Source organism: Scyliorhinus canicula, chromosome 2 (assembly GCF_902713615.1).
Source record: "Scyliorhinus canicula chromosome 2, sScyCan1.1, whole genome shotgun sequence".
NCBI classification, from domain to species: Eukaryota; Metazoa; Chordata; class Chondrichthyes; order Carcharhiniformes; family Scyliorhinidae; genus Scyliorhinus; species Scyliorhinus canicula.
The window spans coordinates 177584619-177728797 of NC_052147.1; positions in this window are offsets into that span (position 1 = coordinate 177584619).

The following is a 144179-nucleotide window of genomic DNA, read 5'->3' on the forward strand; positions in this document are numbered from 1 at the left end:
ATCACTGCGGGAGTTCCTCAGGGTAGTGTCCGAGGCTCAACCATTTTCAGCTTCTTCATCAATGATCTGTCTTCCATCATAAGGACAGAAGTGGGGATGTTTGCGGATGACTGCATAATTTTCATCAGCATTCGTGACTCCTCAGATAATGAAGCAGTCCGTGTCCGAATGTAACAAGACTTGGACAATATCCAGGCTTGGGCTGACAAGTGGCAAGTTACATTTGTGCCACACAAGTGCCAGGCAATGACCATCTCCTATAAGAGAGGATCTAACCACCGTCCCTTGATATTCAATGGCATTAAGATCGCTGAATCCCCCACAATCAACATCCTGGGGGGTACCATTGATCAGAAACTGAACTGGACTAGTCACATTAATGCTGTGTTTATCAGAGCAGGTCAAAGGCTAGGAATCCCACAATGAGTAACTCACCTCCTGACCCTCTAAAGCCTGTCCACCATCTATAAGGCAAAAGTCAGGAGTGTAATGGAATACTCTCCACTAGCCTGGATAAGTGCAGCTCCAACAACACTCAAGAAGCTCGACACCAACTAGTACAAAGTAGCCACTTGACATCTCCTCATTCTACAAATATTCAAACCCTCCACCAACGATAAACAGTGGCAGCCATGAGTATCATCTACAAGATGCATTGCAGTAACCCACTAAGGTTCCAGATAGCACCTTCCAAAACCATGACCACTCCCATCTAGAAGGACAAGAGCAGCAGGTACCTGGGAACCCCACCACCTGGAGGTCCCCCTCCAAGTCACTCACCTCCCTGACTTGGAAATATATCGCCGTTCTTTCACTGTCACTGGGGCAACAGCCTGGAACTCCTTCCCTAATAGCACACCTACACCTCAAGGACTGCAGTGCTCCAAGAAGGCAACTCACCACCACCTTCTGAAGGGCAACTAGAGATGGGCAAGAAATGCTGGCTTAACCAGCGATGTCCACATTCCGTAAATGAATAAAAAAAATTTTTACATCCATATGTCCTCAATTGATGGAATTGTTATAGTTTTGCAAAGGCTGAAAGAGGCTGACTGTTGTGGGTGAGATGCATTGTAATGATGTGAGGGCTATGTTGTATGTTTCATGATGTGTTGCTCGGAAAGTGATGGAGCTGTGGTTCATTGAGCAGAGAGTGGTGGTTGGTGTTGCGGGTTTGAGCTTTTAATGTGTTGCTGCCGACACTTACCTTGACCACCTTGTGGTATTGTGTGAAGCAAATAATGGCATGATGGGAAAACTAGTCAAGTCTTCTTGGTACAATTGAATTTAACCTAAGACACAGATTCAGAATACACATACACAGCATGTCCTGAGAACTGGGTGACTCTGAGAGTCTAGATAAGGCTTGAACTTAGAAGCAGTCTCAATACATAACAAGCTGAACAACTATCTCTTCCTGTTCCTAAACAAATTCTTCCCTTTCTTAAAACAAAGACAAGATAATGATATGAAACTCCAGTCCCCTAAAGGTCAGCAAGGTGACGCCATTGTAACGATTATTACTTACGTTTTACTTTCGATTAAATTCCTGACCAAGTTGTATTCATGTTATCTTGATCCTATAATGTATAAGAATCGCCTTCTTTTTCTGTAATATCGCAGACTTGGGACGGACTCAGCAGTTTGTAATTGACTGCCTTCCGAATTCAAGTCTCAGCCATTTACTGCTAGCAGTCAGTTCTAATTCGGAAATAAAGTTCAGTTTTGCTTACCTAATGAATCATGTTTGTATTTCTCTATCACAGTCAAGACGCGGGGAAAATATAAAATACAACAACCTCAGTAAGGCTGTTAAGCTTTTTTCTGTCACTGCTGCCATGTCCTTGGAGGACACGATGAACAACAATTGCCTTTATTACCTGCTTCCATTCCCATTTGAGGACATTTTTCACAGACTTCACACCTCCCAGTGAGAAACAGCATCTCTCCTGACCTCCACTTGTACCATCGGAGCTCCAGATTGCATTGCTGAATTAAATATGCCTCTCCCATGCAACATCGCTCTTCAGCCTGAGTCTTCCACAGCAATTAACCAGCCGCCTATGCTCCAGAATTCAACTTCTCCTTCAGAGGGACTGTACATTTCAAAAGGGAAGGTTGCCTGCCTGAAGCACACAGTTTGCTCATAATGCTTGGATTGGTCCCCAGCACAGCACAGAGGCCACTGACAATTAGAGAGTAGAATAGAGCATAGGATCTGCTTGGGTCATGCTCCAGTCACTAAAATGAGGTATGTGCTCCCAAACTCCATTGGAATTGGCACAGCCTGCTGAAAATTGCAGCTCATACCATTAGAAAACAGAGTAAAGCAATTTCTAGCTCCAAAACTCTCAAAAGAACACAGCCCTCAGCTCTATATTAGATACATATGGTGAGTTAATAACTCTGACACAACATGGCTATTTTCTATATTTGAGTATTTTGTTTGTTTGGACATGTCAGGTTTACATTTTGAGATTCTACAATTCAAAATATATTGTGAAGTTAAAAAAAAACAGCCCTGTAATCCCATCTGTTTGGGGGATCAGTGTGCAAGGAGTTAAGACACCTTTCTGCGAAACGTGTGACTTAATCTTCTATCCTTGGCAGGTTACAACATGGTATGGATTTGAGAGTTACATGAAATAATGAGACAACAATCAAAGCTCAAAATAAATGCTAATGGCTTTGCTAGATTTGGTAGGAATACTAGCTAACAATGCAATACAATTAATAGCAGGGGTAGACAGTAAGTTCACTTTTCCCCTTTCATTTCAGGACTGTTTAACTGCTAATTGTAAAGCAATTTCTTTGATGTTAATGTGGTTTGTTTGTTTTAACATGAAAGATACCTATTGGTCAGAGTCATCACTCCTGGGGTGAAGTATCCTTTCCTCACAGTTTTACAAATAGAAAAATTGTTTGGGGTTCTGGTCCGCTCTCCTAACATAAGGAACTGACGGAATGTGCGAAAATCATTCTTCCAGGTCTTGATAGTCTGGGAGATGTTGTTCTGGCCACTTTGTTTGTAGTAATAAAGCAATTGGAAGAGCTTAAGTGGGTCATATAACCATGGTAACAGAATGATTAGGAAAGGTTGAGTACATTTTGCTGGCTCCAGGTCTGATGGCAATTTTGTGTGTCTTTGATGCACTGTGATTTAGTAGCAGGGGCATGAAATGTTGAGATCAAAGGTAGAATTAGTATGAGAATTGTGTGCAAACCACTAGATACTGTATTTATGTGGAGTTGTGCTGTAACTAAGTTCTTGTATTGAATCATGAGCTCATCACATGTACAGATATTGGAATTGTGTTCTGTAATGTCTCATTAAAGAACTGACTCTCGGAGTGTTACAACTGATCATCTGTACTCCTGTGCTTAAAGTGACAAAATGAATTACAAACAAAGGAGTCCCAACATGCTCGTCATACCCTTCAGTGATTGGAAACATCATGCGTATTTACACAAGGGATCTAATAAACTGACAGCATACTGTTTTTATTGGCCCCTATTTATACACGTTTTAATGGAAAATGCTTGTTTGGAGAACAAAATCCTTTTCCTTGCCCTGCTGGTTTACATTATTTTTATCAACTGAATTGATACATCATTTTGTTCCTTTATTTGCATTTTTCCTCATACATTTTCTTCACCATTTTTGTTTCTCAGACACAATTTTTATTTTTTGCGTCATTCCTTCCCATTTCATCAATGTTTCTTCAGGAATTGACCTCTTTCTTTCAGTTTTACTCTTGCAGTTTCCTCTTTACCTCTCTGCTCCAGTCTTTGATTTTCTAGCTATGTCCTTTATTGTGCCACCACCTCTATTTTATCACAAGCGATAGCAACTTCAATGTCAACTCTCCAGATTGACTAAGATTGACCTCCAGGAAGATTCCTTTTTTCAGAGAATTTACAGTGCAGAAGGAGGCCATTCGGCCCATCGAGTCTGCACCAGCCCTTGGAAAGAGCACCCCATTAAAGCCCACGCCTCCACCCTATCCCCGTTACCCCATCTAAGCGTTTTTTGGACACTAAGGGCAATTTATCATGGCCAATCCACCTAACCTGCATGGGGAGAACTTGCAGACTCCGCAAAAAGTGACCCAAGCCAGGAATCAAACCTGGGACCCTGGAGCTGTGAAGCAACTGTGCTACCCACTGTGCTACCTCAACACCTTTTGAAGAGGTGTTTTCCAGAAGTGTGCTGTACGTTCTATTACACAACTGTTTCAGAAATGTATTTGTCCGATGCAAGTGTCCTTTATAGGCCAAAGCTCAATGATGCTAGGGAATATACCCTGTTTTGTTTGAGGCAACATGCCACAAATTAAAAATATATGGAGTAAAATGTGAGTTGCCTGAAATGGTGTTTTGCAGGCTACATCAATTTCCCAGGGGGCTGCTACCTACAAGGTTCACATAATGTTCTCTATTGATATCACTGAGGATTTATTCCTTTAGATAACTCTCGCTAACACAGGCATTTGCATGCCGATGCGTCTGATGTGACCCCGCAAATGCTGCAGCTGCACATATAACCTTTCCGCACTGTTTTATGGAGCAAACCGTCATCTCCAACTCAGTCACAGCTGACTAAAAACAATTACCACAGAATGAAGATGGATTTTCTTTTAGCTGCACTGAGGTACTTTTTAGAGAATTCTCTGTTCATTTATAAATTATTTGAAATAGTATTCCGGGCAGAAACAAATCCTATGGTAGCAAATCCTTTTAGACTTCACTTTTAGAAAGAAAATTGGGCTTGGAAACATACCCTGTCACCTGAATGTGTTTCCATTAAGCTGCTCTAATGATTGGATTCTTGTCTTCCAGGATCATTAAACATGGAATTAGAAACATTTGTACACCACAGGTGATATCTGATCAAGTATCAACTGTTCTGGCACTAAGAGTCCTTAATCTTGCAGCATCCAGTTAATGATTTATTGATTTTAATGGTGCTTTGCAAAAGAGGGAAAAAAATCTCTCTTTCTCTTTTCCTCAGATGATGTGTAGTAAAACAATAGTACAAAATCAATAAATTAACGACATCTTAAATCTTGATTCCATTCGATTATTTTCATGCTGCTTGGTCGTGGAATTACTCTCTAGTTGTCAATTATTTTGTTGGTGTGAGATTAGAGTCTTTATTTTGGGACATGGCACTGCAAATTAGGATGTACATATTCTTCATTAAACTCTGCAGTTCTGCCAGTTAGGGGAAGAAATCAAATAACTCAATCCTTGGGATCATTACTTCCGAGACGTTGGTAGAAATGCTATACATGAGGGGAGCAGGCTGCAGAGGATTGACTCCTGTTCATGTACCATGACCAATTCTCCATTCCTATTAACTTTTAGCAGAAAGAAAAGACAGACAGACACTATGCTGAATTTAATTCCATGGTGCAGGTGTCAGCCGTGGATCCAGAAGTGGATGCTGTTGCCGAATGCAGCGGCCGACCAATTTAATCAAATTGGGCCCTGCACCTTAAGGGGGCCCCGCGCCAGCGGCGACAGAGTTACCGTTTGAAGCCTTTTCTGTATTCTAAGAGGAACTATAGGGTAGTTTTTACTTTTGGGGAACGCACCGCATTACCGTCGACAAATCCTTCCGCCCGGGTAAGTAAGTTTCAAAATTTTAGTATATCAAGCATTTAATGTTTTTTTTTGGTTAAAGACGAGCATGCTACACGAAATATAAACATACATAAATTTTTACTTTTGTAGAGTAGGGGCCCCGCCATCACTTTTCTAATTGGGCCCGCAATTCCTAGCACCGGCCCTGACGGCCAATTGACGTCATGGAGACGCAGAACCTGTCCTACGTTGTCATTGGGATGCATAACGAGATTCCAGTCTCAGCATTATCTGAAAGATGGATGCTGGTGTTATCTTTAAAGGGCTGCAAGACCCCCATGCAATGCTGCCTTTATCTGTCATATCACCTCATAACACTGATGAAGTCTCCTCTGGCTTCACTGGAAACCCCTGAACCCCTTAGGCTCAATTCAGGAGCCAAGGATCAGACAGGGAGGCAGCAGCCAACATGCCAAAGGGAAGTCAACGGGTGGCCTCATGGTTTAGTGATGCCTCCCAGCAGGCTCTCCCCAAGGATACAAGGGATACCAGGAGTTTGTCTTCCCAAGGGACAACAATGGGAAATCCTCCCATCTGATCAAGGAAACAAGGATGTAGGTAACAGCGGAGATCAGCATCGGTGGGGTCCCCCCTCGGTCTTGGGTGCAGGATATCAACGGGTCAATGCCGTCCTCTGCTTGACAAGGGCGAGTCTTATTTACTGCTAGCCTCTTGGGGCTCAAAATTGGCAATGTAGGATGATGGGTCACGCCTCAGCAGGGTGTGCCCAATTGACACTGGCTGTGGACAATGCCAGCAATAGCTACCTGATGATGCATTACATCATCTGGGCAACTGGCATCCATTTATTTTCGCCAGCCGCCTCCAGGTCCCATGAAAGTTGACATGCGGAGGAGGCATTGATGCCCTAACCCCTCATTATTTTTGTTTTCTCTGCAGGTCTCAGCATTCCAGAAGGACAAGCGGCTATTTAGACAGAAGGCCTTTAAGGACAAGGACGAGATTCTTCAGAAATTGTATGTCACATCATTCCACCGCTCCCTCCAGAAGGGCAAATACTTTCACATTGATGGATATGTAATCTCTATTAAACTCAGGGGCACAGCCTGGTTAACACATCACAGATATGCTCGAGCAGCTGGTAGAGTCTGTGACAGCTGAGGCCACTGTCAATTAGAGGATTATGAGAGGCCAAGTCCATGGTGAGTCACAGGTTGATGATGGGCCTCTGGTATTGGTCATGTAGCCACCAAGTGCAGCCATATGTGAAGATGAATGAGGAGTCCATTCAGGCCATGAGTGCTGCTTTGCCTCAGGTATGTTTAAGCATGACCAGACAGAGCCAACTAAACAGTCAGTGGATGCTGGACATGTGGGTGAGCCTCCATACCACCGACTTGGCCATGAGGTGTATACAGGAGTGACCAGGCAAGAGTAGGCGGAAGTGCCGGGAATCTCCATCAGACTCCTCAATGTCTGGAAGGCAGGAAGGTGCGACTGTGACTTGCCAGGGCAGATGGGAAGCTGTCTTTTAGATCAGGGGGCTGAAGCCCTCAGAGTGCTCTGTGTGTTATCAGCAGCTCCTCTACCCCACATCCAGGGACACCAGAGCATCCAGTAACTATGGTGAAAAGGAGGCTCCTGCCTCAGTGCAGGAGACTCCCAGAATGTCAGGACCCTCCAAGCCACTTGCGGGCAGTGACAATATTATAAATTATCACTGGGCAATAACGCAGCACTCCATCAGATTGGTCCAGACAGCAGTATCTCATCTTTAAGACGTTAATGAACTGTTCAATCAAGGCTCGATCGACCTATTGAAAATTGTGTACTTTTTCTCAGCTGCAGAGTGAGGAGATCCTTACCAGTACCTTGAATAGACACCCCCTATCCTTGAGATCCATTCCTGAAGGCATACAGTGGGTTGGAATACTGAGGCGCCTGGCAGTGGCAAAGTACATAAGCATAATTTCTGTCCCCCCAGGAAGCAGGCACATATCTGCAGGATGCACCTTTGGTGGTTGCACATCAGTTAAACACTGATTGAGTGGAATTTCTTCCTGTTGAAGACTACAGAATGCTATGTGTAAACCTTGGTGGCCAAATATGTATAATGGATCACATCCTGCACCTGTGGAATCCTGCAATAGTCCTGAAGCAAATTGACCACTCTGCCTGGCAATAGGATCAGTGCAGTAATTCACAAACCTCTCAACCTTCTAAACAAGACATTGGTCATCTCCTTGATACTTTGATGAGGTGCTGTCTGGGATATTCGGCCACATGGACCCAGTGGACTCCTGGAAGAAGCTGGATGCATAGAAATTCAGGGCCACAGGTATTGGGTGCCAACTGAGTCGAGTTGGTCACTATTCATTCTGCATCATGATGCAAAAGGTAGTGATAGCCATCCTGACAGACACACACTTATTCTCTAACATCTGCTTCCAGGTCGAGTTCTCCCTCCCCCTGCTTTACTTCTCCTCCGTACAGGGCTCCTAGGGGACTGGGTGAGTGAATACCATGGCTGTTGGTCTCTCTCTTTATTGTACACTGCCCTCGGAGGAAAAGACCCATGGATCTGTAACTACCCTTAAATCCAGCAGCAATGACCATCCTCATGTCCTGCTATGAGGCTATGACCAAAATCTGCTCCTTCAACTCCTCTGAGCCCAACCACAGACTCCTTCCCCTCAACTGCTCAAAGTCTCACAACAGACTTCTCCCCTCAACTCCTCAGAGTCTCGCCACATCCTTCTGTCCTTCGACCCCTCAGAGACTCACCACACCTCTCTGCCATTCAACCCCTCAGAGTCTCACCACACCTCTCTGCCCCTCAACCCCTCAGAGACTCACCACACCTCTCTGCCCTTCAACCCCTCAGAGTCTCACCACACCTCTCTGCTATTCAACCCCTCAGAGTCTCACCACACCTCTCTGCCATTCAACCCCTCAGAGTCTCACCACACCTCTCTGCCATTCAACCCCTCAGAGTCTCACCACACCTCTCTGCCATTCAACCCCTCAGAGTCTCACCACACCTCTCTGCCCCTCAACCCCTCAGAGTCTCACCACACCTCTCTGCCCCTCAACCCCTCAGAGACTCACCACACCTCTCTGCCATTCAACCCCTCAGAGACTCACCACACCTCTCTGCCATTCAACCCCTCAGAGTCTCACCACACCTCTCTGCCATTCAACCCCTCAGAGTCTCACCACACCTCTCTGCCATTCAACCCCTCAGAGTCTCACCACACCTCTCTGCCCCTCAACCCCTCAGAGACTCACCACACCTCTCTGCCATTCAACCCCTCAGAGTCTCACCACACCTCTCTGCCCCTCAACCCCTCAGAGACTCACCACACCTCTCTGCCCCTCAACCCCTCAGAGACGCACCACACCTCTCTGCCATTCAACCCCTCAGAGTCTCACCACACCTCTCTGCCCCTCAACCCCTCAGAGACTCACCACACCTCTCTGCCATTCAATCCCTCAGAGTCTCACCACACCTCTCTGCCCCTCAATCCCTCAGAGTCTCACCACACCTCTCTGCCATTCAACCCCTCAGAGTCTCACCACACCTCTCTGCCCCTCAACCCCTCAGAGACTCACCACACCTCTCTGCCATTCAATCCCTCAGAGTTTCACCACACCTCTCTGCCCCTCAATCCCTCAGAGTCTCACCACACCCCTCTGCCATTCAACCCCTCAGAGTCTCACCACACCTCTCTGCCCCTCAACCCCTCAGAGTCTCACCACACCTCTCTGCCCCTCAACCCCTCAGAGACTCACCACACCCCTCTGCCATTCAACCCCTCAGAGTCTCGACACATCCTTCTGTCCTTCGACCCCTCAGAGTCTCACCACACCTCTCTGCCCCTCAAACCGTCTTAATCTGCTATATAATTACCTCCTATCCTCCACACAATCACGCAGCATTCCTTTTATTATCTCCCTGTCCCCTCTCCCCTGCCTCTGTTCCACTTATAAGCTGTTTATCTATATCCCATCCTGGCCTCACGGCAGCACGGTAGCACAGTGGATAGCATTGTAGCTTCACAGCGCCAGGGTCCCAGGTTCGATTCCCCGCTGGGTCACTATGTGGAGTCTGCACGTTCTCCCCGTGTCTGCGTGGGTTTCCTCCAGGTGCTCTGGTTTCCTCCCACAGTCTAAAGACGTGCAGGTTAGGTGGTTTGGCCATGCTAAATTGCCCTTAGTGTCCAAACCGATTAGGAGGGGTTGTTGGGTTATGCGGATAGGGTGGAAGTGAGGCCTTAAGTGGGTCGGTGCAGACTCGATGGGCCAAAATGACCTCCTTCTACACTATGTTCTATGTTCTATGTTCTAACTTCCAAGAATTCAATCACCATAAAATTCCTACAGTGCAGAAGGAGGCCATTTGGCCCAGCAAGTCTGCACCGACCCTCTGAATATACCTAGGCCCACTCTCAGCACAATCCCCGCAACCCCATCTAATCTGCACATCTTTGGACACTGAGGGGCAATTTAGCATGGCCAATCCACCTAACCTGCACATCTTTGGCCTGTGGGAGGAAACCAGAGCACCCGGAGGAAACCCACACAGACACGGGGAGAACGTGCACAGTTACCCAAGGCCGGAATCAAGCCTACGTCCGGGTGCTGTGAGGCAACAGTGCTAACCAATGTGCCGCCCTGATTAAAATTCTGGCAACTTCCAATGAAAGTCAGTTGTAAGAGAGACGTCACCATGCATGAAGATCTTCACTGTGTGTGAAATAAGAGGAAAAACAATCCTCCATTTTAAATCCTATCCTTATGATTCATGGTTTGTCTGCCAAATGATCCCAGCCCTTTCTCAAGAGAATTGTATCGTTGTATATGAACAAGTTAAAAAAAAAATGATACTGAAAGCTCAACAGAGCTCAAGTATAAAAAGAATCCAGCTGTGAACTGAACATGCCATAAGCCTGCAACATAAGCTAAAAATCATTCACGTAACCAAGTGTGTGGTATTTCTCCAATATCAACCCAGATCATTTTGGAGTCCATTCTTCCAGAGGTCAAATTCACTTCTATGAAAGACTCTCTTCCAGTGTGCTTTATAATCTCTTTCCACATCAATCATTCCACTTTCATGTCCCAAGACCATCCAGATTTATGCACCTCGCAATCCGATAGCATCCAAAGTCAATATATTATATGTTTTTCTTCAAAGTTGACTACAGCTGGGACAACCTAATGAGGTGATGATCAAAGATGGTCCCTATGGTCGGTCAATTAAATTCTCAACACCCCTTTGACCAATACAACCAGCCTCCCCGGACAGGCGCCGGAATGTGGCGACTAGGGGCTTTTCACAGTAACTTCATTGAAGCCTACTCGTGACAATAAGCGATTTTCATTTCATTTCATTTTGTCAGTCATTGCCTTCTTTATGGTTTTACACTTACAAAGGTCTGAAGAAAGCCCTGTGTCATGTTACTTCAAAATCTATCCAAAACCTAATATTTGCATGTCGTTACGAAGATCACTGCTGCAGATTTTCTACTTTCTCGCTGAGCTTTAGATTTTTCCAGATATGAAGATGTTGTGACAAACATGTGCTTGTGTAAATTTGACTGGAAATGATTTAATATTAGTGAAAAAAGCTTTCTGTCAGGACATGCAGAATCATTTCTGTTAATCAAACTCGACAGAAAAAGAATTGCTTCATGTTTGTTCTGACTGCTGACAGCAGAATACCAATCTGAGTGGGAGAAAAGTTACGACAATGAATGAATCTCAAAGACTGTCAGATGACAATGAATCAGGAACGACCTACAATGAATTTGGCAGCACTCGAGCATCTGTGTTCAAAGACAATTGGTTCATACCTCATGCGAAGATTTCAATACATATTTTGGGCTGGATTCTCATCCCAAGATGCCTGGAATGCATTCTCCGATGGGACGGAGAATTGGGCATCGGAGCAAAATCGGGATCGCGTTCCATACGCCATGCTCTGAACCCCTACTTGCGGCGTGGAACACTTTGACGCTGCACATCAGCAGCAGCATGTAAAAAAATGTTAATTGGTCATAATGCCTCTATTTAGCAGACCCGCAGTCCTGTGCTCCACCTTCCCATGATTCTGCAGTCCTGTGCTCCACCTTCCCATGATTCTGCAGTCCCCATGGCCGGGAAATGTGGGCGAGGTTCACTTGTGTTCTCTCCAATCATGGCCCTGGTATGGTAGACCTTGTAGTGGGTGTAGGGGCCAGCCGTTCCCTGAGGACCCACTGCGAAGTCCACCATGCCAGGGCCTCGATAGTAGAGATCAGCTGAGGCCCAACCTTCCGCACCACACATTGGCCCCAATCCCCTGCCCCACACCGCACAGCAGCCCCCTGATTGCCTGAGTGCTCCTCCCACCCCCAAGTATGGGGGTGACCTGACCCTCTGCCTCAGACCCCTGTAATAAGGGGACCCCCTGATGCGACCATCAATTCACTCAAGGACACGAGTAGAAGTAAACTGTGGCTTTAATCGACTTACAACTGAGCCTGCCTGCGACTAGCTGAAGTGAAGGCAGGCTCGCAAGACCGCAGCACTTAATACTTCCGGTTGTGGGAGGAGCCATGGGCGGAGCCAAGGGTGGAGCCCTGTACATGCTCCTCATCTCCCCCTGTGGGCAGAGCCGCGCAACGGCTCACAGATGGAGCCCACAGGGACACAGTGATACACAGTGTGAATTTATATTATACATTCACCCCCTGTTTAAAAAAATCAAGTCCGGCGGGGGTGACCGGTCTATAAGTTGAGTCGGTCCGGTGCTCGAATCGTTCACTGGGACCGGCGGAGCACCGGGGTTGTAGCCGCTTCAGATGGCTGTGTGCTGATGTCCGGTGTGAATCTGAGGGTGGGCTCCGGGGGTGGTTCATTCCGAGCTTCGTTCCTGACCGGTGTGACGGTGAAAGGGGGCGCAGGAAACCTGTAGGCGCGGGGGCGCAGGGTGTGGGGGGTCGGGTGGGGTGTGGTGTGAGGGGTAACTCGGCGGTAGTGGTAGTGGTGGTGGTAGATCCTGCAGGTGCCAGGTCCCGGAGGGAAACGGTGTCCTGCCGGCCGTCGGGGTGCTTGATAAATGCGTAGTAGGGGTTTGAATGTAGTAGTAGGACCCTCTCTACCAGGGGGTCAGTTTTATCTGTCCGGACGTGCTTTCGAAGGAGGACAGAGCCCGGTGTCCTCAACCAGGATGGAAGCGAGGCCCCCGTGGTAGTGCCCCAGGTCTGGGTGAATGAAGCTCTCGGTGCTTCCGGAGTCGAAGAGGCACGGTGTCTTGTATCCGTTGACTTGAATGGACATCATGGAGCTCCTGAGGTGCTTTGGCCGCGACTGGTCCAAAGTGACTGCGTTGAGTTGCGGGTAGTCGGTGGCGTGGTCAGCGGTGCTGGAGCGGCCCCATGATGACTGTCGATGATGTGTGATGATGGAGGTCGTAGTCGTCGATTTGCATATCGGGTGATGGCCAAGATGGCGGCTCCCATTGATCGCACGTGGCGGGCGGCGAGGAAGGTGGCGTCTAGGATAGCTGCTCCCATTGATCGCACGTGGTGGGCGGCGAGGAAGATGGCGCCCAAGATGGCGGCCCCCATGAATCGCACATGGCCAGCCACGTGGGGGAGGATTGCCAAGATGGCGGCCCCCATGAGTCGCACATGTCTTGTGGAGGCGGAGTCGGCAGACACACTACCACATTGCAGAGTCTGCGGGCCTGTGAGTTGGAGGGGCGATTGTTCTGGATAGCGTTCGAGTTTGAGGTTTTGGTTTTAGCCAGGCATACCTTCGCAAAGTGTCCTTTCCATCCGCAGCTGCTGCAGGTCACGTTGCGGGCCGGGCAGTGCTGCCATGGGTGTTGGGGCTGGCCGCAAAAGTGGCATGGTAACCCTCCATGGTGGGCAGATGGCCGCGCGGTAAAGGCCTGGGGTAGTCTCTGGTCGGGGGTCCACGATGGGGTCACGTGGTCAGTTGGGAACGAGTTTAAACTTTGAAAAGCGACCTCTAACGAGGTGGCTAGTGTTACCATGTCCTCCAGGTTCTGGGCCCCTTTTTCGAGGAGACGCTGGTGTACATAATTGGACCGGACCCCTGCAACATACACATCTCGGACAGCGAGTTCCATATGCTGGGAGGCAGTTACAGCCTGGAAGTTACATTCCCGTGCTAGAGCTTTTAGGTCGCGCAGGTAGTCTTCTAGCAACTCTGCAGGGCGCTGGCGGTGGGTAGTAAAAATATGTTGCGCGTAAACTTCATTTACGGGCCGCACGTATAGGCGGTCGAGTAACGCAAGGGCCTCGGTGTACGAGTCGGTACTATAAGACCATAAGACCATAAGACATAGGAGTGGAAGTAAGGCCATTCGGCCCATCGAGTCCACTCCGCCATTCAATCATGGCTGATGGGCATTTCAACTCCACCTACCAGCATTCTCCCCGTAGCCCTTAATTCCTCGCGACATCAAGAATTTATCTATCTCTGCCTTGAAGCCATTTAGCATCCCGGCCTCCACTGCACTCCGCGGCAATGAATTCCACAGGCCCACCACTCTCTGGCTGAAGAAATGTCTCCGCATTTCTGTTCTGAATTTACCCCCTCTAATTCTAAGGCTGTGCCCACGGGTCCTCGTCTCCTCGCCTAACGGAAACAGTTTCTTTGCGTCCACCCTTTCTAAGCCATGTATTATCTTGTAAGTTTCTATTAGATCTCCCCTTAACCTTCTAAACTCCAATGAATACAATCCCAGGATCCTCAGCCGTTCATCATATGTTAGACCCGCCATTCCAGGGATCATCCGTGTGAATCTCCGCTGGACACGCTCCAGTGCCAGTATGTCCTTCCTGAGATGTGGGGCCCAAAACTGGACACAGTACTCCAAATGGGGCCTAACCAGAGCCTTATAAAGGCTCAGTAGCACATCGCTGCTTTTATATTCTAACCCTCTTGAGATAAATGACAACATTGCATTCGCTTTCTTAATCACAGATTCAACCTGCATGTTTACCTTTAGGGAATCATCGACTAGCACTCCCAGATCCCTTTGTACTTTGGCATTATGAATTTTCTCACCGTTTAGAAAGTAGTCTATGCTTGGATTCTTTTTTCCAAAGTGCAAGACCTCACATTTTCTCACGTTGAATTGCATCAACCATTTCCTGCACCACTCTCCCAAACTGTCTAGATCCTTCTGCAGCCTCCCCACTTCCTCAGCACTACCTGCCTGACCACCTAACTTTGTATCATCGGCAAACTTCGCTAGAATGCCCCCAGTCCCTTCATCCAGATCATTAATATATATGGTGAACAGCTGCGGCCCCAATACTGAACCCTGTGGGACACCGCTGGTCACCGGCTGCCATTCCGAAAAAGAACCTTTTATCCCAACTCTCTGCCTTCTGTCAGACAGCCAATCCTCAACCCATGCCAGTAGCTCACCTCGAACACCATGGGCCCTCACCTTACTCAGCAGCCTCCTGTGTGGCACCTTATCAAAGGCCTTTTGGAAATCCAGATAGACCACATCCACTGGGTTTCCCTGGTCTAACCTACTTGTCACCTCCTCAAAGAATTCTAACAGGTTCGTCAGGCACGACCTCAAGTTGAGTTGAAATGCGATGGCTCATCCGTGCGTGTAGAAGACTGAGTTTCTGTTCTTCAGTAACAGCGGAGGTAATCGACGCAGCCAGGTAGGCCTTGAAGCACCGAAGCCAATGCAGAAATATTTCCTTCGCTTCTGTGGCCTGTGGATCGAGTTCCAGGCGATCAGGTTTGAGGTCTGATTCCATGGTAGTTTTTTTAAGTCGATTAAATTGATGCGACCATCAATTCACTCAAGGACATGAGTAGAAGTAAACTGTGGCTTTAATCAACTTACAACTGAGTCTGCCTGCGACTAGCTGAACTGAAGGCAGGCTTGCAAGACCGCAGCACTTTATATATTTCCGGTTGTGGGAGGAGCCATGGTTGGAGCCAAGGGTGGAGCCCTGTACATGCTCCTCATCTCCCCCTGTGGGCAGAGCCGCGCAAAGGCTCACAGATGGAGCCCACAGGGACACGGTGATACACAGTGTGAATTTATATTATACATTCACCACACCCCCTACGGACCCTTGTGATAGGGGTCCCTTGGATAGGGAGACCCCTCCCACAGGGACCACTGTGATAGTGAGACCCCCACAGGGACCAATGTAATAGGGTGACCCCCCACAGGGACCCCTGTATTAGGGGACTACCGACAGGGTCCCCTGCCGAAAGGAATCCCCTCCAAACCCTCCCCCCCTCCCTACACACAGAGACCCCCCCACACACAGAGACCCCCCTTCCCACCTCCAGAAAAAGAACTGTCTGCAAGCTAGAGAGCAATCCAGACAGGGACAGTGGGAAACATTATTGCTGTAAAACGTACCTTGCAGCTCCACGTGTCCATTCCTCGAAGGAGAGCGGCTGTGCCTACGTCTGGTTCCCATAGATCCTCTATTTGCTGGCCATTCATGGCTTACGAGTAGTGGTCTGTGATTGACAGCTTTTAAAAACCATCTGCAGCTTGAGCCACTCATATCTTTCACGCTTCAGTGGCCTAACTCTGGCCAATCACGTGATTTAACTGCACTTACCTCTCTTTGATATGTAAAGATGTGTAAAATGCAAGTGTGGGGTGGGAGGGCACACAGATAATCCAGCTGTTAGGGGTTGCTGTGCGATGCGTGGGGATCGGAGTGTGGTGAATGTGATTCACACCGGATTATAATCTGTATATACATGTGTCTATATTGTAAGTGCAGTTGCACTACCTGTCCTCCAGGGGGAGTAGCTCTGGGAATGCTCGAGTTGTACGGGGCTTCTCCCTTGGCTCCGCCCAGGACTCCTCCCCCGGAAGCTGGTGTATAAAAGATCAGTGCCACATGGTCAGCCGGCCAGTTCACCGAAAGTTCAATGGCTAATAGGCTGGCTCTGTTGTGAGTATATTAAAACCGCTATTCTAATCCTACAAGCACGTGCCCGTAGAATTGTTGGTTCCAACACGGAGTGATAAGTGGTGCCGGTGGGATGGCCTTGGATGGTCTCTACCATCATGGCCCTGGTGTGGTAGACCACATGATAGGCCAAGGAGGCAACCGTTGCCCTGTTGGCCCACTGTGAGGTCCACCACATCAGGTTCATGATTGTAGAGACCACAAGTGAATCTCACCCATGTCTAACACCTGCCCCTTTATCTTTTCCAGGCTAGGGCAGCACGGTGGCCTAGTGGTTAGCACAACCGCCTCACGGCGCTGAGGTCCCAGGTTCGATCCCGGCTCTGGGTCACTGTCCGTGTGTAGTTTGCACATTCTCCCCGTGTCTGCATGGGTTTCGCCCCCATAACCCAAAAATGTGCAGAGTAGGTGGATTGGCCACGCTAAATTGCCCCTTAATTGGTAAAAATAATTGGGTAATCTAAATTAAAAAAAAAAAAAAAAAAATCTCTTCCAGGTTTAACATTCTAGGCCCAAAACACTCATTCCAGATTAAGCAGTGTTTCACTTGCACCTCTTTCAATCTGGTCTATTGCATTTGCTGCTCCCAATGTGGTCTCCTCTATATTGGAGAGACCAAATGCAGACTGGGTGATCGCTTTGCTGATCACCTACGGTTTGTGTGCATTCAGCACCCTGACCTTCCAGTTGCTTGCCATTTCAACACAAGGCCCTGCTCCCATGCCCACATACCTGTCCTTGGCCTGCTGCAATGTTCCAGTGAGGCTCAACACAAATTGGAGGAACAGCATCTCATCTCATCTCATTCCCGTACCAGCCTCCCCGAACAGGCATTGGAATGTGGCGACTAGGGGCTTTTCACAGTATCTTCATTGAAGCCTACTCGTGACAATAAGTGATTTTCATTTAATTTCATTTCATTCATTTCTTCCGGTTAGGCACGCTACAGCCTTCAGATCTCAACATCAAATTCAATAACTTCAGATGATTAGCTCTACCCCACCTCGACGCCTTTGTTTTCATTCCATTTCATTTTAACTGTCTTTACCTTTTGTTTCTTTCTTGGCTTTCTTTAAAAAATATTCCCTCCCCGTATTTTATCCCCCCTCTCCTTAGCTTTTCTCCCCTTTGCTTCTCTGCCTCCCCCCTACATCTGTTAGTTTCTTGCTGTTTGACCTTTCACACCTTTTATTCTCTCTGGGACTGCCATTAGCACTCTTTTCCCTTGGTTTCTGTGGCTATTAGTACACCTTTCCCTTGGTTTCTGTGGCTATGACTCATCTTTCATTCTCTCACTGCACAGTATAAATATCTCCCACTTTCTATGCCTTTTAGTTTTGACAAAGGGTCACCTGGACTTGAAAGGTTATCTATTTCCTCTCACTACAGATGCTGCCAGACCTGCTGAGATTTTCCAGCATTTTCCCTTTTGGTTTCAGATTCCAGCATCCCCAGTAATTTACTTTTATCTCACATGTGATTCCTGGTTATGGTGGCCGCAGAATCATGGGAAAATGGAGCAAAGGGTTCCGGGCCTGCTAAATAGATGCAAATAGGTCATAATGGGCTATTTGCATTTATTTACATTCCCCCACTGGCGTGCAGTGTGGAACCCGTTCATGCCACATGAGAGGGGCAGGTTGGCGCCTGATTCTCCATCCCTTTGGGGATGCATTCTGGGTTTCCCAGGGACAGAGAATTCTACCCATAGACTCCCAAACGGATAATCCAGCCAAGTTTAGGTTTCAATATTTTATCAGAGGTGCTTTTTTCTTTCAAAAGCGATTAAACCAAGGCATCATCTGCCTTTTCCAATTGATTTGAAAGGTACCATTGTACAAATTGAAAAGCAGAGATAGGAAGCGAAAATACTGGATAAACTCAGCAGGCCTGCCAGCATCTGTGGCTACAGGACCAAAATTGACATTTTGAGTCCATATAGCTTTTCTTCAGAGCAGAAGAACAGAGAGCTCTCCTGGTGTCTAGGATAACATTCTTCCCTCTGCCAAAAGCACTTAAACAAAAGCTGAATTGGTTAGTCACCTTATTTATTGCTTATAAGATGCTAACATGGAAATATTGGCTACATTCGCTGATACAGCACTCCAAAATAATTCATTAGCTGTGAAGCACTTTAGTACGTGCTGAGATTCTGAAAGATGCTGTATAAACGCAAATCTGTTTGCTTTGATCTTGTGTAATAAACATAAAAGTAAGCATATTGAAGAACCATGTCAGCATATTTGTCTGGAACTTTGCTGCAAGTTATAAGAAGAAACAAAACTATGCAAACTTTGATGCTGGAACATATCCAGAGTACTATTTATAAACCATGGTGCCTATTTAACATGCAATGCTTGCCAGTTCAAGAATAGTGACAAAAGAAATGTGTACTGGTTTCATTAATGAAGGAATGTAAACAGATCAGCTTTTAGCAAGTGATCAGATTAGTAAATTCACCTGCACATTAATAGGCCATCCTTCAAAACTTTTCAAGCAGGTCTAATTTAGTGAGATACAATACTCTCACTTATACATTTTTAAAAAGCCATCACACTAAACTGTGCCTGCTAACAAGAGATTACTAAGAGAGCTGTATCACTTGGGTGCATTATGTTGCATTCTGTAAAATAGATTACGCAAGCAATAAAATATAAATGATTTCACACAATTCATCAGGTACCTACTGCTTTGAAGGGGAAGGTATATAAGTTCATGAAGGAGCATGAAAAATGTTAAACTTGTCGTGAATTTGAAATAGTGTGAACTGTGCGGAGGCTATTGATAGATTTCACAAAGACACAGGGTGGTGAAGTGAGTGGGCATGCGGCAGAGAAAAGTAAAAGCAGAAAATGTCACGTGGTTCATTTTGAAAGAATAAATGAGGAAAGGCAACATTAACAAAAGGTTACAATTCAAAAAGAGGTACAGGAACAGAGGAATCTGAGGGTGCATGGGATTGTAGATCAGGTTGAGAAAGTGGTAAAGAAAGAATCCTGGCTTTATTAACAGATGTACAGAGTACAAAGGTTTTGGTGAATCTCCACAGAAGATTGGTTTGACCACAGTTGGTATAGTAGGCAGAGCTTTACCAGCAACAGGGTGGCAGGCTGTGAGTGGGGGTGGTGGGTGGGGTAGGGGGGCACTGTTTAAAATGTGCAGGCCATGTTGGGCCCGCTCTCAAAGGCAGTCCCACTGCTGGGTTATTTTCGGAGCGCCGGGATGAAGTATGTGCTGCAGGTACACAGAGGGTCAATTTACATAATTAAAGATCCTATTAAAGAGAATTCTCAGAGGAAAAAAAACAGTTCAGACCAGTATTCTTATTTCCTGTTTTACTGTTTTTTTGTCTGGGTTTTATGGGACCACCAACATTTTGCCGATAACGGAGAATCCTCCCTGTGATGATATGATCTGCATACTCGTCTGCCATTGGGCCAGAACGTCAGCTTACCATTGGCCCTGGTCGGTCATGTGCCTCTCGACCGATTGGCCGAGAGGCTGAGTTAACCACGCCTCTATCAACGAGGTATAAATGCTCAGAAGCCTGACGATCGTCCCTGTCCAGTGTAGACGATCACCAGGCTGTGTTCTAGTTAATTAAAGCCTGACATTGGTAAATCACTCGCCTCACGTGCAATCGTTGGTGCATCAATTTAATTAACTACAACTTTGAAGATGGAGTTCCGCATCAAGCCCGAATGCCTCCGCATCAGCCCGCAAACTCCGAACTCTACAGAACTTTTCAAACTCTGGCTGACTTGCCTCGAAGGGTTCCTGGCATCTACAACCACCCCCCCCACCGGGGCACAGAAGCTGCACGTCCTCCACTCCAGCGTGGGTATTGACGCTTACTCAATAATCGAAGACTAAACAGATTATGATGATGCTATACGGAAGCTAAAAGGACAATTCCTCAAACCGATCAACAGGGTATTCGCTCGACATCTGCTGGCCACCAGAAAGCAGGTCCCCGGTGAGTCTCTAGACCAATACGCCCGGGCCCTCTGTGCCCTGGGGAGAGGTTGCGCCTGTGAAGCGGTGTCCGCTACAGAGCACATGGAGCTACTCGTCAGAGACGCTTACGTGGCTGGGATGCTGTCTCCCGTGATCCGCCAGCGGATGCTGGAAAGAGACGAACTCAGTTTAACGGAGACGCTGACTCTCTCCGCCTCCCTGGAGGTCGCAGATCTAAGCGCTCGCACCTATAACCCTGGCCAGGCCGCCTCCTGGCACGCTTCCCACCAGCTACCCACCGCTCCCGGCCTCCCTCAGGCTTGTGCCGCGGGGCGACCCGATAAATCCGCGGGGCCCCGCTGCTACTTTTGTGGGTACGCTAAGCACCCTCGCTCGCGCTGCCCAGCCCGCTCCGCCCTCTGTAAGAGCTGCGGGAAGAAGGGCCACTACTCCACGGTCTGCCAGGCCAAAACGCTGGCTGCAGCGTTTCTGGAAGCTGCACAGCACTCTCCCCCCCTCCCCCAGGCCTCTGCAAACGGCCTGTGTGCCTCTCTCTCTCCTCCAGGGCCCCTCCAGCCGCTCCCGACTCGCGCCCCGCCGGCCGACATGTGCACCTCCCCGGCCCCTCCAGGCCTCTGCCTGCCCGCCGCGCACGTTTCTCCCCCCCGCCCCCGGGCCCCGGCGCCCGACCGGCTCGCCTCTCTGGGCCCCCCTGGTCCCTGCCTGCCCGCAGCGGCCCTGCTTCCCTCGCTCCCGGACCCCGGCTCCCCCCACCCCCGGGCCCCGGCGCCCGACCGGCTCGCCTCTCCGGGCCCCCCCGGTCCCTGCCTGCCCGCAGCGCGACTCGGCTCCCCCCGCCCCCGGCCCCCCGCACCTGGCCCGCGCGCCTTACCTCCTCCCACAGCTGATGCACCTAGCCGGCGTCCTGGAGCCGGCCTGCGCGCCTCTCCGCTCACAGCGCCGGCAACGCTAGCTCCGCCTCCAGCGGCCACGAGGGCTTCCTGGGCGCCGCCATCTTGGGGTGCCGACCCCACGTGCGGGTCCTGGGCGCCGCCATCTTGGGGCCCCGACCCCACGTGCGGGTCCTGGTCGCCGCCATCTTGGGGAACAGACCTCACCTGGGGATCCTGGCCACCGGCTTCCACATCTGCCACGCAAGGTCCCTCCAGCATGGAATCGGACAGCGACGACGGATTTTCTCCACGGCTCGCGGCCGTTCACCCCACATATGGATCCTGGCCACCGACTTCCACATCTGCCACGCAAGGTCCCTCCAGCATGGAATCGGACAGCGACGACGAATTTTCTCCACGGCTCGCGGCCGTTCAGCTCGACCAGTCTCATCCACGCACGCTCGCCAAAACGACTACGCTGATCCACCTCAACGGCCACAAGACGGACTGCCTGCTGGACTCCGGGAGCACGGAAAGCTTCGTTCACCCTGACGCGGTAAGACGCTGCGCGCTCCCTGTCCATCCCGTAACACGCAAAATCGGTTTAGCCTCAGGTTCGCACTCCGTCCACATCACCGGGTGCTGCATCGCGGACCTCACGGTCCAAGGGAAGGTTTTTAAAAATTATAAATTCCTTGTCCTCCCTGACCTTTGCGCACCGGCACTCCTAGGACTGGACTTCCAGTGCAACCTGCAGAGCTTGACTTTTCAATTCGGCGGCCCTATACCCCCCCTCACTGTCTGCAGCCTCGCGTCCCTCAAAGTGGACCCTCCCTCCCTGTTTGCTAACCTCACCCCCGATTGCAAGCCCGTCGCCACACGGAGCAGACGGTACAGCGTCCAGGACCGATCCTTCATCAGGTCCGAGGTCCAGAGGTTGCTGACGGAAGGGGTCATCGAGGCCAGCAACAGTCCCTGGCGAGCCCAAGTGCTGGTGGTCCGGACGGGGGAGAAAAACCGGATGGTCATCGATTACAGCCAAACCATCAATCGGTTTACGCAACTGGACGCGTATCCTCTCCCCCGTATCTCTACCATGGTAAACGAGATCGCGAGATACAAGGTCTTCTCAACTGTGGACCTTAAGTCCGCTTACCACCAGCTCCCCATCCGCGCGAGTGACCGACTGTACACCGCGTTCGAGGCTGACGGGCGCCTCTACCACTTCCTTAGGGTTCCGTTTGGTGTCACGAATGGGGTCTCGGTCTTCCAACGGGAGATGGACCGAATGGTCGACAAGTACGGATTACAGGCTACCTTCCCGTACCTTGATAATGTCACCATCTGCGGCCACGACCAGCAGGACCATGACGCCAACCTCCAGAAATTCCTCCAAACCGCAAAACTCCTTAACCTCACGTACAATAAGGATAAATGCGTGTTCAGCACCTACCGCCTAGCCATCCTCGGCTACGTAGTGCGTAACGGAGTGATAGGCCCCGATCCCGAACGCATGCGCCCCCTGATGGAACTCCCTCTCCCCAATACCCCCAAATCTCTCAAACGCTGCCTGGGGTTTTTCGCATACTACGCCCAATGGGTTCCCAACTACGCGGACAAGGCCCGTCCCCTCATGCAAACCACGACCTTCCCGCCGTCGACGGAGGCCTGTCAGGCCTTTAGCCGCATCAAAGCGGACATCGCAAAGGCCACGATGCGCGCCATCGACGAGGCCCTCCCCTTCCAGGTCGAGAGCGACGCATCTGAAGTAGCTCTGGCGGCCACCCTGAACCAAGCGGGCAGACCCGTGGCCTTCTTCTCCAGAACCCTCCAGGCTTCCGAACTCCGCCACCCCTCTGTGGAAAAGGAAGCCCAGGCCATAGTCGAAGCCGTGCGACATTGGAGGCACTATTTGGCTGGCAGGAGGTTTACCCTCCTCACAGACCAACGGTCAGTAGCCTTCATGTTTGATAATGCACAAAGGGGCAAGATCAAAAATGACAAGATTTTACGGTGGCTAATCGAGTTGTCCACGTACAACTATGATATCTTGTATCGTCCTGGGAAGCTCAATGAGCGTTCCGATGCCCTGTTCCGCGGTACCTGCGCCAGCGCGCAGATAGACCGCCTCCGCTCCCTCCACGCGGACCTCTGCCATCCAGGGGTGACCCGCCTATACCACTTCATTAAGGCCCGCAACCTGCCCTACTCTATCGAGGAAGTCAGGACAGTAACCCGTGACTGCCACATCTGCGCCGAGTGCAAACCGCACTTCTACCGCCCCGAGCGCGCACACCTGATCAAAGCATCCCGCCCCTTTGAACGTCTCAGCATTGACTTCAAGGGGCCCCTTCCCTCTAACAACCGCAACATTTACTTCCTGGCGGTTGTCGACGAACACTCCCGCTTCCCCTTTGCCATTCCCTGTCCCGACATGACCACATCGACCGTCATTAAGGCCCTCCTCTCCATCTTCTCCCTGTTTGGCTACCCCGAGTACATTCACAGCGACCGGGGGTCCTCATTTATGAGCGACGAGCTGCGTCAATTCCTGCTCGACAGGGGCATCGCCTCTAGCAGGACGACCAGCTATAACCCTCGGGGTAACGGACAGGTCGAGCGGGAGAATGGTACCATCTGGAAGACCATACTACTGGCCCTCCGGTCCAGAGATCTCCCTATTTCCCGATGGCAAGAAGTGCTCCCCGATGCGCTGCACTCTATCCGCTCACTGCTCTGTACTGCTACTAATCAGACACCTCATGAACGTCTTCTTGTTTTCCCCAGGAAGTTGTCCTCCGGATCCCCTCTCCCGACGTGGCTGGTCACCCCTGGACCCATCTTGCTCCGGAAGCATGTGCGGGTGCACAAGTCCGACCCGTTGGTGGAGCATGTCCAGTTACTCCACGCTAACCCGCAGTATGCGTATGTGGAGCACCCCGACGGTCGGCAGGACACGGTCTCCCTCCGGGACCTGGCACCCGCCGGCGTGCAGCCCCCCCCCCCCCCCCCACCACAGACCCCCCCTCCCCTTTTTCACCCCAGCACCCCACTCAGCTTCCCCATCCCTCATCCATGGCGTCTCCGCGGCCAGCTCAGGTGACGGAGACTACTCGAAGTCTATCGCTCCCGGACTCCAGGACATCAGCAGGACCATCAGCCGATCCGACGACACCTCCTCCACTACGACGCTCGGCCAGGACGTCAAGGACCACCAAACGACTGATCGAATCCTTCTAGAGTTCTACGGTCCCATGGACTTCCTTTTGTAAATATTGTTATGTCTGGGCCAGTGGCAAGCCCCCAAATTCGACAAGGGTACGGAGAGAAAATTATTCTCCCGACGGCTACTCATATCATCAGTTCTTCCCCCCCCCCCCCCCACCCCGGGTCTCGTTCACACCCCCCCCCCCCCCCGCCCCCCCCCGCCTTCCTTCTCCGTAAGGGGTGAATGTGATGATATGATCTGCATACTCGTCTGCCATTGGGCCAGAACGTCGGCTTACCATTGGCCCTGGTCGGTCATGTGCCTCTCGACCGATTGGCCGAGAGGCTGAGTTAACCACGCCTCTATCAACGAGGTATAAATGCTCAGAAGCCTGACGATCGTCCCTGTCCACTGTAGACGATCGCCAGGCTGTGTTCTAGTTAATTAAAGCCTGACATTGGTAAATCACTCGCCTCACGTGCAATCGATGGTACATCACTCCCTTCATCGTGTGGGGAGGCCAGCGGTTTAATGGAGATGGCCTCCCTTCACCAGCCCAAGTGGAGGCGGGAGTGGGGGTGGGGGGGGGGGTGGATACAGTCATTGGAGTCAAGGGTTTCAAGGTACAACGAGAGAGCGCCACAAGCAGGGGAGATAACCTCTGTGGCCCCAGTAATCATCTTGGAACAATATCCCATCCCACCCTGGGCCCGATACATTTTTCATTTTTTTTACCTTACCTGGCCGAGCTCCCAGTGTTCCCTGCCTGTCACAGCAACGATCTCTTCTCAACCTGCACTATGATTGGACCGGCAACATCAGCAGCCTGTCCACTGTAATTAATTGGATGGCAGATCCACCTATTAGGAGGCTGTGATAAAATAGCTGTGCGGGGCCTTCTGGGTAAGTGTGGACTCATGGCTCAATTTCCACCCTGATGTCAGGCTCCCAATGTCTGCGGTAAATTTAGGCTATTGGTTCTAATTCTGATGTGCAGGCTCTCGCGAGGGTATAGAAATGATTTATGAAAATGATTCAAGGGTTGACTGACCTGTTACATAGATAAATTGTGGAAGTTGGGCTTCCTTTAGAAAAGAGACGGTTGAAAGAAGATTTGATCGACGTGTTCAAAACCATGAGAGGTCTGGATGAGGTAGACAGAGAGAGACTGTTCCTCTTGGTGGAAGGGGCGAGAACCAGGGACACTGAATAAAGGTGATTAGCAAAAGAACCAATAGTGACATGAAAAATTGTTTCTTTTTCACGTAGCAAGTGGCTAGGATCTGTAGTGTGCTGCTTGAGAATGTGGTGGACTCAGTCATGGCTTTCAGTAGGGTATTGAATGAGCACTGAAGATGAAAATAAAATGCAGGGCTACAGAGAAAGGGTAGGGGAGTGGGAGTGCTGCTCTTGGGAAGAGAGGGAACAGATATGACATGCTGAATGGCCTGCTTCCATACTGTTACCAGTCTATGGTTCTACAAGTATCTGCTGTTAGGGTGAGGTGTAGTAAGGTGGGATGAGGCACCTGTGAAGCATATACATTGGAAAAGACCAGTTGGGTTGAATGGCTATATTCTTGTGTCAGACATCCCCTGCCAAACACTGTACAGGGCTTGGATCTGTAGAATGAACAAGTCAAAACACAGATTTCTGGAATAAGTTTACTTTTACTTAAAATTCAGGAAGATATTACAAGTTACCATCCAATAATTCTGTAATTCCAGATTACGTCTAAACATGTACAGATCTACACATTAACTCGAGGCTCAAGTGACTATAAACAAAATATTCATATAAGTAAATATCAGTAAGTGTTCTGTTCGGCAATGCTTTGTCCTTTAACTGGCAACCAACCATGAGGATGCCCTCAACTGCAGCAGCTCCTAGTATTTTTATTACAACATTTTTATACACTATGTTAGGGGTGGGCATGGGTGTTATATTGTCATGACCTTTTTGTCCTGTACAAATTCTTCTGAAACAAAACATGTCCAATGGTTCATCGAGTTCTTTGTTTAAACCATGGAGTAAAAGCCCACCCTTACGTTATATTCCACCTTCCACGGCATGCTACTGCCTTTGCATATAAAGCAGGATCAGGAGCATTTTCCTTATATTTTCTATTGACCATGGTCAATTCCATGACTACCAAGAAACATCCAATCTCCAGCCCTCATACTAATTTTCAGGGGCTTAATTGTTTGTATTTGCTTGTTATCAGTTGTTCCCCTCAGAATTGTTCAATAAGGCCTGTTAAAGAACTATTTGTAATGACTGTCCAGCCGAACAGCTCTTATTTCTTGCACACACTAATTATCTTTTTGCATCCCAGTGAGAGTTGGTTCCAGTTCTTCTTATCAGCATAGCCTGGAGATATGCTTGAATGCGTTTGAATGGTTCATTCCTGCCCAGGGTCTTTCTTATCTGTGAAAAACAGTTTTCAGCATCTTTATTTTCCTTTGAAAATGTCTTTTGACCTTGCAAAACATGGAAATACATAATATTTAATCAATTCTTAAATTTGATCTAGTTACAAAGACTGTAGAGAAGTAATCTGTATTCTCACTGTAAACATGTGCAATTCTATTTAACTGAAACAATGAACTGAAAACAAAGCCTAGTTTCTCTTTCAATGTTTTCTCCTCCACTTCTGAAGGTGCTGATGGATTCTGGGATACGGGCTGGAATTTTCTGGGCAGATTGGCGATGGGCTGGGAGGTGGGTAGGCTTTAAAAATGCCAAAGGAAGGTTCAGCATCCTCAGAATCTTCTCGTCGGAATGCCATTAAAGTATGGAGGACATGACTGCACACAGTACTCCAGGTGTGGTTTCATTAATGCTCAAAGTAATTGTAACGTCTTGAACTCCAATTTCCTTGCAATAAAGGCCAACATGATATTTGCCTTCTTAATTGATTACTGTATCTGCACTCTTAACTTGCTGCATTCCTTGCAACTGTACATCTAAGTCTCTCTGAATATCAACATTTAAAAATTCACACCTTAAAAAAAAATTCTGCTTTTCTTTTATTAAATTAAATAACTTCACAGTTCATAGTATTGAACTCCATCTTCTACCTTGTTACCCGCTCATTTAACCTGCATATATATATATATACGTGTGTTTACAACCTCTTTGTGTCCTCTTCCCATCTTACATTCCCACATAGTTCGGTATTGTCAGAAAAACCTGGGTACATTACTCTCCATCACACCATCTGAGTTATTAATACATATGTTAAATAGCTGAGGCCTCAGCATCAACACTTGCAGCACTCATTCTTGTAAATTTCTGATGGTCTTGGGCCGTACAGTTGCCGTACTAGGCTGTGATGGAGCCAGATAGGATGCTTTTTATAGTGCACCTGTAAAAATTGTTAAAAAAAACAGCCTACTCCTGTTTCTAGTTTTTGTGTTCACTCCACTATTTACAGTCCGTCAAATGTCTTTTTTCCCCGCGTCACTCTTTCCTGTCCAACAACCAATTCCCCATCAATGCCAGTAAAATACCCCAACTCCACGTGCCATTACCTTTCATCTAACTTTTTCTGAGGCACCCTATCAAATGCCTTTTGGAAATCCAAGTGTATTACATCTACTGGCTCCTCATTATCTATCCTATTAGTTGCATCCTCAAAAATAATCCAATAAATTCATCAGACAGGATTTCCCTTTCATAAACCACATTGACTCTCTATTTGATAATACTATGATTTTCTAAGTTCATTGATAAGACTTCCTTAAAAATAGATGTCAGCATTTTCCTGATGACTGATGTCAGGTTAACTGCCCGTAGTACCTATTTTCTGTTTCCTGTATTTTTTAAATAGTGTGTTATGTGTGATCATTTATATGGCATGGGAATATTCTATCATCTCAGAGATTTAGAAAAAAATCAGTGCATTTGCTGTCTCTGCAGTTACCTCTGATAAAGTCCTGGGATGTAGGCCATAACATCCTGGAGATTTGTTGACTTTTAGTCTCATAAATTGTTCTACCACATTTTCTCTGATGATATTAATTCCATGAAGCTCCTCACTCTAATTAGTCCCTTGGTTACCCTCTATTTCTGGTATGTAATTTGTATCTTCTCGAGTAAAGACAGACACATATTTATTCAACGTCCCTGCCATTTTCTTAATCCCCATGATAATTTCTCCTGCCTCTACCTATAAGGGACCACTTTTTACTTTAGCTCCTCATTTTTTATATACTTGCAAAAAGTGTTACAATCTGTTTTTATATTCCTAGCTAGTTTGCTCTCATTCCACTTTTCCCTTTTCATCAACTTTGTGATCGCCTTGTGCTGGTTTCCAAAGCTTCCACATTTTACAGGTTTACGGCTATTCTTTGCAACATTATAAGCCTCTTCTTCCAATCTAATGCATGCCTTATCGTTTTCAGTAAACCACAGATAGATCTCTTCTTGCTGAGTTCTTTAGTGGAATACATTTTTGTTTTAAATAATTTATTTAAACATTACCCATATTTTACTTATCACCATGCCTTATTGTCTATTTATACCCAATCAACCTTAGCCAGCTCTCCTCATACTTAAGGAATGTGCTTTGTTCTATATTTCTCTTTATTTTTCTTTTGTTTTCAAATGTATGTCCATGCTTATCCTTGTTCTGTATATTACAAAATAACTCAATACAAACAGTAATTAGCTTTGTTCAAGTTTAAAATTTATGTATTGGACCTAATAATAGAGATTTAATTTAATTTTTTAACCACTATTCTTGCATAGAACTTATTCACTGATGCACGATTAATGGTAAAAACTCGGTGCCCTCTTTATCTAAATTGCTGTACTACATTATTCATAGAATCCCGACAGTGCAGAAGGTGGGAAGGCGCAGACTCAATTTTGAAAACAAAAGAAAAATGAAGGGAAATATAGAACAAAGCTAATTACTTACGTCTGCACCGACCCTTTGAATAAGCACTCTACCTTGGCACAGACCCCATCCTATCCCCACAACCCACCTAACCTGCATAACTCTGGACACTAAGAGGCAATTTAACATGGTCAATCCACGTAATCTGCACATCTTTAGACTCTGGGAGGAAACCAATCCGTGGATTTAATTCTCCAATCTGCTTGATTCTGTCAATTTGCATGGTGCTCAGTTAACAATCCTGAGGTGATTACCTTTGAAGTTCTGTGTTTAAAATTGGACCCAAGCTCCACAAACTCTCTCAGCAGAATCTCAATCCTAGTTCAGTTTATGTCTTTGGCTTTTAGGAGGCCCACAACAACAGGATCCTTCCTCTACCACTCTAAATTAATCTCCAGCTGTGAAGTACCCTGGCTCTGGGCAGGAACACACCTTTGGAACACCTGGCCATGGCTGTTGAGATCCATTTATGCTTCTGACAATACTGCCCCCAACCACCATCAAAAATTCAAACCTATTGCAGATATGGCATAGCACATTCCCTGCCTAACCTTATTTACTTATTTGGTCAGTTAATTAGTTATTAATTTAGTGCAGTAAAGGAATAGAAAGCTACAGTCAGACAAAGCCAAAAACTCTCACCAGTTTACGGGAGGTAAAGCACAAAAGGTAAACAAAGTAGAACCTCCCTCCTCCTCGCTATCAAATTCCCACTCAGCCCAAATTCCTTACTTTAGCACTTATTTTATGAAACCTTCGCCAGTCATTCTGTATTTTGCACTCTTCTGGGTCTGTCCAGTAAGTAATTAAATAGTTGTCAAGGTTGTTGAGAAGCCAATTATAAGGCATTTTTGTGCAGAATCATGGATTTCTCAGCTATTGCCTGCCATGTCATGAACCACGCCAGGGTCATCAAGGTGAGTCCACAGCAGAAAGAGCTTCTGCGGTGAAACTGACCAGCTGGTAAGGCTTTGATCAGTTACATAGAGGAGCTCCAGTCATGGCCATTGAGAGGCAGCTGTTCAAAGCACTTATCTGAGAATGTAATTTCACTGATTGACAGATGATTGCCAAACTCCTGGAAGGCACTTCACTTCCCTGCATGCCACTGACTTTCAGCTGCAGCTCTCTGCTGCCAATCCCCACTACAGCACGGGAGCAGTTTATGCAGCTCCATAGTCCTCCTCTGCTGACGGGCGAGAGCAAAGGGCACACCACTACCAACAGACCCATTGGCAACTGCAGCAAGATCAGCCGCAGCTGCTTTCTCCTCATTTATATGCCCGCTCGCCGTGCAGATGTGATGGACACTAAGATGTTGCTGCAGGGAGGCACAACCCCAATCAGGTCTCTCATCATGTCTGTAATGAACTCCAATTGGCTTTATTGGTTGGCCAATTGGAGTATGAGCTCCCTCAATGATAGCTCATTGAGGGGGCCCATATAATCACCTGTGTAGGCTTTGTGAGCCAGTCTTAAGTTGACTGGACATCTAGCAGCACTGTTTGTAGCTGCTCCTGTAATATTGTTATTGTAAATAAATATTGGTGTGGTGACGGAACTCCTGCCTCCCGTGGATTACTACAATGTCAAAGCACCTGTCTGATCCCTCCCAGCTCCCTCTCTGCTCCCTCAAACTCTTTCCCTGATCCCTTCCTGCTCTCACCACACTCCTCGATCTTCCCCCACTCCCTCCCCATTTCCTCCTTGTTCCCTCCCTGCTTCCTCTCTGCCCCCTCCTTGCTTCCTCCCCGCTCCCCCTGCTCCCTCCATGTTCCCTCTCCGCTTCCTCACTACTCCTTCCCTGCTTCCTCCCTGCTCCCTCTCTGCTCCGTCCCCACTCCCTCTCTGCTCCCTCCCTTCTCCCTCCCTTTCCCTCTATTCTCCCTCCCTGCTCTCTTCCTCTCCCTCCCTGCACCCTCGCCACTTGCCCTTTCTCTGTCCCCACTCCCTCCCTGCTCCCTCTCCCTGAAAACTCACTGCATTTTCTCGAACCCTTTAAAACAGCAGCTATTACAAGTGTTAGAAGCTTCGCCCAAAGCCCAAATACACTTCAAAGGGCGTCAATTCCCTTAGCAGGCTTTGAAATGCAAATCATCCATTCAATTTCAAAGAACAATACATTGCATTAGCCTGTGATTGACAGTTTTATTACATCAGAGACAGGTGCTGGATGGATTGTTGATCCATCTTCATCTTCACACTTTAATGCATTTCAAGAACCCTCCTTTGATGCTAAACACAGTATTTTAAAAAATGTTTATATTAGATTTTCACATCTTATATTTAACAAATCATTTTACATTGCATATTTTTAGTTTGAATGTTGAGTTATAGATGTTGTACCCATGAGTAGTACTTCACAAAGGAAATCAGGGTGCGGTTCACAAGAGAAAGAGAAAGAGATGTAAAAAATAAATTTAAAAATAAAGATTAAAAGTCAACCAAAGTGCGAAGAGGCTAGCCTTCCTGTACATATTTACAACTGCCTGCTTCATCTATCTTCAGTGTCTGTGGGCCTTATTTGGCCGGTCTGCCTCTGCTGCCTGCCTGCTGTTGGCCTTGGCTTGTGCATCTCTGCTTGTTGCCATCCCCTCTGGCCATGCTTTTGTCCTTGGATTTATCCCCCTGTAGCTGTGCCCTTGCATCTTGCGTTCTTCTTGTGGGTTTTTATCCCACCCTCCCTTTGCCCCCTTCCCCTTCCTTTGCTATCCATGACTCTCCTGTACCTTCCCCCCTCCCCTGCCCACTCTATTGTCTACAAACGGGTCCTTAAACAAGTTGGTGAATAGCTTCCGTGTCTTGTGGAAATCCTCCTCCGACCCCCAGAAGGCAAATTTGATTTTCTCCAGTTGGAGAAATTCTGACAGGTCGGCCATCAGTTTATAGCTTTGGGTGGTGCTACTGATCGCCAGGATGGCAGGATTCTTCGGTGGGTGACGAGGAAGGCAAAGTAAGTGCATTGGCCCCCCTCCCCATGAAGTGTTCTGGCTGGTCTGATATCCCGAAGACTGCCACTTTTGGGCTTGGCTCCACCCACATCCCCACCACCTTGGACATCACCTCGAAGAAGGCTGTCCAGAACCCGGCAAGTCTAGGGCAGGCCCAGAACATGTGGGTGTGGTTGGCTGGGCCTCCCTGACACCATTCACATTTACCTCCAGCTTCGGGAAGAACCTGCACATTCGGTTAAGTGAGCTCTGTGTACCACTTTCGGCTGCATTAGGCTTAGCCTTGCGCATGTGAAGGTGGAGTTTGCCATGTTCACTCCAGACTCCTCAACCTATTTCTAGCCCTTGTCCTTCCTCCCATTTCATCCAGTGGGACTGCGCCTTATCTAACAGTCACCCATATCGGTCTCCGCAGTTCCCCCTTCCTCAGTTGCTTGCATCCAACAGATCTCCTATCACCGTGTGTCTGGGTCACTGTGGGTATGATGTTATCTGCTTACAGAGGAAGTTTTTGATTTGTAAATGTCGTAGTTTGTTCCTTTTGGGCAGTTACAGCCTCCCCATGAACTATTCTAACATCGTGAGTTTGTCGTTTGTGTAGAAGCTCCCTAACCGTCAGTGTCCCCCTGTCCTGTCGTCACCTCTTAAAGGTGATGTCCGTTGTGGCTGGCATAAACCTGTGGTTACTGTAGATGGGGGCCATGGTGGACATTTCGATCAGGCCGAAGTGTTGTCTGAGCTGGTTTCATGACCGGAGCGTGGCTATTACCACTGGGGCGAGTGATTGGCTGGTGGGGATGGGAATGTGGCTGTGGCAAGGGCCGGGAAAGACATCCCTGTGCAGGAACTCTCCTCCATTCCTACTCACTTTGTTTCCGCTCTCTTACCCATCTCCTGACTGTTTCTGCTGTGGCCACCTAGGAGTAATATTGCAGGTTTTTGTGGGGGTGGGGGTGTGGGGGGTGGGTGCAAGGTGCAAGCCTCCCATGCTTCTCTTTCTCTGCAGGACCATTTTGGGGATCCTTGGGTTCTTCCCCCCACCCCCAACATAAACACCATTATCAGTTTTTCTAATGAGTTGAAGAAGTCCTTGGGAATGTAGATCGGTATGGATCTGAACAGGAAGAGGAACCTGGGCAGGGCAGTATGTTCATCTTGATCGTTTGTACCTTTCCCACCAGGGAGAGTGAGGGGTGTGTCCCACTTCTGCAGGTCCTTCTTACCTCCTCCACCAGACCTGTCCATTTGTGGATCTATGTCCAGTGTGGGCAATTTGGATCCCCAGGTTGCAGAATTTGTGTCGGGCATGTTTAAACGGCAGTCCCTCCAGCTCAGTCCCTCTCCCTTGTGGGTTCACAGGGAAGATTTCACTTTTGCTCAGGTTGAGTTTGTAGTCCGAGAAGATTCCAAACTATTTCAGGAGCTTCATGATCCCCCTCGATGCTGCTTTGGGAGTCTGAGACGTAGAGGAGTAGGTCATCCTCATCGAGTGAGACTCTGTGCTCTCTGCCACCTTGCTGGATCCCCTTCCAACCTTTCACCATTCAGAGGGCGATCGCCACTGGTTCAATTGCTAGCGCGCATTATAGCAGGAACAGTGGGCATCCCTGCCTTGCAGCTGAAAGTATCTAGAGCTGGTGGTGTTGGTCCGCACACCTGCCATGGGAGCATTGTGCAGGGGTTTCATCCAGGCGGTGAACCCTTCTTCAAGCCCAAACCACTCCAGTACCTCTATGAGATATTTCCATTCAAATCTGTCAAAGGCCTTTTCTGCATCCAGGGAGATGATCACCTCAGGTGTTCTTTTCCCAGGTGAGGTCATTACCATGTTCAGCAGGCGCCTGATGTTCAATGTTAGCTGTCTACCCTTAACAAGGCCCGTCTTATCCTCTGCGACTACCTCGGGCACACAATTTTCCAATCACCTAGTCAGGATCTTGGGCAGCATTTTTGCGTCCACATTGAGTAGTGAAATGGACCTATAAGAGCCGCATTCAGTCAGGTCTTTGTCTTTCTTGGGTATCAGCGAGATTGAGGCTTGTGCTGGTGTTGGTGGCAGCGTGTCCCTTGCTCGCGAGTCTGTGAATATCTCCTGCAGGTGAGGGGCCAGTGTTAGTGTGAATTTTCTGTAGAAGTCCGCCGGGAATCCATCAGATCCTGGGTCTTCCCCACCTGCACGGATTTATCGCTCTCCATGACTTCTCCCAGTTCTAATGGTGCTTCCAGCCCCTGTTTTCTATCTTCCCCCATGACTGGCATGTCCAGGTTTATCACCAAACCTGCCTCCTGAAGTTAATCGAATAACCCCATCAGATGTTTTAAATGTTCTTTCCATGTCTGGCTGAAAATTACCAGATCGTTGATGTATACCGCACAATTGGGTAATCCTGAAACAACTTTGTTCGTTAACCGTTGAAATGTGGCTGGGACGTTTTTCATGCCGAATGGCATAACTTTGAATTGGTGTATACCATCTGGAGTCAAAAAAGCTGAAATCTCCTTCGCCCTGCCAGTAACCTTTAAGTAAATCCAGTTTGGAAATAAAAGCTGATCGTCCCACTTTCTCAATGCCATCCTCCAAACGTGGGATAGGATAAGAGTCCGTTCTTGTAACTGCATTAACGAACTTCCGGTTGTGGCTATGCGGAGCGAAGCCGCACGTCCGGCAGCTCCCGCTTTAATAGGACTTGTGGGCTCTTTTAAGGGCCCCAAATGGTGCTGAGTCGACGATCCCCGGTGGATAAAGGGGGCTGGAGCAAAACCCCCCGGGATTTATGGTGCGGACCCGGAGTGGGCAAGGAGAAAAACGGCAGCAGCTCCCCTGGAAAAGCGGGGGAAGGTGGACAAAATGGCGGCCGGTGGAGCCCCTGAGGAGTGGAGGCAGTGGGCTGAGGAGCAGCAGGCGGCCCTTCTGCGCTATTTTACGGAGCTGAAAGGGGAGTTGCTGGAATCCCTGAAGGTAACGACAAGTAAGCTGCTGGAGACCCAGACAACTCAGTGTGCAGCGATACTCGAGTTGCAGCAGCAGGCCTCTGAGCGCGAGGACGAGGTTTCGGCCCTCGTGGGGAAGGTGGAGATGCACGAGGCGCTCCACAAAAAGTGGCAAGATCGTTTCGAGGAGATGGAGTTTCGATCAAGGAGGAAGAACTTGCGGATCCTGGGTCTCGAGGAGGGGCTGGAGGGGTTGGACCTGCCAGCCTATGTGGCCGTGATGCTGAACTCGCTGGTGGGGGCAGGATCCTTCCATCTGCCCCTGGAGCTGGAGGGGGCCCACAGAGTACTGGCCAGGCGGCCTAAGGCGAATGAACCACCGCGGGCGGTGCTGGTGCTGTTCCATCGGTTCAGTGGGTGGGGCAGGTTTTCCATTCAGGGCTCGACTCGAAGAACCGGGGGGTGGCGATCCTGGTGGGGAAGAGGGGTGGCGTTTGAGGCGTCTGAGGTGGTGGCTGATAGTGGCGGCAGATATGTGATGGTGAGCGGTAAGCTGCAGGGGGAGAGGGTGGTGTTGGTAAATGTATATGCCCCAAATTGGGATGATGCTGGTTTCATGAGGCTTATGTTGGGCCGCATTCCTGACCTGGAGGTGGGGGGCCTGATCATGGGGGGGGGACTTCAATACGGTGCTGGATCCCCTACTGGATCGTTCTAGTTCAAGGACAGGCAGCAGGCCGGCGGCGGCCAAGGTGTTGAGGGGGTTTATGGACCAGATGGGAGGAGTGGATCCCTGGAGGTTTGGGAGGCCGAGGGCTCGGGAGTACTCTTTTTTTCTCCCATGTGCACACGGTGTATTCCCGTATTGATTTCTTTGTCCTGAGTAGGGGGCTGGTCCCGAGGGTGGAGGAGGCCGAATATTCGGCTATTGCAATTTCGGACCATGCTCCACATTGGGTGGATCTGAAGATGGGGGAGGTGCGGGACCAGCGCCCGCTTTGGCGTCTGGACGTGGGGTTGGTGGCCGATGAGGAGGTGTGTAGGAGGGTCCGGGGATGTATCGAGAGGTACCTCGAGGTCAATGATACTGGGGAGGTCCGGGTGGGGATGGTGTGGGAGGCTCTGAAGGCAGTGATTAGGGGGGAGCTGATCTCTATCCGAGCCCATAGGGAGAGGGGGGAGAGGGAGAGACTGGTGGGGGAGCTGTTGAGTGTGGATAGGAGGCATATGGAGGCCCCGGAGGAGGGATTGCTGGGGGAGCGGCGAAGACTGCAGGCCAAGTTTAATTTATTGACCACCAGAAAGGCGGAGACACAGTGGAGGAAGGCGCAGGGAGCGGTCTAGGAGTATGGAGAGAAGGCGAGCAGGATGCTGGTACATCAGCTTCGCAAGCGGGACGCGGCTAGGGAGATTGGTGGAGTGAAGGATAGGGGTGGGAATGTGGTGCGGCAGGGGGCAGAGGTCAATGGGGTCTTTAGGGACTTCTACAGGGAACTGTACCGGTCGGAGCCGCCGGTGGTGGGAGGGGGAATGGAGAGCTTTTTGGACAGGCTGTGATTTCCAAGGGTGCAGGAGGAGCAGGTGGAGGGACTGGGGGCGCCGATCGAGTTGGAGGAGCTGGTCAGAGGGATTGGCCACATGCAGTCGGGGAAGGCGCCGGGACCGGATGGGTTCCCGGTGGAATTTTATAAGAAATACGCGGACCTGTTGGGCCCCCTGTTGGTCCGGCCCTTTAACGAGGCATGGGAGGGAGGTGTTTTGCCCCCGACGATGTCACAGGCGCTGATTTCCCTGATCCTGAGCGAGATAAGGACCCCTTGCAGTGCAGATCATATAGGCCGATTTCATTGCCGGCGAAGATCTTGGCCACTAGAATAGAGGACTGTGCCGGGGGTGATACATGAAGATCAGACGGGTTTTGTGAAGGGGAGGCAGCTGAACACTAACGTGCGAAGGCTGCTAAATGTGATAATGATGCTGGCAGCAGAAGGAGAGGCGGAGATTGTGGTGGCATTGGATGCGGAGAAGGCCTTTGATGGGGTTGAGTGGGCGTACTTGTGGGAGGGGTTAGAGAGGTTCGGGTTTGGGGTGGGGTTTATTAAATAGGTGAGGTTGCTGTACGAGGCCCCAATGGCGAGTGTAGCAGCAAATGGGAGGAGGTCCGAGTACTTCAGGCTCCACCGTGGGATGAGGCAGGGGTGCCCCCTGTCCCCCTTGCTTTTTGCGTTGGCAATTGAGCCTCTTGCCATGGCTCTCAGGGAGTCGAGGAGGTGGAGGGGTTTGGTGCGAGGTGGGGAGAAGCACCGAGTGTCACTGTATGCCGATGAATTGCTGCTGTATGTAGCAGACCCGGTGGGGGGAATGCCGGAGGTGATGGAGATTCTTGTTGAGTTTGGGAGTTTCTCGGGTTATAAATTGAACCTGGGCAAGAGTGAGCTGTTTGTTGTACACCCGGGAGATCAGGAGGAAGGGATTGGTAGGCTCCCGCTAAAGAGGGCAGTGAGGAGTTTTAGGTACCTGGGGGTTCAGGTGGCTAGGAGCTGGGGGACTCTGCACAAGCTTAATTTTACTAGGTTGGTGGAGCAGATGGAGGAAGAGTTTAAACAGTTGGACATGCTGCCGTTATCGTTGCCGGGTAGAGTACAGTCCGTTAAAATGACGGTGCTCCTGAGGTTTTTGTTTTTGTTTCAGTGCCCCCCCATTTTCATTCCGAGGGCCTTTTTTAGGAGGGTGAACAGCAGCATTCTGGGATTTGTTTGGGCGCACGGGACTCCGAGGATAAGGAGGGTCTTTTTGGAGCGGGGCAGGGATAGAGGGGGGCTGGCGCTGCCCAACCTCTCTGGGTACTATTGGGCGGCTAACGTCTCGATGGTACGTAAGTGGGTAATGGATGGGGAGGGGGCAGCATGGAAACGGATGGAGATGGCGTCCTGTGGAGGCACGAGCCTGAAGGCACTGGTAACGACTCCGTTGCCGCTCCCTCCAACGAGGTACACTACGAGCCCGGTGGTGGCGGCTACCCTCAACATTTGGGGGCAGTGGAGGCGACACAGAGGGGAAGTGGGGGGCTCGGTGGAGGCCCCGCTGTGGGGGAACCACCGGTTTGTCCCAGGGAACATGGATGGCGGGTTTCTGGGGTGGTACAGGGCGGGCATTAGGAAGTTGGGAGACATGTTCGTTGACGGGAGGTTTGCGAGCCTGGGTGAACTGGAGGAGAAGTTTGAGCTCGCTCCGGGGAATATGTTCAGGTACCTTCAGGTCAAGGTGTTTGCTAGGCGGCAGGTGGAGGGGTTCCCTTCGCTGCCCCCGCGGGGGGTAAGGGATAGGGTGCTTTCGGGGGTGTGGGTCAGGGATGGGAAGGTGTCTGACATCTACCAGGTGATGCAGGAGGTGGAGGAGGCGTCGGTAGAGGAGCTGAAGGCTAAGTGGGAAGTGGAGCTGGGGGAGCAGATTGAGGAGGGGACATGGACGGATGCCCTGGAGAGGGTGAACTCCTCCTCTTCATGTGCGAGGCTTAGCCTCATCCAGTTCAAGGTACTGCACAGGGCTCATATGTCCGGGATGAGGATGAGCAAGTTTTTTGGGGGTGAGGACAGGTGCGTTAGGTGTTCGGGGAGCCCAGTGAACCACGCCCATATGTTTTGGGCATGCCTGGCACTGGGGGAATTCTGGCAGGGGGTGGCGAGGACGGTGTCGAGGGTGGTGGGATCCAGGGTCAGGCCAGGCTGGGGACTCGCGATTTTTGGGGTTGGGGTGGAGCCGGGAGTGCAGGAGGCGAGAGAGGCCGATGTTTTGGCCTTTGCGTCCCTAGTAGCCCAGCGGAGGATCTTGCTGCAGTGGAACGATGCGAGACCTCCGAGCGTGGAGACCTGGATCAATGACATGACGGGATTCATTAAGCTAGAGAGGGTCAAATTCACCCTGAGGGGGTTGGTACAAAGGTTCTTTAGGAGGTGGCAGCCTTTCCTAGACTTTCTGGCTCAACGATAAGGAACTAGGTCAGCAGCAACCCGGGGGGGAGGGGGGGAAAGGGTGGGAAAGGGGGGGGGGGGGTCTCAGGGGGGGTATTGTTTAAGTTAATTTGCTTATTGTTAATTTATTTCGTTGTTTATTGGGTTTGGGGGGGTGGGGGGGGGGGGGGTTTGTTACATGTGTTGTTATGGGTGCCAGGGGGTGTTTATTGTTATTGTTATTATTATTATTGTTCTGTTGATATATATTTTTCAAAAAATTCCAATAAAAATTATTTTAAAAAAAAGTAACTGCATTAACCTTTCTATAGTCCACACACAACCATTGGGTACAGTCTGGTTCATGTACCATCACTCTGGGTGAGCTCCATTGACTGCACCCCACTTCAATTATGACATTTTTAAGCATACTCTCAATCTCTTTGTTAACCTGTGCCAATTTTAAAGGGTTAAGTCTATATGGATGTTGTTTGATTGGAACAGCATTTCCCACATCTACATCATGTATTGCCATTTTAGTACTTCCCAATTTATCTCCACAAATATGCCCATGTGATATCAATAACTCTTTCAGGTCAGTCCGTTTTTCCTTTGGAAGGTAATGCAACAATTTATCCCAATTTTTAAGAACATCCTCATTTTCCAGTTTAATTTGAGGTGTATCAAATTCACAGTCATCTGGATTTAAGAACATAAGAACTAGGAGCAGGAGTAGGCCATCTGGCCCCTCGAGCCTGCTCCACCATTCAATTAGATCATGGCTGATCTTTTGTGGACTCAGCTCCACTTTCCGGCCCGAACACCATAACCCTTAATCCCTTTATTCTTCAAAAAACTATCTATCTTTACCTTAAAAACATGGAATGAAGGAGCCTCAACTGCTTCACTGGGCAAGGAATTCCATAGATTCACGACCCTTTGGGTGAAGAAGTTCCTCCTAAACTCAGTTCTAAATCTACTTCCCCTTATTTTGAGGCTATGCCCCCTAGTTCTGCTGTCACCCGCCAGTGGAAACAACCTGCCCGCATCTATCCTATCTATTCCCTTCATAATTTTAAATGTTTCTATAAGATCCCCCCTCATCCTTCTAAATTCCAACGAGTACAGTCCCAGTCTACTCAACCTCTCCTCATAATCCAACCCCTTCAGCTCTGGGATTAACCTAGTGAATCTCCTCTGCACACCCTCCAGCGCCAGTACGTCCTTTCTCAAGTAAGGAGACCAAAACTGAACACAATACTCCAGGTGTGGCCGCACTAACACCTTATACAATTGCAACATAACCTCCCCAGTCTTAAACTCCATCCCTCTAGCAATGAAGGACAAAATTCCATTTGCCTTCTTAATCACCTGTTGCACTTGTAAACCAACCTTCTGTGACTCATGCACTAGCACACCCAAGTCTCTCTGAACAGCGGCATGCTTTAATATTTTATCGTTTAAATAATAATCCCGTTTGCTGTTATTCCTACCAAAATGGATAACCTCACATTTGTCAACATTGTATTCCATCTGCCAGACCCGAGCCCATTCACTTAACCTATCCAAATCCCTCTGCAGACTTCCAGTATCCTCTGCACTTTTCGCTTTACCACTCATCTTAGTGTCATCTGCAAACTTGGACACATTGCCCTTGGTCCCCAACTCCAAATCATCAATGTAAATTGTGAACAATTGTGGGCCCAACACGGATCCCTGAGGGACACCACTAGCCACTGACTGCCAACCAGAGAAACACCCATTTATCCCAACTCTTTGCTTTCTATTAATTAACCAATCCTCTATCCATGCTACTACTTTACCCTTAATGCCATGCATCTTTATCTTATGCAGCAACCTTTTGTGTGGCACCTTGTCAAAGGCTTTCTGGAAATCCAGATATACCACATCCATTGGCTCCCCGTTATCTACTGCACTGGTAATGTCCTCAAAAAATTCCACTAAATTAGTTAGGCATGACCTGCCTTTTACGAACCCATGCTGCGTCTGCCCAATGGGACAATTTCTATCCAGATGCCTCGCAATTTCTTCCTTGATGATAGATTCCAGCATCTTCCCTATTACCAAAGTTAAACTCACTGGCCTATAATTTCCTGCTTTCTGCCTACCTCCTTTTTTAAACAGTGGCGTCACGTTTGCTAATTTCCAATCCACCGGGACCACCCCAGAGTCTAGTGAATTTCGGTAAATTATCACTAGTGCATCTGCAATTTCCCTAGCCATCTCTTTTAGCACTCTGGGATGCATTCCATCAGGGCCAGGAGACTTGTCTACCTTTAGCCCCATTAGCTTGCCCATCACTCCCTCCTTAGTGATAACAATCCTCTCAAGGTCCTCACCTGTCATAGCCTCATTTCTATCAGTCGCTGGCATGTTATTTGTGTCTTCCACTGTGAAGACCGACCCAAAAAACCTGTTCAGTTCCTCAGCCATTTCCTCATTTCCCATTATTAAAACTCCCTTCTCATCCTCTAACGGACCGATATTTACCTTAGCCACTCTTTTTTGTCTTATATATTTGTAAAAACTTTTACTGTCTGTTTTTATATTCTGAGCAAGTTTACTCTCATACTCTATCTTACTCTTCTTTATAGCTTTTTTAGTAGCTTTCTGTTGCCCCCTAAAGATTTCCCAGTCCTCTAATCTCCCAGCAATCTTTGCCACTTTATATGCTTTTTCCTTCAATTTGATACTCTCCCTTATTTCCTTAGATATCCACGGTCGATTTTCCCTCTTTCTTCCGTCCTTCCTTTTTGTTGGTATAAACCTTTGCTGAGCACTGTGAAAAATCGCTTGGAAGGTTCTCCACTGTTCCTCAACTGTTCCACCATAAAGTCTTAGCTCCCAGTCTACCTTAGCTAGTTCTTCTCTCATCCCCTTGTAATCTCCTTTGTTTAAACACAAAACACTAGTATTTGATTTTACTTTCTCACCCTCCATCTGTATTTTAAATTCCACCATATTGTGATCGCTCCTTCCGAGAGGATCCCTAACTATGAGATCATGAATCAATCCTGTCTCATTACACAGGACAAGATCTAGGACCGCTTGTTTCCTCGTAGGTTCCATTACATACTGTTCTAGGAAACTATCGCGGATACATTCTATAAACTCCTCCTCACGGTTGCCTTGACCGACCTGGTTAAACCAATCGACATGTAGATTAAAATCCCCCATGATAACTGCTGTACCATTTCTACATGCATCAGTTATTTCTTTGTTTATTGCCTGCCCCACCATCTCGTTACTATTTGGTGGCCGATAGACTACTCCTATCAGTGACTTTTTCGCCTTACTATTCCTGATTTCCACCCAAATGGATTCAACCTTATCCTCCATAGCACCGATGTCATCCCTTACTATTGCCCGGATGTCATCCTTAAATAACAGAGCAACACCACCTCCCTTACCATCCACTCTGTCCTTCCGAATAGTTTGATACCCTCGGATATTTAACTCCCAGTCGTGACCATCCTTTAACCATGTTTCAGTAATGGCCACTAAATCATAGTCATTTACGATGATTTGTGCCACCAACTCATTTACTTTATTCCGAATACTACGAGCATTCAGGTAAAGTACACTTATGTTGGTTTTTTTACCTCTGTTTTGAATCTTAACATCTCCAGTTTTATTCCTTTTGTTATTACTGGGCCTATTCACTGTGCTCCCCTCAGTCACTGTACCTTGTACTGTCGCCCTTATGGATTTCTGACTATGTCTTCTCTGCCTTGCACTTTTCCCCTTACTTCCTTTTGTTTCTGTCCCTGTTTTACTACCTTCCAACTTCCAGCATTGGTTCCCATCCCCCTGCCACATTAGTTTAAACCCGCCCCAACAGCTCTAGAAAACACCCCCCCTAGGACATCGGTTCCAGTCCTGCCCAAGTGCAGACCGTCCGGTTTGTACTGGTCCCACCCCCCCCAGAACCGGTCCCAATGCCCCAGGAATTTGAATCCCTCCCTCTTGCACCATCTCTCAAGCCACGCATTCATCCTATCTATCCTGAAATTCCTACTCTGACTAGCTCGTGGCACTGGTAGCAATCCTGAGATTACTACCTTTGAGGTCCTACTTTTTAGTTTAACTCCTAACTCCCTGAATTCCGCTTGTAGGACCTCATCCCGTTTTTTACCTATATCGTTGGTGCCTATGTGCACCACGACAGCTGGCTGTTCACCCTCCCCCCCCAGAATGTCCTGCAGCCGCTCCGAGACATCCTTGACCCTTGCACCAGGGAGGCAACATACCATCCTGGAGTCTCGATTGCGTCCACAGAACCGCCTGTCTATTCCCCTTACGATCGAGTCCCCTATCACTATAGCCCTGCCATTTTTCTTCCTGCCCTGCTGTGCAGCAGAGCCAGCCACGGTGCCATGAACCTGGCTGCTGCTGCCTTCCCCTGGTGAGCCATCTTCGTCAACAGTATCCAAAGCGGTATATCTGTTTTGCAGGGAGATGACCGCAGGGGACACCTGCACTGCCTTCCTACTCTTGCTCTTTCTTTTGGTCACCCATTTTCTATCTCCCTCAGTAACCTTCACCTGCGGTGTGACCAACTCGCTAAACGTGCTATCCACGACCTCCTCAGCATCGCGGATGCTCCAAAGTGAGTCCATCCGCAGCTCCAGAGCCGTCAAGCGGTCTAACAAGAGCTGCAACTGAACACACTTCTTGCACGTGAAGGAGCCAGGGACAGTGGACGTGTCCCTGAGCTCCCACATCGCACACGAGGAGCATGACACGGGTCTGGGATCGCCTGCCATGTCTTAAACCCTTGGTAAACTTAAACAACTAGAATTTCAAAATAAAAATAAATTAATTAAACAATGAAAAGAAAAAGAGAGACTACTTACCAGTCACTTACCAGGGTTAAAGAGCACCTCCTCACACTCTGCACCGATTTACCTCACTGCACCAAATTACCAAGTTTCAATCCTCACTCTGTACGAGTCTCACTCCGGATGTGTCTCCTGGAAAAGTGCTCGCTTTGGTTCATCACTTTGAGTTAGAATCATTAAAACTTCCTTCTTTTTCTCTCCAACCCTTTCAAAGTACCTTTTAAGTATATTCACATGACACACTCGGTGAGTTTTACTTCTATCTGGCGGTTTTACCACATAATTCACCTCACTACATTTCCTTTCAATCTGATAAGGTCCACAAAACCTCGCTTTTAAAGGTTCCCCGACCACTGGTAACAACACTAAAACTTAATTTCCACTGGCAAAACTACGAACTTTGGATTTCTTGTCCGCTCCCGTTTCATCACATTTTGTGCAACTTTTAAATGTTGTCCAGCAAATCTCACAAAGGACTGTAAACCCGTAGCCACTCGTAGCAGGCGGTATAGCCTGCAGGATAGGGTATTTATCAGAGCAGAGGTCCGAAGGCTTCTCAGTGAGGGGGTTATAGAGGCCAGCAATAGTACCTGGAGAGCTCAGGTGGTGGTCGTTAAGACCGGGGAAAATTCCGCATGGTTGTCGACTATAGTCAGACCATAAATAGATTTACGCTCCTCGACGCGTATCCCCTCCGCAGGATTGCAGACATGGTAAATCAGATCGCCCAGTACCGGCTTTTTTCCACGGTGGATCTGAAGTCTGCATACCACCAGCTCCCAATCCGCCCGGAGGACCGGCACTACACGGCATTCGAGGCCGATGGCCGCCTCTTCCATATCCTCCGGGTCCCTTTCGGCGTCACTAATGGGGTCTCGGTGTTCCAACGAGCAACGGACCGAATGGTGGACCAGTACGGGCTGCGGGCCACGTTTCCGTACTTGGACAATGTCACCATCTGCGGCTATGACCAGCAGGACCACGACGCCAACCTCCACCGTTTTCTCCAGATGGCACAGAAACTGAACCTCACGTACAACTAGGAGAAATGCATTTTCCGCACATCCAGACTAGCCATCCTCGGCTATGTCGTGGAAAACGGAGTCCTGGGCCCAGACCCGGATCGTATGCGCCCCCTCTTAGAACTCCCCCTCCCCCATTGCCCCAAGGCTCTCAAACGGTGCTTGGGTTTCTTTTCTTACTACGCCCAGTGGGTCCCTCAATATGCGGACAAAGCCCCCCACTCTTTAGGGCCACACAATTTCCCCTGTCAGCCGAGGCACACCAGGCCTTCAACGGCATCAAGAAGGACATGGCCAAAGCGGTCATGCGGGTGGTGGATGAATCCACTCCATTTCAGGTAGAGAGCGACGCCTCAGAGGTAGCTCTAGCAGCCACTTTAAATCAGGCAGGGAGACCAGTCGCATTGCCTCGAGCAGGACTACCAGCTACAACCCCAGGGGGAACGGGAAGGTGGAGAGGGAGAACGCGACGGTCTGGAAGACTGTCCTACTGACCCTCTGGTCTAGAAAGCTCCAAGTCTCCCAGTGGCAGGAAGTCCTCCCAGACACCATCTGCGCTATTAGGTCCCTTTTGTGCACAGCGACCAATCAGACCCCTCACGAGAGGCTCTTCATTTTTTCCAGGGGCACTACCACGGGGGTCTCACTTCCGGCATGGTTGAGGACACCGGGCCCCGTACTTCTGAGGAAACACGTCAGGGCACACAAAACCGACCCCTTGTTGAGAACGTGCGCCTGCTCCACTCCAACCCCCAGTACGCATTCGTCAAGTTCCCTGACGGCCGTCAGGACACGGTATCCCTCCGGGATCTGGCACCCGCCGGATCCAGCGCCCCCTCTACCCCCACAGAAGGACCTCTCACCCTACACCCCATGCTGCCGCCCCCTCGCGCTCCCGAGCCCGCGAGCTTGCTCCACCAGTTCCGCGCACCGGCGCCGGCCAGCCCCCAGCGCGCCCAGTCCCCGGTCGAACCAGAAGAGTGTGAAGCTCGGACACAACCCTCCCTGGAGTCCGCCATTGTACCCCAGCACACCACACCCATCCAGCCACCGCAAGAGGCTGCAACCCCGGTGCTCCACAGATCACAATGGACAATTCGACCACCGGACAGACTGACGTTGTAGACCACCACCCCCGCCGGACTTGTTTTTTTTTGCAGGGGGTGAATGTGGTGAATGTAATATGATAATTCACACTATGTCTTTGTAAGTGCAGTAGCGTTATCCAACCACTAGGGGGAGTAGCTCTGGGAATGCTCAGGAGCGTGTACAGGGCTCCACCCTTGGCTCTGCCCACGACTCGTCCCCCTAGTGCTGCTGTATAAATACCCTTGTCCAGAGTCAGCCTGCAGTTCACTGAGAGTTCATCAATGGGTAACAGGCTGGCTCTGTAGTAAGTCGATTAAAGCCTAGATTCATATCGGAAACACGTGTCTGGTGAATTGATGGTTCCATCAGGTACCACCTATGGAGGCAAAAGATATGTTCATGAGAACAACTGTTAAACTGGTTAGAGAAAATCCTGAAACTGGACCAGTTTTTAATAAATAAAACATTTAGTTCATAATTCTCTGAAATGTAGCCTTCTAAGTTTAATCTTAGAAGAAGTGACATCAAAACCCGACAGATGCTGAGCCCTTCTGAGTAAATCGCAGCAGACCAATTTATATAAAAGCAACAATATAACATGCCTCAGCTGACAACAGTCCTTATTGCATTTGTAATATTAAATTGAATAATTAAAGTTAGCAGCTACTATACCTTAATGTAATATAAACAAGCAAGTAACACAGAATTGTCACTCTTCTTTATTTGTAACTTGCTTGGTGGAAAGAAAACACAAATTAAAAAGACATTGCACGACATATTTATTTAATTTTATTCTATCGCAGTAAAAGCAAAACTCTGTTCTGGAGGGCCAAAGTTTCAAGCATTTGCAAGCTTCATGACTGATGTTCGAGCTCCATTTAAACTCCCAGGTATCCGATTCCCTATGGAACTGAAGAATCATAGCATCCCTACAGTGCAGAAGGAGTCCATTTGATCCATCAAGTCTGCACCGACCCTGTAAAAGAGCACCCTCCCAGGCCCAATCTCCACGTAATCTTTGGACACGAAGGGCCAATTTAACATGGCCAATCCACCTAAACCTGCACAACTTTGGGCGGTGGGAGCAACCAGATGAAATTCATACAGACACATAAGAATGTGCAAACTCCAGAGTCACCCAAAATCGGAATTTAACACAGGTCCCTGGCGTTGTGAGGCAACAGTGCTAGCCACTGTGCCACTGTGCCATCCAACGAACTCACATGAAAAGGAAGAGAAGTTAATTCCCCTTCCGTATTCCAGTGAGAAATACAGGTACCACTCGTTCACTAGAGGGTTGGACACCCAAGGGTTAATTGCTGTTTTATTATGGAAAAGAACAAACTCAAACAGATAACTAATGCCATTTTGCTTCCATTTGATAGGGGTCCTGTTTGGTGGTGGCATGATTGACATGTACAGAGTAAATACTTCGTCCAATAGCGATCTAGGGTAGATCCTACCTCAAGTCACACAAATGAGGTTCTTGAGCCAGTTTCTAAGGAGGAGCAGTTTAGGAGGTTACCCATTACCCTTCTTCACCTAGGCAAGAAGAAATTAAGGCTAAAAAAAAATCTGTTAATCCTTCATAATTCATTTTGGAGGGGTGAAAATGGTGTGCACATACCCATCAGATGCAAGCACCACACTGGATGTTTAGACTATAATATTCAGAGCTGGTGCTCCGGTCTCCACTCACCAGGGGTTGCTGGACAGGGGATAATTTCCAACCTTTTTAACAACATATGGTCACTCTGACCAGACCTTAGTAAGCCACTAGACCTCAAACCACTCCTGAAACCATATTCTGGTCTCTACTCACCAAGGATGTCGGGAATGGGGTGAGAAACCTTTCACTATTTCACTAACCCACTCAGAGGCGGGAATGCCATCACAAGGCTTCACTGCTGAATGTGGATATCTTTATTATATATTACTTTGCTTCTTATGGTGCGGCTTAAGCATTAAATGGAAGGAGAACCTCATTCTGCCTTGGACCATTGTTTGTGTCCAGTTATATTTAATAAGATCCAAGAAAATTACTGAGGATGCTGGAATCTAAAACCAAAACATCAATAATGTTCTATATTTAATAAGAGACTGGGTATTGACTCTATTAAAGCAGCTGCACCTGAGGTGAATTACTGATCACCGGTGGCATTTGGACGTTGGAGTTTTGCATTTCGAAAATGGTGAGTTGAAAAGGGTTAAAAAGATTACCATGGTAAAAAATAAGAACATAGAAATCTCAGGCAATAAGTGTCAGTCTATTTAATACTGAGTTTTAGTCATTTTAGGCTATCATTTTCGACAGTGTGTTAAATTTTGACGAAGCGTGTGCAAAGACTTGAACTGATACCACGTCTTACCCAATTAATATGTCCACACAGAATTACCATTAAAATTCTCTTTGCTAGGTTCAGTGCACAATACTGATGCGGTTGTTCCAAAATCCAGACAACATTGGCATTAGTTCCTCACACATAAATGCCAGCTGCGCATTTAGTTAAGCCAGAATAAATAGAAGTTAAATGCTACCAGTTAATAATGGCACCTAGATGTGAAGTAATCAAAGCTGAATAATTAAAACTAGTACATTATTTTTAATTCTCTATTAAAACTGATGGATATATTCGAACAGAGACTTCTGCACAACAATGTTGCTTAATTAATGCACTAATGGAATATCTATTCATTTCCACCACAAATAGTATATTGCATTAAGCCAGGAGCAGCAAATGAAACAGAAATATGAAAACAGAAAATGCTGAAAGGGAGACCTGATGCTGGATTAATCCTCATGCAAACGCAACAGGGATCAGAGTTACAGTTTATAGGCTTCAATCATATTAATAGAACATGGTTGGGTTGTTTCAGATTTTGAGCCAACAAGCTGTGGAGCTCCAGAGAAGCAAAGAGGAATCAAGTGTTTTTTTTAATATATCAAAGCAGGTGGTGGTGGGAGTTTCTGCATGGAGTTAGCTCAAATCTGCTTCGCGACCTTTCTTCACTCCAAATCACGTTGCCAGTTCCAAAAAAAGAAGCAAATCAGTCAGTATTTGCATATTCCTATGTGTTGACTCACTATGGTGATGGGAGTTTCGGCTACCAGCTGGCGAGATGGTGAGACTCTTCGGGAAGGCTTATTGTCTCTTAATTTGTGCAACTCAGGCAATTAGGACGTCAGCGACGAGCATTTTCCCAGGAATAAGGGCCCCGCAGATTGGACGTCCAATCCACTGAAAACTTGCCAGCCAATGTTGTCGGTCTATACTTTGATTTTTAGAAAGGCTTTTAAACTCAATTTAAATGTTTGAAAACAGAAATGTGCTTTTAAAACATTTGACCGTAAAACCCGTCATGTCGTAATGACACATACTTGACACCTCCATTTTAAAATACTCATCCTTGTTTTCAAATCTCTCCATCACCTCACCTTGCCTGTTCCTCTAACTCTATAACTCTACGAGATCTCTGCACTTCTCCAATTTGGGCCTCTTGCAGATCCACCACCATTGGAAGGGTCTCAGTGCCCAGGCATGGAGGGGCGCCCAGCCGTGGAGGTGTGGGCTAGGCCCTGTCAGGGAGGGGGAGACGGAGGTGGGCAACAGACTCTATTAGGGATGACGCGCAGAAGGAAAGGGGTAGGTGGCAATTTGAGGGTGATATCCCTGCTATCCCGATGCATAAAGGGCATCTGCCGTTAGTTGTAATGTGCCCGCCCCCATCCTCTCATTTGTCAATTAGGCCTTTAAAAGTGGTGTTTGGAAGGGGCAGTGTATTATTCTGGTCAATAGACTCATCAACAAGCTATGGTGGCATTGCGGTTAGCATTGCTATCTCACAATGCCAGGGACCCAGGTTCAATTCAAACCTTGGGTGACTGTCTCTGTGGAGTTTGCACGTTCGCCCGCTGTCTGCGTGGGTTTCCTCTGGGTGCACCGGGGGGAGGGGAGTAGCAAGGTTTGACCAGGGGATGGGCCAATCAGGGTGACCCCCCCCTCCGCCACCCTCAGGACCGAGGTGTCCAGGAACGGATTGGCATTGCCAGAGTGTGAAAGGAAGCCATCTTGCTGCATGCCTCAGTCACCGCCTACTAAGGCCTGTGGTTGTGCAGAGTGACACCGGTCGTGTGGGTATCCCCACCCCATGAACCCCTCACTCCACCCCCCCTCCACCCACCAATCACCCCATCACCCCACGAGCGAGCGCCACTCTTCCGATGGGGCATCACGCGTTCCAGCCATGGGCAACAGCCACATTAACCCCTGCAGGAGGGCACCGGAGGGGGTCCACAGGAGCTGCTCGGGGAGAACTCTGTGGCCTAAACGTTCAGGGCGACTGTTACCTTGACAGCCAACAGGAGCGGATATCATCCTACGTAACCAGGGGAATACATATGCAGCCGGTGAGGATGGAGAGAAGTCCATCCAAATCGGCCGAAGAGGAGGTGGGAAGGAGGCTCTGCATCAGGCCCTGTGTTTACCGGCAACGCCTATCATTTAAGAATAGTTATTCCGGGCATGTGGCTGAAGATTCCTGCTGAGCAGGCGGATCATGCAACATATCTGCCGGATCATGGCGCACCTGGAAAACCCTCGGGACATGGGGGAGGTCATCTCCTCTTGGTGACCGTCAAGGTTACAGTCGCCCTGAACTATTACGCCATGGGGTCCTTACAGGCACTGAGTAGGGACCTGTCTGGCATCTCACTGACCTAGGTGCAGAGGTGCATCTGTGCTGTTGTGGAGGCCCTGTATGCTGGTCAGTACAATATATAAAATGTCAAGCCCACCAGGATGCCCGGGTAGTGGTGTTCGCTGCCATCGCGGGAATGCCCCAAGTCCAGGTGGTGATCAATGAGATGCAGGTCCCCCTATGAGCACCAGCTCATGACGGGCCTGTGTTCACAAACTGAAAGGGGTTCCACTCGATTTATGGACAGCTGGTGTGTGACCATGAGATGCACACCATGCAAGTCCCCAACTTGATACTTGGGCAGTGTGCACGACGCCTTCATCATAGCACCTTCAAGGCACACCCGCGGATGATGGGTTGGTTATTGGGCGACAGGGGTTAGCCACTGCGGTTATGGATGACGACAATTATCTGGAAGCCATAGACCAATGCAGAGACCCGCTATAACGACGCCCATGCAGCTTCCAGGAATATAATCATGCGTGTAGCGGCATCCTGAAGGTGCGGTTCAGGTGCCTGGACCACTTTCGAGGGGCCCTCCAGTATAGCGAAAGGAGAGTCTTGCACAGCGTGGTAGCCTGCTGCGTTATCCACAATATCGTGCAGCAAATGTACGATGTGCTGAAGTAGGGGGATGAATGGCAAGCTTTATCTGAAGTGGATGAGGAATAGGGCCAGAATGGGCAGAGAATGGGCCTGGGCAGGCACAGGAATCCGCACAAAGTATGGGCTAGGGCCGGCGTGCGCAAGACACTCTAATCATCTCCAAGTTCACCGGCTTGGGGATCTGGCCGAAGGCACGAACATCCCACCCCCATGCCACATCCCACCGCTGATGACCCCCTCACATGACCTACCATCTTCCAACACTTCCCCTGCAACCTCCCTCTCCATGATTCCTACCTGCATAACTATGGGGTGGAGGCCCTGGGTTGGCAGTAACAGCTGGTCTGGTTCATGGGATGGAGGATAAAAATGACCCACTCTGTGATGAGCTCTGGTGCTCCACATCATTTCACGATGTCAGACTCCTGCCCACGATAGCTCATTCCACCATCCGCTTGGACAATTCCTGCATGAGAGCTGACCATTCCATCACGCGGTCCTATCGCTCCCTTGGGGTGGCGGAGGGGTATCGAGTCACTGTGCGGGGTCTGACCTGGGGGAATGGAGTGCTTATATGCGGCTGCATCTTGTCAGCCTCTCGAGTGGCAATTCCGACCACGGTGAATCGGACACCATTTTACATTGCAATCGATTGTGTTCCACGTCGTGCTGGCCCATTAACGGATCATGAATTGCTCTGGGGCCGGCGCCAATTTAGTTGTCATAGAAGATCACCGATTCAGTCCCGGCGTAAACACTTTGTTTCTGAAACAGAGAATCCCACCTCTGGTCTTTCCTTGCAGTCTGTAAGGTTTTTTTTCCTGTTGATTCATTCATTCAGGCTCTCTGCAGCTTCAGGAATACAGAACTCAAAGCCTTTCTGGAGAGAGAGAGAAGAAAAAGCAGGTCCAACCCCTGAGTGTCCATGATTCAAAACTGAACTCATCGGGCCTCTGAAAATCATCCCACTCAGGCGGGATCTTATCACCACCTGTTACCAGGCAAAATACGGTCTTTTGTCCAATTCAGTGATAACCAGCCGATCAATCAAACCGAGTACAAACCCATCTCATTCTCTCTAGTGCCAAAAAGGCTGAAGCTCCTGTTCAAACTGGAAGAGATTAGAAGTGTGTTCTCTCCTGTAACTTCTGACTTCCTCATTCCATCGGCTGCTTGACTTAAAGATACATGTTGATTAATTACCCATGGATGAGCAATGATAATGGCAAAATAAAAGAAAGGGGGAATAAGGGAATGAACAGGAAGAACCCTTGCAATATTTTGAAAGAAACCTTTTGCACTCCTTTCACTCCTCAATCCACTACTCCCCAGATATATGTCCCATCAAAAGTGTGGTCAACACACTTAAATACAGCTCATGCAATATACAAAATAAAGAAGTCTGTCCCACAATGGTATTATTTTAAAATTTGATAATAAACCACCAGGATCAAATTGAAAAATGTAAGAAATTTCTGCAGCCCTGACCAAGCGCAGCATAGGGCCTCAGCTGATTAATATTAATGATAACATTAAGATTGCGCCAAACTGCAAGGATTTGCCTGTGTAATATTAAAGCAGTGTGGTGTGCATTTCACATTAAGGAGCTCCTTTAAAGACCGCTTTGCAAATGCAGAGAGCCTATTTTACTATTCCTGTTTCACCTGTCACAAATGTCACTGTCATTTGAGCATCGCTCAAATTAAAACCTTCTCCCAGTACAACTGTGCTTCTTTCTCAAAAAATGCAGAACAATTTACAGTGGGAGAAGCTTGTCAGACTGTTCGCCAGTAACAGTGTGTGATCTTTGAATTTTGACTGAACGAAGATAGGAGCAGCAAGAAGCTATGAATTTTTAGTGAAAGTATCTGTCTGCTATAAATGCATCAAATGAAGGTGCAAGGCCGGAACTTTGATACAAATGTTACTGTTGCACAGAAGCAAAATATAACAAATCACTAGGGCGGAATTCTCCGCTCCCGCGAAAAATCGGGAAGACCGTCGTGAACTCGGCCGAGTTTCACGACGGCCTTGGAGGCCGCTCCTCTCACCTTATTCACCCCCACCCGGGGGCCTAGGAGCGGCACTCCGTTACTCTCGGCCACCGGGCCTTGATGCTTGTGTCAAGGCGGTGCGCTGAGAATTACGCTACGGCGGCGCCTAAATTACGTCAGCCGCGCATGCGCAGGTTGGCCGGCTCCAACCCGCGCATGCGCAGCTGACGTCCTGATGGCTGATGGCTCAAACCCGCGCATGCGCGGTTGTCGTATTCCGCTCTGCTGCCCCGCAAGACGTGGCGGCTTGATCTTGTGGGGCGGCGGAGGGGAAAGAGTGCGTCCCTTTGAGACGCCAGCCCGACGATCGGTGGGCACCGATCGCGGGCCAGTCCTCTCCTGAGCACGGCCGTGGTGCTCACTCCCCTCTCCGCCCCCCCACAAGCTTCAAACTAGCGTTTGGCGCCATGTTCACGACGGCAGCGACCAGGTGTGGTTGCCGCCGTCATGAACCGGTGGCGAATGGCAGGCCGCTCGGCCCATCCGGGTCGGAGAATCGCCGGTCGCCGTGAAAAATGGCGAGCGCCGATTCTTCCGAGCGGGGGGTGGGAGAATCGTGGGGGGCGCCAAGGGGGCATGTCGTGAGTCGCCCGGCCCTCCCGCGATTCTCCCACCCGGCGTGGGGAGCGGAGAATCGCGCCACTATTCTCCAACGCAGTTGTAAAAAAAATCTGTCATGAATGTTTCTAACCAGTTCTGGGATTCTTCTTTAGTCGATTTATTAACATTTGAAAAATAATTATTTTTAAGAATATCTCTGAATTAAAGCTCAATACAGTTGCAGGTGTGTTAGGTTGTGCCATAATCCAATCACATTGGTCATTGACTGAGTAGATCATAAATAAGGTTGCACATCACAAAATTTCCATCACTGAATCAGACAACAACTCTTTCACAGCAAAGGCATGGCTGGTCTTACCCTTAAACAGCAACAGCAACAACTATTATTCTAATTTCCATATGGCATAATTACAACTTGTCTAGATAATGATCAGAAGATGTAGTCGCTACTCAATCTAAGTGGTTATTCAATCCACTCTGATAGCATCATGGAAAATGAGTAGCTCTCTACAAGCTGCGCATCTATGACGGATATAATAGGCAGTCTCTAAGGTTGTTATTACAGATAAAAATTGTATATTTTATGTCCCAGGGAATTTAAAAGTTGATTTCACCATTTTTGAGATTTATTTTGTTCACAATAACAGGTCTGTCATGCGGTTATATCATTATGTTATAAATTCTTGAGGGAGAAAAAATAACTTTTATCTTGACAACTGCAACAAAGCGATATAGAAACAGCAGCAGTCCCTGACTTATGTTTGATTGGAAAGTGCCAAAACAGCGAATCGGGACCAAATGCAAGTGTGTAAAGATATTGAAACCAGAGGGAGAGGGGGATGGGTAGGTATTTATGCTGGCGGCAGCTGTGGGAATAAGTTATTAGTTGGACACAACACTTACAAGTGGTAGTTCAGCATAGTGCGAGAATAATCTTGCTCAGCTGGGGAGGGGTTAAATGATTAGCCAGAATTTCAACAAATGATTGACATCTGATTATTGTTGTTGGAACGTATGCACGTGTGGCATTAGTTCACACCCTCATGATAAATAGTATGTAGGAAATAACCACCTATTCTCATATATAAAAAATGACCTTCTGGAGTAAAACTGGAAACTTCCAATATCCATTGAGTTTCCTTAGCATCTTCCGGGGAAAAAATAAAAAAAATAAACAAGTATCTTTTGTGAGAGCTACACCACTGCTTCATAATGAAAATAAGTTGTTTTGGTGAATTATATCCAAACTATAATTTGATTTGAGGGATGAATTTAGTACCTATACAGTTCTGCATAATAAATATGGAACATTAAGCGTTTATTCAAAGTGCTTGAATGCTGAAAATAACATTAAGCTCAAAATATCAAGTGATGACTGAGTAATTAAATGCCTCATTGGGCAGTCTCAGTTCTGAAATCATGAAGGGAAACTATTCCTCACACCCTCTGTGACGGGACCAGAAAGATTCTACTCCTAGAATTCTAGACAGGTTGAGTAGGAAACGATATGGAAAATGCACCATGTTGTGGGCCAGTGTGAGGTTATTTACTTTGGTATTAAGATTACAAAAGGTTGTGAAACTTTTAAACGTTGATAGGAAGATTTGGGTACAAGTTAAGTATTACAGAAAGCTATCAGGCAGGTACAACAAGCAATTGGATAAATAAGTGGCATGTTGCCCATTATTGTAAGGGGGTTAGAGTACAGGACAAATTATACCTAAATTGACAGACTATGTGCTGCAATTTCACCACACGGGATCCATCTTCTTCCCAGCTCTTTACCTGAGCAGTAGCTCAGCGCTGTGACTTTAAAGTCTTCTTCACAATTGCCACGCTGCATATTTAACAATTCCAATGCTGCAACTTTGCTGCTGTCTGATCAAAATATTAAGGGTCTGTTCATGCCTTCGTAGCCTGATTCTAGGCTGTTTGCCAAGTCTTATCTATTCTTAATCTTACTGCTATCGTGTGTGTCTCCGTGCCTGCAAGAGAGCCTGTACGTGTCTCAATGCCTGTGAGCGAGCCTATATGTGGTCTGTGGCTGCGAGGGAGCCTATATGTGGTCCGTGGCTGCGAGCGAGCCTGGATGTGGTCCGTGCCTGTGAGCGAGCCTGTATGTGTCTCCGTGGCTGTGAGCGAGCCTGTATGTGTCTCCGTGGTTGTGAGCGAGCCAGTCTGTGTCTCCGTGGCTGCGAGGGAGCCTGTATGTGGTCCGTGCCTGCGAGGGAGCCTGTATGTGGTCCGTGCCTGCGAGCGAGCCTGTATGTGTCTCCATGCCTGTGAGCGAGCCTGTATGTGGTCCTTGCTTGCGAGCGAGCCTGTATGTGTCGCCGTGCCTGCGAGCGAGCCTGCAGTGTCTCCATGCCTGTGAGCGAGCCTGTATGTGTTTCCGTGGCAGCGAGCGAGCTTGTATGTCTCTCCGTGCCTGCGAACAAGCCTGTATGTGTCTCCGTGGCTGCGAGCGAGTCTGTATGTGTCTCCGTGGCTGTGAGCGAGCCTGTATGTGTCTCCGTGGCTGTGAGCGAGCCTGTATGTGTCTCCATGCCTGCGAGGGAGCCTGTATGTGGTCCGTGCCTGCGAGTGAGTCTGTATGTGGTCCGTGCCTGAGAGGGAGCCTGTATGTGTCTCCATGGCTGTGAGCGAGTCTGTATGTGTCTCCGTGGCTGTGAGCGAGCCTGTATGTGTCTCCGTGGCTGTGAGCGAGCCTGTATGTGTCTCCATGCCTGCGAGCGAGCCTGTATGTGTCTCCGTATCTGCGAACGAGCCTGTATGTGTCTCCATGCCTGCGAGCGAGCCTGTATGTGTCTCTGTGTCTGCAATCGAGCCTGTATGTGTCTCCGTGCCTGCGAGCGAGTCTGTATGTGTCTCCATGCCTGCGAGCGAGCCTGTATGTGTCTCTGTGTCTGCAATCGAGCCTGTATGTGTCTCCGTGCCTGCGAGCGAGCCTGTATGTGTCTCCGTGCCTGCGAGCGAGCCAGTATGTGTCTCTGTGCCTGCGATCGATCCTGTATGTGTCACCATGCCTGCGAGAGAGCCTGTATGTGTCTCCATGCCTGCGAGCGAGCCTGTATGTGTCTCTGTGTCTGCGAGCGACCTGTATGTGTCACCATGCCTGCGAGCGAGCCTGTATGTGTCACCATGCCTGCGAGCGAGCCTGTATGTGTCTCCGTGGCTGTGAGCGAGCCAGTCTGTGTCTCCATGCCTGCGAGCGAGCCTGTATGTGTTTCCGTGCCTGCGAGCGTGCCTGTATGTGTCTCTGTGCCTGCGAGCGAGCCTGTATGTGTCTCTGTGCCTGCGAGCGAGCCTGTATGTGTCTCTGTGCCTGCGAGGGAGCCTGTATGTGGTCCGTGGCTGCGAGGGAGCCTGTATGTGGTCCGTGCCTGTGAGCGAGCCTGTATGTGTCACCATGCCTGCGAGCGAGCCTGTATGTGTCTCCGTGCCTGTGAGCGAGCCTGTATGTGTCTCCGTGGCTGCGAGCGAGCTTGTATGTGTCTCCATGCCTGCAGAGCGAGCCTGTATGTGGTCCGTGCCTGCGAGGGAGCCTGTATGTGTCTCCGTGCCTGTGAGCGAGCCTGTATGTGTCTCCGTGGCTGCGAGCGAGCCTGTATGTGTCGCCATGCATGCGAGGGAGCCTGTATGTGTCTCCGTGCCTGTGAGCGAGCCTGTATGTGTCTCCGTGCCTGCGAGCGAGCCTGTATGTGTCTCCGGGGCTGCGAGCGAGCCTGTATGTGTCTCCATGCCTGCGAGAGAGCCTGTATGTGTCTCCGTGGCTGCGAGCGAGCCTGTATGTGTCTCTGTGTCTGCAATCGATCCTGTATGTGTCACCATGCCTGCGAGAGAGCCTGTATGTGTCTCCATGCCTGCGAGCGAGCCTGTATGTGTCTCTGTGTCTGCGAGCGACCTGTATGTGTCACCATGCCTGCGAGCCTGTATGTGTCACCATGCCTGCGAGCGAGCCTGTATGTGTCTCCGTGGCTGTGAGCGAGCCAGTCTGTGTCTCCATGCCTGCGAGCGAGCCTGTATGTGTCTCCGTGCCTGCGAGCGAGCCAGTATGTGTCTCTGTGCCTGCGAGCGAGCCTGTATGTGTCTCCGTGCCTGCGAGCGAGTCTGTATGTGGTCCGTGACAGCGAGCGAGCCTGTATGTGGTCCGTGGCTGCGAGCGAGCCTGTATGTGTCTCCGTGCCTGCGAGCGAGCCTGTATGTGGTCCGTGCCTGCGAGTGAGTCTGTATGTGGTCCGTGCCTGCGAGGGAGCCTGTATGTGTCTCCGTGGCTGTGCGTGAGTCTGTATGTGTCTCCGTGGCTGCGAACGAGCCTGTATGTGTCACCATGCCTGCGAGCGAGCCAGTATGTGTCTCCGTATCTGCGAACGAGCCTGTATGTGTCTCCATGCCTGCGAGAGAGCGTGTATGTGTCTCCGTATCTGCGAACGAGCCTGTATGTGTCTCCATGCCTGCGAGTGAGTCTGTATGTGGTCCGTGCCTGCGAGCGAGCCTGTATGTGTTTCTGTGTCTGCAATCGAGCCTGTATGTGTCTCTGTGCCTGCGAGCGAGTCTGTATGTGTCTCCGTGCCTGCGAGCGAGCCTGTATGTGTCTCCATGCCTGCAAGAGAGCCTGTATGTGTCTCCATGCCTGCGAGCGAGCCTGTATGTGTCTCTGTGTCTGCGAGCGACCTGTATGTGTCACCATGCCTGCGAGCGAGCCTGTATGTGTCTCTGTGCCTGCGAGCGAGTCTGTATGTGTCTCCGTGCCTGCGAGCGAGTCTGTATGTGGTCCGTGACAGCGAGCGAGCCTGTATGTGGTCCGTGGCTGCGAGCGAGCCTGTATGTGTCTCCGTGCCTGCGAGCGAGCCTGTATGTGGTCCGTGCCTGCGAGTGAGTCTGTATGTGGTCCATGCCTGCGAGGGAGCCTGTATGTGTCTCCGTGGCTGTGAGCGAGCCTGTATGTGTCTCCGTGGCTGTGCGTGAGTCTGTATGTGTCTCCGTGGCTGCGAACGAGCCTGTATGTGTCACCATGCCTGCGAGCGAGCCTGTATGTGTCTCCGTATCTGCGAACGAGCCTGTATGTGTCTCCATGCCTGCGAGAGAGCGTGTATGTGTCTCCGTATCTGCGAACGAGCCTGTATGTGTCTCCATGCCTGCGAGTGAGTCTGTATGTGGTCCGTGCCTGCGAGCGAGCCTGTATGTGTTTCTGTGTCTGCAATCGAGCCTGTATGTGTCTCTGTGCCTGCGAGCGAGTCTGTATGTGTCTCCGTGCCTGCGAGCGAGCCTGTATGTGTCTCCATGCCTGCGAGAGAGCGTGTATGTGTCTCCGTGGCTGCGAGCGAGCCTGTATGTGTCTCTGTGTCTGCAATCGATCCTGTATGTGTCACCATGCCTGCGAGAGAGCCTGTATGTGTCTCCATGCCTGCGAGCGAGCCTGTATGTGTCTCTGTGTCTGCGAGCGACCTGTATGTGTCACCATGCCTGCGAGCGAGCCTGTATGTGTCACCATGCCTGCGAGCGAGCCTGTATGTGTCTCCGTGGCTGTGAGCGAGCTTGTATGTGTCTCCGTGCCTGCGAGCGTGCCTGTATGTGTCTCTGTGGCTGCGAGCGAGCCTGTATGTGTCTCTGTGCCTGCGAGCGAGCCTGTATGTGTCTCTGTGCCTGCGAGCGAGCCTGTATGTGTCTCCGTGGCTGCGAGGGAGCCTGTATGTGTCTCCCGTGGCTGCGAGCGAGCCTGTATGTGTCTCCGTGCCTGCGAGCGAGCCTGTATGTGTCTCTGTGCCTGCGAGGGAGCCTGTATGTGTCTCCGTGCCTGCGAGCGAGCCTGTATGTGTCTCTGTGCCTGCGAGGGAGCCTGTATGTGTCTCCGTGGCTGCGAGGGAGCCTGTATGTGTCTCCGTGGCTGTGAGCGACCTGTATGTGTCACCATGCCTGCGAGCGAGCCTGTATGTGTCACCATGCCTGCGAGCGAGCCTGTATGTGTCTCTGTGCCTGCGAGCGAGCCTGTATGTGTTTCCGTGGCTGCGAACAAGCCTGTATGTGGTCCGTGCCTGCGAGGGAGCCTGTATGTGTCTCCGTGCCTGCGAACAAGCCTGTATGTGTCTCCGTGGCTGTGAGCGAGCCTGTATGTGTCTCCGTGCCTGTGAGCGAGCCTGTATGTGTCTCCGTGCCTGCGAGCGAGTCTGTATGTGGTCCGTGCCTGCGAGGGAGCCTGTATGTGGTCCGTGCCTGTGAGCGAGCCTGTATGTGTCTCCGTGGCTGCGAGGGAGCCTGTATGTGTCTCCGTGGCTGCGAGGGAGCCTGTATGTGTCTCCGTGGCTGTGAGCGAGCCTGTATGTGTCTCCGTGCCTGTGAGCGAGTCTGTATGTGGTCCGTGCCTGCGAGGGAGCCTGTATGTGTCTCCGTGCCTGTGAGCGAGCCTGTATGTGTCTCCGTGGCTGCGAGGGAGCCTGTATGTGTCTCCGTGGCTGTGAGCGAGCCTGTATGTGTCTCCGTGCCTGTGAGCGAGCCTGTATGTGTCTCCGTGCCTGTGAGCGAGCCTGTATGTGTCTCCGTGCCTGCGAGCGAGTCTGTATGTGGTCCGTGCCTGCGAGGGAGCCTGTATGTGGTCCGTGTCTGCGAGGGAGCCTGTATGTGTCTCCGTGCCTGTGAGCGAGCCTGTATGTGTCTCCGTGCCTGTGAGCGAGCCTGTATGTGTCTCCGTGCCTGTGAGCGAGCCTGTATGTGTCTCCGTGCCTTGACGAGCCTGTATTGTGTCTCCTGCCTGCGAGCAGTCTGTATGTGGGTCCGTGCCTGCGAGTGAGTCTGTATGTGGTCCGTGCCTGTGAGCGAGCCTGTATGTGTCTCCGTGGCTGCGAACGAGCCTGTATGTGTCTCCGTGCCTGCGAGCGAGCCTGCAGTGTCTCCATGTCTGCAGAGCGAGCTTGTATGTGTCTCCGTGCCTGCGAGCGAGCCTGTATGTGTCTCCGTGCCTGCGAGCGAGCTTGTATGAGTCTCCATGCCTGCAGAGCGAGTCTGTATGTGGTCCGTGGCTGCGAGTGAGTCTGTATGTGTCTCCGTGGCTGCGAGGGAGCCTGTATGTGTCACCGTGCCTGTGAGCGAGCCTGTATGTGTCTCCGTGCCTGTGAGCGAGCCTGTATGTGTCTCCGTGCCTGCGAGCGAGCCTGTATGTGTCTCCGTGCCTGCGAGCGTGCCTGTATGTGTCTCCGTGGCTGCGAGGGAGCCTGTATGTGTCTCCGTGCCTGCGAGCGAGCCTGTATGTGTCTCCATGCCTGCAGAGCGAGCCTGTATGTGTCTCCGTGGCTACGAAGGAGCCTGTATGTGTCTCCATGCCTGCAGAGCGAGCCTGTATGTGGTCCGTGGCTGCGAGGGAGCCTGTATGTGTCTCCATGCCTGCAGAGCGAGCCTGTATGTGGTCCGTGCCTGCGAGGGAGCCTGTATGTGTCTCCGTGGCTGTGAGCGAGCCTGTATGTGTCTCCATGGCTGCGAACGAGCCTGTATGTGTCTCCGTATCTGCGAACGAGCCTGTATGTGTCTCCATGCCTGCGAGCGAGCCTGTATGTGTCTCTGTGTCTGCAATCGAGCCTGTATGTGTCTCTGTGCCTGCGAGCGAGTCTGTATGTGTCACCATGCCTGCGAGCGAGCCTGTATGTGTCTCCGTGCCTGCGAGCGAGCCTGTATGTGTCCTCTGTGTCTGCATCGAGCCTGTATGTGTCACCATGCCTGCGAGAGAGCCTGTATGTGTCTCCATGCCTGCGAGCGAGCCTGTATGTGTCTCTGTGTCTGCGAGCGACCTGTATGTGTCACCATGCCTGCGAGCGAGCCTGTATGTGTCACCATGCCTGCGAGCGAGCCTGTATGTGTCTCCGTGCCTGTGAGCGAGCCTGTATGTGTCTCCGTGGCTGCGAGCGAGCCTGTATGTGTCGCCATGCATGCGAGGGAGCCTGTATGTGTCTCCGTGCCTGTGAGCGAGCCTGTATGTGTCTCCGTGCCTGCGAGCGAGCCTGTAATGTCTCCGTGGCTGCGAGCGAGCCTGTGTGTGTCTACGTGCCTGCGAGCGAGCCTGTATGTGTCTCCGGGGCTGCGAGCGAGCCTGTATGTGTCTCTGTGTCTGCAATCGATCCTGTATGTGTCACCATGCCTGCGAGAGAGCCTGTATGTGTCTCCATGCCTGCGAGCGAGCCTGTATGTGTCTCTGTGTCTGCGAGCGGACCTTTATGTGTACCATGCCTGCGAGCGAGCCTGTATGTGTCACCATGCCTGCGAGTGAGCCTGTATGTGTCTCCGTGGCTGTGAGCGAGCCAGTCTGTGTCTCCATGCCTGCGAGCGAGCCTGTATGTGTCTCCGTGCCTGCGAGCGAGCCAGTATGTGTCTCTGTGCCTGCGAGCGAGCCTGTATGTGTCTCCGTGCCTGCGAGCGAGTCTTTATGTGGTCCGTGACAGCGAGCGAGCCTGTATGTGGTCCATGGCTGCGAGCGAGCCTGTATGTGTCTCCGTGCCTGCGAGCGAGCCTGTATGTGGTCCGTGCCTGCGAGTGAGTCTGTATGTGTTTCCGTGGCTGCGAGGGAGCCTGTATGTGTCTCCGTGGCTGTGAGCGAGACTGTATGTGTCTCCGTGGCTGTGAGCGAGCCTGTATGTGTCACCATGCCTGCGAGCGAGCCTGTATGTGTCTCCGTATCTGCGAACGAGCCTGTATGTGTCTCCATGCCTGCGAGAGAGCGTGTATGTGTCTCCGTATCTGCGAACGAGCCTGTATGTGTCTCCATGCCTGCGAGTGAGTCTGTATGTGGTCCGTGCCTGCGAGCGAGCCTGTATGTGTTTCTGTGTCTGCAATCGAGCCTGTATGTGTCTCTGTGCCTGCGAGCGAGTCTGTATGTGTCTCCATGCCTGCGAGCGAGCCTGTATGTGTCTCCATGCCTGCGAGAGAGCCTGTATGTGTCTCCATGCCTGCGAGCGAGCCTGTATGTGTCTCTGTGTCTGCGAGCGACCTGTATGTGTCACCATGCCTGCGAGCGAGCCTGTATGTGTCACCATGCCTGCGAGCGAGCCTGTATGTGTCTCCGTGCCTGCGAGCGTGCCTGTATGTGTCTCTGTGGCTGCGAGCGAGCCTGTATGTGTCTCTGTGCCTGCGAGCGAGCCTGTATGTGTCTCTGTGCCTGCGAGCGAGCCTGTATGTGTCTCCGTGGCTGCGAGGGAGCCTGTATGTGTCTCCGTGGCTGCGAGGGAGCCTGTATGTGTCTCCGTGCCTGCGAGCGAGCCTGTATGTGTCTCTGTGCCTGCGAGGGAGCCTGTATGTGTCTCCGTGCCTGCGAGCGAGCCTGTATGTGTCTCTGTGCCTGCGAGGGAGCCTGTATGTGTCTCCGTGGCTGCGAGGGAGCCTGTATGTGTCTCCGTGGCTGTGAGCGACCTGTATGTGTCACCATGCCTGCGAGCGAGCCTGTATGTGTCACCATGCCTGCGAGCGAGCCTGTATGTGTCTCTGTGCCTGCGAGCGAGCCTGTATGTGTTTCCGTGGCTGCGAACAAGCCTTTATGTGGTCCGTGCCTGCGAGGGAGCCTGTATGTGTCTCCGTGCCTGCGAACAAGCCTGTATGTGTCTCCGTGGCTGTGAGCGAGCCTGTATGTGTCTCCGTGCCTGTGAGCGAGCCTGTATGTGTCTCCGTGCCTGCGAGCGAGCCTGTATGTGGTCCGTGCCTGCGAGGGAGCCTGTATGTGGTCCGTGCCTGTGAGCGAGCCTGTATGTGTCTCCGTGGCTGCGAGGGAGCCTGTATGTGTCTCCGTGCCTGTGAGCGAGTCTGTATGTGGTCCGTGCCTGCGAGGGAGCCTGTATGTGTCTCCGTGCCTGTGAGCGAGCCTGTATGTGTCTCCGTGGCTGCGAGGGAGCCTGTATGTGTCTCCGTGCCTGTGAGCGAGCCTGTATGTGTCTCCGTGCCTGTGAGCGAGCCTGTATGTGTCTCCGTGCCTGCGAGCGAGCCTGTATGTGTCTCCGTGCCTGCGAGCGAGTCTGTATGTGGTCCGTGCCTGCGAGGGAGCCTGTATGTGGTCCGTGCCTGCGAGGGAGCCTGTATGTGTCTCCGTGCCTGTGAGCGAGCCTGTATGTGTCTCCGTGCCTGTGAGCGAGCCTGTATGTGTCTCCGTGCCTGTGAGCGAGCCTGTATGTGTCTCCGTGCCTGCGAGCGAGTCTGTATGTGGTCCGTGCCTGCGAGGGAGCCTGTATGTGGTCCGTGCCTGTGAGCGAGCCTGTATGTGTCTCCGTGGCTGCGAACGAGCCTGTATGTGTCTCCGTGCCTGCGAGCGAGCCTGCAGTGTCTCCATGTCTGCAGAGCGAGCTTGTATGTGTCTCCGTGCCTGCGAGCGAGCCTGTATGTGTCTCCGTGCCTGCGAGCGAGCTTGTATGAGTCTCCATGCCTGCAGAGCGAGTCTGTATGTGGTCCGTGGCTGCGAGTGAGTCTGTATGTGTCTCCGTGGCTGCGAGGGAGCCTGTATGTGTCTCCGTGCCTGTGAGCGAGCCTGTATGTGTCTCCGTGCCTGTGAGCGAGCCTGTATGTGTCTCCATGCCTGCGAGCGAGCCTGTATGTGTCTCCGTGCCTGCGAGCGAGCCTGTATGTGTCTCCGTGGCTGCGAGGGAGCCTGTATGTGTCTCCGTGCCTGCGAGCGAGCCTGTATGTGTCTCCATGCCTGCAGAGCGAGCCTGTATGTGTCTCCGTGGCTACGAACGAGCCTGTATGTGTCTCCATGCCTGCAGAGCGAGCCTGTATGTGGTCCGTGGCTGCGAGGGAGCCTGTATGTGTCTCCATGCCTGCAGAGCGAGCCTGTATGTGGTCCGTGCCTGCGAGTGAGTCTGTATGTGGTCCGTGGCTGTGAGCGAGCCTGTATGTGTCTCCATGCCTGCAGAGCGAGCCTGTATGTGGTCCGTGGCTGCGAGGGAGCCTGTATGTGTCTCCATGCCTGCAGAGCGAGCCTGTATGTGGTCCGTGCCTGCGAGGGAGCCTGTATGTGTCTCCGTGGCTGTGAGCGAGCCTGTATGTGTCTCCATGGCTGCGAACGAGCCTGTATGTGTCTCCGTATCTGCGAACGAGCCTGTATGTGTCTCCATGCCTGCGAGCGAGCCTGTATGTGTTTCTGTGTCTGCAATCGAGCCTGTATGTGTCTCTGTGCCTGCGAGCGAGTCTGTATGTGTCACCATGCCTGCGAGCGAGCCTGTATGTGTCTCCGTGCCTGCGAGCGAGCCTGTATGTGTCTCTGTGTCTGCAATCGAGCCTGTATGTGTCACCATGCCTGCGAGAGAGCCTGTATGTGTCTCCATGCCTGCGAGCGAGCCTGTATGTGTCTCTGTGTCTGCGAGCGACCTGTATGTGTCACCATGCCTGCGAGCGAGCCTGTATGTGTCACCATGCCTGCGAGCGAGCCTGTATGTGTCTCCGTGGCTGTGAGCGAGCCAGTCTGTGTCTCCATGCCTGCGAGCAAGCTTGTATGTGTCTCCGTGCCTGCGAGCGAGCCTGTATGTGTCTCTGTGCCTGCGAACAAGCCTGTATGTGTCTCTGTGCCTGCGAGCGAACCTGTATGTGTCTCCGTGCCTGCGAACAAGCCTGGATGTGGCTCTGTGGCTGCGAGCGAACCTGTATGTGTCTCCGTGGCTGTGAGCGAGCCTGTATGTGTCTCCGTGGCTGTGAGCGAGCCTGTATGTGGTCCGTGCCTGCGAGGGAGCCTGTATGTGTCTCCGTGCTTGCGAACGAGCCTGTATGTGTCTCCGTGTCTGCTGAGCGAGGCCTGTATGTGTCTCCCGTGGCTGCGAACGGAGCCTGTATGTGGCTCCGTGCCTGCGAGCGGCCTGTATGTGTCTCGGTGGCCCTGCGATGCGGAGCCTGTATGTGTCTCCGTGCCTGCGAGCGAGCCTGTATGTGTCACCATGCTGCTGAGCGAGCCTGTATGTGTCATCCGTGCCTGTGAGCGAGCCTGTATGTGGTCTCCATGGCCTGCGGAGCGAACCTGTATGTGTCACCATGCCTGCGAGGGAGCCTGTATGTGTCTCCGTGCTGTGAGCGAGCCTGTATGTGTCTCCGTGCCTGCGAGCGAGCCTGTATGTGTCTCCGTGCCTGTGAGCGAGCCTGTATGTGTCTCCGTGCCTGCGAGCGAGCCTGTATGTGGTCCGTGCCTGTGAGCGAGCCTGTATGTGTCTCCGTGGCTGCGAACGAGCCTGTATGTGTCTCCATGCCTGCGAGCGAGCCTGTATGTGTCTCCGTGCCTGCGAGCGAGCCTGCAGTGTCTCCATGTCTGCAGAGCGAGCTTGTATGTGTCTCCGTGCCTGCGAGCGAGCCTGTATGTGTCTCCGTGCCTGCGGGCGAGCCTGTATGTGTCTCCGTGCCTGCAGAGCGAGTCTGTATGTGGTCCGTGGCTGCGAGTGAGTCTGTATGTGGTCCGTGGCTGCGAGGGAGCCTGTATGTGGTCCGTGGCTGCGAGGGAGTCTGTATGTGTCTCCGTGCCTGTGAGCGAGCCTGTATGTGTCTCTGTGCCTGCGAGCGAGCCTGCAGTGTCTCCGTGCCTGTGAGGGAGCCTGTATGTGTCTCCGTGGCTGCGAGCGAGCCTGTATGTGTCTCCGTGCCTGTGAGCGAGTCTGTATGTGGTCCGTGCCTGTGAGCGAGCTTGTATGTGTCTCCGTGGCTGCGAGGGAGCCTGTATGTGTCTCCGTGCCTGTGAGCGAGCCTGTATGTGTCTCCGTGGCTGCGAGGGAGCCTGTATGTGTCTCCGTGCCTGTGAGCGAGCCTGTATGTGTCTCCGTGCCTGTGAGCGAGCCTGTATGTGTCTCCGTGCCTGCGAGCGAGCCTGTATGTGTCTCCGTGGCTGCGAGGGAGCCTGTATGTGTCTCCGTGCCTGCGAGCGAGCCTGTATGTGTCTCCATGCCTGCAGAGCGAGCCTGTATGTGTCTCCGTGGCTGCGAACGAGCCTGTATGTGTCTCCATGCCTGCAGAGCGAGCCTGTATGTGGTCCGTGGCTGCGAGGGAGCCTGTATGTGGTCCGTGGTTGCGAGGGAGCCTGTATGTGGTTCTTGGCTGCGAGCGAGCCTGTATGTGTCTCCGTGGCTGCGAGGGAGCCTGTATGTGGTCCGTGGCTGCGAGCGAGTCTGTATGTGGTCCGTGCCTGCGAGCAAGCCTGTATGTGTCTCCGTGTCTGCGAACGAGCCTGTATGTGTCTCCATGCCTGCAGAGCGAGCCTGTATGTGTCTCCGTGGCTGCGAGCGAGCCTGTATGTGGTTCTTGGCTGCGAGCGAGCCTGTTTGTGTCTCCATGAATCAAAGCCAATCTGCTCAATCTTTCAGACCATCTGCGCTGAGGTATGTATAATAGTGATTAGGTTAGGTTCTGAAGGGCTACTGGTACAATTATCTACCAGCTAGACTCAGCACCTCAGGGAAGGGAAAATGAGTGAAAAGATGAGATTTGGCAAATGAAACTTTAAACATAGGAAAGCTTAGCAGCAGCAACGCTGCAAGAATTTTCTAATCACTACCATTCCCCTTTGTACCAATTTTTATGCTCCAAATTCCTCAGACGGATTCCACTCATCTTCTGCAAGAATGTTGAAAATGATTAAGAAAGGAGTAATTCCCCATTTCTGAATGCTGGCAAATTCAAACCTCCTTTCTAATCTCATGCAATATTTAATCAAACTCAGTTGTATAGAAATGTTCATTTACTGAGCTTTTCCAATAGGAACTTCATTTGCAACTCTGGAAGAATGAGAGAACAGACATTAGCTTTGAATGTCACATTATTTTCCAGAGACATGAGGAACAACTATTTCATTAAAATATATTCAGGCTGTGATATTTCCTGCTGGAGGCAGAAAAGCAAAGTACCTGACTTCAATTCAAATCATATTTCACAAGAGGCACCAGTATAAAATCCAATGACAGGTTTGAATGTCGCCACATTCCGGCGCCTGTTCGGGTAAGCTGGTATGGGAATTGAACCCGCGCTGCCTGTTGCCAATGCCCTTAAACTGTGCCCTCTTGTTCTCGACCGTTCCACCAAAGGGAAAGTTTTCCCTTTCCTACTCTGTCCAGAAAGTACATTCAAAACTACACACATGTCAAATTGGTTAAAGACAGGATTAATCTTCTTCAATCAGTTCCATTGAGTCCATTTATTTATTAACAACATTGCTGGTTCTCCAAAACTGCTTCTTCCAATGAGTGAAAGTAAAAACTTTTATATCAAAGCCTTTTAATGCACAATAGGGTCTTTGATTCCCTATGACAGAAGTGGTGCAGGTAGCACAAGGATGGGTGGGGGGTTTGTGGTATACGTGTGTCAAAGGCGGTTTGGCATATCAGCGCGATCTGGGGATGCTGATTTGATAATCCTTAGTTTAACAGTCCAGAAGTGGGCAAAATCTCCAAACATTAAAAATTAGCTGCTGCAAGGATGAATTCTTTCCTCTTGACTCTACAGGAACTGGTCAGAGGCTGAGACGCCTACCATGAGTAACTCACCTCCTGAATCTCCAGTGCATGTCCACCATCTACAAGCTCAAATCAGGAGTGTAATGGAATAATCTCCACCTGCCTGAATGAGTTCAACTCCAAAACAGCTCAAGAAACTCACCCAGGACAAAGCAGCCCGCTTTATTGACAGCCCATCCATTACCTTAACCATGGCCACCACTGGCGGACAATCGCTGGACTGGGTACTATGTTCAAAATGCACTGCAGCAACTCAACAAGACTCCTTTGCCAACACCTTCCAAGCCTGCAACCTCTACCACTTAGAAGGACAAGGGCAGCAATTTCATGGGAACACCACCACCTGTATGTTCTTCACAGTGGTTAGCATTGTTGCTTCGCAGCGCCAGGGTCCCAGGATCGATTCCCAGCTTGGGTCATTGTCCGTGCGGAGTTAGGTGATTTGGACATTCCAAATTCTCTGTGTACCCAAACAGGCGCCAGAGTGTGGCGACTAGGGGCTTGTCACAGTAACTTCATTGCAGCGTTAATGTAAGCCTTCATGTGACAATTAAGATTATTATAATTATTATTCTCCAAGTTACCCACTGACCTGATTTGGAACTATATCATTGTCCTTTCACTGTCTCTGGGACAAAAATCCTAGAACTCCCTCCCTAGCACCAAATGGACGGCAGCAGTTCAAGAAGGCAACTTCAGCAGGGTGTTTAAGGATGGGCAATGCTGGCCTTGACAGCAAAACTCACAGCCCATGAATGAATAATAAAAAACGAAGGAAAACTCTTCACACAAATCTGAATAGAATATGGGATGAGATCAAATGAATCATCTTGGCATTTATTGAATGTGAACATGAACTAGCTTCGTATTATGCCAACCCCAAGTGTAAACCCAAGCAGAATGTGGATATATCCTGGGGATAGTCAGTCTTTTCCTGTTTCATTGTTTTGTAGGTTACAGATTGGAATCTGATTCCAATGGTCAGACGACATTTTTCCACTGATGGAAATTTGAGATCACTAAGTGCCAACATAGGATTATAGAATTACAACGGCCTCAATATTTAAATACTGGGGTAATCCTATCCACCAAATCTTTAATGTGTGACCATACCTTTTACTCCTTACTTCAGGGAAATTCTGTAGTGTTACTGGGAGCCAATGCAACCGAAGCTGGTGCCCATCTGAAAATGGTGCGCAGCGCTTTCAATTGCCTCTGGCGTGGCCAACGCTGTGCCCCCTGCTAGGAAGAGCACTCATATGGGAGTGCCATGTACGCATCCGAAGCTGCTCAACTGAGCCAATTCTGACATCAAACTGTCATGCTGTCTGATTGGACACACATATTCCAAACTTGGACCACTTAGGTCCACTGAATTCATTCACTAAACATGCATTCAAATGCCAATGGGCCCCCCGGGACTCCCACCCCTCACCCCCCCCCCCCCCCCCCCCCCCCCCCCCCTCCCACCTCCCTGTGCGAGTAGTTGGATTTGACAGGAATTGCTGCAGCACCCTCACAGGGTGGGCAGGATGAGTGCATTTGGTTACGGAAAGGAGCGCTGCAGTTGTATAGCTTCTGGGTCTGCAACCTGGAAGGGAGGTGTACCAGAGTCTGCGGAGAGGGGAAGATGAGTAGAGAGTGAGGAGGAGGAAGCAGTAAGGAAGCATCCGGATAGGCTGTTTATGAGCATCTACTCTGACTCCAATTCTCTTGGGGCAGCATCACTTCAGCACCATTGGTCCACTATATCTCACCTGCCCATTCAGCATTGACATCCCATCACAGTGCCCTCATGGCCAAAATCTTGCAATAGAAGCCACCAACAAAACACTTGTAGGACACCCGTGAGCTGCTCTAAACCTTGAGGGCCTGGCTCTTGACTGAGCCACCTCAGCTTGGTTATGATATCTGACTGACTGTAACAGCAAAGGCACAGGGTGATTAGCATGCTGTCACCCAGAGAGATGGTGGCTGGTTTGTACTCCATGGAACCACTCCCACTCCCTTCAGGGTGGCTACTCTGAAATCCTAATCATTTAGTTGGAGTGCAGATGTTGGTCTACACAAAGAGGTTGCAAGCTCATTTGAGCATTGGCATTCACACCCATGATGGCAGCATCATGTAAGACAACAAGCATAGACTTCAGTCGGAGCTTCCATTTCAGCACGCAGACATTGGCTGTCTGTTGCATGTACTGCATTGGAAGCTGAGACCATGGCCACCAGACTCTGCCTCATGGCCACACCTATAAGTGCTAAGTTGACCATCATTTCCACATCGGGAAGGATGGGGTCCTATTTCTACGGGATACCCTATGGCATGTTGGAGCTGATTTCCACCATGCTCCTTGACAGTGACAAGAGGCTGTGTAGCAGATCCGTCAATGCATGGAGCATCTCAATGAGCATGTTTCGTTCAATGATAGAATCATGGAATCCCTACAATGCAGAAGAAAGCCATTTGGCCCTATGAGTCTGCACCAATTCTCTGAAAGAGCACCTTACCTAGGCCCACCCGCCTGCCTTATTCCCATTATTCCACCTAACGTGCAGATCTTTGGACTGTGGGGGGATACTGGAGAACTGGGAAGAGACCCACGCAAGCACAGGGAGACCTAAACACTCCACACAGACAATCACCCAAGGCCAGAATTGAACCCGATCCCTGATACTGGTTCTCCCTGTGTCTGTGTGCATTTCTTCTGGATGCTCTGATGGGCATGGGAGCAGGGTCTTGTGTTAAAATGACAAACAATGGGAAGGTTAGGGTCCTGAATGTGCACAGACCGAAGGTGCTCATCAGAATCTCCTACAGTAGAACATATCTCGGAGCTTGTCCTCTGGTAAGCGAGTATACAAGTTATCTTTTTTTCTTGACCTATGTAAGAGTACTTCCTGTTTATTTCCTTTGTTGCCATTTATTTTACTTTATTTTTACAATTGTTGACCCATATTCAGGATGTGCCTTTAAACAAAAGACTCAAAGTTGACCCATCCTGCTTGCTAGGATGCTGTTCCCAATCTTTGGACTTGGGAGAGGAGAAGATAGACGCCTCGGTAGTGAATGGATCTTCAGAAACAGTTTTGCAGGGAATCAGATTGATTGGCTAACAAACAACCAATGGGATGGCCAGGAACAGTGTTCTGCTTGAAAAAAGTCAGTGATTGGTTCCTGCGTGATGCTTTCTGAGGGAACTGGGCAGAAGTGTTTAGATCGTGGAAGACCCTTGTTTGGTGAAGTGAAAGAATTGTTCTGAAAGCAGTGAGTGCCTGGCACATCCTTTGCTGTAGATCTGAAATGATGCTAAGTCTGCAGAGAAAGTAGACAACCTTGCCAGAAAAAAATCATCTCAATCCTAGAAAGAAAAGTAGGAGCAAAACAAAAGCCGGAACTTCAGAAAGACACTAACTGGATGTTATCATAATGCATCAAAGATCCTTATCCTTTTATTTTTTATTAATATTCATTTTCCCTTTCCATCATCCATTCCCCTCTGTACTTTTTGGCTGTGTGTGAAGAGAGTTGGACATGTTAGAACTGGGGTCTTGTGAAAGGCATAGTAGTCAGGTACATTTTCTGTCTATAATACTGTACATAATAAAAAAGTTACTTTGGTTTTAAAGTTCAAACCTGGTGACTGCAATTTATTGGGCTAAAGCAAGGTTGGCAGATATTTAAATAAAATCTAATTTCACCTGTGTTGTGACTCTGGGTCAAGTGAGGCTGTAATTTCTGCGCACTAGCCCAGGGGGTTGTGACACCTGGCTGCAGCTCGCTTGTGCCCAGTGACTTTCTATGTGCTCGTCTCAACTCTAAACCAACCTGTAAAAGTCACAGGTGTCAGCATCTGAGCTGTGCCTCAGGTTAAATGACAGTGTTTCTTCACCATTGCTGCTCTCACTCTTCCTCTGAGGTTCCTTTGGCTAGCTAGGTGGCTGTTCCCGAGAGCAGGAAATTCAAAGGGAAAGGTTGGTGTGGGGGAGGGAATGGGTTGGAAAGCAACTAGTCCACAGTCACACCACCTGCAGCTTGTTCAGAATGAGTGTATGGCAGGAATTGAGGAGGGTAAAAGGCAGAAACATACCATCATTCTCAACATTCTGAGCCATGCCAGGTGCCACGGGTTCTGCCAAAACTGGTCCCATGATACCATCTGATACAGAAAGCCATCTGCTCTAAAGGGATGAGATGCAGATCAGTTCCACTCTGCCCCTGGCCTGTCCTGCAAGAAAGAGAGGGCAGAATACCAGTAAGTGTGTTCCACTGTGTTTGGGTGATGTGCCTGCGACAGTTGAATAGTTGAATGTGTGTGCAAGCTGTGAGCGGTAGGTGTGGAGCTAACATCATTGGACTGTGTGTGAGGGTGAGGTGAAATGATTGAATGTTAGGTCTGTGTTCTGATTGTAAGGGAGGGACTGCTGATGAGCGAGTGATGGACATGTGCTTCTTTGAGCAATGTGAGATGTTGGTGGTCCGGAATGCAGGAATGTCATGGGAAAATGTTTTCACTGATCTTGACCACCCATACGAGATCTTTGAACTACTTTTAACACTGCTAGCAGGTCCTTGGGGTACAGCTGCAGGTCACAGCTCCAGGCTTACTAGGTCACCCCGGAGGGCATTGTGGCACAGTCGTTAGCACTGCTGCCTCAAGGCACTGAGGACCCGGATTTGATCCTGACCCCGGGTCACTGTCTGTTATGACCTGCCTGCTTACCACTGGCTGGAAATTAATGGCAATCCCACAATCCTTTGGGGGTATGAGCTTCCTCAATGAGGAGGGCGGAGAAATCATAGCCATAGAACGTACAGTGCAGAAGGAGGCCATTCGGCCCATCGAGTCTGCACCGACCCACTTAAGCCCTCACTTCCACCTTATCCCCATAAACCAATAACCCCTTCTGACCTTTTGTGGTCACTAAAAGCAATATAGCATGGCCAATCCACCTAACCTGCACGTCTTTGGACTGGGAGGAAACAAGAGTACCCGGAGGAAACCCACACAGACACGGGGAGAACGTGCAGACTCCACACAGACAGTGACCCAGTGGGGAATCGAACCTGGGACCCTGGCGCTGTGAAGCCTCAGTGCTATTCACTTGTGCTACCGTGCTGCCCACAAAATTTTAAGTGTGGTAGCGAACGGGTTTTGCTGTGAGCTTCCTGGTGCTCAGCCCAGCGATGCCGGCAACACAATTCAAAGTTTTTTAAAATATAAATTTAGAGTACCCAATTATTTTTTCCAATTAATGGGCAATTTAGTACATCTTCGGGTTGTGAGGGCGAAATCCACGCAGACACGGGGAGAATGTGCAAACTCCACACAGACAGTGGGCGGACGCACTCTTTCCCCTCCGCCACCCGGCAAGATCAAGCCGCCACGTCTTGCCGGGCGGCTGAGGAGAAAGACGGCCACCGCGCATGCACGGTTCGCGCCGTCTGCGCGATGAAGTCATCTGATCATGCACGGGTTGGAACCGGCAACCCGCGCATGCGCGGATGACCTCACAAATGCGTAGTTTTGCACGTCATTTCCGGCTGATGCCACCTCCCTGGATTTTTGTTGGACACAGGTTGGAAGTTGTTTTCTATTACACCATGCCTCTGTACAGACATTTGGATGTTTTTGATGCTGCACTGGAAAGCTGGAACCAGTACGCACAAAGAATGCGTTACTATTTCTGGGCAAACAACATCTCCGAAAACGAGCGCCAGGTGGTCATTTTGCTCACTTCCTGCAGCCCGCATACGTTTGGGGTGATTAGGAGCCTTACGTACCCAGCTGAGCTGGACACCAAGGCGTTTGATGAACTTGTGAACTTAGTGGGGCAACATTTTAACCCAATCTCGTCCACGATAGTCCAACGTTACCGGTTTAATACCGCTGAGAAGACCCCAGGAGAATCCCTTGCAGAATTTCTATCTGGGCTACGCAGGATTGCGAAGTACTGTGACTATGGTGAGACCTTGTCAGAAATGTTACGCAACCGTTTGGTTTGCGGTATTAACAATGCAGCCACCCAGAGAAAATTGTTAGCTGAGCCAACATTGACTTTTCAACAGGCCATTCAAATAGTATTGTCCTGAGAGAGCGCAGAACGAGGAGTGCAGGAGCTACAGGGAATGGAGGTCACGCCTTGGGGCGCAACCCCTTCTGTCCAAAAGCGTCTCCCCGCACCCCTGCGGTACCTTGGGCAAGGCGACGTCTGGATCGACGCCATTGGCCATCGGACGTTCCTCCTCGAAGGGAGCCATGTTCATGTCGGACTTGTGGGCGCTGACCCCGTCATGGACGCTGGTCCTGGGGGCGCCAGAGGTGCCATCGTTCCAACAGAAACTGAGGCCGGCCCGTGGATGAACCTGCGACTACCCCCGAGGACGTGGAGGTGGAGGACGACTGCCTGCAGCTGCATTGTGTGGCAGCTCCCCATATAGCCCCCATTAAGGTGACAGTACGGGTCAATGGTCACCCGCTTGAGATGGAGTTGGACACTGGTGCAGCAGTCTCCGTGATCGCCCAGAGGACATTCGATCACATCAAGCAGGGACACACAGGCCAGGTTGGCCACCTACACGGGGGAACCATTGGACATTGCAGGAACTGCAATGACCCCTGTTGTTTATGGACGCCAGGAGGGGCGTTTCCCACTTATCGTGGTGTGCGGCCATGGGTCCAGCCTGTTGGGCCGGGACTGGTTGCGCCATTTGTGGCAGCACATCCTCCAAACAGGTTCTGGAGAGTTGACTGAGGTGCTAGGACGATACCCAGATGTATTCCAGCCCGGTTTGGGGAAAATAAAAGGGGCCGTAGCCCTTATCCAAGTTGAACCAGGAGCCACGCCGCGCTATTTCCGGGCTTGCCCGTCCCTACGCCTTGCTCGAGAAGATAGAAGGGTAGCTCACTCGTTTGGAGACCTTGGGTGTTATCAGGCCCGTCTGTTTCGCTGACTGGGCAGCACCAATTGTTCTTGTAATGAAGCCAAATGCCACAGTTCGCTTTTGCGGTGACTATAAACTTACAGTGAATACGGCTTCCCGGCTCGACCGATACCCAATGCCTCGCATAGAGGATCTCTACGCAAAGCTTGCAGGCAGACCCGAGTTCACAAAATTAGATATGAGCCATGCCTACCTACAGTTGGAGCTGGACCCTGCCTCCCGGCCATATGTAATTAATACATATCGGGGCCTGTATGATTGGATCGGATTGGATTAGATTGGATTTGTTTATTGTCACGCGTACCGAGGTACAGTGAAAAATATTTTTCTGCGAGCAGCTCAACAGATCATTAAGTACATGGGAAGAAAAGGGAATAAAAGAAAATACATAATAGGGCAACACAAGGTATACAATGTAACTACATAAGTACTGCCATCGGATGAAGCATACAGGGTGTAGTGTTAATGAGCCGATTGCCTTTATCGACCAGCCCTATGTCAACCCCCACGACCGGTGAGGTGGTTGCAACCCTAAATTTTATGGACACCTTGCCTGTCATAGCAGCACAGATCCATGAGTGGGCCCAGACGGAGCCAGTCCTGTCAAAGGTTCGGCACATAGTCCTGTATGGTGGGCAGCATAGACAGCTCCTAAGGCGAGTTGCGGGCAATTTCCTCCAAGCTGTCCGAATTCAGCATGGAAGACGGCATCCTTTTGTGGGGGACACGTGCGATTGTCCCGGAAAAAGGACAGGAGCTGATACTGAGAGACTTGCACAATGGGCATCCAGGTGTGACCAAAATGAAAATGTTGGCCCAGAATTAGGTACGGTGGCCAGGCCTCGACACCGACATTGAGAAGGTGGCCCAAAACTGCTCCATTTGACAGGAACATCAGAAGCTTCCACCGGCCGCGCCCCTACATCACTGGGAATGGCCAGGGCGGCCTTGGGCGCGTTTGCATGCGGATTTCGCCGGCCTTTTTCAAGGATCCATGTTCCTTCTATTAATTGATGCCCAGTCTAAATGGTTAGAGGTGCATAAGGTGGTAAGCACAACGTCCTGCACAACAATCGAGAAGATGCATTTGTCTTTCAGTACACATGGCCTCCCCGATGTGCTGGTCACGGACAATGGCACTCCGTTCACAAGTGAGGAGTTTGTGAGGTTCATGAAGATGAACGGCATATGCCATATCCGCACTGCCCCTTACCACCCGGCTTCCAATGGGTTGGCGGATTGCGCAGTGCAGACATTCAAACGTGGCCTAAAGAAGCAGTCTTCCGGGTCGATGGACAAGAGACTGGCTCGATTTTTGTTTTCATATAGGACCACTCCACATGCGGCGACTAGGGTAGCTCCCACGGAACTCCTAATGGGCCAGAGTCTTCGCACCTGCCTTAGCATGGTTTTCCCGGACATTGAAGCAAAAGTACACCGCACTCAAGAACCGCAGGGACATGGTTTTTCTCGGCATCGGCCGATTTGGCAGTTTGCGCCCGGTGACCCAGTGTTCGTTCAAAATTTTGCTGGTGGTGCCCAGTGGGTCCCTGGCATTATCTTTCGCTAAACTGGCCCTATCTCTGACCAGGTGTAAGCCCAGGGTCGTCTCCAGCGCAAGCATGTAGACCATGTTTGGTCCAGAAGACCATCCCTTCCAAAGATTCCCCGCCCCTGGAGATCATTCCTACAGCCGCAGAGACCAGACACAGTGGAGAGTATTCCTCACAATCTTCCTCTGGTGCCACACTCAAAGCCTGCGCAGGTCGTGACAGAACCGCGTGGAGATAGAGACGCCGAAATGAAGGAGGCAGCGGACTCCGATTCTGAGATGGAGACACAGGATGCCTCAGAGGGGGAATCCTCAGGCCCACGGGCCGTGGATGTACAACCGTTACGTCGTTCATCACGGACGCGCCGTTCTCCGCTTCGTTACATGCCGTTCGATCCAGCTCCTCGTGCAAATGGTGTCTGGCCTGCGGCGAAACGAGTCTGATACCCTCCTTCACCAGGGTCCTCGGTGGATTCCTTGGACTTTGGGGGGAGGGATGTTATAATCTGCCTGCTTACCACTGGCTGGGGACTAATGGAAATCCCACAATCCTTTGGGAGTATGAGCTTCCCCAAAGAGGAGGCCGGAGAAATCATTAGCAGATTCCCTCCATAAATAAAGCTGGCCAGTTTGGAACCAGCTGGAGAGGAGTGAGCAGCAAGGGAGTTGCTGCTGCTGTTGTATATAAATGTTATTTCTTACTATCCTTCAACTCGTGCCGGATTCTTCGTGGCCCTCACAAAACTGTCCGTGTGGAGTTTGCACATTCTCCCCATGTCTGCGTGGGTCTCGCCCCCACAACCCAAAAGGATGTGCAGGGTAGGTGAATTGGTCGTGCTAAATTGCCCTTAATTTGAAAAAAAAAAGAATTGGATACTCTGAATATATATTTTTAAAAAGGCTTATCTGGTCACCTGCTCCCATTCTTTTTAGAGGGGTCTCCTTGAGGGTTTTCTGCCGCCAAACCCCACCAACGCCCCACCCCTGGCAACCCCATCGAAGTTGGCCTCTCTTCTCCTCCTCCCAATCTATGACTCCAGCACATCATTGGTAAACACAGGAGTTCTGTTCAGCCTCACCGCTGCACCATTTGTGCAGCTCCCACATGCTGTCAGTGTCAGTATAGGTAGGCAGCTGCACCTCTAGTCCATTGAGTGCAGCTCCCCTTTCAGAGGGACAGACTGTCTTTAAGAGGAACAGCTTGGTGGCACCAGATGCTATCAACTCATGCAGCTCAGACCCCTGTTCAGTATTCAGGCTGCCAGCAGCATTAGCCCTGCTTGGCCTAAATCTAAAATAATTCAAATCAGAAGGTAAGACTGAGGGTGCTCCCTCCCCAATGGGAATGTGCATGGGCAATTCCTCAAACCCAACCTCCGCATCCAAAAATGGGCCTGAAGAAAATTTTCACTTCCAGTATATTAATACAACATGATGTAGGAAGAAGCATTTCCAACTTTATCTGCAATAAAGTATGCGTTAATAATAACTTTCTGTCTTTACCCATTATTACAATGCAATGGGAAAAGAGAACAAGGTCAAGTCACTCCGATAATTTCAAAATAGAGCATTAAGAATGGCAAATTACCCTGACAGATAATTTAAGGGAATCAATGAACATAAAAATTCTCCCAATAGGGACAGAAAAGTAACCCAAAGAACGATTAACTTGTGAGATTAATTTATGTATTTGATGAATGAAAAATGCATGCTGAAGGAGGGAATCCAAGAACATAAGGAAAAGCAGTAGGATTAGACCATTCAGTCCTCAGAGGCTGTCCGACCATTCAATGAGATCATGGCTGATCTTCGAGGTTACCATTTTCCTGCACTATCTCCCTCTCCCTTGACGTTTTTAATATGTAGAAATCATATCAATCTCGGGCCGGGATTTTCCGTTCCTGATCATGTCAGGCCAACTCGGTGTTGGAAGCAGAAAATATCATGGGAACAGCCAAATCGTGTTTAATATCGATGTAAATGTGTAACGCAATTGCCCCCCCTTCCCTTCAGTTATGGGGTGTGTTTCCAGATGTTCAACATTGGGAACACCATTTGCATTCAATAAAATATAATTATCAGGCCCTTGGCCTGAAACATCTGCCCCCCCCCCCCATCCCGCCCACAGCAACCCCGTGTCAGAAAATCCATCCACATCGGCAGAATTGAATGAATCTCGACTGATCTCCTAAGGTGAGCACCTGGCGAGCACACCTCCCAGGGGAGCTCAGTTGAGTGCAATGCTCAGGGGGGAGAGAGTCATGCCCAGGCACTGCCTTGTCACTGCTCCCTGGCACTGCCCCCTGGTACTGCGTGGTGGCTGCCCCTGACAGTGCCTAGGCAGAGACTGGGTGGTCATTGGGGCTGCAGCCTGACAGAGCCAACAATGAAAGGTCAAGGGTGATTGAGCAGTGTTCGAGGAAGATCTAAGAAAGGTCAACGGTGATCGAGGGAGGGTCGTAGGAAACAAAGAAAGATCAAGAGTTATTGAGGGAGGGCCAAGGGAGAAAAGATAAAGGTTGAGGGTGATCGAGGGGGGATGGCGGAACATCCTGTGCAAGTCTAGGCTGGAGTTCAACGACATGCAGAAGACCAGGGAATGGCTGAAGGTGAGCCCGACTTGTCTATAGGTACAGGGTTCTGATTGAGGCTTTTGATGTTTCACGCTGCTCGTCATGCTGCTTCTTAACACTGGTGCGAAGTAAAACCACGTAAGTGGAGATGGTCTGATAGCTACAAAGATGTGAAAAATCACGTCTGAGGTTTTTGTGGTTATTGGCATATTCCCTGTCCTGTCTTCAGCCATACAAATTGCTACTGCTTTCACTGGTAGTTCCAGGAAACTCGGGGAAACAAACCCACAGCAAATGCCATGTTAAATAAAGAGCTAACTGAGTGACTAACAGATGGGAACTGACAACCCACCTTCCCTGAGCGGGCAGGACAGACACAGCCCAATGCACTGTTGTTTAATGCAAAAGTCAGCAGGTTTACCATTGCTGTTAATGTCTGTGCTTCTAAAACCTACCAGTCCCAAATCCACCTGCTTCTGCCAGGTTAACATTCATCCCAATTTTCTGGGGTTTCCGCAATTCTATTACAACTTCCAATAGACATACAGGAAACCCAACGGAAATTTGGACATCATTATTTTGCGGTCTTTAAATGTGATTTAAATGCGCGTAACAGTGGCACAGTGGTTAGCGCTGCTCCCTCACAGTGCCAGTGACACAGATTCAAGTCTGGCCTTGGATTACTGCCTGTGTGGAGTGTTGTATTATGTAATTTGGAATAACACAAGCTGCCACTTGATGCAGTTTTGAGTACAAAATGCTCCAGACTTTGAAGTGAGTTCAATGTGTTTTATTGAACGATTAGCACAGTTCTCAATGAGTTCGACTCTGTGCTAATCTAAATGTAGTAACGCAGTCTAACTGAACCAGCCTTGCTCTAAGCCACATGCTGCGGTGTGATGCTGAGGATACACCCTGTCTCACTCTGTAGATGTTGGCCTGTGGAAAGAAATTCTATGGGCGAGATTCTCCGCACTCCCGACGGTGCGGAGAATAGCGTGGCTCGTAAAATTTTACGGCCACGCTGTTCCGACGCCCTCCCGCTATTCTCCCCCCCCCCACGCCCAACTCCCGACACGAATCGCTGCCGCCGTTTTTTTACGGCCGGCAGCGATTCACTGCTGATAGATGGGCCGAGTTCCCAGCCCTTTACGGCTGTTTTTACGAACGGCAAACACACCTGGTCTGGCCGTTCGTAAAAACGGCCGTAAACACTCGCATTTTATAACCATGGCACCGATTGGCACGGCAGTACCACGGCCGTGCCAAGGGTGCCATGGGCCCGCGATCGGTGCCCACCGATCGCGGGCAGCGGGCCCGATGCCCACGCACTATTTGTCCTTCCGCCGCCCCGCAGTATCCATTCGCGGGGCGGCTGAGGGGCATCCCGGCCCGCGCATGGGCGGGTTTCGCGCTAATACGCGATGACGTCATCCGCGCATGCGCGGGTTGGAGTCTTCCAATCCGCGCATGCGCGGCTGACGTCATATGACGCGTCAGCCGGCGCTAACTCGGGCAAGCGGGCTTAACGAAATTCGTTAAGCCCGTGATGCCGGAGCTTACGGCGTCGGGCTGCTAGCCCCGACCGGGGACCAGAATCGGTTCCGGATTTGACGCCAGCCTTACGATTTCTCCCCATATGGGAGAATCTCGCCCTATGTGTGGGCTAAACTGGTGAGAAACTCCACAGGGCCCAGACAAGTGACTAAATGTCATTGAATAGCGGTGGGGAACTCGCCGGCAGAGCCAGCGGGAAACTCCCTGAAAAACCCGCCACAAATGAACTCAGAAATTGTTTGGGAGAATCTGGCTCCTTGTATCTCTTAACTTTTTCTGGGTTATTCAGACATCTTGGGTCATTAATGTCAGACAGTCGAGGTTAATCCTTAAGACAATGCACTGGAAAGGGGGCGGCGGGCGTGTGGAGGAAAAGATCAATTTAACTATTTTATCCAGATGAAGAAACGGGTGATAGTAGATCAATAGCTTCTTCCTCGCAAGAGTTTCTTCATTGACTTCATGTTGACAACTTAAACTCCGCCAGATCCTATTTTTACTGCTTTTTTTTTAAACTGCTGCTGGTGACAGCTAGAAATTCCAAAGCTGAATCATAAATCATAATCAGGAAGAAACTGTTCCCCTTAGTAGAGGACTGAATAATCAGGGGGGCATGGATTTAAAGTAAGGAGCAGGAGATTTAGAGGAGATTTGTGGAAAAGCTTTTTGAGTCAGTGCATGGCTGGAATTGGAACTCGCTGCCTGTAAGGGTGGTAGACGCAGGAACCATCATAACATTGAAGAAACATTTAGACGAGTGCTTGAAACACCTCAGCATACAAGGCTACGGACCAAATGCTGGAAAATGGGATCAGAAACAATAGGTGATTGATGGCTGTCACAGGCATGATTGGACTGGAGGTCTTCTTTCTGTGCTGTCTGTGGGTGGAATGTCCCCAGAGTTGTACACACTGCTGGATCAGGTGAGAAAAGCTGTGTGAAGCCCGTTGGCTTGGCTGATGCCTTTTCTCACCTGATTAAAATGCACTTAGTGCAATTTGAAAGCGCTGCTGAGGATCACACAGCCAGGTGGAAGGGAGCGGCCTGAACACGGCGGAAAAACCAGGATTCTGAGATGAGGGCCCGATCCTAGTTACATTAAAGAAACCCCCTCCAAGGAGATCAGTCCCTGCCCGCCCCCCCCCCCCCCCCCCCCCCCCCCCCCCCCCCCCAAATGCCACAGAGATCTGGATCCCCCTCATAGATATTTGGACCCCCGGCAAACAAGGGGAACACCCCCAACTCCCACATGCAGAAGGGCATTCCCCCCACCACGCAAGCATCAGAGTAACTCACCACCTGTCTTGCTGGCATCTGGGCACTTCCCCCACCTCACTGGGACCACATCCTCTGCCCATCAGTAGCACTACCCCACCCTCCTCCACAGTCTCCAGCCCTCCCACTCAATGCATGCACAACACCTGCTCTCACACACATAAGGGGAACCCTCCAGAGGATCCACGCCTGGCAGTGCCAGCCTGCCAGTGCCCCTGGCATTGCCAACCTTGCAGTATCAGGTTGGCAGTGCAGTGTTCCCGGTTGCTTGGCTGCCTGGGACTTCCCAGCCATGTCCCTCACCACCAGGGCCATACACCACACCCCGACAAGGTCATCCCGACTGGTTCTTGTTTCTGAATTCCAGACGGTCATTTGCCCTGGCATGACATTGTGCTGACTGGATGGAAGGATTGAACATTGGCAGACGTCATGATGTCAAGTCTGGTAAGTATATGCAAATATATTAAAATTGAAAGGGCATGAATCATATCACCTCTTTGTGGGGGTGAGGAAGATCTAAAAACTGTGATCCCATTTTGGTCCTCTCATAATAATTCGTGACCACAGAAAGATTTTCACCGATGAGAATCAGCCTGCTAAATCTCACTTTATGACTCTATAAAGAATGGACCATGATCTAATAGCCGTACCGTGCCTGCCGTGGATCTGGGCGAGCCGGTTAGATAGCAGGAAAAGCCAAAATTAAGATTTGCGGCAACTGTTAATCAGTTTGGTATCAACCCAGACATAACACCAGGCCATGGAATATCAAGAAAAGTTAGGAGCACTTAGTGGGCACTGGGGGGGGGGGGGGCACTGAGGGGGGAGGGCATCACTATCTGTAACGAGGGGAACTGGAAATGTCCATTGTGTACACTATTGAAACATCTCACACCTGATATTTGTGAGGCCTTTGTCATGTTAATGTACACAGCAGGATGGAACTGTAGCCACTGTAGCCACCTAAAATGGACACTGAACTAAACAAAATGGAGAATCGCTAAGACTGCAGGGAAAAACAGTTTAGCCAAGGCAAGCAGCCTGCAAACACTCATTAGCATTTTGCAAGCAGCAAAACCAGTTTCTGGCCAGGTGGAAGATCTCAAACCCAAGGTGATAATGGCAGAACGTTTTACATACTAATGAGGCAGTCCAGATCTAGGCACACACAATGGCAACATTTGGGTTTGAATAAGATACTTGAATGGATGTCCAGACAGAGCGGCACCAGAAGTATCCACTATAGAAACCGCCCCCACCATCGAGAAAGACCCTCACATTGGAGGAATTCAAAAGATATCGATTGGAAGCGATCCAATCGATACCTGAAGGTAAAGCCCGCCCAGGAAAAGGCAAGGACATTGGGGACCCCTATAAAAGTAGACCCCCACACATGGTCCTGTCTGTTGTTTCGTGCTCCGGCTTTGACCAAGACCTTGAACGTGTATCCTGACTCCAGCCGTTGAGCACCAACCGCCGAACCGTAAGTGCCAATACGACGCTCGCTACGCGAACCAAGCCCGCTAGACCCCCAGTGACCAGCACGCTTTCTGAAGGTTGCAGACCAAGACCGGGACGAAGGCCTCGCTCCCTGACCTTGCCTGTTCCTGTGTAGTTAAGTATTCTGATTGCTTAGTTTAGTCATAGCTTAGTCCCTTAGTGTGTGCATGCGTATTTATTATAATTGTATAATAAATATTGATCGTTTGGAACTTACTAATCGGTGTATCGTTTTATTACTTTGAACCTGACCTTGAGATATTTGTGAGTTGTCTATACGGCAACTGGCGACTCCTGAGCTGAAAAATACATATACAGAGCCTAGTGGTGTTAAGCACACGGCCTTTAACAGAGGCAATTTAATACACCCCAATAAATGCGTTTTACACCCATAGCAAAACGTGCAACAGAACGGCAGCTGGAGTGAACTCCAGAGGTCTCTGGGTCATCTGGCACTACCAGTCCTTGAGGGTCCCTATTTTCTGCACCATGGTGTCTACATCTTCAGCGATGCTCCTCAGTGACTGGGACATGCTCTGCAGTGCCTCGGCCATGTCCAACTGCGTATGGGACATGTCCCTCAGTGACAGGGTAATGCTGTTGAGGCACTCAGCCAATGATCATCACTGACTGAGCACGCTTTGGACACCACCATTCATGGCATGGACATCATGCACCATGCTGTCCCCTATGATCGTCACCCTAGCAAAGTTGGCCTTGGTGCCACGCAGTGCCATTGCCAGCTCCTGCGCCCGTAGCATTTAGGACTCCTCCAATTGGCTATGGGCTTGCTGTGGTGTCACTGACATATCCCCCTGAATCTCATGGCCTCACCCGAGTGACTGCATGAGCACCAGGATAGCCTGGTCCAGAGGCTTGGCGTATGACTGGGACTCAACTGAGTCCTGGGGTCCTGCAGACCTCCGACTGATGACTGCCCTGGATGTTCCTCCCTCTGCCTGATGAGCATCAGCATCTGTGTGGTGCTCACCAGATTGTGCCCCAGATGCTGCCCACTGAGGTGTGAATCTCTATGCTGCTGGAAGGTGCAGATGAAAGCTGTGACACATCGATGGTGGTCTCCTCGGAGCTCTCCTTTTGGGTGGCGCTGGGGAGCGGGGTGGGCTGCACCCCAGATGGCCTGGCCTGATCGGGTAGTGACCCTGCGAGATAAGGAATGTGCAGTCAGTGAGACTGACGGATCATTTTTTCTGACTTGAGCAACTCACCGGAGGCAAGTCATCTGGGTGAAGGGGGAGGGGATCTTCACCTCTGCAGTGCACGGCAACCTCACAGTCAGTTACTGCTTTGTCCTCTGTTGCACCAGTGATCTCCAGATACCGTTCCTCATGTTGGGTGAGGACTTTGATATTGGTTACTCCACCCTCCCCACCCCCCGTCATGTCTCGTCCCCTCTTGTTATGTGTGAGCTCGCCTGCGGGGACAGAGACAGGGCATTGTGAGCTCCATGCTTGGTGGATCATGGGGGTCTATAGCAGGTGGCATGTGAAGGCCAGCAGACCTGGACATGAAAGGGTTGTGCTGGTGGGTGCTCGGGGGTTCTGAGGAACAAGCACGAAGATCGGCATGGAGAGGGTGCAAGGTTTCAGCCAATGATTTGTCTGTGGAGGAATTTGGAAATTTGAGGGGTGGCAGACGGAAGAGATGCCAGAAGAGAGGTGGTGACTTACCCTTGTAGCTCGTTGGAGGTTGTTATTTTCTTCCGGCACTGGATGGCGGTCCTCCGGTACAAGCTGCCTGTACTTACTGCAGCTGCCACTGCCTCCCAGGGGGCATTGTTGGCCTTGCTGCTGGACCTTCAACCCCCTCAGGGGAAGAGTATGACATGTCATGAACCCATTGCGTCCAACAACCTGTTGAGGTTGGCCGTACCTAAGTGAAGTGCTGGTCTGTGCGCTGCCAATCTTCTTTCTTCTGTGTTGACTGTGGTGAGGCAGCGTTTAAAAGCAACTCCCTCTTGTTAGCGGCAAGAAGCTGACAGCGAGAAAGCCCAGAATGGTAAGAAGCTCATGGGGGCTCATTTTCGGCACGAAGTGTCATTAGATACGGGTCGCCATCTCGCCAACGGGCTTCGAGCAACGCCCCACCAATCACACCCAAATGACACTTAGAATTTAGTCCGTTAGATTGCAGCCATCACAAATGCCAACTGTACAAAATTGGAAATTTCCACTGAAGGATGAATGATAATACCGCTCAAGGCAATTGATGAAGCCAAATTAAATTATAAAATTTCCATAGCACGAGTTTCCACAGCATGGGCCTACATTAATAATTTTCAAACAAGTTTGAGCATCATTCATGCACAGCTTGCATTAAAACACCACCACATGACTTTAAAGATGAATAATTTACCACTCATTGCTATAATGAGGCAACCGGCCATTTACTTTAAAAATTACTCAAAATTATGGTGGCAGCATTTCACTACAGAAGAGTTAACTCATCGGATTCTGTTCTTCATCTGGTTCTGGGTATTTTTCGAAAGCAAGTGGTTAACGCTTTACTTAGGAAACCTTTATTTACCAAATTTCAAAAATATCGTGACTTACCCAAAATTACTGGAAACTGAAACAGGAGCAAAGGACTTTGGAAAAATTCAGCAGGTCTGCCGGCATCTACTGGGAGATAAACAGAGTTATCGGGCACGATTTAATGGCCTTGTTGCACGTTAATTGGCATTGAGACAAGGCTGTTGAATCTCGTGAGAGGCCCCTCGTGGGATTTGCCACACTCGAAATGCCTCGTGATATGAAGCAGAGATATTACAGCGATGGAACTACGCATCAAGCCTGATCGCCTACAACTGCACCCGCAAGCAGCCAACGCCGCTTTGGCCTTCGACCACTGGCTCGCTTGTTTCGAGAGCTACCTCCGATCCACGACGGACCAACCCTCGAAAGAACAGAAACTCCAGGTCCTCTACTCGTGTGTGAGCTCCGAGATTTTTGCCCATTTCCAGGATGCGCCTACTTACACGGAAGCAATGGTGCTACTGAAAGGACATTATATCGCCCAATCAACAAACTGTACGCCAGGCACCTCCTGTCCACGAGACAGCAACTCCCTGGTGAGTCTTCAGACGATTTCTGGCGTGCCCTGCACATCCTGGCAAGGAACTGTGATGCCAGGCAGTTTCAGCAGTCGAACATACTAAACTTTTAATCCGGGATGCATTTGTTGCGGGCATGGGGTCAGCGTACATCCGCCAGTGCTTATTAGAAGGGGGTACGCTCGACCTTGGGGCAACCAGGCAACTCGCAAACTCACTGACTGTTGCCTCCCGTAACGTACCAGCGGCCGCCCCCAGCCAACCCCAAGCCTGCGCCGCACGGGAGCAAGCCAACCCTGGGGGGCCCAAATGCTACTTCTGCGGGCAGACAAAGCACCTCCAGCAGTGCTGCCCAGTGGGGAGCGTAATCTGCAAGGCCTGCGGGAAGAAGGGACATTTCGCAGCGGCCAGGCCCGGTCGGTCGCCACTGTATCCAGGCCTATTGTCCCCGCACCCACCACGTGCAATCCGTGGGCACCGTCATGTTCCCCCCAGCAGAACATGTGCGGCCTGTGGGTGCCGCCATCTTCCTCTCATCAGACCACGTGCGGCCCGTGGGCGCCGCCATCATTACCACCTTCCACGTGTGCTCCGTGGGTGCCGCTATCTTCGGCGCCATTTTGGACGGCGCCTCAGGACATTGCTCGTCGAACACCTCATCTGGCCGCTCATAGCCTGCCACCGTCCCCTGATCAGCCCGGGACCTACCAACACCAGCCGCAGCTAGCCTCCATCACGCTCGACCAGTCCCAGCCGCACAACCTCGCAACTGCGACGACGACGGTGAAAGTCGATGGGCACGAGACATCCTGTCTTCTGGACCCCGGGAGCATAGAAAGCTTCATCCACCCTGCAACGGTAAGGCGCTTCTCCCTCGCGGTACACCCCGTTACCCAAAGAATCTCCCTGGCCTCCGAATCCCACTACATGGAAATCCGGGGGTACTGTATCGCCACCCTCACCGTCCAGGGTTCAGCAGCTTCCGGCTCTACGTCCTCCCCAATCTCTGCGCTGCCCTGTTACTCGGCCTGGACTTCCAGTGCAACCTCCAAAGCCTAACTCTAAAATTCGGCGGAACCCGACCAACCCTCACCATTTGTGGCCTCACGACCCTTAAGGTCGACCCACCTTCCCTGTTTAGCAAACCTCAGCCCGGATTGCAAACCCGTCGCCACCAGGAGCAGACGGTACAGTGCCCAGGACACGACCTTCATCAGGTCAGATGTCCAGCGGCTACTGCGGGAAGGCATCATTGAGGCCAGCAACAGCCCCTGGAGAGCCCAAGTGGCAGTAGTTAAGACTGGGGAGAAACACAGGATGGTCATTGACTACAGTCAGACCATCAATCGGTACACGGAGCTCGATGCGTACCCCCTCCCATGCATATCTGATATGGTCAATCAGATAGCACAGTACCGTGTCATTTCTACAGTGGACCTGAAATCTGCCTACCACCACCTCCCCATCCGCAAGGCGGACCACCAATACACTGCGTTCGAAACAGACGGCCGTCTTTACGACTACCTTTGGGTTCCCTTCGGCGTCACTAACGGGGTCTCGGTCTTCCAACGGGAGATGGACCGAATGGCTGACAGGTATGGACTGCGGGCCACCTTCCCGTACCTAGATAACGTCACCATCTGCGGCCACGACCAGCAGGATCATGACGCTAACCTGTTCAAATTTCTCCACACCGCCAAACTCCTGAACCTCACGTACAATAAGGAGAAGTGCGTGTTCAGCACCAACTGCTTAGCCATCCTCGGCTATGTTGTGGAAAATGGAGTTCTAGGGCCCGACCGCGACCGTATGCACCCCCTCATGGAACTCCCCCTCCCCCAAGGCCCTCAAAAGATGCCTGGGGTTTTTCTCCTATTACGCCCAGTGGGTCCTTAACTACGAGGACAAGACCGCCCACTCATCCACTCCACAGATTTCCCCCTGACGGCTGAGGCTCGCCAGGCCTTCAACCGTATCAAGGCTGACATCGCCAAGGCCGCGATGCATGCGGTTGATGAGACCCTCTGCTTTCAAGTCGAGAGCGATGCATCGGATGTCGCTCTGGCCGCCACCCTCAACCAGGCAGGCAATCCCGCGGCATTCTTTTCACGCACCCTCCATGCCTCCGAAATTCAGTATTCCTATGTCGAAAAAGAGGCACAAGCCATCGTAGAAGCTGTGCGGCATTGGAGGCATTACCTGGCCGGCAGGAGATTCACTCTCCTCGCTGACCAACAGTCGGTAGCCTTCATGTTTAATAATGCACAGCGGGGCAAGATCAAAAATGATAAAATCTTAAGGTGGAGGATCGAGCTCTCCACCTACAATTACGAGATTTTGTATTGCCCCGGGAAGCTCAACGAGCCCCCCAATGCCCTAACCCGAGGTACATGTGACACTCCGGATCCTACACGATGGTCTCTGTCACCCAGGGGTCACTCGGTTCTTTCATTCATAAAGGCCCACAACCTGCCCTACTCCATTGCGGAGGTCAGGGCTGTCACCAGAGACTGCCTGGTCTGCGCGAAGTGCAAACCGCATTTCAACCGGCCGGACCGAGCGCACCTGGTGAAGGCCTCGCGCCCCTTTGAATGCCTCAGCATGGACTTCAAAGGGTCTCTCCCCTCCACCGACCGAAACACGTACTTCCTGAACATGGTCGATGAAGACTCCCGATTCCCCTTCGCCATCCCATGCCCCGATATGACGTCTGCCATGGTCATTAAAGCACTCAACAGCATCTTCACCCGATTCGGTTTCCCGCTTACGTCCACAGCGACCGGGGATCCTCCTTTATGAGTGATGAGCTGCGTCAGTTCCTGCTCAGCAAGGGCACTGCCTTGAGCAGGACGACCAGCTACAACCCCCGGGGAAACAGGCAGGCGGAATAGGGAGAATGGGACGGTCTAGAAGGCCGTCCTGCTGGCCCTGCGGTCTAAACATCACCCAGTCTCCCGCTGGCAGGAGGTCCTCCCCGATTCTCTCCAATCCATCCGATCGCTCCTCAGCACTGCGACTAATGAAACCTCTCATGAACGGCTCCTTGCCTTCCCTAGGAAGTCCACCTCCGGGGTTTCGCTCCCAATGTGGCTGGCAGCTCCAGGACCCATTCTCCTCCGCAAACACGTGCGGCTCCACAAGGCGGATCCGTTGGTCGAAAGGATACAGCTGCAGCATGCGAACCCGCAGTACGCCTACATGGCGTACCCCGATGGCCGCCAGGACACAGTCTCCCTCATGGACCTGGCACTAGCTGGAACCCCACCTACGGCCCCATACCACTCGACACCCCCCACCCTCCAATTGCACCGGTACAGCCCATCCTCCACCCAGTGCACCTCACTACAGCCCCCGCCCCAGGATGATCCATCCTCCCACTGGTTCCACCCGGGGATGAAGATGAGGATTACACGCTTCTGGAGTCACAGGTGACTAAGCCAGCACCTGCATCACCACTGGGACTGCAGCACTCACAGCGGAGGATCAAGGCACCCGACCGGCTAAATTTGTAAATTTTCAAAAGGCTGTCAACTTTAAATTCTCACATACTTGTAAATAGTTTTCCACCACCCTCGCTGGATTCTTTTTTAACAGGGGATGAATGTGGTAGTCACCACTGTTTGTATAATACGTGTATTAGAGATAATACGGTAAGGCTCCTGTACTACAGGTACGGGGGTAGATTCCTGCATGCTGGTTCCATCCAGTAGGCGAGTATAAATGTGTCGGCTCACCGAGGTGCTACCGTTTCTAGTAGCAGCTGCAGGAGGCAACATATCTCTGCTTAATAAAGCCTCGATTACTCTCTACTCTCATCTCCTTGTAATTGATAGTGCATCAGAGATTTAACAGAGTCTCACAAGATGTCATGATCTGTATCCTGCCCTCACTGGGCATGATCCAGATCAACATATTTGAAAGAGCTATTGGGCCGGGCTTGAGAAACTTCGCCAGGGCGCAGTTTAGTACTGCCTCCCAAAAACATGGACCAGTCATAATGGCACCTTGGGGAATCTCCCAGGCCATTAGAGACTCCAGCATGGTTGGGGATAGGTAGGGTGGCACGCTGGCTCTCCAGACAAGCACCCTGACTGTGTTACACTGGCACTGCCAGGATACCCAGGTGACACTGCCAGGCTGGCAGGAACACTGCCAGCACGCCACTGTGGCAGTGACAGGGTGCCCATGTCAGGTTGGCACTGCCAGAGATCAGTCCGGGAGGCCTTATCACGTGGAGGAGGGGTGAAGGGCTGTTCCCGGAGGCCTCCCTGAGGTTGAGGTGTATGTGTGGGGGGTGGGTGGGGGTGGGGGGGGGGGGGGGGGGGGGGTATGGGAGGTGGGGGCTGAATGGGGAGGAGGGGGAGAGATCGGGGAAGTCAGACAAAATGACCCACGGATCTTCAAGGAGTCATTTCTGTTGGACTTGCCAGCAGGAAATGATTTTAAGTCCATCCTCGATGTTGAGAAACTCCCAAGGTCAAAACAAATGACAAAGTAACGGGGGGTGGAGGGCCTATGTTCAATGCCATTGATTAGAAGGATATTTCTCTGCACTGCCACCACCAAGAAACACCCCACTAAGCACGCCCAAAGGTGGACACAGAATTTGTCCAGTTAAATTGTGCCCAATGTTTCAAGTCCTTCGGCTCTTCGCCAGCACTGAAAGGAGGGAGAATGTAGAAACTGCAACAAAAACTAACAACTTTAAGAAAAAAAGACAGATGACCTGGTGTGACAGGGAGAGGGAAGGATTGCATTGAGGTAATACATGTTTGGAATATTAGGGAGTCGGTTGGCTCAATTGGCTGGATGGCTGGTTGGTGATATGGAGCAACGCTAGCAGTGTAGGTTCAATTTTCACACTAGTGAGGTGATTCATGAAGGCCTCGACTTCCCAACCTTGTCCCTCACCTGAGGGGTGGTGACCCAGTCAGCTCTCTCTCTCAAAAAGAGGGGGAGCAGCTTTTGGTCCTCTGAGACTTTGGCGACTTTAATTTCATTTTGTATGGAATATTAAAAGGGTGTTTAAGATGGAGGAAGAAGGTCAAAATTTAAGGCTGCCGCACTCAATCCAGGCTTCACTGGAGCATTGCAGCAGGCATGAGAGCAAGATACTGAGTTAAAATGGCATGCAACGGAAGGTTGGGGTTCTGCTTGCGGATTGATATCTCTCTAACTGATTGAAGCAACAAAGTCAATTTGGTTTTTTTGTGTTGATAATTTTTCTGAGAAATAGTAAAAATTACTTTTTGCATTGTATAAGGGATAGAAATTCAAATGGCAGCCTATTTTTTTAAAATTGCAATAACCCTCTTTATTTGTATTTTTAGCCGAGGCAGTGAATTGCAAACCTCAGGGAAACATAAACCAATTTAGATAGAATAGAATCTGGAGAGAAATGTGAAATTCAGGATTATGGAACACAAATAAAATGGCTGAAGATTGAGAGTCTTCTAAATGATAAACTGTGAATAGTAAATAGAAGAAATAGATGCATGAATGAGCATATAAATATTCAAATTTAATTTAGGAATGTCAGATCACTGTTTGAGCTCTAATAGTCATGATGCAAATGCGGTAGGCTTAATAAACAGCTCCTTTAATAAACTGGAACAAAACATGATTAGCTAAATCATGGTGTTCAACAGACCATACGTAACCTCCAAGCTTAAGCAGTCGAAGCCATGAAGCCCAGGTGACTCAACTTAATTTGTTTCAAAATTTCTTGTCTGCTTATTTGTTTTGTTTAAATTTTATGGGCCTGGTGTTTTGAAAAGAGCTATTTTTAGCACTGCCTTCTCGCAGATGTATGAAGACTAATTTTCAGTGGAGAGTTTCCCCCCCCCACTGATTCTCATGAACTCCAGTTTGCTCATACGCCTCGATTCAATAAAAAATAAATCTGGAATTGAACATCAGTCTCAGTAATGGTGAGCATAAGCCATTATCAATTGTCGTAAAATTCCATCTGGTTTGCTCATGTCCTTCACTGAAGGAAATCTGCCATCCTTACCTGGTCTGGCCTACATGTGACTCTACACTCTAAAAATGCTTAAGGGCAATCCTGGATGGGCAACAAATGTTGGCCTTGCCAGCGATGCACACATCCCATGCAAAGATAAAAAAAGGTTGATCAAAAGAACAAATAACAAAGAACAAAGATCAATATAATTTTAATTAATGTACAATTGTCTTTAATTGGGCTTGAATGTGAGAGAAATCAGGAATGCAAACAGATAGTTGTTGGTTTCTTTACATGAAGAGGGGAGTATCAGCCGTTACTGTAATTCATTCACAAATTTTCTGCTCAGCAACACCCTGGGCTGGATTCTCCGTCCTGCCGCGTCAGATTTCTGGTTCAGCACGCCTGCGGGATTCCTCGTTTCGCTGGCTGGTCAATGGAGTGTTCCATTGTGGGGCAGCCCCACGCCGTCGGGAAACCCCCGGGCTGCCGTTTACATGGACTGTAATCTGGACACTTGATATTGGTTAGAGACAGATGTCCAGAGAGATTCGAAGAAGTGGGGCGGGATTCTCGGATCCTGGGGCTAAGTGTTGACGCTGTCGTAAACGTCGGAGCGTTTTACGACAGCGTCATCTGGCCCCTAGGAGCAGCGATCCTGCATCGCACAGGGGGCCAGCATGGTACTGGAGTGCTTCATGCAGCTCCAGCTGCCGATACAGCCGGCGCGGGTCTACGCATGCGTGCCATGGCTGGTGTGGCTCCGCACATGCGCGTGGGTTGCCTTCTCTACGCCGGCCCCTGGTCAACATGGCGGAGAAGAACAGGGGCCCGTCGCGGAAGAACATAGGCCCCCTCCACCGTAAATAGTAGCCCGCCTGCCAATCGGTAGGCCCCGATCGCGGGCCTGGCCACCATGGAGGCCCCCCCCTGGAGTCGATCCACCTCCCCCACACCAGGACAGCCCCCGCAGCATGAACGGCGAGGTCCCTCTGTCAATCCTGATTCTTTTGCTGCCAGTCTGGGCTCAATAAAATTTGAGACGGATTTGCAGATATCAATTATTGTTTATTTTAACCAGCTAGCTGGGGTGACTCACTCTATTGCGGTATTGTGTGAAGCAAATAATGGCATGATGGGAAAAGTAGTCAAGTTTTCTTGGTACAAGTGAATTTAAACTGATTTCATATAACCTAAGGCACAGAATACACAGAGACAGCATGTCTTGGGAACTGGGTGACTCTGAGAGTCTAGATAAGGCTTGGAGCTAGAAGTAGTCTTAATACATAACAAGCTGAACAACTATTTCTTCCTGTTCCTAAACAACTTCTTCCCTTTCTTAAAACAAAGACAAGATAATGATATGAAACTCAAGTCCCCTGGAGGTCAGCAAGGTGACGCCATTGTAACGATTATTACTTATGTTTTACTTTTGATCAAATTCCTAACCAAGCTGTATTCATGTTATCTTGATCCTATAATGTATAAGAATCGCCTTCTTTTCCTGTAATATCGCAGACTTGGGACGGACTCAGCAGTTTGTAATTGACTGCTTTCCGACTCCAAGTATCAGCCATTTACTGCTAGCAGTCAGTTCTAATTCGGAAATAAAGTTCAGTTTTGCTTACCTAATGAATGCTGTTTGAATTTCTCTATCACAGTCAAGACGCGGGGAAAATATAAAATACAACAGTAGCCCGCCTGCCAATCGGTAGGCCCCGATCGCGGGCCTGGCCACCATGGAGGCCTCCCCCTGGAGTCGATCCACCTCCCCCACACCAGGACAGCCCCCGCAGCATGAACGGCGAGGTCCCTCTGTCAATCCTGATTCTTTTGCTGCCAGTCTGGGCTCAATAAAATTTGAGACGGATTTGCAGGTATCAATTATTGTTTATTTTAACCAGCTAGCTGGGGTGACTCACTCTATTGGGAGAGCAGGACACAATCACAGTCTCCTGAATCCTCAACAGCCAGAGTATAAAGGGAAAAAACATCTCATTTCATATACATTCAAGTTGCATCAAGTTTCACATACATGCGACCAAATAAGGCAACGGTGAAAATGCAAAGCTCCCATAGGCTTTCCCCATATTCCTTAACCTGGCCTGAGGCCCCTTTTCCCAGTATCCCTGGCAACAAAGAAATGGTCCTTGTGGCTGCCCATCCCCCTCTTCCAGCCTTGAATCCCAGTTGACGTTTAAAAGTCCACTAACCTAACTCCTTATTCTACTACAGTAAAATTTTACTCCTGACTTGGCCTAACTACCCCATTATGCCTTTCTGTTCATTTCCTCACCTCCGGGTAGGACTACACCCGAACAACTCCAGCGTGACTCGGCCGAACTCGACAGGCACTGGGCCCGTCGAGTGTGGAGTATCGCTTGGGGGGGGGGGGGGCGTTGAGCAGCCCCCACCGACCGCGCCTGCACGATTGCCGCCGATTCTCTGGTCACCGGAGTAATGGTGATTCGGCTTCAGAGCGGTGTTGCGTGATTTGCGCCCCCTCCCCCCCACCCGGGTGATTCTCCGACCTGGCGCGTGGTTGGAGAATTCCGACCCCACTCTCCTGCCTGGTATGATGTTTGCAGGAAATAACAGGAAACATGCTACCAGCAAAAACAGGAGTGTAATTAACTAATTCACAGTGAAGCTGAGTAAATATTAGTATAGCTTCTTCATGGCACATTGATCAGAAAAGTAAGAGCTCATCAGGTCTATGTGTGAGAGGTAAATTGGATCCAAAAATGGCTCAGTGGCAGGAAAAAAAGGTTTATGGTGATTTTCTGACTGCAAAATTGTTTCTTATGCACTCTGCAGGGTTCACTATGAAGGCTTATTGCTTTTTGTGTATACGTGTATAAATCGGTGATTTAGGCTTAAAGTGCTCTTTTTCTCTCCGAAATACTGTGCCTGGTTTGCAAAGTAACCATCCTGAGATGTGAAATTGACTGTGAACTGAGATCTTTTTGTGAAATAACGTGGCAATCCGGTCCATACAACTGCACCTAGGAAGACATCTGAACAAAACATCCTTAATGTGGAAATCCCGCACTGAGGCCAGCCAAAGAACAGTTCACTGTATACTCCTCTGATTCATCCTTCATGAACTGAAAAAATAATTCAAGAACCTAACCTCTGTATTCAGTACTGGTGTCTGTGTGTAGCTCAGGCGAATGCGTGTGATGTCTGAATGGTGGTTGTGATTTTTTTTCCTAAAGTTCCCGGAATAGTTTCAATAAACCTCTCTTGCCCTTTGTTTAACCTAAGAAAACCCATCTGACTAACCCTTTACAACCTAAAAGCTTAAATAGTGGGACTTTTACAAAACTGGTGAAGCACTTCCTCTAATTTCTCAAGAAACAAGTCCTGTGATGGTCAAACTTGAAGTGGGAGATTGTGGGAATCATTTCATCCATCCTGACATGGTTGTAACAGTGCCTAATCCTCCTTCTCACCCCGCTTTCTCCTAATCCCATTATTCCTGCTGATTTACAAACTGCGGATGGTGAACACGTACATCCCTTGCTTTCCCCCTCCCCTCATCACATCAACACCTTGCGCCTTTCTCTGAGGGGCATTGAGGACTCTGTCACAAATCTAGCACAGGTGTTTGTATAGTGGAGTCCATCATTTCCAGCGTGAATATGCTGGCCAATTACATGAAGCAGCGTCCGAGGGCTGATATCTCAACTTCTATTGCAGAGTTGGCAGAGGGTCCTCAACATTGGAACATTGCAGCAGTTCAAACTGGGGTCACATAACCTCTGCACATTGCTCAGAATACTGCCATCATGGCTGTAGATACTAGTGTTTAGACGAGGTGCAGGGCATCACAGCAGTCCACTAATCGATCATCTGACAAATCACTTGGATTGCTGAGGTGCTGCCCCGGGTGAGTGGCAGAGGTTCCATGGAGAACAAAACGGCTGCACCCTCAGGGTGATAGAATTTGTCCTCACTACTGCCACTCTGTCAATGCCCCTGCTCTTACCTGTGAGCAAGGCAGCTCATGTGAGGTGGTTTTGTCTGAAGCCAGGCCCACAGCTGCATGAGGGCACTCAGTGAAAGTCAGTAGCTTCGGCCCAGTCAAGCTGCAATACTTCATAGGAGCATAATGACAGGTAAAGAAAAATGGAAGACAGACACTAAGGGCGGGATTCTCCAACCCCCCGCCGGGTTGGAGAATCGGCAGGGGACGGTGTGAAGCCCGCCCCGCCGGCTGCCAAATTTTCCGGCACCGGAGATTTGGCGGGGGCGGGAATCAATGCTCTGGTCGGCGGCCTCCCCCCGGCGATTCTCCGGCCCGTGATGGGCCGTGTTCCCGCCTGTTTTTGCCGGGTCCTGCCAGTGTAAATCAAGGTAGGTCTCTACCGGCGGGACCCAGCTCCGTGGCCGGCCTCCGGGGTCCTTGGGGGGGGGGGGGGGGGGGGAGGCACAGGACGATCTGGCCCCGGGGGGTGCCCCACAGTCGCCTGGCCCGCAGTTGGGGCCCACCGATCTGCGGGCGGGCCTGTGTCCGTGTGGGCACCCTATCCCTACCCGCCGGCAGTGTAAGCCTCTGCAATGGCTGTCGTGAAGGTGAACCCCCCCTGTGCATGTGCAGGGATGACGTCAGCAGCTGCTGACACTCCCGCGCATGCGCGGACCCGCACCGGCCGGGCGCAAACCACTCCGGCGTCATCCTAGCCCATGAAGGTGCGGAGGATTCCGCACCTTTGGGGTGGCCCAACGCTGGAGTGGTTCCCGCCACTCCACTGCGCCGTTTTTGCCCGCCCCGCCAATTCCCAGAGAATCCCGCCCTAAGGGGCTAAGACTATAGAGTCTTGTGTTCACTTTTGTTTGGAATAGAGTACGGTTTGATTGACAAAGTTGCTTTGGAATATTTGTTTCGTGGGAGCTTTTGTAGTAGCATTGTCACAAAGAGGACAGTGTGATGGTCAGTAACAGGCAGAAGGTAAGATATGGAATTGTTGGTGAATTGGGAATCGCGTTCCATTTAGTGGTGCTAAAGTGAGATGAGCCAATCTAGGATGACCTGGCTGGTCAACCCCCAAATACATCTTGATCTCCCGACTGCCTCCCCTATCCCTAGTTCCCCCCACCCCCAGAGCCGACTTGCCTCGCCCCCGTTCCATTCTCCGACTACCCTGAACCCAACTCCCTCCTGATGCCCCATTTTCTCCTGATCCCCTAACCTGACTTAATTAACTCCACCATTCTACTCCTCATCAACTTGACCTGACACTATCTCATCACCCGACTGTCCGGAACACCCCAACTCACCTCTGACCTGACTTGACTAGCCCCTGACCTGATCTGACTATCCCCCAACACCCAAGTCCCTTACCAGCCCAACCTGACCAGCTCCCGACCTGACAACCATTTCCAGCTTGACCCGACCACTCCCTGACCGACCTATCCACCTGGCATCCAAATGACCTCACTAACTAACTTACCTCACCCAGCTGCCGCCCTGCCACTCTACCATGGGCAGCATGGTAACACAATGGGCAGCACTGTTGCTTCACAGCTCCAGTGTCCCAGGTTCAATTCCTGGCTTGGGTCAGTCTGTGTGGAGTCTGCACGTTCTCCCCCTGTCTGCGTGGGTTTCCTCCAGGTGCTCAGGTTTCCTCCCACAAGTCCCGAAAGACCTGCTGTTAGGTACTTTGGACATTCTGAATTTGCTCTCTGTGTACCCAAACTGGCACCGAAATGTGGCGATGAGGGGCTTTTCACAGTAACTTCATTGCAGCGTTAATGTAAGCCTACTTGTGACAATAAAGATTATTATTATTATTACCCACTGCCATCCTGCAGCCTCACACAACTGCCACCCTGCCCCTTACCCATTTAACATACCCGCAGGTTACACTGTCTTCTCTCTGTAACCTTTCAAAAAAGCAACTCAGTTATTGTAAAATTGACAATAGTTAGCATTTAGTCATGGTTTGTGTGGTTAATAAGATCAAATGTGAAGGAAAGTTTTAAATGAGCAAATTCAGATAGCAGAAAAATGATACAACTTTATCTGAGTAACTCATTGGCACTGAAAATTCTGGAACAAATATCAACTGGGGGGGGTGTAGTTTTTGTTTGTTATCATGAAAAGAAATTGTGGAATAAATGTGACAGTGATGTTGGGGATAAGTACTGAGTATGGCGTTAAAACTCTGCTATTTTTTAGTTACATGTGAGGGAGGTGAAGAGAATCTGAAATATTTAGCAAGAGATTGACAGAGATTCGCTGACAAATGTCAAGCTGTGGGGATTGGCCCTTCAGAATTTTTACATGTCATGCCCCGACCCTGCCATAACTGCAATTTTTCTGTTGCTAAGCACACGGGTGGCCATTAATCATTGTCATACTGGAGATTTCTGCACTGTTTAATTAAATAAGTCAGTTCAGGAAACCACAATGTCAATCACATCAGGATCTTTTCTCAAAATTAGAAAAAAACCTGACGAGTTAACATGGTTGTTCAGTCTGAGACGAGGAATACAATGAACCGCAAGTGAAATACAGCAGCCAGGATAAGTATGTTGGAGAATTCAAAACCAAACGTTGACCTATTCTAAATTATGGCTGCTTCTTTTCTGAATGTCACCAACTAAACCAATCTGACTTTGGGTGAAGGATGAAGTGGGGGTGAGTGCTGGTGGGCTTTTTATCTGGACTGTAACAACAGGCCAACCTGTATCTATGTTTTTATATATGCACATTTTTCTCTTAAAATCTTGGCTTGAAGGTTGTTGAATTATTGAATCAGCAATACAGAATTAAGGCCTGAAAAACATCCCCTTTCAGCAGTGCACCAACTGTTACTTCTTATTAAGGACCTTGACGCAATGTGACAGTCCAATAAAGCGTTAAAATTAAAGAAGCAGCCCATTTGTTATAAATGCCAACAAATCTCACTTACCTGGATTGCTGCATTTTGCTGTCAAAAATCACTGTCATTTGGTTTGTGTTTTTATCCAATTAGAAACATGGAAGGATTTTGCATTGTTGTAGTCACCAAGTTCATCACAAAAAAGATGTGGGGGAGGGGGGAGTTTCTTCCAGAAAAAAACTGAGGGAAATTTACAGCTGTTAAGGATTAATGGTTATGTTAAAGAGACAATGAGGTTGATGAAGGTGATGATGTAAGCATGACATCAAGAGTCAGGTGACCAAGAGTCTCCAAGAGATCAAAAAGAGAATTCTGTATCCAGAAAACCCTGTACTCATCATGAGGTCTTTGTAAATAGTTCTTAATAAATAATTTTCAGAAAAACTATTTACTAGCTATGCCCAGTGACTCATAAAACAAACAAGACGTGGTAACACACTGCAGTATGGTGGTACTTCAAAACAATAGCCTTGACTATCAAATCGTTACAAAATACTGAAGGTAAAACTAGGTTTGAAGTTGAGATTATTTCCTCTATATTTTCTATCAGCTGGAAATGTTTGATGATTTAAATATTTAAAAGCTAGAATTGTATCCATCAGATGAGGGACTCTTTGACACTTGAATTTTATGTCACTTTCGAACATAAATTATCAATTTTGCGAAGAGATGAGAATATGGGGTGGCATGGTGGTGCAGTGGTTATGACTGTTGTCTCACAGCTGGTTCGATTCCCCACTGGGTCACTGTGTGGAGTTTGCACGTTCATCCCGTGTCCGTGTGGGTTTCCTCCAGGTGCTCCGGTTTCCGACCACAGTCCAAAGATGTGCAGGTTATGTGGATTGGCCAGGCTAAATTGTCCCTTGGTGTCCAAAGATTAATTGGGGTTGCAAGGTTTTGGGGATAGGGTGGGGGAGTGGGCCTGGATGGGGTGTTCTTTCAGAGGGTTGGTGCAGAATCGATGGGCTGAATAGCCTCCTCTGCACTGTTGGTATTCTATGATGCTATAATTTATGTGAGACTTGCATCAGATTCAGGCAGCTAGTGCTGTAAAAGGGGATGTGGCGTGTTTTTCCTTGACAGTGCCGTGCTACAATGAGGCTCTTTGAGGGATTGCAAATTCCAGTCCCAGCCTCTCCAATAATGCAGAGCTCCAACCTGGCAGAGAAAAGTAGAAGCTGATCCGAAAATTAGGGCAGCTCCTCAGAAGATTCGGGCTATTCTAATAATTTTTAAAAATACAAGAAATTTAAGATTGATATTATAGAGTCCGCTGGAGTGGAAATGAGACAGGTGGACAGGCAGAATTGTGCGGGAGGGCACATATCAGGACACTGGCGGCAGGGAAACGATGTTCGATTTGCAAAGTTAGTGGTGGGGAGTTAAGGAACCAGAAAACTCATCCGTTAGTTAAAGAAAAGTTTCTCTTTCTCTTTTGGGGCTGGTTTCCAGCAGTTTGCTTCAAAATTAATCATTTTAATCCCACGCACAAACCTATGTCGGAAGATTCAAACTTTCAGGGGGCTAAATTAGATAAAGATAATCCCCAGAACAGATGCTGGGATTGCAATGAGTGATTAACCAGTGCCCATTGTCATGTGAGAGTAACTTTAAGAAATGGGTGTTTATAAATGGGTGTGTATATAAATATCTGTAGTGAGAGTACCTTTAAGAAATGGGCGTTTACTACTGCAGTGATGTCAGAGAGTGGGTGGAGCTGGGCTGTCTGTTAGCTTTTTACTTTCATTTCAGGCTGTTGCTGCAGGGTGTGTTTTAGTTTCGTTTTCAGTGTTGGAGCTGAAGCCAGACCAAGCAGGTGTACTGCTGTTCTCTCTGCCATCAAAAGACTATCTCTTGATCATTTGGTGAATTCTGAATTATAAATGTTCTCAGTAGTGAATGTAAACCTAATGTGCTTCTGTTTAAAAGTGTTTTTTTTAAGTCTTCTGGATGTTAAAAGAAAAGCTTAAAGGATTACTTAGTGTTGTATTCTTTGGGGGTTGTATTTGAATTAATGGTTGCTAAGATGTTCACTGTCTGTTTTAAAAAGGTTAACTTGAGTTCATAGAATAAACATTGTTTTGCTTGAACAAATACTTTTCCATTTCTGCTGCACCACACCTGTAGAGTGGGCCGTATGCTCCCCATACCACAACCTATTAAAAGTTGTGGGTCAGGTGAACTCCATGATACACTTTGGGGTTCTCTAACCCTGGCCCATAACACCAGTGATTGAAAAGCAGCTAGTATGGAAGCTTATTGCTACCGGTTCATTATAATGATTTCTTTGTGCAGCCCACACTAACTGCACTGCTCATGGGAGCATTCCTCAGCCCATAAAAGAATAAAGAAAAAAATCTTCACTTAAAGTCAGTTAATTGCAACTCTTTTCCTGCTCAGAACCCCTTTCTCTCTTTTTTTTACTGAGCTTATCTGGGATCTGTCTCTGTCCCTTACCGGGGTCTTACTTTTGGGCTCTTGTCCTGACTCCTCTCCCTGTCCTCTGCCTGGCCAACTTGTTTTCAAAGGGGCTCCATTCTCAATCACGTGACCTGGGGTTTGGAGCTATTTTTCGTCATGCTCGGCCCAAAGAACTCAATCTGCCGAACTTGCCTATTTGTAGCCCACTCCCGTTCTGTGCACATTTGGAAACTCCAAGGTCTTAGAACATAGAACATAGAACGATACAGTGCAGTACAGGCCCTTCGGCCCTCGATGTTGCACCGACATGGAAAAAATCTAAAGGCCATCTAACCTACACTATGCCCTTATCATCCATATGCTTATCCAATAAATTTTTAAATGCCCTCAATGTTGGCATGTTCACTACTGTTGCAGGTAGGGCATTCCACGGCCTCACCACTCTTTGCGTAAAAAACCCACCTCTGACCTCTGTCCTATATCTATTACCCCTCAATTTAAGGCTATGTCCCCTCGTGCTAGCCACCTCCATCCGCGGGAGAAGGCTCTCGCTGTCCACCCTATCTAACCCTCTGATCATTTTGTATGCCTCTATTAAGTCACCTCTTAACCTTCTTCTCTCTAACGAAAACAACCTCAAGTCCATCAGCCTTTCCTCATAAGATTTTCCCTCCATACCAGGCAACATCCTGGTAAATCTCCTCTGCACCCGTTCCAAAGCTTCCACGTCCTTCCTATAATGAGGCGACCAGAACTGTACGCAATACTCCAAATGCGGCCGTACTAGAGTTTTGTACAACTGCAACATGACCTCATGGCTCCGGAACTCAATCCCTCTACCAATAAAGGCCAACACACCATAGGCCTTCTTCACAACCCTATCAACCTGGGTGGCAACTTTCAGGGATCTATGTACATGGACACCGAGATCCCTCTGCTCATCCACACTACCAAGAATTTTACCATTAGCCAAATATTCCGCATTTCTGTTATTCTTTCCAAAGTGAATCACCTCACACTTCTCCACATTAAACTCCATTTGCCACCTCTCAGCCCAGCTCTGCAGCCTATCTATGTCCCTCTGTAACCTGCAACATCCTTCCGCACTGTCTACAACTCCACCGACTTTAGTGTCGTCTGCAAATTTACTCACCCATCCTTCTGCGCCCTCCTCTAGGTCATTTATAAAAATGACAAACAGCAACGGCCCCAGAACAGATCCTTGTGGTACGCCACTCGTAACTGAACTCCATTCTGAACATTTGCCATCAACCACCACCCTCTGTCTTCTTTCAACTAGCCAATTTCTGATCCACATCTCTAAATCACCCTCAATCCCCAGCCTCCGTATTTTCTGCAATAGACGACCGTGGGGAACCTTATCAAACGCTTTACTGAAATCCATATACACCACATCAACTGCTCTACCCTCGTCTACCTGTTCAGTCACCTTCTCAAAGAACTCGATAAGGTTTGTGAGGCATGACCTACCCTTCACAAAACCATGCTGACTGTCCCTAATCATATTATTCCTATCTAGATGATTATAAATCGTATCTTTTATAATCCTCTCCAAGACTTTACCCACCACAGACGTTAGGCTCACCGGCCTATAGTTACCGGGGTTATCTCTACTCCCCTTCTTGAACAAAGGGACCACATTTGCTATCCTCCAGTCCTCTGGCACTATTCCTGTAGCCAATGATGACCTAAAAATCAAAGCCAAAGGCTCAGCAATCTCTTCCCTGGCTTCCCAGAGAATCCTAGGATAAATCCCATCCGGCCCCGGGGACTTATCTATTTTCACCTTGTCCAGAATTGCCAACACTTCTTCCCTACGCACCTCAATGCCATCTATTCTAATAGCCTGGGTCTCAGCATTCTCCTCCACAATATTATCTTTTTCTTGAGTGAATACTGACGAAAAGTATTCATTTAGTATCTCGCTTATCTCCTCAGCCTCCACACACAACTTCCCACCACTGTCCTTGACTGGCCCTACTCTTACCCTAGTCATTCTTTTATTCCTGACATACCTATAGAAAGCTTTTGGGTTTTCCTTGATCCTACCTGCCAAAGACTTCTCATGTCCCCTCCTTGCTCGTCTCAGCTCTCTCTTTAGATCCTTCCTCGCTTCCTTGTAAGTATCAAGCGCCCCAACTGAAACTTCACGCCTCATCTTTACATAGGCCTCCTTCTTCCTCTTAACAAGAGATTCCACTTCTTTGGTAAACCACGGTTCCCTTGCTCGACCCCTTCCTCCCTGCCTGACTGGTACGTACTTATCAAGAACATGCAATAGCTGTTCCTTGAACAAACTCCACATATCCAGTGTGCCCAACCCTTGCAGCCTACTTCTCCAACCAACACATCCTAAGTCATGTCTAATGGCATCATAATTGCCCTTCCCCCAGCTATAACTCTTGCCCTGCAGGGTATACTTATCCCTTTCCATCACTAACGTAAAGGTCACCGAATTGTGGTCACTGTTTCCAAAGTGCTCACCTACCTCCAGATCTAACACCTGGCCTGGTTCATTACCCAAAACCAAATCCAATGTGGCCTCGCCTCTTGTTGGCCTGTCAACATATTGTGTCAGGAAACCCTCCTGCACACATTGTACAAAGAACGACCCATCTAATGTACTCGAACTATATCTTTTCCAGTCAATATTTGGAAAGTTAAAGTCTCCCATAACAACTACCCTGTTACTTTCGCTCTTTTCCAGAATCATCTTCGCCATCCTTTCCTCTACATCCCTAGAACTATTTGGTGGCCTATAGAAAACTCCCAACAGGGTGACCTCTCCTTTCCTGTTTCTAACCTCAGCCCATACTACCTCAGAAGAAGAGTCCCCATCTAGCATCCTTTCCGCCACCGTAATACTGTCCTTGACTAGCAGCGCCACACCTCCCCCTCTTTTGCCCCCTTCTCTGAACTTACTAAAACACCTAAACCCCGGAACCTGCAACAACCATTCCTGTCCCTGCTCTATCCATGTCTCTGAAATGGCCACAACATCGAAGTCCCAGGTACCAACCCATGCTGCCAGTTCCCCTACCTTATTTCGTATACTCCTGGCATTGAAGTAGACACACTTCAAACCACCTACCTGAACACTGGCACCCTCCTGCGAAGTCAAATCTGTGCTCCTGACCTCTATACTCTCAATCTCCCGTACCCTAAAACTACAATCCAGGTTCCCATGCCCCTGCTGAATTAGTTTAAACCCCCCCAAAGAGCACTAACAAATCTCCCCCCCAGGATATTGGTGCCCCTCAGGTTCAGATGTAGACCATCCTGTCTATAGAGGTCCCACCTTCCCCAGAAAGAGCCCCAGTTATCCAGAAATCTGAATCCCTCCCGCCTGCACCATCCCTGTAGCCACGTGTTTAATTGCTCTCTCTCCCTATTCCTCATCTCACTATCACGTGGCACGGGCAACAACCCAGAGATAACAACTCTGTTTGTTCTCGCTCTAAGCTTCCATCCTAGCTCCCTAAAGGCCTGCCTGACATCCTTGTCCCCTTTCCTACCTATGTCGTTAGTGCCAATGTGGACTACGACTTGGGGCTGCTCCCCCTCCCCCTTAAGGACCCGGAAAACACGATCCGAGACATCACGTACCCTTGCACCTGGGAGGCAACATACCAAACGTGAGTCTCTGTCGCTCCCACAAAATCTCCTATCTGTGCCCCTGACTATTGAGTCCCCAATTACTAATGTTCTACTCCTTTCCCCCCTTCCCTTCTGAGCAACAGGGACAGACTCCGTGCCAGAGGCCCGTACCCCATGGCTTACCCCTGGTAAGTCGTCCCCCCCACAAGTATCCAAAACGGTATACTTGTTACTCAGGGGAACGACCGCAGGGGGTCCCTGCACTGACTGCTTCTTCCCAGTCCCTCTTACAGTTACCCATCTATCTCCAGTCTTTGGTGTAACTATTTCCCTGAAGCTCCTATCTATGACCCCCTCTGCCTCCCGAATGATCCGAAGTTCATCCAGCTCAAGCTCCAGGTCCCTAACACGGTTTTTGAGGAGCTGGAGTTGGGTGCACTTCCCACAGATGAAATCAGCAGGGACACTGACGGCGTCCCTCACCTCAAACATTCTGCAGGAGGAGCATTGTACTGCCTTCCCTGACATCACCTCTAGATTTAAAAAATAACAAGAAAAAGAAAAAGAAAGGAAGAGCTTACCTGATATTACCTCAAAAGTCTTCTGGGACTTTGGGTTCCCAACCCCCCCGTTCTCTGATGAGGTAAGTGTGGGCTTCACGGTGATTTAAGTCTCCAAAATTCTCCTGAGATGAAAGAAAGCTTCACAATACTAAGTGTTGCTTTAAAATAGCTTCACAATTTTGTGACAAGAAGTACTTAATATCATAGACCTATATCAAAGAGCTCATTACATACCACACAGGTAACCTTTTCATTTTGTCCTATAATTACATGCATCATAAAACAAAGTTGCCGTGATTTAACCGAAACCAAAGCCAGTACATGTAATAAATAGGATTAGCAGGATTTAAACATCATTAAATTCTCATAATTCAGAACCTGACCTGCCTTTTCTCTTCCACTTATTCTTTTCAATCTGAATAGACTGCCGACAACTAATGGTATTTGACAAGGAGGATGCCTACATCCATAGCATTTAAAAGCAGTTTTGAAGCATTGTCCTCACAAAATGGCTACATTAAAAGAGTTAAACCTGAGATTTGCAGAGGCAGAATTCTTCTCGAAGCTTGATGCCGAGCATGGTCAGTACATCTTATGGAGAAGTCCCAATAGCTTATTGCGTTTTGTACCTGTGGTGAATTCTAATCCTAGTCATTCACACTGTGTTGTATTATATGCATTGTGTCTTTGTGAGCTCTGTATATGTGCAGTTGCGCGGCTCTGCCCATAGGGGGAAATGAGGAGTTTGTACTGGGCTCCACCCTTGGCTCCGCCCATGGCTCCTCCCACTAACCGGAAGTATAAAGATCAGCAGTTGTGAGCCTGCTGCCAGTTCATCTCGTCGCAGGCAGGCTCTGTTGTAAGACTATTAAAACCACTGTTCACTTCCAATCTCGTGTCTTGTGAATTGATGGTCACATCAGTACCCCATTGAGACAACGCTGTTTTCAATGGGAGGGATTTTCCACTCTCGTTTTTGGTGGGTGGGATCGGTGGCAGGAGCAGGAAGTCCCGTGGGAATCCCAAAACGTAGTTTACACCAGCAGGATTTCCCTTTGCGATTGTCCCCGCCTCCCAACAATGACGGAATGGGAATCTGAACATTGAATATCAGGATCCCGATTAGAACACATGGGAATGTCATTATCAGGTCTTTGTGGAGTTTGCACTTTCTCCCCGTGTCTGCGTGGGTTTATTCCTGGTGCTCCGGTTTCCTCCCACAGTCCAAAGATGTACAAGGTAAGTGGATTGGCCATGACCAATGACCCCTTCATGTTCAAAAGGTTAGGTAGGGTTATTGGGTTTCTGGGTTACGAGGGTAGAATGAGTTGTAGGCCTAGGTAGGGTATTCTCTGAGAGGATTGGTGCGGATTCGATGGGCCGAATGGCCTCCTTCAGCAGTGTAGTGAATCTATGATTATATGATTATATGATTCTAAGATTCCTGCTCGCTATCACACTTAAAAAGAATTTATTTAGATTGCGCCCTTTGTCTTAATTCTTAGCTATATGACAAAAGATTTATAGTATAGACCAACAACAATTCACTGGAAATGTTTTGGCAAAAAACACTGACTGTGCAGCAGCAGGTTTGCAAGATCTCTTGATAAATATTCACGCTTATGACTGTGAGATTAGGTAGCTTGATGGTCACATCAGATAAATTTAACAGATTACCTAACTCAGCGAAAACAGAAAAATATGTCCTTGGATTTAGAAGTGGGCTTCATTGAAATTGAATTTAAAGATGTTCTCCAAATTGATCTGTTATATTTTGTGCTGCGCAAATGCCAGAAGCTACAAGAAGAAATGGCAAGAATTCTACAGAACAGAATCTGTGGAAAACTATCATTGAAGAACAGCCAGATTCAACTCAGTTTGTTCATGAATACATGAGAACATTTGGCCTTATCGGGAATCATTTCTGAAGACAGGCAGATTATCAGATGGGAATTTTTGCAACCTGATATTCTTCAACAATTTCATCGTTCACACATGGACGTAGATTGGATGTGAAGACTGACGGGAGAGACTGGGCAGGATGTCGGCGCCCGGGGGTTTCCCGACGGCGTGGGGCTGCCCCACAATGGGAAACCCCACTGACCGGCCAGCGAAACAGAGAATCCCGCCGGCGGGTCAAGGCAGAAATGGGGCATGGCAGGGCGGAGAATCCAACCCACAGTCTATTAGCCAGATAATTCACCCCCTGGTCCCCACATCCCTTCCTGGTTAATATTCTCCCTAATTTAGTTCTCCCACTTGGGGGGGAGAATCCAAAGTTAGGAGCCAGGGATATATAATAGTTATGCATAAATCCTGGCTAAAACATGGAGCCTGGTAGCACAGGAAGTAGTTTCGGACAGAAGCTCAGGGGCTGGATTCTCCGTTGGCGTGATCCTCCGTTTCACCGGCAGCGCTCTCAGGCCTGGGTCGTTCCCGATGGCACGGGGTGACAACAATGGGGAACCCCATTGGCCGGCTGCCAGGACGGAGGATCCCTCTGCGGGCGGGGCCTGACGAGAAAACGGGTGCGGCGGGATGGAAAATCCTGCCCCAGGTGTTTCAGAAGGCAACCAGACAAGTAGATGAGAATAAGGGAACTGGAAGATATGCGAAAAGGGAGGCATGGTAGCACAGTGGTTAGCACTGTTGCTTCACAGCTCCAAGGTCCCAGGTTCAATTCCCGGCTTGGTTCACTGTCTGTGTGGAATCTGCACGTTCTCCTTTCTCCCCGCATCTGCGTGGGTTTCCTCCGGGTGCTCCGGTTTCCTCCGACACCCCAAAGATGTGCAGGTTAGGTGGACTGGACATTCTGAATTCTCCCTCTGTGTACCCCAGGTGCAGGAATGTCGTGACTCGGGGCTTTTCACAGTAACTTAATTGCAGTGTTAATGTAAGCCTACTTACAGGATGGGAAAGAATCAGCCACCCAGCCGAATAGCCAGTAAAGACAAGGAGTGGGAAGCCTCAGCCTTGGAGCAGGGAACCGCATGTGGAGGAACAGAAAGGGTGCGGGTCGACCCTGCAGACACCCAGTGCAGATCCAGGTCCTGATGGACAAGTTGACATGCTTCATCATTTCCGAGCTCCAGAGACATCCGGGGATAGACCATGCCCACAAGGCGCTTCGGCAGCAGTTCAGGGCTGAAGAACCACCCCGGCTGATAGTCGTGAGTCTTCACAGGTACCAGGACAAAGAGAGGATCTTAAGATGGGCGGAGAGAAGGAGAGGGTGCTAGTGGGAAGGATATTCCATCGCCTGTACCAGGATACTGGTGCTGATCTGGCCAATTGCCAGGCAGAATTCAACAGTGCCAAATCCCCGCTGTACAAAAGTGAGGTGCAGTTCGGCATGCTTTACCCTGCCAAGCTATGGGTCACATACCAGGGTAAAGAACATTACTCTGACGCCCCAGAGGAAGCCAACATGTTTGTCCAGAAAAATGGACTGGGCAACCAATGATAGAGGGCAATGGCCAGAAGCCGGGCAATAAGAATTTTAGAGGGGCAGGTCGACCACAGGCAGAGGCCCAGAGAGAGGGGAGGAAGAGGGGAGAAAAGTAGACAGGGGTTAATTAGGGGAGTCTGACTGTCCAGGGAGCCGCTCTACTAGTGAGCAGGCTGGTATGCGCACGTACAGTGAAGGAGGAGGCCGTGGCTTGCCTCCTGGGAGGGAGGAAACGCCTGGCAGAGGGGAAGGGAAAGACAGAACTTCAGAGGACAAAAAGAACAAAAAGGTGGGGGTCGGTGGAGGTAGAGAAGGGGGTAAAGCCAAGGGGGGAGGGGGTCTGATAGGGGGATATGGGGGAGAGGGCGAGGGTAGAGTTATGGTTGCAGCAGACAACACGTGGGGATGACAAAAATGAGGAAGTAATCGGTGGCCATTTTGAATGGCCTGTGAGCAAGGCCAGACCTGGACAAATTGGCCTGGCCTGTAGCTTAATGTAGCCACCTAAGATGGACACTGGGCTAACAAAATGGAGAACTGCTAAGACTGCAGGGAGAAAGCAGTTTTAGCCAAGACAAGCAGTCTGCAAAGACTAATTAGCATTCTGCACGTAGCAAAACTAGTTTATGGCCAGGTGGAAGATCTCAACCAAAGGTGTTAATAGCAAAACGCTTTGCATATTAATGAGGCAATCCAGATCTGGGCACACACAATAGCAACATTTGGTTTTGAATGGATACTTTGAGTGGACGCCCAGACGAAACGGCACCAGAAGTATCCATCACAAAAGACCCTAGAGACCGCCCCACCCATCGAGAAGGGACCCTCAGATTGGGGGATTTGTGAGGCATCGATTGGGAATTGATCCAATCGATGCATGGCAGGTAAAGCCCGCCCCGAAAAGGCATGGACATTGGGGGCCACTATAAAGATAGACCCCGCACATGGTCCTGTCTGTTCGTGCTCCGGCTTGATCTGTTCTTGCTCCGGCTCTGCTCTGCTCTGCTCTGCTCCGGCTCCGCTGTTGACTCCGTTGCTGTTGTATCCTGACTCCGACTCCAGCCTCCAGATCCTGTCTTCTATCACCAGCCGTTGAGCACCAGCCATCGTTCAGTAAGTCCCAAAACGACGCTCGCTACGTGAACTTATACAGTACTCGACTAATAACGAACAGAAGGTGCAGCCCAGAAAGGAACAAAGGCCTTGTCCCCTGACCTTGCTGGTTCCCACTTAGATAAGTATTTAGTCGTTTAATAGTAGAAATAGGTATTAGTCTTTAGCGTGTGCATGCGTATTTATTATATTTGTACAATAAATATTGATCGTTGGAACTTACTAATCGGTGTATAGTTTTATTACTTTGAACCTGACCTTGAGATACTTGTGAGGTGTTTATATACGACACCTGGCGACTCCGAGCTGAAATTACACATACAGAGCCCTAGCAGTGTTAAGCACACGGCCTTTAAACGGAGGTGTGTTAATACACTCCAATAAACGCGTATTACACTCAAGTAAATCATGCAACATTCATTCAGTATGGCTGATCTCACGGGAGGGAGGGGGGGGAAGTCCCTCCCCCCATCTGGATAGTAACATGGAACATGAGGGACTTCAATGGGCCAGTGAAGAGATCCAGAGTCCTCGCCCATCTCAAGAGCTTGAGGGTAGACGTAGCCTTCCTACAGGAGATGCATCTGAGAGAGGGGGACCGAATGCAGGTACGGAAGGGCTGAGTGGGACAAAAGTTTCATTTGTGCTTTGACACCAGGACAAGAGGGATGATCATTGCCTAAACTGGGAAAATGCAGTGTGTCAAAAAACAATTGTGAAATCCCTGACTTATGCACCCACTGACTCATCATGGGGGAAGGCTTTACAGGACCCGACAATGAACAGGTGCAATCCCAGGACAGGAACTGTGTCAGGTGTGATTCCTTTATGGAGCAGATGGCGGGTGGAGGGGGGGGGGGGGGGGGGGGATTCTAACAATATTCTTTATTGTCACAAATAAGCTTACATTAATGCTATGAAGTTACTGTGAAAAGCCCCTAGTCGCCACATTCCGGCACCTGTTCGGGTGCATTGAGGGAGAATTCAGAATATCCAAATTACCTAATAGCGCGCCTTTTAGGACTTGTGGGAGGAAACCGGAGCACACAAAGGAAACTCACACAGACACAGGGAGAACGTGCAGACTCCGCAGAGATAGTGACCAAGCCAGGAATCGAACCTGAGCCCCAGGCGCTGTGAAGCCATTGTGCTAACCACTGTGCTACCGTGCTGCCCTGAGGCCGAAGGAAGGCAGTCCACCAGCTCCACCAGGGACGGGAAGTCTTTTACGGACAAGGTGACAAGGCCAGCCACATGCTAGCACACCAGCTATGAAAGCAAATAGTCGCAAGTTGGGGACAGATAGATGGTGGCAGACCCAAACGAGGTCAATGAGATCTTTGCAAACTTTTACCAAGGGCTATACACCTCGGAAACCCCGGCGGACGACTCATGATGGACCAGTTCCTCGACAGACTGGATGTACCGATGGTGGGGGAGGACAGGAAACGAGGGTTGGAACAACTGCTCAAGCTGGGCGAAATTGTGGAACGCATTCATTCCATGCCGTCGGGACCGGATGGGTTCCTGGTAAACTTTTAGAAAACATTTACAGCTGCGCTGACCCCGCACTTGTGGGAGATGTTCAATTACTTTCTGTCAAAGGGGGCGTTGCTGCCACGCTGGCCCATGTCTTGACCTCATTGATCCCCAAAAAGGACAAAGACCCAACAGAGTGTGGATCATCCAAACCCATCTCTCTCTCAAACACTGATGCAAAAGTCCTAGCAAAAGCTCTGGCAAGGCGTCTGGAGAGCTGCCTGGAAGACATGATCATGAAAGATCAGACCGGGTTTGTCAAGGGCAGACAACTGACAGCGAGCATCAGATACCTGCTAAATGTCATAATGCCCCCATCCGGGGAGAGGACACCAGATCTTATCATCTCCCTGGACGCTGAATAAACCTTCGATTGATTAGAATGGAGGTACCTCATGGAAGTGCTTGAACGGTTTTAGTTTAGAGTAGGGTTCACCGCGTGGGTGAAGCTCTTGTACCGGGCTCCCATGATGAGCGTACGAAGGAACGCCACCAGCTCTGTATACTTTTAGCTGCATAGGGGAACTCCTGTTCCCACTGGCCATCGTCCTTACATTGGCAGAGTGGTGGACGGGCATTCGGAGAGGGAGCAGGGAGCATTGAGTCTCGCTCTATGTGGATGACCTGCTCCTCTACCTGTCGAACCTTTTAGCCAGCATGGGAAAAATAACAGGACTCCTTAGGATGTTCAGTGCCTTCTCAGGTTACAAACTCAACCTGGGAAAGAACAAAATCTTCCCGGTGAACCCCTGAGAGGTAGGAGCAGAGCTGGAAGGACAGCATTTCAAAATAACCCAAACCAAGTCCAGGTGCCTAGGGACCCAAGTGGCCCACACCTGGACGAGGCACCACAAATGAAATCTCTCCATGAAGATTCGCCTGAAGATTCTTTATACTGGAATATTGAGCTGCTAATCCTGCCTCTCTCGCGAGAATGTCTCAGCAACCGCAATTACGTCATACCCCTATGTTTTAATTTGTGACCTCAATTTGTCTATCTTGTTCGTCAGACTCCTCACATGAAAATAAATACCATCCAATCTTGCCAAACTCCCTTGTGACTTAACTGGTTTAGACATACTATGCCATCCTGACTCACTTGATGTCGATATGATATGAAAAGAAATGCAAAACTATATGCATAAAAAATGTAATCTTGCAGGGGTTATCCTGGGTGGCCATCTACTTGAATGATATCCTCATCACAAGCCAGCATCTGCAACTGGTGGGATAAATGTTTCTTTCATACCCCCATGGTAACTTATTTGGGGTACCAAGTGGAGCAGAATGGGTTGCACCCTGTAGAAGATAAGTCGCAGGCAATAAAACTGGCCCCAGTCCCCAGTGACCAGACAGAGTTGCATTCTTTCCTCGGATGAGTGAATTATTGTGGAAAATGCATCCCGAACTTGGTAATCCTCCTCAGTCCTTCCATCTCTTCCTAATGAAGGGTCAACCGTGGGACTGGACACCGTCTCAACAGCGGTCATTCAATGCAGTAAAATGGCAGCTGTCGTCCACAAAACTACTAATGCACTTTGACTCCGCCAAGCTGCTGCTGTTGACACGTGACGCATCCACCGATGTGGTGGGGGCAGTCCTCACCCATGGCATGCTCAATGGATCAATCACATTCGCAACCCGCACATTTGCTGACGCTGAACGCAATTATGGGCAGATCGAAAAGAAAGGGATGGTGGTCGTCTTTGGAGTCTGTAAATTCCATCAAAACATTTTTACTTTCACTGACTACACTGTCTATAAACCGTTATTGTGCCTATTCAAAGAAGACCGATCAATTTCCCCGATCGCGTCCACCAGGATCCAGCATTGAGCCCTATTGCGGGGCGCATACGTTTACAGTTTTGAACACTGCCCCAGCATGAAAATCCCACACACGGATATGCTAAGCCACCTCCCCTCCCCACAAGGCCGTTGACACTACCCTCCGTAGAGGAGGTGATGGTTACGCTCTACTTTATGGACTTGTTTTAGGTGATGGTGACCCAAATCCAGACGGACCTGCAGTCGTCCCAGGTCTGCCACATGGTACTGTACAAGGCCCAGCACAGGGCATTACCTGACGATTTGAAGGCCTGCACCTCCAAAATCCAGAGTTCAGCATGGAAGTCAGCATCCTCCTTTCGGGGACCAGGGTGGCCACCTGGGGGGTATCCAAAATGAAGATGTTCACCCGAAGTTACATCTGGGCATTGGACCGGGAATATAACCGCCATGTGGACCACATCTGCGGCCACCTCCAAGAATTGCCAGCACCCCTTTCTGATGCCCAGATTCCACGGATCCCCCCAGTCAGAACCTCCGCCACATCCTGCATCCCCTCCGATGGCCAGGAGGTCGAGATGCCCGACGCCATTCTATTGGATCCTGACTTGGACACCAACATGGATGTCTAGTCGCAGGAAGAAGCAGATCCATGGCTATTGACACCCACACCGATACCCGCGCCTGCTCCTCCTCAGACACCAGCCCCACAGGTTCAGCCAGGACGCTCAGCGCTCACCGATCAGGGAATATCTCCTGGGCCAACACTTTCAACGCCGGAAAGCTGATACCAGGCAAGACAGGCAAAGGGTCCCACGGATTGGCCAAAGGACATGGAAATTTCTCCAGACGTGGGGTGAGAGGGGTGTAATGACGAGCTGGGAAGTAAGGAAGTGTGCACCATCCGCATCCCATTAACTCTTAACGAATATGCGCTTCCCCGGTAATTGAGGGCAAAGCATCCCACTTAACAGGTAAGGCTCCACAATATTAAAAACCCTAGCCTGGGTGCAGATCCTTCGGGGCATGGGAGTTTAGTAGTGTATCTTAATAAATCTCTTTCTTTGTATCCTACCGTACGTTCTGAGTGTTTCTCACCAGTCGGAATCTACAATCAGCTGCAGAACTGGCCAGTATCTGTGCACTGACTTCACTTTGTGATAACAGCACCAGAAGCAGCGGCGTGCAGAGGTCTGGTGATGCCCGGGGCAAATCTTGATTATATGCCCCAAAGACTCAAGTATAAGGCCTAATATACTGAGAAATATTATGAGAAAGGAAAACATTTTGAATATATAAACACAGATGAAACATGAAATAAACGCTTTATTCGATTTTAATATTAATCAATCAAATTTATTAAGTTCTTTTCCCCAAATGATACCTCCTGTCACAAAACACCTGAACTACTTCACTTTTTACATCAGCTGTGAGAAATTTTTTTTCAATGCTTATTAAAGCCAGGTTGGTCAGTCGCTCCTGTGACATAGAAGACCTCAGGTATGTTTTTATTAATTTCAGTTTTGAAAATGACCTTTCACAGCTTGCGACTGAAAATGCAATTGTAAGCAGTAATCTGTATGAAACACACAGCGTCGGAAAGACATCCCTCCCATACTGCAGTAAAGACTCCAGAGCATCTTTAGGATCAGGGGGAACTCTATTCCCTCCAGCTCGAAGGAGCATCACAAAATCAATAATTTCGTCATATAACTGAATTGCAACCACATCATTGTCATAATAATTTGCAAAGTCTGAACATTCCTTTTTTAATTTCTCTCTTTCTTGTTCATCTTCAATCACTACTGAATTCAAGTTCAGAAGAAAAGAAAATCGGTCACTGAGTCTTTGAAGACGGACACTGCGGTCTTCAATTTCAGTTTTTAATCTGTTCACAATCTCTACCATTACTCTATTAATTTCTTCTTGTGCCGTCAGTCCACTATCTCTTGCTGACTCTCCAGGCATTCTTCTTCTTCTCCTTGTTCGTGCAATTGGTATTCCCCAATTTTCACAATATTCATTGGCTAAATCTATTGCATTGTGGATAATTTTGTCATTCTTCAAATTCAAGATATGAATAAGTCCTCTCAGATCACAAGAAGCTTCATGGAACCCCATTTTCGGATCCTGCAAACGTTTTGAGACTTTCTCCACTGATGATAAAACTGAGTACCAAAAATTTAATAAAGCTATAAACGGGAACTGTTGAATAGAGTTAAGTAGCGATCCTGCATCAGATTTAGTTTCCCTTGAAAATTCTCCTTCCAGCAGGTGTTGAAGGCTTGCAATAACGTTGTCACACTCTTCGTGGATTACTTGCACAGCATCATGGCTGGAACTCCATCTTGTGTCACACTGTCTTTTCACAGTCCGAGTGACAAATGATTTTAACACTTCCCAACGAGAAGTAGATGAAGAAAAAAAAGTAAAGAGTTTTTCTAGAATGCCAAAAAATGTAACAACAACAGGTTGCACCTCACTTGCATGGACACAGGCCAAATTGAGGCTGTGGTTCTCGCAGTTCACAAACACAGCTTTTGGGTTAACTTCAAGAATTTTTTGTTGAACACCTCCTCTCACTCCAGCCATAACTGCTGCGTTATCATATGCTTGACCACGACAGTCATTCATGGAAATTTTGTCTTCTTCCAATTTTTCCTGAATTTTATTAACCAGGCTGACTGCATCTTTCTTGTTGACTTGAAAAAATCCCAGAAATGTCTCCTTTATTTCTACTTTTCTGTTTTCATCAATATGAACGTAACGCAGAATTTCAGAAACCTGATCTTCATGGGCAATATCTGGAGTTGAGTCCAGCATTATGCTAAAATATTTTGCGTCCTTAATTTCAGAAATTATATTTTTCTTGACAGTTTCACCAAGAAGATTGGTTATTTCGTTTTGAATTCTGTTGGACAAGTAGGTGACACTTTTTGGTTTCTCTTTCCCTCTCTGCAAGTGTTTTGCTAAGATGTCATCATATTTGGCCAAAAGTCTGATTGTTGCTAGAAAGATTCCTGTATTTTCACTGACTGTCTCCCCTGGCTCTGATAACCCAGATATTCCTTCTCCTCGATGTCCACGATAGGCCAGATTCTGTTTTTGCCAGAAAGGATATAACCTCGACAATCCGTTCAGTTATAGCTTTCCATCTTTTCTTTTCAGCAGACATTTCCTGTTGAAGTTCAGCATCTATCGTAGTTGAATGATGGAGTCGAACTACAAGGTTCAGGTATTCCCTCATGTGAGCTCTATGAGAAGGGCTTTTCTCATGGTCAGGTATTGTTGGATTTAATTTTCTCCAAGTGGAGAAACCGTCTTCCTTTCCAAAGTTTGACACAGACGACAAATGCTCCTTTGAAAACAAAAAACAAACAAAACAGTAGCATGCTTTCCGATATGGAGAGTATAACAACCATTTTCTCTCCACAATTTCTCCGTTTGTGGAAACTTTATCAAACCACTGTTTTGAAAATGATCTCCCATCCTTCTCAGCAAATGGACCACTTTTATTCTGATATCTTTCAGGGCCATGTTGTAATATTGTCATCTTCAAATGATCTGGAATCGGTTTCTTCAAACAGCCAAAATTGCTTCTTTGCAAAAATATGCAAATATCTTCTTTATTTTCTTCACATGGATCATCATCCTGACAACGAGACTGAGGAGAGAGAGTATTATGTTCTGACCGAGCTGAATCCGTATCAGAAAAATCCTTCTCTGCACCCACATCATCTTTTACTTCTCCAGGTTCTCCTACTTCTTCTTTACTTCTTTTTATCCATGCATCTAATGCCCCTCTTTGATGGGACTCTTATTCGACTCTGGCCCTCTTTTTTTTCCTGTTCTGTGCTCCACTCGGTTGTACACGAAATACTTGTAACATTTCATTTTCTATCTCAAAAACCGTAAGACACATGAGAAAATGGGAAGAAAATGGTAAACAATCGGTCAGTTGCAGACGGATAAACCATATTTCATTTCTTTGTTCCTTCGTATCAAATTATTTCACACTGATTCTCCACTGATAATTTTGTGCAATTTATATCATAGACTTGCAAATTAGTGGTATCTGTATTCGAATATTAGCATGTTAAGGAATAAATGTCTCCTATTCCGAGATTAAATGCCATAGCAGTCCTCTGATCATCCAGGCTTCACTCTTACTACATCCCACGTAAATATTTCATTAAATATCGCCAAAAAACCTATACAAAACCGTAGTTGCACCTGTTCTAGAGCTATTCACTGACCTGAGTAGGTAAAAGAACTAATCTAGATGCACAAAAAGCTGAAGAAAAGACGAGTTATGACTCGAGGAAACGCAGGAACGAACAGCCACGTCTGCTTGTTGCTTTTGATGGTTGCACCACGTACATCATGCGCATGCGTGTGGGGGGATGGGGAGAAGGACCATTTTCTCTAGACAGAAAGGGTACACCATGTTAAAGGAATAAAGGGCTAACAACTGCCTCTGCAGTGTGGTGAGCCTCCAAAAATTGATTTATCACCGCTGAAATTTAAAAATTACTATCTTATTTCCTTCTCTGGGGCAGCATGGTGGCCTAGTGGTTAGCACAACCGCCTCACGGAACTGAGGTCCCAGGTTCGATCCCGGCTCTGGGTCAATGTCCGTGTGGAGTTTGCACATTCTCCCCGTGTCTGCATTGGTTTCGCCCCACAACCCAAAAAATGTGCAGAGTAGGTGGATTGGCCACGCTAAATTGCCCCTTAATTGAAAAAAATAATTGGGTAATCTAAATTTTAAAAAATAAATTAAAAAAAAAAAATTTTTTTTTTCCTTCTCTGATTGGATGCCCCCGTCCAATGGATGCCCGGGGCCAATGCACCGTCGGCCCCCCCCTCTGCACGCCACTGACCAGAAGAGAACTCTATAGCTTCAGTCTTCAGCCAGTTCAACTTGAGTTAGAATTGTAGCATCAAAGAATCCCGACAGTGCAGTAGGAGGCTTTTTGGCCCAGCAAGACTGCACCAACCCTTTGAAAAGCCCACGTACCTGACATATCCCTGTAACCCCATCCAATCTTTTGGACACTAAGTGGCAATTTAACATGGCCAATCCACCTAACTTGCACATCTTTGGACAGTTGGAGGAAACTGAAGCTCTGGAAGGAAATCCACGCAGACACTGGGAGAACGTGCAAACTCCACACAGTCACCCGAGGTTGGAATTGAACCCGGGTCCCTGGAGCTGTGAGACGGCAGTGCTAACCATTGTGCCACAAGTTCCTACATGAAAAAATTCCTCATTGGACTCTGACTCTGGACTCTGATAATCACATGAAACTAATATTCCTTTCTGTGGTTCTTTTATTGTGACCATCCATCATTGTAATATTTCCTTTTTTTCTATCCTCTCTTACCTTATGCGTGGGTGCAGTAGAGTGAGGCATTGCGGACAATCCTCCCCCCAGGGTTTGAGTGCGTGAAATAAACTAACCTGCTGCAAGTTATCAGTAAATTGAATCGCACAAAGTGAGGGTTTGGGAAATATGCCAGAGCCTACTTTAAAAATAATTCAAACCACCTTCTGCTTACGGTAAATCGATGAGCGGGACAAAGTCCAATTTGCCTTTCTCTCCTGTCCATATTAAGAAACAAACAATGCTCAGACTTGGCGGCTTTACATTAGAGACAGAAGTGCTTGAGATTACTTTTGAAGGTAACTTCCTTCTCTAACAAAGGTCACTTTATAACTCTGTGATGTCATTGTAAACCAAAGAACTACGCTTGATAATCCTGCAGCATCAACACTCCTGCAGTGCTGAAAACCAAGCTCCCTTGTTTGAAAGAAAAACAAAAGAATCTGCCTGTGCTTGAGAGTGCAAAGTGTACAAATTTATACATTTGTGAATTCCTTCTTTCACCCTGAGGAAATATCCACACAAATTAAGAAACTTAAAATGTAATAATATAACCCAGCGAATGCTTACATTCAGCCATGCAAAAAATGTAATTTGCTGAATTAAAAACATTCGTCAATGGAAAGGATTCACTTTTCACATAAGAAAATGAAGTTTTCAAAGACCCAGTCACTTAATCTAAATTTGAAAATAAAGTTTCCAAAGTTCTATCGACTAATCATTGTCTTTATTTCAGTTACTTTTTACCCTTCATCACGTTCAATCACTAGATCAGAGGAAGGATCAATTCGCTAATGGCTTTCACATTCTCATAGAACCAAAATGATCAAACACCCACTTCTCATCATCCAAACTTTTAACAACAATATTCATGTTCTCCGACACATAACCAAACTTCAAACACAGATGTTACACTCAACGTTAACGTCTTATCCACTTCATTAAGCAGTTAAGGAATTCAAAATGACAATTTCTTTATGTGTTGGTCTCATGCCTGTAATTAGAATCCCTCATGTAATTGACAAAATTTTACCATGATCAAAATAATATTCTGGCTATCGCAATACAATAGATTATCTAACCTCAATAACTCCAATTTAATCCAAATAATTGTAACACACTACAGAAAAGGTCAAATTATCAAAATATAACATGCATACGAACACAAAGCTGGAAATAGGTTGAGCACAATAAAGCAAGCCCTTTAATTGAGGGTGCAAATCCCATCATAGTTGTTAAATATCATGAAATATATGTCTGTGCTATGTGAGTATGCAGTCTGTAGCATGGGAATTTGCAGTAGGGGCAACTGCAAGGTACATTGGGTGGTAGGTGGGATGTGATGAGAGCCAAGGAGTCAAGTCTAATAGGGCTGGGTGGTTGAAACCCTGAAACAGAAAGCAACAGGGTGCCCACTTGGTGGGGATGGTGGGGATGGGCTGTCCTCAACCTGTGGATTAGCTGTCCATGAGGCTTAAGTGTTGAGGGATAACAGCAATGAGCTCTCTGAATTATGCAGCCTGACTAAGCAGCGTGCCTATTAGCTATATTTCTCCCTGGAGGAGAAAGCAATAGTGCCTTGTAATCTTCCTGAGACTCATGCTTGTGGATTGGATTGGATTGGATTTGTTTATTGTCACGTGTACCGAGGTACAGTGAAAAGTATTTTTCTGCAAGCAGCTCAACAGATCATTCAGTACATGGGAAGAAAAGGGAATTGAACAGAATTCAAGAAAATACATGAGAATACATAATAGGGCAACACATTATATACACTGTACTACATAAGCATTGGCATCGGATGAAGCAGACATGGGTGTAGTGTTAATGAGGACAGTCCATAAAAGGGTCGTTTAGGAGTCTGGTGACAGTGGGGAAGAAGCTGTTTTTGAGTCTGTTCGTCCGTGTTCTCAGACTTCTGAATCTCCTGCCCGATGGAAGAAGTTGGAAAAGTGAGTAAGCCGGGTGGGAGGGATCCTTGATTATGCTGCCCGCTTTTCCCCGGCAGCGGGAGGTGTAGATGGAATCAATGGATGGGAGGCAGGTTCGTGTGATGGACTGGGCGGTATTCACGACTCTCTGAAGTTCCTTGCGGTCCTGGGCCGAGCAGTTGCCATACCAGGCTGTGATGCAGCCCGAGAGGATGCTCTCTATAGTGCATCTGTAAAAGTTGGTAAGGGTTAATGTGGACATGCCAAATTTCCTTAGTTTCCTGAGGAAGTAAAGGCGCTGTTGTGCTTTCTTGGTGATAACGTCGACATGAGTGGACCAGGATAGATTTTTGGTGATGTGCACCCCTAGGAATTTGAAACTGCTCACCATCTCTACCTCGGCTCCGTTGATGCTGACAGGGGTGTGTACAGTACTATGCTTCCTGAAGTCGATGACCAGCTCTTTAGTTTTGCTGGCATTAAGGGAGAGATTGTTGTCGTTGCACCACTCCACTAGGTTCTCTATCTCCCTCCTGTATTCAGACTCGTCGTTGTTCGAGATCCGGCCCACTATGGTCGTATCGTCAGCAAACTTGTAGATGGAGTTGGAACCAAGTTTTGCCATGCAGTCGTGTGTGTACAGGGAGTAGAGTAGGGGGCTAAGTACACAGCCTTGCGGGGCACCGGTGTTGAGGATTATTGTGGAGGAGGTGTTGGTGTTCATTCTTACTGACTGTGGTCTGTTGGTCAGAAAGTCAAGGATCCAGTTGCAGAGTGGGAAGCCAAGTCCTAGATTTTGGAGCTTTGATATGAGCTTGGCTGGGATTATGGTATTGAAGGCGGAGCTGTAGTCAATAAATAGGAGTCTGATGTAGGAGTCCTTGTTTTCGAGATGCTCTAGGGATGAATGTAGGGCCAGGGAAATGGCGTCTGATGTGGACCGGTTGCGACGGTACGCGAATTGAAGTGGGTCAAGGCGTTCCGGGAGTATGGAGGTGATGCGCTTCATGATCAGCCTCTCAAAGCACTTCATTACAACTGACGTCAGGGCCACCGGGCGGTAGTCATTGAGGCACGTTGCCTGGTTCTTCTTTGGTACCGGTATGATGGTGGTCTTCTTGAAGCAGGTGGGGACCTCGGAGTGGAGTAGGGATAGGTTAAAGATGTCTGTGAAAACCTCTGCCAGCTGGTCCACGCAGGTTCTGAGTGCACGACCAGGGATCCCGTCCGGGCCCATCGCCTTCCGTGGGTTCACTTTCAGGAAGGCCGATCTGACTTCGGAAACTGTGATGGTGGGTATGGGTGAATTATGGGTTGCTGGGGCACTCGATAGCGGGTTGTTGGTTACCTGCTCAAACCGAGCATAGAATGCGTTAAGTTCATCGGGGAGGGGTGCACTGCTGCCAGAGATACTGCTCGGCTTCGCTTTGTAGCCCGTTATGTTGCTTAGTCCTTGCCACAACTGCCGAGAGTCTGAATGTGACTCCAGCTTAGTTTGATATTCTCTCTTGGCATCTCGGATGGCTTTGCGGAGGTCGTACCTGGATTTCTTGTATAGGACAGGGTCGTCTGCCTTGAACGCCTCAGATCTGTCCTTCAGTAGGGAGTCAATCTCGCGGTTGAGCCATGGTTTCCGGTTGGGGAACGTACGTACTGCTTTCTTTGGCACGCAGTCGTCCACACATTTGCTGATGAAGTCTGTGACGGTGGTGACATACTCATTTAAGTTAGTCGCTGAGTTCTTAAATATGGACCAGTCCACTGTCTCCAAGCAGTCACGTAAGAGCTCTTCTGTCTCCTCAGACCAGCACTGCACAACCTTCTTAGCTGGATTCTCCCGCTTGAGTTTCTGCTTGTAAGCCGGGAGAAGGAGCACAGTCTTATGGTCTGATTTTCCAAAGTGCGGTCGGGGGATGGAACGGGAGGCGCCCTTGATTTTTGAGTAGCAGTGGTCAAGAGTGTTGTCGCCCCGGGTGGTACAGGAGATGTGCTGGTGGAATTTTGGCAGTACACTCTTGAGGTTGGCTTTGTTGAAGTCTCCGGCCACAATGAACAGTGCCTCCGGGTGTTCTGTTTCATGGTTGTTTATGACTGTGTACAGTTCATCAAGGGCCTTCCTCACTTCTGCCTGGGGTGGGATGTAGACCGCTGTGATAATGGCTGAAGTGAACTCACGTGGAAGATAGTATGGGCGGCACTTTACGGTCAGGTGTTCCAGGTCTGGGGAGCAGTAGGTCGCCAGGGTCACCACATCCAAGCACCAGGAGGAGTTGATGAGGAGGCAAACCCCTCCACCCTTCGCTTTGCCTGAAGATGCCGTGCGGTCCGCCCGGTGAATAGAGAAGCCTTCAGGTTGTATGGCACAGTCCGGTGAGGCGGGGGTGAGCCATGTCTCTGTGAAACAGAGCACACAGCAGTCTCTTACTTCCCTCTGAGAGGTAAGTCTGGCGTTAAGTTCATCCAGCTTGTTTTCAATCGCTTGGACGTTTGCTAGGAGTATGCTGGGGAGAGGGGTCTTGAAACCGCGTTCCTTCAGTCTAACCTGCAGACCGCTGCGTTTCCCTCGCTTTCTCGGTCGGCGGCTGACTAAGCCGCGTGCCTATTAGCTATATTTCTCCCTGGAGGAGAAAGCAATAGTGCCTTGTAATCTTCCTGAGACTCATGCTTGTGACACTAATTAGCCATCAAGAGTTAACCTTTACCAATGAGCTGTGAGTGAGCAGTTGCTCGGGAAAGGTCTGGGAGTGGCAGCTTCCAGGCCAGGAAGGTCAATGGGTTAGAGGAAATAATGATGGTCAGCAGCTGACCCTCTCTCTCTCACACACATATCCATTGCATAATTCCGAGTAATATAGGAATGGAGCCAGTGCTGCTGGCTATCTTATTAATCACTGTGCTGGAGGATCACAGACTCCATTAGCAATGTGCAGTGGCTCTGAGCGAAAACCATGAAGAACCAGACAGGGAACAGCAGGACAGGATCAGGGACTGGATTCTGCCCCAGCCATGCAGGAGCACAAAGGCGTTGAAGAAGACCAAAGGTCTACCGGACTTGTGTGCCCTTCATGGAGCTTTTTGACATCATGTGTCAACAAAGGCCTCTTGTTAGCTAAGGAGACTGTGTGGCACCTGTGCGATGTCCTTACGGACTTGATGTCACGTCGCGGCAGAGGACATCCTCTCCCTGTGGCCATCAAAGTCATGGCAGCCTCAAACATCTATGCAATAGGTTCCTTCCGGGCTGTAGGTGGACCTCTTGAGGTATTTTACATGCATTTGTCTGTGACACCTCCCTTCAGCCTTGCAGTTGCATGAGTGTCGCTGACACCCCGTCTGATATTCCAAGCTCTGTCTTTGCATCTCAAGCAGCTGATGGATGAACATGTGCAGAGGCATGGCCCCTGGCTGGTGCACAGCTGAGTCCTGGGATCCAGCAGCCGTTCAACTGTCTGATCCCTTGCATGTTCCTGCGTCCACCTGATGTGCATCAGAAGCTGTGTGTTGCTCACCAGATAGTGACCCTGAAGCCTGCCTGCTGAGATCACCCACTGAAGCATGTGTTTCTGCACTGGTAGATGTTGCAGATGTTAACCATGACAGTTTTCTGTCCTCGTCCAACATCTTTTCTGAGGTCACGTCAAGGGATGGCAGTGGAACACTAATGGTGGAGGGGCCAGACTGATCATGTGATGTTCCTGCAAGGAAAGGGATATGGATTTAGCACAAGACCTAGCCAAAGGTCTGGAATATACAGAACTCACCTGAGTTTGGTCATCTGGATGAAGATGCAGTAGCTCCTCACTTATTTCTCACAAGTCCACCTCACTCTCAGCACACGCCCGCTCCTGCTCCTCCTCTGCGATCCCAGGGCTCTCTCCTCAAAATGAGTCAGAAGCTGAAGCTTGGGCATCCCACTGCCCGTTTTCTCTTTTTTTAATCAATTTAAAGTACCCAATTATTTTTTTTCCAATTAAAGGCAGTGGGTTAGCCCTGCTGCCTCACGGCGCCAAGGTCCCAGGTTCAATCCCAGCTCTGGGTCACTGTCCATGTGGAGTTTGCACATTCTCCCCGTGTCTGTGTGGGTTTCACCCCCACAACCCAAAGATGTGTAGGGTAGGTGAATTGGCCACGCTAAATTGCCCCTGCCAGCTGGTAGGTCTGATGTTGATAATAGCTGGTATGTGTTGTGATAGTGCTTCAGCAAGAAGGGGATGTGATCAGGGGTATGAGGACCCTTGTGGGAAGCTGTGTGTTGGGGTCCTGCGAGGTGGCCGCATGTGGGGTTGAGGTGAGATTCTGAGGGGTGACAGCAGGTGGAATACAAAGAGGATACAGGCAACACATACCCTGGCAGAATAGGATACGGTCATTCAACTTCTTACGACATTGTAGCCCTGTCTTCTTGTGGAGGGTGCTGGCACTGACCAGTGTCACCATCATCTCCCAGGTGGGAATCGTTAGCTTGCTGCAGGTGCTCCTGCCAGCATGAGAGTAGGTTGTTCCCCTGCCATCCTCCACAGTTTCAATCAGATGGGTGAGGGCAGGGTGCAGGCTTCTTTGCTGCCATCCTTCTGGCTTGACTGTGAACAAGTGCTGTGGAGCTGTTTAAATGAAGCGCCCTCATGATTGAAGTGCTCAGGTGACTCATAGAGTGGATGAATCAGACGCTTCGTGCTACCGGACTTTTGGGATTTGCATCAGTTTTCACACCGAGAGTGACACTTTGCCATTTTCTTTGGAAAATTCCACCCTTTGAATATAATTGAAGAAAAGGTTAGCCTCCACAGCTTGGGGCAGCATGGTGGCACAGTGGTTGGCACTGTTGCTTCACAGTGCCGGGTAGTACAGTTTCCTCCCACAAGTCCCGAGAGACGTGCAATTAGGTGAATTGGACATTCTGAATTCTCCCTCTGTGCCCCCGAACAAGCTCCAGGTGACTATGACGACTAGGAGATTTTCACAGTAACTTCATTGCAGTGTTATTGTCAGCCTACTTGTGACACTAATAAAGATTATTCTTAGCATACAAAACCTTTGCAACATTCTTACATATTAAAAAAAAGAGGGCAGAGCACAACGGTTCCTTTCATGGTCTGACTCACCACATCAGTTGACGTTGTCCTTTGGCCAGGCTGTTACTGTGCTGGTGCCCACCAGAGATGTGTCCCAATGAATCACTACATTATAAAGTGATGGCAGTAGCACATATCTGGCCTGATAAAGTTCCAAGTTGTCCTTTAACGTCACATTGTCACTTCTGTTAAAAATAATCCTTTGGATCATGGCCCCCCATTTTTGCTGGCTGCCTGTACCGATTTGATTCAAGGGTTCTCGTGCTGCACTGCGCAAGATTTGCTGTGCAAGATATGGTTGATTCCCACTCAGCCAGGCAGGGCCCCAGTGATTCTTCAGTTTTTGGTTCCCTTGTCCCACCCCACCCTTTCCCCCCTTTAACCCTCCCCATGACAACCCAGAATTGGGAACCAAAGTCACAATGGAGTTGAGTTGTTTTGTATAAGTTCAGCCAAACATCTTGACTTTTGTACTTTATGTCTCTATTCATAAAGCCCATTGAAATCTCAACTGTTATTATGGTATATTTTACAACCATTGTTTTTTCAAACAATTACACAATGCGGCCGGTAGATGCCGGGAGAACTCATTCACAGGCTTCCTAGCTACCAGTACACCTCTCAAGATCTATCCAGACCGGAGGTGTTACGATCAGAAACCCGCCCACAATGGGTGTGACAAAGTTGGTTGAAAACGCATTTAGGCATACTCAGCCAGGATCTACCGGGCTCCCGGCATTTAACCGCGTCCCCAGAGAGTTCCCAGCTGGGCGCCATTCAGTTCTGATCCACGCAAACGTGAGGGGTGGAATCTCCCAGGCCATCGGAGCCCACAGGTGGTCAAGGACTGGGCAGAGTGGCCCCTGGACCTAACCCTGGAACGTGGGCACCTTGGCACTACCAGCCTGCCAAGGTGTTCAGTGGCACTGCAAAGCTAGCAGAAGCACTGTCAGGGTGATAGTGCCAGGGTGCCCAGGTGTCAGGGTGGCACTGCCAAGGTCAGGGTCTGGGGTAGCCATGCCCATGAAAGGAGGGTGGAGGGGGGATATGAAGAGTAGAGAGGTGCAAGGCATGTATGAAGGAGCCTCTGTGGGGGGGGGGGGTGAAATGTGGGGTTTTGGAAGGGGAGTGGCCCAAAAGGGGGTATGAGACAGCTAGAGAGGGGCCCTCAGCGACCCATAGCGGAGTGTCATCACTTTAGGGGGGGGTTAATGCCCATGTATGTGGGGGTGACATTGCCCATGGGAGGTGGGGATGTGAGACCCAGAAACTCTCTTAGAGATCGGCGATCTCTGAGGAGCCAGTGTGGCCAGCGAGTTTAGCTCCCCAGTGATGGGAAATTTTTTAAGTGTGGGTTTGACCAGTGAGAAACTCCCCAGGTCCCCAAAAAGTTACTAAGTGTGGTTAGATAGCAGTGGGAAACACATTGACAGAGACAGCGGGAAACTTATAGCAAAACTCGCCACAGATGACACTTAGAGGGCAGAACATACCTGTATGGGGACCGAATTCCATTGAGCGAGATTAGCTGGGTGTTTCCTGGTGCTTGGGGTGGTGAGAAACTCTCATTATCTAATACCCATCCAGGTAGGTGGGGGGCCTCAACGTGGAACTTCCCGACGAGGTTGTAATTAGCCCCATTTTGTGCACTGAGGAGCTCTGTTCACTGGAAATCCTCACTTCAGCGAGAGATCGTGTCGCCTTTTTTAAATGTTCTTCCAATCTCTCGAGCCTCCAATGCAACCCCAAAATCCCCAACTCACTATAAGGAGGTCCCCGTGTTGCCCCGCACCTCCCGGCCCGATCAACACCATGCAACAAACTGCTGGATGGCACCTTGGTAGCACCAGCCTGGCACTGCCCCGTGCAGCTGGCAGTGCCAGGGTGACAGGCTGTCACCAGCAGTGCCAAGGTACCATCCTTTCCAGAGGATAATCACCTAGGGGCCACCAATCTCCTGGGAGACTCCACACATGTGCAGTTTTGTGGAGACCAGCACTGAACAGCTCTTGCCCGAGGTCTCAAAGGCGAAGGAGTTAGATCCCACACCTTGGATCGATCTCGGGAATGCACATTAGAGAGAGACTAGCTGTCTCACTGTTACATGCAGATTTGCCAGAAAGTGATCCCGTCCACAATGGGCAGGATTCACATCGCGACACCTCACGAGATCGAATTGGATCTCGTGAGGCGTGGTGATCTGGTAGATCCCGGAAGTGGGATTTTCGGGCCAACGCAACCAGTAGATCCCACCCATAAACGCTTCTGTTAGATCATGCCCGATAGCTTTCTATCTTCCCTGTACAAGTATACCTCTGAGCATCAACCTTTACAAGTTTCACACCTTGAAAAAAAAGTCTACTTTCCAATTCTTGCTACCTAAGTGAACAATCCAACAGTTCCCACATTGTGGCTCATTTGTCATCCTGTTTCTCACTCACCTAACCTGTCTAAATGAGTATGGCACCACCGTCACAGACTTCATCAGTAAGTGTGTGGAAGATTGTGTGCCAAAGAAGGTAGTACGTGTATTCCCCAACTGGAAATCATGATTTAACCGGGACATTCAGACCTTACTGAAGGCCAAGTCTGAGGCGTTCAAGATAGAGACCCTGAACTATACAAGAAATCTAGGTAATGACCTCTGCAAAGCCATCAGGGATGCCAAGAGACAATACCAGACTAAGCTGGAGTCACCAACTCACGACACGGACTCTCGTCAGCTCCGGAAAGGCTTAAAAAATATAACGGGCGACCAAGCAAAGCCGAGAAGAATCTCTGGCAACAGAGCACCCCTCCCCAATGAACTAAATGCATTCCATGCCTGTTTCGAGCAGGAAGCCAACAAACCGATGTCAACTGCCCCAACAATCGCGGCCACCCCTATACCTACCGTCACAGCCTCAGAAGTCAGATCGGCCTTCTTGAAAGTGAACCCTCGGAAAGCAATTTATTCTGACAGAGTCCCTGGTCATGCACTCAGATCCTGCGTGGACCAACTGGCCGGTGTCTTCATGGACATCTTCATGCTCTCCCTACTCTGTTCCAAGGTTATCACCTGCCTCAAGAAGACCACAATCATACTGGTGCCAAAGAAGAACCAGGTAACATGCCTCAACGACTACCACCCAATGGCCGTGATATCTATCATTATGAAGTGCTTTGAGAGACATATCAAATCCATACTCCCAGAATGTCTTGATGTACTGCAATTTGCATAGTGCCATAATCAGACCACAGCAGACTCCTTCTCCCTGGTTCGACACTCATCCCTGGAGCATCTCGGCAACAAGGACTCCTACATCAGACTACATTGACTACAACTCCACCTTTAGCACCATAATCCCAGCCAAGCTCAGATCCAAACTCCAAAACCGAGGACTTGGCTCCTCACTCTGTAACTGTATCCTCGACTTCCTGACCCCCCAGGCCACAATCAGTAAGGATAAACAATGACACCCTCCTCCACGATAATCCTCAATACCGGTGCCCACCAAAGATGTGTAATTAGCCCCCTACTGTATTTCCTATTATGTGGAGATGCCGGCATTGGACTGGGGTGAGCACAGTAAGAAGTCTTACAACACCAGGTTAAGGTCCAACATGTTTGTTTCAAACACTAGCTTTTGGAGCACTGCTCCTTCCTCATTCACCTGAGGAAGGAGCAGCGCTCCGGAAGCTAGTGTTTGAAACAAACAGGTTGGACTTTAACCTGGTGTTGTAAGACTTCTTTCTGTACTTCCTATTAACACACGATTGTGTGGCAAAATTCATCTCCAACTTCATCTGCAAGTGAAAAGCAAATTACTGCGGATGCTGGAATCTGAAACAAAAGAGAAAATGCTGGACAATCTCAGCAAGTCTGGCAGCATCTGTAGGGAGAGAAAAGAGCTAATGTTTCGAGTCAGATGACTCTTTGTCAAAGCTAACAGACAGAGAAAGTGGGAAATATTTATATTGTGGAGTGAGAATGAAAGTTGAGTCATAGCCACAGAAACCCAGGGAAACCGGGTGCTAATTGCCACAGAAACCAAGGGAAAAGAGTGTTAATGGCAGTCTCTAGAAAGGACAAAAGATGTGAAAGGTCAACCAGCAGGGAAACTAACATCAGAGGATGAACTGTAGGTGTGGGGGGAGGGGAAGGGGGAAGCAAAGAGGAGAAAGGTGCAGGAAAGGTGGATAAGATTGGCGGGGGGCAATTAAATATATATATTAAGAAAGAAAGAAATAGTAAAAGACAGTTAAAATGAAATGAAAACAAATGGGTCGGGGTGGAGTAGAGCTAATCATCTGAAGTTGTTGAATTTGGTGTTCAGGCCGGAAGGCTGTAGCGTGCCTAACCGGAAGATGACATAGAACATAGAACAGTACAGCACAGAACAGGCCCTTCGGCCCTCGATGTTGTGCCGAGCAATGATCACCCTACTCAAACCCACGTATCCACCCCATACCCTTAACCCAACAACCCCCCATTAACCTTATTTTTTAGGACACTAAGGGCAATTTATCATGGCCAATCCACCTAACCCGCACATCTTTGAACTGTGGGAGGAAACCGGAGCACCCGGAGGAAACCCACGCACACACGGGGAGACCGTGCAGACTCCGCACAGACAGTGACCCAGCCGGGAATCGAACCTGGGACCCTGGAGCTGTGAAGCATTTATGCTAACCACCATGCTACCGTGCTGCCCTAAATGTTCCTCCAGTTTGCGTTGCGCTTCACTGGAACATATTTCTCCAGTTTGCGTTGCGCTTCACTGGAACATGTTCCTCCAGTTTGCGTTGCGCTTCACTGGAACATGTTCCTCCAGTTTACGTTGAGCTTCACTGGAACATATTTCTCCAGTTTGCGTTGCGCTTCACCGGAACATGTTCCTCCAGTTTGCGTTGCACTTCACTGGAATATATTTCTCCAGTTTGCATTGCGCTTCACTGGAACATATTTCTCCAGTTTGCGTTGCGCTTCACTGGAACATATTTCTCCAGTTTGCGTTGCGCTTCAATGGAACATATTTCTCCAGTTTGCGTTGCGCTTCACTGGAACATGTTCCTCCAGTTTGTGTTGCGCTTCACTGGAACATATTTCTCCAGTTTGCGTTGCCTCACTGGAACATGTTCCTCCGTTTGCATGCGCTTCACTGGAACATATTTCTCCAGTTTGCGTTGCGCTTCACTGGAACATATTTCTCCAGTTTGCGTTGCGCTTCACTGGAACATATATCTCCAGTTTGCATTGCGCTTCACTGGAACATGTTCCTCTAGTTTGCGTTGCGCTTCACTGGAACATGTTCCTCCAGTTTGCGTTGCGCTTCACTGGAACATATTTCTCCAGTTTGCGTTGCGCTTCACTGGAACATATTTCTCCAGTTTGCGTTGCGCTTCACTGGAACATATTTCTCCAGTTTGCATTGCGCTTCAATGGAACATGTTCCTCCAGTTTGCGTTGCGCTTCACTGGAACATATTTCTCCAGTTTGCGTTGCGCTTCACTGGAACATATTTCTCCAGTTTGCGTTGCGCTTCACTGGAACATGTTCCTCCAGTTTGCGTTGCGCTTCACTGGAACATATTTCTCCAGTTTGCGTTGCGCTTCACTGGAACATATTTCTCCAGTTTGCGTTGCGCTTCACTGGAACATATTTCTCCAGTTTGCATTGCGCTTCAATAGAACATGTTCCTCCAGTTTGCGTTGCGCTTCACTGGAACATATTTCTCCAGTTTGCGTTGCGCTTCACTGGAACATATTTCTCCAGTTTGCGTTGCGCTTCACTGGAACATATTTCTCCAGTTTGCGTTGCGCTTCACTGGAACATGTTCCTCCAGTTTGCGTTGCGCTTCACTGGATCATATTTCTCCAGTTTGCGTTGCGCTTCACTGGAACATATTTCCCCAGTTTGCGTTGCGCTTCACTGGAACATATTTCTCCAGTTTGCGTTGCGCTTCACTGGAACATATTTCTCCAGTTTGCGTTGCGCTTCACTGGAACATATTTCTCCAGTTTGCGTTGCGCTTCATTGGAACATGTTCCTCTAGTTTGCGTTGCGCTTCACTGGAACATATTTCTCCAGTTTGCGTTGCGTTTCACTGGAACATATTTCTCCAGTTTGCGTTGCGCTTCACTGGAACATATTTCTCCAGTTTGCGTTGCGCTTCACTGGAACATGTTTCTCCAGATTGCGTTGCACTTCACTGGAACATGTTCCTCTAGTTTGCGTTGCGCTTCACTGGAACATGTTCTTCCAGTTTGCGTTGCGCTTCACTGGAACATATTTCTCCAGTTTGCGTTGCGCTTCAATGGAACATGTTCCTCCTATTTGCGTTGCGCTTCACTGGAACATATTTCTCCAGTTTGCGTTGCGCTTCACTGGAACATGTTCCTCCAGTTTGCGTTGCGCTTCACTGGAACATATTTCTCCAGTTTGCGTTGCGCTTCACTGGAACATATTTCTCCCGTTTGTGTTGCGCTTCACTGGAACATATTTCTCCAGTTTGCGTTGCGCTTCACTGGAACATATTTCTCCAGTTTGCGTTGCGCTTCACTGGAACATATTTCTCCAGTTTGCGTTGCGCTTCACTGGAACATATTTCTCCAGTTTGCGTTGCGCTTCACTGGAACATGTTCCTCCAGTTTGCGTTGCGCTTCACTGGAACATATTTCTCCAGTTTGCGTTGCGCTTCACTGGAACATATTTCTCCAATTTGCGTTGCGCTTCACTGGAACATGTTCCTCTAGTTTGCGTTGCGCTTCACTGGAACATGTTCCTCCAGTTTGCGTTACACTTCACTGGAACATGTTCCTCCAGTTTGCGTAGCGCTTCACTGGAACATATTTCTCCAGTTTGCGTTGCGCTTAACTGGAACATATTTCTCCAGTTTGTGTTGCGCTTCACTGGAACATATTTCTCCAGTTTGCATTGCGCTTCAATAGAACATGTTCCTCCAGTTTGCGTTGCGCTTCACTGGAACATATTTCTCCAGTTTGCGTTGCGCTTCACTGGAACATATTTCTCCAGTTTGCGTTGCGCTTCATTGGAACATGATCCTCTAGTTTGCGTTGCGCTTCACTGGAACATATTTCTCCAGTTTGCGTTGCGTTTCACTGGAACATATTTCTCCAGTTTGCGTTGCGCTTCACTGGAACATATTTCTCCAGTTTGCGTTGCGCTTCACTGGAACATGTTTGTCCAAATTGCATTGCACTTCACTGGAACATGTTCCTCTAGTTTGCGTTGCGCTTCACTGGAACATGTTCTTCCAGTTTGCGTTGCGCTTCACTGGAACATATTTCTCCAGTTTGCGTTGCGCTTCAATGGAACATGTTCCTCCTATTTGCGTTGCGCTTCACTGGAACATATTTCTCCAGTTTGCGTTGCGCTTCACTGGAACATGTTCCTCCAGTTTGCGTTGCGCTTCACTGGAACATATTTCTCCAGTTTGCGCTGCGCTTCACTGGAACATATTTCTCCCGTTGGTGTTGCGCTTCACTGGAACATATTTCTCCAGTTTGCGTTGCGCTTCACTGGAACATATTTCTCCAGTTTGCGTTGCGCTTCACTGGAACATGTTCCTCTACTTTGCGTTGCGCTTCATTGGAACATGTTCCTCTAGTTTGCGTTGCGCTTCACTGGAACATGTTCCTCCAGTTTGCGTTACACTTCACTGGAACATGTTCCTCCAGTTTGCGTTGCGCTTCACTGGAACATATTTCTCCAGTTTGCGTTGCGCTTCACTGGAACATATTTCTCCAGTTTTTGTTGCGCTTCACTGGAACATGTTCCTCCAGTTTGCGTTGCGCTTCACTGGAACATATTTCTCCCGTTTGCATTGCGCTTCACTGGAACATATTTCTCCAGTTTGCGTTGCGCTTCACTGGAACATATTTCTCCAGTTTGCGTTGCGCTTCACTGGAACATATTTCTCCAGTTTGCGTTGCGCTTCACTGGAACATGTTCCTCTACTTTGCGTTGCGCTTCATTGGAACATGTTCCTCCAGTTTGCACTGCGCTTCACTGGAACATATTTCTCCAGTTTGCGTTGGGCTTCACTGGAACATATTTCTCCAGTTTGCGTTGCGCTTCACTGGAACATATTTCTCCAGTTTGCGTTGCGCTTCACTGGAACATATTTCTCCAGTTTGCGTTGCGCTTCACTGGAACATATATCTCCAGTTTGCATTGCGCTTCACTGGAACATGTTCCTCTAGTTTGCGTTGCGCTTCACTGGAACATGTTCCTCCAGTTTGCGTTGCGCTTCACTGGAACATATTTCTCCAGTTTGCGTTGCGCTTCACTGGAACATATTTCTCCAGTTTGCGTTGCGCTTCACTGGAACATATTTCTCCAGTTTGCATTGCGCTTCAATGGAACATGTTCCTCCAGTTTGCGTTGCGCTTCAGCTGGAACATATTTCTCCAGTTTGCGTTGCGCTTCACTGGAACATATTTCTCCAGTTTGCGTTGCGCTTCACTGGAACATGTTCCTCCAGTTTGCGTTGCGCTTCACTGGAACATATTTCTCCAGTTTGCGTTGCGCTTCACTGGAACATATTTCTCCAGTTTGCGTTGCGCTTCACTGGAACATATTTCTCCAGTTTGCATTGCGCTTCAATAGAACATGTTCCTCCAGTTTGCGTTGCGCTTCACTGGAACATATTTCTCCAGTTTGCGTTGCGCTTCACTGGAACATATTTCTCCAGTTTGCGTTGCGCTTCACTGGAACATGTTCCTCCAGTTTGCGTTGCGCTTCACTGGATCATATTTCTCCAGTTTGCGTTGCGCTTCACTGGAACATATTTCTCCAGTTTGCGTTGCGCTTCACTGGAACATATTTCTCCAGTTTGCGTTGCGCTTCACTGGAACATATTTCTCCAGTTTGCGTTGCGCTTCACTGGAACATATTTCTCCAGTTTGCGTTGCGCTTCATTGGAACATGTTCCTCTAGTTTGCGTTGCGCTTCACTGGAACATATTTCTCCAGTTTGCGTTGCGTTTCACTGGAACATATTTCTCCAGTTTGCGTTGCGCTTCACTGGAACATATTTCTCCAATTTGCGTTGCGCTTCACTGGAACATGTTTCTCCAGATTGCGTTGCACTTCACTGGAACATGTTCCTCTAGTTTGCGTTGCGCTTCACTGGAACATGTTCTTCCAGTTTGCGTTGCGCTTCACTGGAACATATTTCTCCAGTTTGCGTTGCGCTTCAATGGAACATGTTCCTCCTATTTGCGTTGCGCTTCACTGGAACATATTTCTCCAGTTTGCGTTGCGCTTCACTGGAACATGTTCCTCCAGTTTGCGTTGCGCTTCACTGGAACATATTTCTCCAGTTTGCGTTGCGCTTCACTGGAACATATTTCTCCCGTTTGTGTTGCGCTTCACTGGAACATATTTCTCCAGTTTGCGTTGCGCTTCACTGGAACATATTTCTCCAGTTTGCGTTGCGCTTCACTGGAACATATTTCTCCAGTTTGCGTTGCGCTTCACTGGAACATATTTCTCCAGTTTGCATTGCGCTTCACTGGAACATATTTCTCCAGATTGCGTTGCGCTTCACTGGAACATGTTCCTCCAGTTTGCGTTGCGCTTCACTGGAACATATTTCTCCAGTTTGCGTTGCACTTCACTGGAACATATTTCTCCAGTTTGCGTTGCGCTTCACTGGAACATATTTTTCCAGTTTGCGTTGCGCTTCACTGGAACATGTTCCTCTAGTTTGCGTTGCGCTTCACTGGAACATGTTCCTCCAGTTTGCGTTACGCTTCACTGGAACATATTTCTCCAGTTTGCGTTGCACTTCACTGGAACATATTTCTCCAGTTTGCGTTGCGCTTCACTGGAACATGTTCCTCCAGTTTGCGTTGCGCTTCACTGGAACATATTTCTCCAGTTTGCGTTGCGCTTCACTGGAACATGTTCCTCTAGTTTGCATTGCGCTTCACTGGAAAATATTTCTCCAGTTTGCGTTGCGCTTCACTGGAACATATTTCTCCAGTTTGCGTTGCGCTTCACTGGAACATATTTCTCCAGTTTGCGTTGCGCTTCACTGGAACATGTTCCTCTACTTTGCGTTGCGCTTCATTGGAACATGTTCCTCCAGTTTGCATTGCGCTTCACTGGAACATATTTCTCCAGTTTGCGTTGCGCTTCACTGGAACATATTTCTCCAGTTTGCGTTGCGCTTCACTGGAACATATTTCTCCAGTTTGCGTTGCGCTTCACTGGAACATATTTCTCCAGTTTGCGTTGCGCTTCACTGGAACATGTTCCTCCAGTTTGCGTTGCGCTTCACTGGAACATATTTCTCCAGTTTGCGTTGCGCTTCACTGGAACATATTTCTCCAGTTTGCGTTGCGCTTCACTGGAACATATTTCTCCAGTTTGCGTTGCGCTTCACTGGAACATATTTCTCCAATTTGCGTTGCGCTTCACTGGAACATGTTCCTCTAGTTTGCGTTGCGCTTCACTGGAACATGTTCCTCCAGTTTGCGTTACACTTCACTGGAACATGTTCCTCCAGTTTGCGTAGCGCTTCACTGGAACATATTTCTCCAGTTTGCGTTGCGCTTAACTGGAACATATTTCTCCAGTTTGTGTTGCGCTTCACTGGAACATGTTCCTCCAGTTTGCGTTGCGCTTCACTGGAACATATTTCTCCCGTTTGCATTGCGCTTCACTGGAACATATTTCTCCAGTTTGCGTTGCGCTTCACTGGAACATATTTCTCCAGTTTGCGTTGCGCTTCACTGGAACATATTTCTCCAGTTTGCGTTGCGCTTCACTGGAACATGTTCCTCTACTTTGCGTTGCACTTCATTGGAACATGTTCCTCCAGTTTGCATTGCGCTTCACTGGAACATATTTCTCCAGTTTGCGTTGCGCTTCACTGGAACATATTTCTCCAGTTTGCGTTGCGCTTCACTGGAACATATTTCTCCAGTTTGCGTTGCGCTTCACTGGAACATATTTCTCCAGTTTGCGTTGCGCTTCACTGGAACATATATTTCCAGTTTGCGTTGCCCTTCACTGGAACATGTTCCTCTAGTTTGCGTTGCGCTTCACTGGAACATGTTCCTCCAGTTTGCGTTGCGCCTCACTGGAACATATTTCTCCAGTTTGCGTTGCGCTTCACTGGAACATATTTCTCCAGTTTGCGTTGCGCTTCACTGGAACATATTTCTCCAGTTTGCATTGCGCTTCAATGGAACATGTTCCTCCAGTTTGCGTTGCGCTTCACTGGAACATATTTCTCCAGTTTGCGTTGCGCTTCACTGGAACATATTTCTCCAGTTTGCGTTGCGCTTCACTGGAACATGTTCCTCCAGTTTGCGTTGCGCTTCACTGGAACATATTTCTCCAGTTTGCGTTGCGCTTCACTGGAACATATTTCTCCAGTTTGCGTTGCGCTTCACTGGAACATATTTCTCCAGTTTGCGTTGCGCTTCACTGGAACATATTTCTTCAGTTTGCGTTGCGCTTCACTGGAACATATTTCTCCAGTTTGCGTTGCGCTTCATTGGAACATGTTCCTCTAGTTTGCGTTGCGCTTCACTGGAACATATTTCTCCAGTTTGCGTTGCGTTTCACTGGAACATATTTCTCCAGTTTGCGTTGCGCTTCACTGGAACATATTTCTCCAGTTTGCGTTGCGCTTCACTGGAACATGTTTCTCCAGATTGCGTTGCACTTCACTGGAACATGTTCCTCTAGTTTGCGTTGCGCTTCACTGGAACATGTTCTTCCAGTTTGCGTTGCGCTTCACTGGAACATATTTCTCCAGTTTGCGTTGCGCTTCAATGGAACATGTTCCTCCTATTTGCGTTGCGCTTCACTGGAACATATTTCTCCAGTTTGCGTTGCGCTTCACTGGAACATGTTCCTCCAGTTTGCGTTGCGCTTCACTGGAACATATTTCTCCAGTTTGCGTTGCGCTTCACTGGAACATATTTCTCCCGTTTGTGTTGCGCTTCACTGGAACATATTTCTCCAGTTTGCGTTGCGCTTCACTGGAACATATTTCTCCAGTTTGCGTTGCGCTTCACTGGAACATATTTCTCCAGTTTGCGTTGCGCTTCACTGGAACATATTTCTCCAGTTTGCGTTGCGCTTCACTGGAACATGTTCCTCCAGTTTGCGTTGCGCTTCACTGGAACATATTTCTCCAGTTTGCGTTGCACTTCACTGGAACATATTTCTCCAGTTTGCGTTGTGCTTTACTGGAACATGTTCCTCTAGTTTGCGTTGCGCTTCACTGGAACATGTTCCTCCAGTTTGCGTTGCGCTTCACTGGAACATATTTCTCCAGTTTGCGTTGCGCTTCACTGGAACAAATTTCTCCAGTTTGTGTTGCGCTTCACTGGAACATATTTCTCCAGTTTGCGTTGCGCTTCACTGGAACATATTTCTCCAGTTTGCGTTGCGCTTCACTGGAACATGTTCCTCCAGTTTGCGTTGCGCTTCACTGGAACATATTTCTCCAGTTTGCGTTGCGCTTCACTGGAACATATTTCTCCAGTTTGCGTTGCGCTTCACTGGAACATATTTCTCCAGTTTGCATTGCGCTTCACTGGAACATATTTCTCCAGTTTGCGTTGCGCTTCACTGGAACATGTTCCTCTAGTTTGCGTTGCGCTTCACTGGAACATGTTCCTCCAGTTTGCATTGCGCTTCACTGGAACATATTTCTCCAGTTTGCGTTGCGCTTCACTGGAACATATTTCTCCAGTTTGCGTTGCGCTTCACTGGAACATATTTCTCCAGTTTGCGTTGCGCTTCAATGGAACATGTTCCTCCAGTTTGCGTTGCGCTTCACTGGAACATATTTCTCCAGTTTGCGTTGCGCTTCACTGGAACATTTGTCTCCAGTTTGCGTTGCGCTTCACTGGAACATGTTCCTCCAGTTTGCGTTGCGCTTCACTGGAACATATTTCTCCAGTTTGCGTTGCGCTTCACTGGAACATATTTCTCTAGTTTGCGTTGCGCTTCACTGGAACATATTTCTCCAGTTTGCGTTGCGCTTCACTGGAACATATTTCTCCAGTTTGCGTTGCGCTTCACTGGAACATATTTCTCCAGTTTGCGTTGCGCTTCATTGGAACATGTTCCTCCAGTTTGCGTTGCGCTTCATTGGAACATATTTCTCCAGTTTGCGTTGCGCTTCACTGGAACATATTTCTCCAGTTTGCGTTGCGCTTCACTGGAACATATTTCTCCAGTTTGCGTTGCGCTTCACTGGAACATGTTCCTCCAGTTTGCGTTGCGCTTCACTGGAACATATTTCTCCAGTTTGCGTTGCACTTCACTGGAACATATTTCTCCAGTTTGCGTTGCGCTTCACTGGAACATGTTCCTCCAGTTTGCGTTGCGCTTCACTGGAACATATTTCTCCAGTTTGTGTTGCACTTCACTGGAACATATTTCTCCAGTTTGCGTTGCGCTTCACTGGAACATATTTCTCCAGTTTGCGTTGCGCTTCACTGGAACATGTTCCTCTAGTTTGCGTTGCGCTTCACTGGAACATGTTCCTCCAGTTTGCGTTGCGCTTCACTGGAACATATTTCTCCAGTTTGCGTTGCGCTTCAATGGAACATGTTCCTCCAGTTTGCGTTGCGCTTCACTGGAACATATTTCTCCAGTTTGCGTTGCGCTTCACTGGAACATGTTCCTCCAGTTTGCGTTGCGCTTCACTGGAACATATTTCTCCAGTTTGCGTTGCGCTTCACTGTAACATATTTCTCCAGTTTGCGTTGCGCTTCAATGGAACATGTTCCTCCAGTTTGCGTTGCGCTTCACTGGAACATATTTCTCCCATTTGCGTTGCGCTTCACTGGAACATATTTCTCCAGTTTGCGTTGCGCTTCACTGGAACATGTTCCTCCAGTTTGCGTTACGCTTCACTGGAACATATTTCTCCAGTTTGCGTTGCGCTTCACTGGAACATATTTCTCCAGTTTGCGTTGCGCTTCACTGGAACATATTTCTCCAGTTTGCGTTGCGCTTCACTGGAACATATTTCTCCAGTTTGCGTTGCGCTTCACTGGAACATGTTCCTCCAGTTTGCGTTGCGCTTCACTGGAACATGTTCCTCCAGTTTGCGTTGCGCTTCACTGGAACATATTTCTCCAGTTTGCGTTGCGCTTCAATGGAACATGTTCCTCCTGTTTGCGTTGCGCTTCACTGGAACATATTTCTCCAGTTTGCGTTGCGCTTCACTGGAACATATTTCTCCAGTTTGTGTTGCGCTTCACTGGAACATGTTCCTCCAGTTTGCGTTGCGCTTCACTGGAACATATTTCTCCAGTTTGCGTTGCGCTTCACTGGAACATATTTCTCCAGTTTGCATTGCGCTTCACTGGAACATGTTCCTCTAGTTTGCGTTGCGCTTCACTGGAACATGTTCCTCCAGTTTGCGTTGCTCTTCACTGGAACATATTTCTCCAGTTTGCGTTGCGCTTCACTGGAACATATTTCTCCAGTTTGCGTTGCGCTTCAATGGAACATATTTCTCCAGTTTGCATTGCGCTTCACTGGAACATGGTTCTCCAGTTTGCATTGCGCTTCACTGGATCATATTCCTCCAGTTTGCGTTGAGCTTCACTGGAATATGTTCCTCCAGTTTGCATTGCGCTTCACTGGAACATATTTCTCCAGTTTGCGTTGTGCTTCACTGGAACATATTTCTCCAGTTTGCGTTACGCTTCACTGGAACATATTTCTCCAGTTTGCATTGCGCTTCACTGGAACATGTGAAGGCAAACTGGAGGAACAACATCTCATTTTCCAGTTAGGCACTCTACAATCAAACTAAATCTAAATCTATATATATATATTTGCAAACTATTTGTGTCCTTCTCACAGAATACATTCAGACCTAGCTTTGTGTCATCAGCAAATCTCGGCACATTGCTCTCAATCTCTGTCTAAACCCTTCATGTGTATTGTAAATAGTTGCGGTCCCAGCATTGATCCTCGAAGCACTCCACTAGTTGTAGTGTGCCAATGTGAAAATTGCCTGCGTATTCCTACTCTTTTCTTTCTGATATCATCCAATTCTTTATCTATGCTAATGTTGTATTGTGGAATTCAGATTTGGCGAGAAAAAATGAGAACAGTTTCTTTAGGGGTGAAATTCAATTGTTCCAGAATAGGAGCCAGTCTCATTGTAGAACCTGAAAATCTGACTTAATTCCCCCCAGTATAAGACTAGTCTCATTGCAGAATGGTTGACGGTCTGTTTAAGGAGATGAAGGAACCTTATAAAGCATAGACAACTAACTAAAGAAATCCAGATTAACCAACCCATTCAGAATATCCAATCTATAAGTGGATACTTCTGCAATTGTATCGTTTAAGCCAATTAAAGTTCAGAATTAACTTATCACCTTTGTGCAAAATAAATCTAATATTTGTTTTTGAGCTTACCCAACGGGCTCCGGATCTGCAACAGATGGAATGAGCAGCTGTTTGCCTCATAAAATATCAGGAGAGTCACACCATCATCTAAACATTTAACTAATGACTCCTTGGAGAAGGTGTTCGCCTCTTCCATTCCGCAGAGCCAGTCCAGCTGCAAGTGTATTTTCTTTAGAGGGAAAAGTAATTTAGGTTGCAAGAGACCATCAAAGACCAAATAAACAAAAAGCTGGAATATGCCATCATGTTTGAAATTAATGAAGATAAGGTAGGCAAGCACGGGCGTTTTTTCTTTAATTATATTTTACAGGATGTGGGCTTTGCTGGCTAGGCCTGTATTTGTTGCCCATCCCTAATTGCCCTTGAGAAGGTGGTGCTACACTGCCTTCTTTAACCACTGCACTCCGTGTGATGTGGATGGACCTCCAGGATTTTGACCCAGTGACAGTGAAGGAACAGCGATATATTTCCAAGTCAGGATGGTGAGTGACTTGGAGGTGAACGTCCAGATGGTGGTGATGTTCCCATGTTTCTGCTGCCCTTGTACTTCTTGATTGTAGTGGACCTGGGTTTGGACAATGTTGTCTCAGTAGCCTTGGTGAGTTCCTACCGTGCATCTTGTCGATAGTACACACTGCTGCTACTGTGCGCAGTGTTGGAGGGAGTGAATGTTTGTGGAAGAGGTGCCAACTAAGTGGGCTGTTTTGTCCTGGATGGTGTTGAGCTTCTTGAGTGTTGTTGGAGCTACACTCAACCAGGCAAGTGGAGAGTATACGATCACAATCCTGACTAGTGCCTTGTAGATGGTGTACAGGCTTAGGGGAGTCAGGAAGTGAGTTACGTGCCACAGGATTCCCAACCTCTTTACTGCTCTTGTAGCCACAGTATTTATATAGCCAGTCCAGTTCAGTTTCTGGTCAATGGTAACCCCCAGGGGTTGATAGTGATGGTAATTCCATTGAATGTCAAGGTGTGGTGGTTTGATTCTCTCTTATTGGATATGGTCATTGCCTGGCACTTGTGTGGCACTTGTTACTTGCCACTGATCAGCCCAAACCTGGATATTGTCCGGGTCTTGCTGCATTTGCATGTGGACTGCCTCAGATTGTCGGAGTTGGTACCTATGATCCAAGATGCACTTTGGGTCTCCGTTGAAGTCCCAACATGCTGACTCAGTGAGAATTGCCTGGGAAGTTTGAACCTCTGATGAGTAATTCCCCTGCTCTCGAGGACCCTCCAAAAATGTCTCCAACTCTCAGTTTGAGTCAAAGACTTCGAATGGTTCTGACTTTCTTACCTGAATAGTTCCAAGGAATAGTTCTTAAGACAGAAAATCTGGGTTTAGCTCCTGGGTAACGATACAACTGACCACCCCCAAACATTCACACTGACCCCCCACAAATTCTCCTCTTGCCCTATCACTGCTCCCTGACTCCAACTCCCCTTGTCCTATCTATCCAGCTGCTACTGCACCCATATACCACCCTGCACGGCTGCCAGCATACCCACATATCACTCTGCCCAGCTACCAGCCTACCCACATACCACCCTGCCCAGCTGACAGCCTACCCACATACCACCCTACCCACCTGCCAGCCTACCCACATAGCACGCTATCCAGCTGCCAGCCTACCCACATAGCACCCTACCCAGCTGCTAGCCTATCCATATACAACCCTGCCCAGCTGCCAGCCTATCCACATACCACCCTGACCAGCTGCCAGCCTATCCATATACCACCCTACCCAGCTGCCAGCCTACCCACATACCACCCTACCCAGCTGCCAGCCTACCCAAATACCACCCTACTCAGCTGCCAGCCTACCTCCATACCACTGCAGC